The 143,913-nt window shown below is 37.9% G+C and overlaps 1 protein-coding gene across 2 annotated transcripts; it reads right to left on the reverse strand.

Moving 5' to 3' along the window:
• Positions 1–56,216: 56,216 nt before the first annotated feature.
• Positions 56,217–121,101, reverse strand: CCDC50 (coiled-coil domain containing 50). 2 transcript variants are annotated; one of them, XM_059391278.1, is made up of 12 exons: positions 120,788–121,101; positions 93,379–93,441; positions 91,715–91,841; positions 86,764–86,854; positions 77,840–77,957; positions 73,000–73,527; positions 65,987–66,102; positions 65,517–65,561; positions 65,316–65,420; positions 63,432–63,511; positions 58,193–58,299; positions 56,217–56,639 (listed from the first exon to the last, which is right to left on the reverse strand). In XM_059391278.1, the coding sequence occupies exons 1-12, from the start codon at positions 120,834–120,836 to the stop codon at positions 56,620–56,622; spliced, it is 1,449 nt and encodes a 482-aa protein (XP_059247261.1). In that variant the 5' UTR covers positions 120,837–121,101; the 3' UTR covers positions 56,217–56,619. The 2 variants fall into 2 exon arrangements, with proteins under 2 accessions (XP_059247261.1, XP_059247263.1); XM_059391280.1 differs by lacking the exon at positions 73,000–73,527 and having other exon boundaries at positions 120,788–121,088.
• Between the last annotated feature and the right edge of the window lie 22,812 nt (positions 121,102–143,913).

Raw genomic sequence — 143,913 nt, forward strand, 5'->3', positions numbered from 1 at the left:
ACAGTACAGTACCCAGCAATCCAACTAGTATATCATATCCAGTAGTACCCAATGAGAAGTATTTAGTTTGTTGGGAAATTAAATTAGTTAATCATGAATCAAGATGCAAATTATTTTATTCTTTTCAGTTCTAAAGTTGTACCTTTTTATAAGCTAAGACTTTAAAAACCAGGTAAATATATTTAGCATAATTAAGGGTGAAAATAAAATCTAGTAAATGAGCTTTAGTGTCTACAGAGGTCTGAACTGAACTAAAGACATTAAGTTTCATTTATTCAAAGACATACGTATTTTTCCACAGTCAACATTTCTAAATTTAGGATGTGTCCTTAACTGATGGTATCTTGTAATGCTGCCACCAAACAACATAAGTACAAGCAACAAAAGTAATCATATTCAACCTTCACAGAACGGTGTCTACAGCTCTGAAGAAAGTCTTAGAGTGAAGGGTGAAGTGCTCCAAAGAAATGCAACAACAGGGGTGCATGGGTGGCTCACTGGATTAAGCCTCTGCCTTCTGCTCAGGCCATGATTTCAGTGTCCTGGGATGGAACCCCACATTGGGCTCTCTGCTCAGCAGGGAGCCTGCTTCTGCCTGCCTCTCTGCCTGCTTGTGATCTCTGTCTGTCAAATAAATAAATAAAATCATTAAAAAAAAAAAAAAGAAAGAAAGAAAGAAATGCAACAACAATCTCCTAAAGGTACAGAGGCTGATATTGCAACACACATCATAGGTGTGGATGACTCTGAGTCCAAACATGATCCAGAAAAACTCCAAATGGAGAGATGCTTCAGGAAAACTGAACCAATTATCTTATTAATGTTTTCACTTCTTAGATATGAACAATGGGATATACAATTTTATAAGCTGTCATAAAAGGCTTAAAAACCTCCAGCAATAATTGTATAAAATAAAATGCAAAGTGATAGGAAGACATGTATTATTTTGGGGGCAATATTTTTCTCTGTTAGTTATTAAATGATAATGCAGCATCTTACAGTCAATGGTGTCTGATATAATGAAACTGAGTGATATCCAGTTGTTCTGTTCTGTTCCGTTTTGTTTTATTCACTCTCCACTCTTCAGAATGCTGTCTTAGGAATAAGGCATTCTTTTATAGACTTGAGGCACTATTACTACATTGCAGAAAATGAACTACATCTCAGAAAAAGAGCAATACTTCCATAATGCTATCTCATACCCAGTGCATATTCAAACTTCCCCAGTTGTTCAATGTCCCTTAAGATGTTTTTTTTTTAACCAGCAGCCAATCAAGTTTCATGTCTTGCCTTTGACTAAACTGTTATTATTAGCACTGTGTACCAAACTACTCAGCAGGGACAAATTTATTTTTCTTTTAACCCCCAACTCCACTCCCCACCCCCATCTTTTAAGGCATGGCTCTTCATTTTATTTCACCCTGTTTATATCTTACATAATTGCTTAAGATATGAAATTCTTAGAAGACTTATTTAAAGACTTGCCTATCTGGAATCTATATTATTTTCTTTTACTGAGTTTCTTAATCTTTCAGAGGTAAGAATAAACAAAAGTTCAGTTCTTGCGGTGGGACCAGGTTGCTGTTAAGAAACTAACTCAGTTGTTTCTGGAGCAGTACATGCGTTCATCAGAACTTTCAGGTATCTGCAGAAGCATTGCCTTTTGAATGTTCTCTGTAATGTCCCATGAGTGTTTCAAGTTTCACTAATTGTATAACCTCCTTATTGTGATGAAATATTCCAAATGTCTTATTGCCACTTTGAAAATGGCTCCCTTCATATTTTCTTTGGCTATGAATTGGTATTTTGAAGATGATGTTTGCATCTTGGAAAAACAGAATTATTTGATGAATGATTCTTTTTTCTACAAGGAACTTGTTTTTCTATTACTATATAAAACGACTTAGTGCTGGTATGACAAAAATAAACACAGACTTGAGGGAAACGTATGGATTAAAGAACAAAAAAACTGAATGTTTAAGACCGTAGGAAGTGATCATAGTACATTAGTTATTATGCTTTTATTTATGTTGAAGCCAAAAAATGAGATGGGGGGGAAGGACAGCCAAAAGCCACACAATAAAGTAATAATAAAGTAGAGCGGAGATTATCAAAGTTACCATACCAAACATTATTGGCTGAATAATTTTCCATCAAGTGTATCAGAATATTTAAATAAACTTGTCTTGTAACCCGAGTGCTGAAAGTATGTTGAATAGACATCCAAAGAAGACATTCAGATGGCCAACAGGCACATGAAAATATGTTCAACATCACTTATCATCAGGGAAATGCAAATAAAAACCACAGTGAAATATCACCTCACACCAGTTGTATATTCTATTTTAAGGTGTTTTGAAAGAATATTTTTGTCTGTTTCTAACTCTCAGTAGGGTTTTCCATAAGACATCTAGACAGCAGCATTCTGAATGAGTAGAGTTTTTCTACAGATAAATATCATTCCTTATTCAGCTGATAGTAAACAATAAGCAAACCCAGAAAAATACAACAGACAGTAATGTCTAAGCATTGATTTAACACAATGCCCCATCAGATGTTTATACAGATTTACCACATTAGTTTCACAGTTCAACTGATATGTTTTTTAAATTTTTTTTTAATTGTAAGGATTTTATTTATTTATTTATTTGACAGAGAGAGAAATCACAAGTAGTCAGAGAGGCAGGCAGAGAGAGAGGGGGAAGCAGGCCCTCTGATGAGCAGAGAGCCCGACGCAGGACTCGATCCCAGGACCTCGAGACCACGACCCGAGCCAAAGGCAGAGGCCCAACCCACTGAGCCACCCAGGCGTCCTCAACTGATATGTTTTTAAATAAATGGATAAATTCCATCAACAAACATTCTCCTTTCTTCTGTTTCTACTATGGACCCAAAATAATAATTTAAAAAATTCAAATATGTGATCCCAGAATGGAAGCTTCTTCAGTTATGGTTCTAAGAGTTAATCTTACTACCTAAATATCAGGGTATCTCAGTGAGCAAGTAAAATCAGGCCATTTCTATTTTTTTAGGTTCTCAGTTGCAGAATTTTCTTAAAAATGCCAAAATAGGGCTACAAAACTGATTTATGTAAAGGTTTGCATTTATCAAATTACTTATGTTTATGCTCCAGAAAATTCAGTAATTATACATGCAATATCTTGGAGATGACATCAAAAATATGTTTTGGAGGCCCAACATTACAAGGGACCATGGACTCTCCAGTCACTTTTGAATTGCTGGTGTCTCAAAAGTCCTGCCAGACATACATTCACGTCATTAAATACATCAATTTTTGATTCCCCTATCATCTTCACCTCCAAAATACACTATTCTCAACTACTTACTATATATAACTGGTGTCAATTTCTTTTTTTTTTTTTTTAAGATTTTATTTATTTGACAGATAGAGATCACAAGTAGACAGAGAGGCAGGCAGAGAGAGAGAGAGAGAGAGAAGCAGGATCCCTGCTGAGCAGAGAGCCTGATGCGGGACTCGATCCCAAGACCCTGAGATCATGACCTGAGCTGAAGGCAGCGGCTTAACCCACTGAGCCACCCAGGCGCCCCAACTGGTGTCAATTTCTATGTAAACATTTGCCACAGCAAAGTACCAAACATTGACATAATAGCATCCACAGCATTAAAAAATCATTGGAATATTTGCATGAGTATCTTTTTTTTTTTTTTTTTTTTAAGAGACGGGGTCTCGCTATGTTGCCCAGTCTGGAGTGCAGTGGCTCTTCATAGGCGCGATCCCACTACTGATCAGCACGGGAGTTATGACCTGTTCAGTTTTTGACCTGGGCCGATTAACCACTCCTTAGGCAATCTAGTGGTCCCCCACTCCGGGAAGGTCACCATAATGATGCTGAACTTAGTGAGGACCCCCCATTGCATAGCGCACTATAGCCCAAAATTCCTGGGCTCAAGTGATCTTCCTGCCTTAGCCTCCCCAGTAGCTGGGACTACAGGCACACACCACTGCGCTGGGCTGCATATCTTTTTCCACAAAACTTTTGATAGGACAAATCATTATATTTCTTTCTTTATTTAATGTCATTTATTTATGTATTTATTTATTTGAGAGGAGAGAACCTGAGTGTGGGGTGGAGGGGGAGGCAGAAGAAGAGGGAGAAGCAGACTCCCTGCTGAGCTGGGAGCCAACAGTTGGGGCTTGATCCCAGGACCCAGAGATCGTGACCTGAGCTGAAGTCAAGATGCTTCACTGACTGAGCCACCTCAGCACCCCTGTAGAAATCATTTTATATCTTAGTATACCATTTCAATTTTGTGAAGAAATTCACATTGGAATTCACAGGAAAATAAATTACAGTTTGAAAATCTTCAGAAATATTGGCATTTTATCATTTTTTTTTTTAAATTCACAAAAGAAATGTCTCTTACTTGGCAAGGTATAGGTCATGATCCAATTTCCTGCTTTGAGCCCATCCCTGTCCATCTATAAACAACTGATTCCAACTCACTCTTATCATCTCACTTCAGCCTCACAAGAAAGTTTATCTTATATCAAGTTTAAACATAATCCTTCAAACTGTGCCTTAAATCTTACTCTTCTTCCTTAGAAACCTCACATCATTTTCTTTTCTGCATCCTTAACAGCAGAACTGCTTCCTTTCTCTTCACACATAAATCTTTCAGTCTTTCTCTTATTATTAGAAAACAAATGTTCTAATTTTTAGGGTTTTGTTTTGTTTTGTTTTGTTTTTTAAATCCCCCTGATTTTCTCTGTAACCAACTTCATTAGAAGTAGCTGACATTTTCTCCTTCCCATTCTGCCCTTACCCCACTGCTATATGAGCCTGTCCCTATCTCTCCAGGGAAATTTTTCTCACAAGGGTGATCAGTTACCTCATCATTCCTAATAAAAGGAATACATTTCAGCCTTGATCTTACTTTATTTCTCTGAGGTATAAAGAAGTCTGGACCAAACTTCTCTTGAAATTGTCTCCTGGGGACGCCTGGGTGTCTCAGTGGGTTAAGCCACTGTCTTCGGCTCAGGTCATGATCCCAGGGTCCTGGGATCAAGCCCCAAATCAGGCTCTCTGCTCAGCAGGGAGCCTGCTTCCTCCTCTCTCTCTGCCTGCCTCTCTGCCTGCTTGTCATCTCTCTCTGTCAAATAAATAAATAAAATCTTAAAAAAACAAAAACAAAAACAAAAAAAAGAAAGAAATTGTCTCCTGGAAGTTTCCCATGATACAATTCTTGCCTATTTTTCCATCTACATCCGTGGCCACTTCTTAACCTCCTGCCAGGATTTGACTTCTCTCAGCTACCCCTTAAAAGACAGCGTTTCTCGGAGTTCCACCTTTGTTCCTCTTTTCCTCTTACAGTATTTGATCCTCCTGGGTGGCCGCATCTACTCTTTCGATTTTAGTTACCACTGTCCTGACAAAACACAGAACTATTCTGCTAACCTAGATGTCTCTCCAAGGTACCTAGCCCCACCAAATGCCCTTCATAACTTCTTGATCTACTTATTCAGGGACCACGTTAGGCCGCACAGGATCACTCAATACTTTGTACCATCTCTCCAAACCTCCTCCCTTTTTAGCCAATAGAACCAACACCTCACCTAATCCAAATCAAATCACAAGAAGTATGCTCGATACTTCCCACTTCCCTACTCCTCACATATGATTGGTCACCAAGTCCTGTGGAGTCTCTCCACAAAAGGTCCCAGAGTTCTCTCAGACGCGATTCCCCTGCACAGGTCCTGAAGCTTCAGAACCTTGCCATTTACATCCCCTGCCCAGCTCTTCTCCCTGCCCACAGTTTATACTTACCTTTACTATTTCTACCATAACACTACCAGAATGATCTTTCTGAAATGCAGAGCTGATCAAGCTATTTCTCATTTCCACTAGTGCTTAAAACAGCTCATAGGCTTCCTACAGTCTACAAAATAAAATATCAACTCCTAGGCATGGTCCTCCACAGTCTGGCACTGCCAATCTCTGAATTCTTGTCTTTTACCACATTTGCCTTGCAGCCTACATTTTATCCTACTGAAATGTATATATATACCAAATACTGACATTTCAATCATATTGAAATAAATGCTCTGAATGAATCCCTGAAAAACCATGCTCTTTCAAACATTTGCACCTCTGCACATCCTTCTCGCATGACTCAGATTCAGCAGCACCCAGGAAGCTTTGTCCTCTCCTAAGAGACAGGGGACATTCTCCTGTTGTATATTCTCATAGCTCATTGAACTAATCTTAGCTATAAGATCATCTTACTGTTTTATGAGAGTGTATGTATGTATTTACCAGTGCACTCTCTGGGCAAGTGGATTCAGTGTACCTTGATGACATGGATCCTATCTTCTTTATATTCCCATTTTTTCTCAATGACTGACACATACTGTATACTCCATCAATGGTGAGAAAATGAATATAAGCTCTACTTACTATATTCCTTTGTCATTAGTCATGTGATAAATACATATGATTTACCAAACTGTACAAATATTTTACTTCTTATGGATGTGCTGATAGATGTATAAATGAAAATTAAATTGGGAATTTGTAGTCTGGTCCTTCCCACTATAGACATTAACATTTTTGCCCATAATTTTATGTGTTCCCATACACAAACACACATGCAGAAAAGTTTCTTATTCTGTAGAAATGCAAAATATTATTTTTGGAAGCTCTGACAAAATTATTAAAATGCTTTATGAACCAGAAAGACAGTTATTATAATAAGGTACATGAAAGTGGAACATGCAGATAAAAAATTCATACGTAAGTAAACAGTATTCAATGAACATTTTTGAGATCATAATTCCTTTTTTAATAATATTCTTATAAACGTATAATGTGTAAACATATATTCTACATATATGTCTTTAAGGACATTATTAACCAAATGCATCTTTGAGGTTTCAAAGAATATTAAAATATTGGAACTCTGTGAAAAATACCTTGCATGTAAATGGAAAAGTCATAAGATACTAAAATTTTAAGAATTAAATCCATCTCCCTACTTTATTGGAAATAAGTTTAACTTAATATATTGTCGCCTCTAGGATTTTTTCTGTAATTTTAAAGCCTCACTTAGACTTATAAGACAAAATAAAAATAGGGATTCTATGTGGTACCCATTCATGATAAGACTTTTTTATGTTAGTTTAATGGGTACCATAGGGGCAGTTTACACTTCATCTGCTTCCAGCCTTAAACTCCTGTCAAGTAGAATCCCAGGGAATACAACTTATGTGCCATTAAACCATCAGGGGCCCTTAATAAAATAGAAATCTACAGTTAGGTAATGTCAGCAATGGCTTAACCATTCTGAGGAGAACTAAACCACCAGGTAACAAGAAAAAGTACCCAGAAAAGCAAAGGCTCCCCTTCCATGTCTAACCTTGCCATTATGAGGGCTCACTCCCAACAACCTGGTGACACCACCCATCTGACACACAAAAGCTAGAACAAGAGACAGGAAGAAGATGACACGAATGTATCTACAGTAAGACTACTGACCCCTACTACACTTTACTGCATTGTAGTTTCTTTTCATAACTATCAATTCAATGCCTGTGAAGCTCACTCTTTATAAAAAATGAGACAATATACAATGAGCAATATGTGAAATATATTAGATTAAGTTCCCTGACTTAGGTCACTAACTGTTCTTCTTTAATTATCAGAAATGTTTCATACTCCAGGAGAAATCTGATATTCATGTTTAAATATGATTTTGGGTTCTAAGAATTCTTATTTATTCATGATAATAAAAACAACTTCTACAGTTTAACTACTTCTATGTATGGTTCATAAAATGCTCCCATATATGTTTCATTGACCTCTATATAGGCCTTTTTAAGATTTTTTTTTTAAATTTTAGAGCTGTATTAGAGTAAGCAATATCACATTAATTTGAAAATTCACATACAAACTAAATGGGAGGTCCTAACACTGATCCCGTGAGTTTGGGCACCAAGTCCAGTGTTCTTTCCACTACTTAATTCTGCAATGTTGTTAAGCACACAATATTAAAAAGACAGTAATGTATTTTTTTTTTCTTCAACAAAATTATTCAGAGTAACTCTATCAGTTTAGGCTTTGGAAGGTTATTTATGTGTGTGTGAGAAAGAGAGCACATGTAGAGAGGCAGAGGGAGAGGGAAACAGAAACTTTACAAGACTCTTCACTGAGGTCTTAGCTGTTTGGATGGAGGGATGCGGGGCTCCATCTCAAGACCCTGAGATCAAGACCTGAGCTGAAACCAAGAGTTTGATGCTCAAATGACTGCATCATCCAGGGTCCTCCAGTTTAGGGTTTCAATTTTATCTGCCTTGTAAAGATATGCTTCCATCTTAAGAAGGGTACCCAAACTTTTAATTCCCTAAATAAAAAATAGAAACTATTATTAAAGGATAAATAAGTTGAAGAGATGAAGAAAGGGAGGGTAGAAAGAAGAAAAGAAGGAAAGTGGGGGAGGGGAGATCAGGCATGTCATTTTCAAGAAAAGAAATGGTGTGCTAGATATCTAAAACAATCTACTTTTAATAACCTTTAGCTCTTAGCAAATTCTAGGTAAAATTCCTTGTATGCAAATATGCATGATTTTCTGGGGAAAAGAATGTAACGTTTTCATCTACTGCAGTCCACTATAGAATCCTCAAATGAAAAAGAAACTATTTGTGTAGGAGACAAAAAATAGAAGGGCAAAATGTTCAGGGATAAGAAAAAGCAACTGAATAAATTTTTAAAAACTGAATACATTTAAAAAAATCTTGGAGGGGTTTATGGAACTCACAAAATCTATACTGGGTCTTGAAAGATAGGTTTAATTTTGTTTGATAGGAAGGGAAAAGAGGAGAGGGCATTTCCTGTTAAGAGAAAGGTAGGAGGAGAGGAATCAAGATGGTAGAGGAGTAGCAGGTTAAGATGACATCAGGTCACAGGAATTCATTTAGATAGTTATCAAATCATTCCAAACACCTACAAGTCCAACAGGAGATCAAAGAGAAGAAGAGCAGCAATTCTTGAAACAGAAAATCAATCACTTTCTGAAAGGTAGTACCTGAGGAGAAGTGAATCTGAAGCAATGGGAAGATAGACCGCAGGGGGAGGGGCCAGCTCCCAGCAAGCAGCAGAGCAATGGAACACAAAATCAGAACTTTTAAAAGTCTGCTCTATTGAGGGACATTGCTCCAGAGGCTAAGCAGGGGTGGAGCCCTCACGGGGACAGAGTGGTCTCAGATCCCGTGGGGTCACAGAAAGATCAGGGGTGTCTGAGTGTAACAGAGCTCACTCATTAGAGGGGGGAAGACAGCTATAGAGACAGAGCCAAGGAGTGAGCTCTCAGCTCAGGGTTACCTTAAACTGTGATCCATGGCACAGTTGGACCACTGCTCTCTGAGCAGGGACCCCACAAGTGGCAGATCTGGGAAGACTCACCTTCCTTCTCTGGAGGCAGGAATCTGCTGGATTTGGAGACTCCAGATGGGACTGTGTACCAGAGACAGAAACACTCAGTCATAGACCGGGTGAGCTTGGAGCAGCCAGAGGCCAGGGGGACAGGAGTGATTGAGAGCTTTTCTCTGAGGGTGCACTGAGGAGTGGGGCCCCGAGCTCTTGGCTCCTCTCAGCTGAAGATGGGAGGCTGCTATTTTCATTCCTGTCCTCCAGAGCTCTACAGAAAGCATTCAGGGAACAGAGCTCTGAGGAGTGAACCTGAACAGATTATTAGCCCGGCCTCTGGCAAGGGCGGTGCAATTCTGCCTGGGGCAAACACAGTTGATAATAATTACAACAGGCCTCTCCCCCAGAAGAAAAGCAAGAACATTCAGCTAAGACCAAGCTTACTGATCAAGAAGAAGAGCAGAATTCCAGAGGAGGGGAAAGCAAAACATGGAATTCAAGGCTTTCTACCCATGATTCTTTAGACTTGCAAAGTTAATAAATTTTTTTTTAACTTTTACACTTTACTCTGTTAAAGTTTTACAAATAGTTTATCTTAATAATACATTTCTTTAAAAAATCTTTTTGAACATTCATTATTATAGTCATATTTTATTTTTCATTGTATCTAACTTTATATTTTGCATACACATAGGGTTTTTTCTTCTAAAAAATTTTGGGATACAACTTATTCTAATAGATCAAAATATACCCCAAATCTAGCACAGGGCTTTGTTCTAGTCTCCAGGTGAGCAATTCTCTCCACTTTCTTTTTCTTTCTTACCCAACCAACTTATCTTATCAACTCCTTTTTTAGATTTCTTAAAAATTTTCATCTTTATAGTCATATCCCATCCCTTCATCATGCTTACTCTTATTTCTGTATATATGCATAAGTTTTCAAAATTGTGGGAGGTAGTTTTTTCTCAGAGACAGAAATATAACCAAAATCAAGTGGGTGGCTCTGTTCTATTCACCATTCTAATATATATATATATATATATATATATACACACACACATATATATATTTTTTTTAATTTTAATTTTTTACTTGAAATTTTTACCCCCTTTCTTTTCCCCATGATTTGGGGTCTCTTCTGATTTGTTTAGCACACATTTCTCTGGGGTCTTTGCCACCTTTTTTAGTATTTTATTCTCTCATTCATATATTCTTATCTGGATAAAATGACAAGGCAGATAAACACACCACAAAAGAAAGAACAAGAGGCCATACCAAAGGGCAGGTACCTAATCAAAACAGACATTGGTAATATGTCAGATCTAGAGTTCATAATGATGATTCTCAAGGTGCTATCTGCACTAGCATGGAAGATATTAGAGAAACCCTGTCTGGAGAAATAAAAGCCCTTTCTGGAGAAATAAAAGAACTAAAATCTAACCAAATTGAAATTTAAAAAGCTATTAATGAGGTGCAATAAAAAAAATAGAGGCTCTTACTGCTAGGATAAATGAAGCAGAAGAGACAATTAGTGATATAGAAGACCAAATGACAAAGAATAAAGAAACTGAACAAAAGAGAGATAAACAACTACCTGACCACGAAGGGAGAATTCAAGAGCTAAGTGATACCATAAAACAAAACAATATTAGAATAATTGGGATTCAGAAGAAGAAAGAGAGAGGGGGGTAGAATGTATATTGGAGAAAATTATAGTAGAGAATCTCCCTATTATGGCAAAGGGAACAAGCATCAAAATCCAGGAGGTGCAGAGAATCCCTCTCAAAATCAGTAAGAATAGGTCCACAGCCCATGATCTAATAGTAAAACTTAGAAGTCTTAGTGACAAAGAAAAAATTCTTAAAGCAGCCCGAGACAAGAAGTCTGTAACATACAATTGTAAAACTCTTAGACTGGCAGCAGACTTACCCACAGAGACCTGGAAGGCCAGAAAGAACTGGCATGATATATTTAGAGCACTAAATGAGAAAAACATGCGGCCAAGAATACTATATCCAGGTAGGCTATCACTGAAAACAGAAGGAGAGATAAAAAGCTTCCAGGACAAACAAAAACTAAAAGAATTTGTAAACACCAAACCAGCCTTACAGGAAATATTGAAAGGGGTCCTATAAGCAAAGAGAGAGCCTAAAAGTAGTAGACCAGAAAGGAACAGAGACAATATACAGCAACAGTCACCCTCCAGGCAATACAATGGCACTAAATTCATATCTCTCAATAGTTACCCTGAATGTAAATAGGCTAAATGCCCCAATCAAAAGGCACAGGGTATCAGAATGAATTTTTAAAAAATCAATATGCTGTCTATAAAGAACTCATTTTAGACCTAAAGACACTTCCAGATTTAAAGTGAGAGGGTGGAAAACAGTTTACCATGCTAATGGACATCAAAAGAAAGCTGGGGTGGCAAATGTTAAACGAGATACATTAGATTTTAAGTCAAAGACTGTAATAAGAAACGAGAAAGGACACTATATCACACTCAAAGCATCTATCCAACAAGAAGATCTAAAAATCTTAAATGTCTATGTCCCTAACATGGGAGCAGCCAACTATATAAACCTATTAATAACAAAATCAAAGAAACACATCAATAATACTACAATAATAGTAGAGGACTTTAACACCCTCATCACTGAAATGGACAGATCATCCAAGCAAAAGATAACAAGGAAATAAGGGCCTTAAATGACACACTAGACCAGATGGACATCACAGATATATTCAGAACTTCCCACCCCAGAGCAACAGAATACACATCCTTCTCCAATGCACATGGAACATTCTCCAGAATAGACTACAACCTAGGTCACAAATCAGGTCTTAACAGATACCAAAAGATTGGGATCATTCCCTTAATATTTTCAGACCATAATGCTCTGAAGCTAAAACTCAATCACAAGAGGAAATTTGGAAAGAACCCAAATACATGGAGGCTAAAGAGCATCCTACTAAAAAATGAATGGGTCAACCAGGAAATCAAAGAATTGAAAAAAAAAATCATGGAAATAAATGATAATGAAAACGCAATGGGGGCGCCTGGGTGGCTCAGTGGTTAAGCCACTGCCTTCGGCTCAGGTCATGATCTCAGGGTCCTGGGATCGAGTCCCGCATTGGGCTCTCTGCTCAGCAGGGAGCCTGCTTCCCTCTCTCTCTCTCTGCCTCCCTCTCCGACTAATTGTGATCTCTCTCTGTCAAATAAATAAATAAAATCTTTAAAAAAAAAAAAAAAGAAAACGCAATGGTTCAAAATCTGTGGGACACAGCAAAGGCAGTCCTGAGAGGAAAGTATATAGCAATACAAACCTTTCTCAAGAAACAAGAAAGGTCTCAAATATACAACCTAACCCTACACCTGAAGGAACTGGAGAAAAAACAGCAAAGAAAACCTAAACCCAGCAGGAGAAGAGAAATAATAAAGATAAGAGAAGAAATCAATGAAATAGAAACCAAAAAAAACAACAGAACAAATCAATGAAACCAGGAGCTGGTTCTTTGAAAGAATTAATAAGATTGATAAACCCCTGGCCAGACTTATCAAAAAGAAAAGAGAGAGTACCCAAATAAATGAAATCATTAATGAAAGAGGAAAGATCACAACCAACACCAAAGAAATACAATTATAAAAACAAATTATGAGCGACTACATGCCAACAAATTTGACAATCTGGAGGAACTGGATGCATTTCTAGAGACATCACTAGGCATCAGGGAAATACAAATCAAAACCACAATGAGATATCACCTCACACCAGTCAGAATGGCTAAAATCAACAAGTCAGGAAATGACAGATGCTGGCGAGGATGCGGAGAAAGGGGAACCCTCCTACACTGTTGGTGGGAATGCAAGCTGGTGCAGCCACTCTGGAAAACAAGCATGGAGGTTCCTCAAAATGTTGAAAATAGAACTGCCCTATGACCCAGCAATTGCACTATTGGGTATTTACCCTAAAGATACAAACGTAGTGATCCAAAGGGGCACGTGCACCCGAATGTTTATAGCAGCAATGTCCACAATAGCCAAACTATGGAAAGAACCTAGATGTCCATCAACAGATCAACAGATGAATGGATCAAGAAGATGTGGTATATATACACAATGGAATACTATGCAGCCATCAAAAGTAATGAAATCTTGCCATTTGCGACAACATGGATGGAACTAGAGCGTATCATGCTTAGCGAAATAAGTCAAGCAGAGAAAGACAGCTATCATATGATCTCCCTGATATGAGGAAGTGGTGATGCAACATGGGGGCTTAAGTGGGTAGGAGAAGAATCAATGAAACAAGATGGGATTGGGAGGGAGACAAACCATAAATGACTCTTAATCTCACAAAACAAACTGAGGGTTGCTGGGGTAAGGGGGGTTTGGAGAAGGGGGTGGGATTATGGACATTGGGGAGGGTATGTGCTTTGGTGAGTGCTGTGAAGTGTGTAAACCTGGTGATTCACAGACCTGTACCCCTGAGGATAAAAATATATGTTTATAAAAAATAAAAAATTTAAAAAAAAGAAAGAAATCCTCAATAAATACTTGTGCTACTAGGTATGCTTTCTGCCTCACTGTCATAAATAATTTAGTCATTTCTTCCATTGAAGAAACTCAGTACTTTCTCCTAAGTATATAGGTAGAGTATACCTCAAAGTATATTTGGTTTTTGTTTAGCTTGGGAGAGATATAATTATATCTTTCAATGGGCTGAGTTAATGTGTGGATTTCATCCATTCCCACTTCTCTGAGTACCGTTTATGCATCCATTCCAATGCATGCAGTTCAAGAAAACTGAGTAAATTAAGTCATGTGTGTCAAGAGTAAGTTTATTTGATCCTTTTCATTAATGGCTGAGTCCAGCACAAAAATCTTTGAGAGAAAAATTGATTATTCTGTAGAAACAACTTAAGAAATGTAATTTTCACTGGTTAGATGAGCACTGAAGTCCTTCTCTAAAATTTCTATTTTATGTTCTCAAATTTTTCTTTAGAGAAAAATAATTCTTATATATTTGGTTCTACTTAAATTGCCTAACTGTATTTTTATTTGTATCCTAGATTATTAGAGACTGTGCAGTTCTCCCTTATGCAGAGATTAACTAAATTCTAAAAGCAGGACAGAAGGTGAAAATCCCACCTTCCAAATTACCCTATATGTGCCTATATGTATGTGTAAGTATTTGTCATACTATGGTAATTTAAAATAGTGCTTACCAAAGACACAGAGAGACAGATAGACTCTTGAATTATACAATGAAAAACATACAGAGTTTAAAATTAGTCATTTCAAATGTTTTGATAAAACTCTATTATATATTTAATTACAGACCCCTGCAGTGATGGTAGTACATCTGTAAAGAGTAAGTACACTGAGAAATTACTTTCTTTGTATTAAAATTTATTGTGATTATACTGATTAGTTATCCATTTGCTTCTACCTCCAAATCGATTCTATACTCTGTTCTGAAACACTGGGATTCAAAATACGCAAACTATCTTTCCCAGACTCCCATGCCAGCTGGCTGACTGAGAAATTTGGTCAATAGGCTGCACTCATTGATACTGGAAGTGTGGCAGGTGGAGAGTGAACTGCCTGCCTCACCTCCAAGCCAGCCTCAGTAGCTGCTGTAGCAGTGATGACACCCGGTCAAGCTGGTAGCTTCCTACTGCATTCCCCAAGCCAGCCACACACACACTGTGTCCCTTTTCTTCTATGCTTCCTCTTCATCCCAGGCTCCTGCTGTAACTCCTATTCTAGGTCACCGGTACTCCCTTTACGCTCTCTCAGCTCTTCAGTGACTATGTAATGATAGCCCGAATCAAGTCAACTCTATTTTAAATGACTAATATGGCTTCCATGTCCCATCAGGATTCTGACTAAGGCTATAAAGGATATCCAATTGAATGTCAGTCTGTATACACTTTGCCACATGACCACAGAATGTGTATGATGAGAAAGTGAAAAAAATCCAATGACAGTGTCTTGCCCTTTGGAGAAAGAAAATAGTACAGACACAAACATGTGCCCAATCCAGTGAGCAAAAGCTATATTCTCAGGAGTGATCAGGGAAAAACAAAACTCTCTACACACCAGTCACTCAGAAAAGAGGAAGTGAAAGGGCAGCAATTTTAGAAGAGCTTTCCACTAGAAACTGGGCCAAAAAAAAAAAAAAAAAAAAAGGAAAGGGGGCATTGAGGAATAATTTTATCTTCGCTTGGAGAGCTTCAACATTATTTTATGCTTTTCAGCTTCAAAAATTGCCTTCTTCATTAAAGTTTTATGAGTAATTTAAGTATTTTCTGCAAAAAGATACAGAATATACAATGAGTTTCTAAGTTCAGGGATTTCCTCCATTAGCAGCCAATTTCTGATGCTTCTCAAAAGGCCCCCCATAATGTTGATCTCTCTCAGCTACTCACACTCTCATTTAGTGAATAATTAAATGAAAACTGAGCACCATTTTAATGTTACCTTAAGGGTAAAGGTAATGTTATTTTAAATGTTAAATATTTTAGTTTCAGAAAACAGCATGGTGCTTAAGTGTCTCATAGAAAGAAAGAATACTAATAGGCCACCCAGTAAGGTATACCTGAGACGTAATTTTATGGCCACACTCAAATGAAGCCTTTGATATGTGAATCCTAACAGAATTGTTCTAAGGATTCTAACAAGAACGGTCATTTTGAAATCCCACTGAGTGCTGCCAGCAGAAGTAACATATAACCCCTTAAGAGCAATCAAGTATCATCAAGACCTCGTAAATGGGGGAACACATGTAGCCCACAGGGGTTAAGAATGTTAGCAGAGCTTTCCCACTCATCTGTGAGTATTCCAATAGAACAAGTAGTTCATTGTATCAATGTTTCCAGAGGAAGATTATTTATCCTAGTAAAGTAGTTTTACTCCTGCTCATTTCAGTCTTCTAAAAATACAATAATGCCATTTCACAGTTACAGAAAAATGTATGGATCCTTGCCACGTATCTTATCTAATCTGACCCACACAGAAACATCCCTCCAACTTGAGAGATGAAAAACAAGAATGTTCCAGAGGTGGGGTCTTAGACCTGCTCACACAGATACTGAGCTAGGAGTACAGAATAAGCAGTCAGAAATATCAGAAAGCTGGGAAATATGGTCCTCACTATTCTCAAACACAGAGGTCATACTTCATTCTTTTCAAAGAAGAAAATAATGTTGTTTTATTTCAGATCCATTCAGAGATTTCAGAGGATAAATTATTTCGGCCATACCCAAGCAAGATGATGTCCTGTATCCACAGGAAAACAAAACCAAATTATTGAGTTACCTGCATTCCTTTGGAGCTAAAGTCTCTGTTTTGAAAGAATCTTAAAAATGAAAATGTCTAAAACGACCTAATACCATCCTTAGATTACTCACATGTATATAACAATACAAAAAATGTTGATGACACTCTACAAGCTAAAAAGCAATATAAACTTCTAACATATAACTATAGTAGATGAGCTTCCAAAAGTTGTCAAAACCTTGGCATAGTCTAAAGCAGTAGTTTTCACAATATGATCCCTGGACCAAGAACATCAATATCATCTGAGAACTTGTTAGAAAAGCAAATTTGGGGTCCTTACTGAATCATAAACTTTTGGGGTGGCATCCAGAAATCTACCTTTTACAAATCCTCCAGGTAATTCTGATACATGCTAAAGTTCCAGAACATCAGAGCTAATTGAAGAATTCAATTTAAGGTCACATTTGAACTTGTAAACAGATTTGGCTGTCTACCGTGTCATCTAAGCTGAATGATTCGGTTTTTCATAGCCTAAATGTATTTTCCACCAAAATGAAAATAACACCTCTTTGTTGTATTATTTTAGAATTTAAAATAATCATAATAGCCAGTGTTATGGTGAAAAATGAGCCCAGATATATGCTAATAAGAGAACCAAACAACCACTCCACAAAGAAGTTACAACCAAAATAAAATTCCATGGACACCTGCTTCACCTTGAGAATGCTTGGGTCATAAAAGTTTAAAAACCACAGAGGTTGCCAAAGACTCCACATGGAGAAGACCATTCTGTAAGAATGCTGAGCATGGTTTATGCATTGAGGCAGAACTCAGTCTGCCTCCTTTTGCATTGCTCCTTTGAAGGGTGAATGTACAAGATTTCAGGCCATAAATAATTTACCTAAATACCCACGGATCTTCTAAGTATTAGGATTGTCCTTTTAAATAGGCCAAACACTGTGAAAATTTGCCAAAGAAAGACAGCAATGCCCAGCAGCAAAAGCTGTTCTTTACTGAGAGCCAGTAATGGAATGGCAGGCATTCCAGGACTAATCTCATCCCTGGAAATGGGGGATTTTCTTATTTTCTTCCCACTGTGTCTGGAGGGCCTCCAAACCTCCCCATGGGTCTTCCCCTAAATGCTTCCAGAACAGATCTAATCTAGGAAGTGTCTAGCTTTACAAAGCTATCTTTTCAGAACCTCATGAACACAATTTCAACTAGTCACCCTAATTCCATATGGCTGAGTTTAAGTGATTTTTTTCTTACCACAGTGGGGGTGGGGAACACAGATACTTTTTCTAGACCAGGAATCTCCTGGCTTAATGGCTCCCAAGAGATCAAATGGCTGAGATAAGTAGCCTCCTTCTCTTTTAAGAAGATTCCAGTGAGTTCTTAAAAACACTCTGCTTTCATTTATAGCGCTCTAAACCTAAGACCGACCTCTCTGGCCTTAAAAGAACTAGGGCTGCAGAATTTGGCTGTAGTATCCCCAAAGGTCCCAGAATCTGGGTATCCACTTGGAACTTCGTCAGACCATCTCTGAAAAGCTCCAAGATTATGGAATTCTAGATAACATGTAAATCCTGAGGGAGCCTAGGACTGTTTCTGTAGCTCACAGTAGGTATGAGAACACCCAATCATTATCCTAGATCCCTCTGTGGAATCCAGGTTAGCCAAGAACTGTCTAAAGTCCTCGCCTGAACCCACAGTCGTATATGGTCCTCTGGAACCAGATCCTGGCACATAAAGTATTTTCAGGTCCAGCGAAGATGCCCAGGTTGCTCCTTGAGCTCACCATGCCCTGATAACACCCAGAAATCTTTTTCCTCACTTTCTCATGAAGCAGACCCCCAGGAAGAACAAGGCCCTAAAGGCCACTGAGAACATTGGAATCCAAGATAAAGAGCATAAAGACTCTCACATCTTCTGGAACATTCTGGGGATGTCATTTGTCCTCAGCAAAAGCCAGCAGTCATTAGTGAGTATTCTAGATGCAGTCTGTTGAAAGCTTTTCAGAGCTGACTGTGAAGGTCTCAAAGTGAGCAAAATGACCAGTCAACTTTGGTGAGGTTGATGCCATCAAGAACTGGGCTAAAATCTGCTGTTAGAGATCACATTCTGGTCACAGCCAGAGGACCTCAATTCTGAGACCCCTGGAAACTTATTCTACATTTGGACAGTTAATATTGCTGTACCAGAGAAGCCTTTGAGGTGAACTTGACCATATTCTTGGGGGAATTTTGACTTCATGTGAAGAGACGTTATATAACTGATTATCTCTCTCAGTCTCAGGAGCCTGAAGTTAGAGATTTTTACTACCAAAAAAACCTCAGGCTAATCCAAGTGTTTAGAGGCTAGGGGAAGTCTGACAGTTACTGCAAAATCTCATTCAGTTCGAAGTGGGACACCCATAGAAGAAATAATTTTGCAAGGCAGAGAAGCCCTATAATTGTACCAATGACTTTCATTTAGTAAGACCCAAATATCCTCTGAAAACCTGGGATTCTGCTGAGCCATCCTGTGGTCACTTTCACAGATCATTATCCTTTGGGTCAGACTTAGCATTAACTGACACTGTATTTCCTTAACAAAGTTCCTGAAACCAACCACTTTTTAAAATAAAGCCCCAAAGTGATACATGTTTGCTTTAACAATTTAAAGGAAATTGTAAGAGCTTATAAAATAAAATTGTTTCTTCCTTCTTCCAGTTTTTCTGAAACAATCTGGTATACATGCATTCATACTCTTTCCTATGATAGATGTATATTTATCATAGGAAAGAGTATGAATTAAATGTATATATGTATAAAGAGTATGAATTAAATATATATATATTTAATTGCTGGTTAAATCTTCCTTGTGAAACTAACAACTGGAATTATAGCTATAGCAGATCCAAGATAAATAATAACATTATTAATAAATAAATAATATGCTGGGCCAAGCACCTGCACATTATCATCAAAGTGATTTTCCAAGTATTAAGTAAATGATATTGATGAGAAGCTGCTATACCAGAGCTACAACTAGCAAGGTATGTGGAACTGTGGAGAATCCAGGGCTGATGGATAGAACTCAGCTTTGTTCATTGTTACCACACATGGCTAGAACTCAGCTTTGTTCATTGTTACCACACATGTTCTGACTGTGTAATGACTTGGAGACTTCACAAGGTGTGCTTAATAGTCAAAAGACTCCACTGTATTGGTGTCATGCATGATTTGTGGCTGCCTTTAATTTATCCCATCATTAAATGAAATGAAATGGTGCTGAGTTTCCCTCATGAGTTTATCAATCAAACTGAAGATCAATTGTCACTGGTCAAGCAGAGTGGGCACTGCAGCATTAATTTGAATTTTCCTGACTACGATTAGGTTTCCCATCTCCACATCTTCTCTGAACAATCTGCTTATAAGTTTTACACTTTTTTCTATGGGTTGTTTGTGTTTTTCTTATTACTTTGTTGGAAGACTTTACACACTAGGTATAGTACCTAATATTTTTTTTAAAGATTTTATTTTTTTATTTATTTGACAGAGAGAAATCACAAGTAGATGGAGAGGCAGGCAGAGAGAGAGAGGGAAGCAGGCTCTCTGCTGAGCAGAGAGCCCGATGCGGGACTCGATCCCAGGACTCTGAGATCATGACCTGAGCCGAAGGCAGCGGCTTAACCCACTGAGCCACCCAGGCGCCCGGTATAGTACCTAATTTATAAAAAAAAAAAAAATCCTTTATTTTCTTCTCACAGTCAAAAAATTTTTTTTCAGCATAACAGTATTCATTGTTTTTGTACCACACCCAGTGCTCCATGCAATCCATCCCCTCTCTAATACCCACCACCTTGTTTCCCCAACCTCCCACCCCCTGCCACTTCAAATGCCTCAGATTGTTTTTCAGAGTCCATAGTCTCTCATGGTTCACCTTCCCTTCCAATTTCCCCCAACTCCCTTCTCCTCTCTAACTCCCCTTGTCCTCCATGCTATTTGTTATGCTCCACAAATAAGTGAAACCATATGATAATTGACTCTCTCTGCTTGACTTATTTCACTCAGCATAATCTCTTCCACTCCCCCCCATGTTGCTACAGAAGTTGGGTATTCATCCTTTCTGATGGAGGCATAATACTCCATAGTGTATATGGACCACAGCTTCTTATCCATTCATCCGTTGAAGGGCATCTTGGTTCTTTCCACAGTTTGGCGACCGTGGCCTTTGCTGGTATAAACATTGGGGTACAGACAGCCCTTCTTTTCACTACATCTGCATCTTTGGGGTAAATACCTAAGAGTGCAATTGCAGGGTCATAGGGAAGCTCTGTTTTTAATTTCTTGAGGAATCTCCACACTGTTCTCCAAAGAGGCTGCACCAACTTGCATTCCCACCAACAGTGTAAGAGGGTTCCCCTTTCTCCACATCCCCTCCAACACATGTTGTTTCCTGTCTTGCTAATTTTGGCCATTCTAACTGGTGTAAGGTGATATCTCAATGTGGTTTTAATTTGAATCTCCCTGATGGCTAATGATGATGAACATTTTATCATGTGTCTGATAGCCATTTGTATGTCTTCATTGGAGAAGTATCTGTTCATATCTTCTGCCCATTTTTTGATATGATTGTCTGTTTTGTGTGTGTTGAGTTTCAGGAGTTCTTTATAGATCCTGGATATCAACCTTTTGTCTGTAACATCATTTGCAAATATCTTCTCCCATTCCATGGGTTGCCTCTTTGTTTTCTTGACTGTTTCCTTTGCTGTGCAGAAGCTTTTGATTTTGATGAAGTCCCAAAAGTTTATTTTTGCTTTTGTTTCCTTTGCCTTTGGAGACATATCTTGAAAGAAGTTGCTTTGGCTGATATCGAAGAGATTACTGCCTATGTTCTCCTCTAGGATTCTGATGGATTCCTGTCTCACGTTGAGGTCTTTTATCCATTTTGAGTTTATCTTTGTGTACGGTGTAAGAGAATGGTCGAGTTTCATTCTTCTATATATAGCTGTCCAGTTTTCCCAGCACCATTTATTGAAGAGGCTGTCTTTTTTCCACCATGTATTTTTTCCTGTTGTGTCGAAGATTATTTGACCACAGAGTTGAGGGTCCATATCTGGGCTCTCTACTCTGTTCCACTGGTCTATGTGTCTGTTTTTATGCCAGTACCATGCTGTCTTGGTGATCACAGCTTTGAAGTAAAGCTTGAAATCAGATAACGTGATGCCCCCAGCTTTATTTTTGTTTTTCAACATTTCCTTAGCGATTTGGGGTCTCTTCTGATTCCATACAAATTTTAGGATTATTTGCTCCAGCTCTTTAAAAAATACTGGTGGAATTTTGATCGGAATGGCATTAAAAGTATAGATTGCTCGGGCAGTATAGACACTTTAACAATGTTTATTCTTCCAATCCAAGAGCATGGAATGGTCATCCATCTTTTTGTATCTTCTTCAATTTCTTTCATGAGTGTTCTGTAGTTCCTCGAATACAGATCCTTTACCTCTTTGGTTAGGTTTATTCCCAGGTATCTTATGGTTCTTGGTGTTATAGTAAATGGAATCGATTCTCTAATTTCCCTTTCTGTATTTTCATTGTTAGTGTATAAGAAAGCCACTGATTTCTGTACATTGACTTTGTATCCTGCCACGTTACTGAATTGCTGTATGAGTTCTAGTAGTTTGGGGATGGAGTCTTTTGGGTTTTCCATATAAAGTATCATGTCATCTGTGAAGAGAGAGAGTTTGACTTCTTCATTGCCGATTTAGATACCTTTTATTTCTCTTTGTTGTCTGATTCCTGTTGCTAGGACTTCTAATACTATATTGAACAGAAGTGGTGAGAGTGGGTATCCTTGTCATGTTCCTGATCTCAACGGGAAGGCTACAAGCTTTTTCCCATTGAGGATGATATTTGCTGTGGGTCTTTTGTAGATAGATTTTATGAAGTTCAGGAATATTCCCTCTATCCCTATACTTTGAAGTGTTTTAATCAGGAACGGATTCTGGATTTTGTCAAATGCTTTTTCTGCATCAATTGAGAGGACCATGTAGTTCTTCTCTCTTCTCATATTAATTTGTTCTATCACATTGATTGATTTGCAAATGTTGAACCATCCTTGTAGCCCGGGAATGAATCCCACCTGGTCATGGTGGATAATCTTTTTAAGGTGCTGTTGGATCCTGTTTGCTAGGATCTTGTTGAGAATCTTAGTATCCATATTCATCAGTGATATTGGTCTGAAATTCTCCTTTTGATAGGGTCTTTGCCTGGTTTGGGGATCAGGGTAATGCTGGTTTCATAGAAAGAGTCTGGAAGTTTTCCTTCTGCTTCAATTTTTTGAAACAGCTTCAGGAGAATAGGTGTTATTTCTTCTTTGAAAGTTTGGTAGAATTCCCCAGGGACTCCGTCAGGTCCTGGGCTCTTGTTTTTTGGGAGGTCCCCTTTGATCACTGCTTCAATCTCGTTACTAGATATCGGTCTATTCAGGTTGTCAATTTCTTCCTGGTTCAATTTTGGGAGTTTATAGTTTTCCAGGAATGCATCCATTTCATCTAGGTTGCTTACCTTATTGGCATATAACTGTTGATAAAAATTTCTGATGATTGTTTCTACTTCCTTGGTGTTAGTTGTGATCTCTCCCTTTTCATTCATAATTTTATGAATTTGGGCTTTCTCTCTTTTCTTTTGGATTAGTGTGGCCAATGGTTTATCAATATTATTGATTCTTTCAAAAACCCAGCTTCTAGTTTCATTGATACGTTCTGCTGTATCTCTGGTTTCTACCTTATTGATCTCAGCTCTAATCTTGATTATTTCCCTTCTTATGTATGGAGTTGGTTTGATTTGCTGTTGATTCTCCAGTTCTTTAAGGTATAGAGATAGCTGCTGTGTACTGGATTTTTCAATTTTTTTGAGGGAGGCTTGGATAGCTATGTATTTCTCCCTTAGGACCACCTTTGCTGTATCCCATAGGTTTTGGACCAAAGTGTCTTCATTCTCACTGGTTTCCATGAATTGTTTCAGTTCTTCTTTGATCTTCTGGTTGATCCTAGCATTCTTAAGCAAGATTAGCTTCCACGTGTTTGAGTTCCTTCTGAACTTTTCCTTATGATTGAGCTTGTTTCAAAGCATTGTGATCTGAGAATATGCAGGGAATAATCTCAGTCTTTTGGTATCGGTTGAGTCCTGATTTGTGACCCAGTATGTAGTCTATTCTTGAGAAGGTTCCATGTGCACTTGAGAAGAATGAGTATTCTGTTGTTTTAGGGTGGAATGTTCTGTATATATCTATGAGGTCCATCTGGTCCAATGTGTCATTCAATGCTCTTGTTTCTTTATTGATTTTCTGCTTTGATAATCTATTTCTGAGAGAGATGTGTTAAGATCTCCTACTATTAATGTATTCATATCAATATGACTATCTTGATTAACAGTTTTCTTATGTAATTGGCTGCTCCCATATTGGGGGCATAGATATTTACAATTGTTAGATAATCTTGGTGGATAGTCCCTTTAAGAATTATGTAGTGTCCTTCTGTATCTCTGACTACAGTCTTTAGTTTAAAATCTAAATCGCTACCCCGGCCTTCTTTTGAGGTCCATTGGCATGAAAGATGCTTCTCCATCCCTTCACTTTCAGTCTGGGTTTATCTTTAGATTCAAAATGGGTCTCTTGTAGACAACATATGGATGGGTCCTTTCATTTTATCCAATCTGCAATCCTGTGCCATTTTATAGGCACATTTAGGCCATTCACATTGAGAGTGATTATTGATAGATACATTTTTATTGACATTGTTTTACCTTTGAAGTCTTTCTTTCTGTAGATTGTCTCTATATTTCTGTTCAATGCTATTCTTAGAATTTTTCCTTGTTTATAGAACCCCCCTTAATATTTCCTGCAGTGTCGGCTTGGTGGTTGCATAGTCTTTTAAGCCTTGCCGGTCTTGGAAACTCTTTATCTCTCCATCCATTTTGAATGTCAGTCTTGCTGGATACAGTATTCTTGGCTGCATGTTCTTCTCATTTAGTGCTCTGAATATATCTTGCCAGCCCTTTCTGGCTTGCCATGTCTTTGTGGTCAGGTCTGACGTTATTCTGATGGGCTTTCCTCTATAAGTAAGGAGCCTCTTTGTCCTAGCGGCTTTCAAGACATTATATCTACAATTATACCCCTCAATTTGACTATCAGGTGCCATGATTTTTTTTTGGAATCTATAATCTTGGGTGGAGACCGTTCGGCCTCTAGTACATGAACGATGGTTCCATTCGTGAGATTGGGAAATTTTTCATGAAGAACTTGTTCCACTTTATCTTCTAGACTTCTTTCTTTCTCCTCCCCTTCAGGGATTCCAATAATTCTGACGTTGGAACGTTTCATGGCATCATTTATTTCCCTGATTCTGTTTTCATGGCTTCTAAGCTGTTTTTTCCAGGCTTCCTCCTGATCCTCTCTCTCTATCTGTTTGTCCTCCAGATCACTAATTCTATCTTCTGTCTCAGTTACCGTAGCTTTGAGAAAATTTAGATTAGTTTGGAACTCATTGAAAGCATTGTGAACTTCATCCCTGGTAGCTTTTAGCTCTGCCCTAACACTGTAAACATAATCTCTGGTCGCTTTCAGTTCGGCCCTAATCAATTCTGTTTGGTCACCCATGGCCTTCTCCAACCTAACTATTGTCTGGATAATTGTTAGCCTGAATTCTCTTTCCAACATATTGTCTATGTTGATAGCCATTAGCTCTGTTGCAGAAGGTCCATCCTCTGTATTTTTCTTTTGTTGGGCATTCCTCCTCCTAGTCATTTTGGTGAGAGATGACTGAACAGATGTAGCTGGATGTATCAAGCGTGGTGCAGTCAAGGTGCACCCTGGAACACTTCTGAGAAATCAGGATTCCCCACTCAAATGAGAGAAAAAAGAAAAGAAAAAGAAAAAAAGAGAGAGAGACAGGAAAGAAAGGGAAGATAAAAGAGAAGGTTCAGCCCAAATGGTCCCCGAGGTAAGATTTATGAAGTATACAAACAAAAACAGACAAACAAAAAGACTAATAAAAGTACATGACAAGAGAAAAAAATATATATATAAGCAAATAAAGGAAGAACCTCGTCAAAAAGAACCCTAAGTGTAAGATTTATATACTATCAGGACAAACACAAAAACACAGAAACACTGGTGGAAGTAAAAGATGGGAGAGTGGTTATAAATTCTCAGTGTGGGCGAGGAAGGTTGTTTTGATTCTTCTTGGATGTATCTTGATATCTTTGTTAAAGGACTCAACTTTCCTACGATCAAGGGGGATTAAAAATTGGTTTACCTATAGGGGTAGTATTGATTGGGCAAAGGGGATTACTTTGAAGTTTAACTCTATATGAATATTAGACAATAAAAATAAAAAAGGAATAAACTAGACTAAACTAAACTAAAATTTTTTAAAAAAAATTTAAAAAATACAAATGCAAAATAAAGACACAGGTGTATGTATCAAAAAGTTCAGGTTAGAAGGTTATTATGGAATTTGATGTACTGGACAGCTCACTGTGATGGTAAATAGGTTAAAAAATTAGCTATATAAAAAAAATGAGCCAGAATAGTGGGAACAAATTAAAAATAATAGTTGTCCTATGAAGTAGTGGTGGTTGTTCGCTTGTAGTCTTTTTTTTTTCTTTCCTGCTTGGTTTTCTGGGGGAGGGGCCTGCCACGTGAGTTTTCCAGCAATGATGTTCCCTGAGTTAAGTCCTCCCGCACCCCTCAAGGGGGTGGGCTCTGAGGAAACTGTTTTTTTCAGGCTTTTATTCTCTGGAGGTTTTTATGTTTGTTCACTTTTTTTTTTCTCTTGCCTTGAGTGCTTTTGATGGTTTTTGTAGGTTTAGAGGAAAGCAAACTGCACCCTGACCTCCCTCTCAGACAGAAACCTCAGTCTGCTCTTCTGTGAGTGTTGCAGAGCCCATATAAATTCCCCCTTGGCCACTGGCAGAGCAGATTCTGAGTCGCGGTCCCTGGGGAGGCAGGATCTTCTGCTTGTACTCAAAATCACAGCAGCAGCAGCTGTCTGGGCAGCTCCAGACCACCAGAGAGGTTCCAAGCAGTGATCGCACACTGAGATTTTCCCGCTGGCCCAGGCTGAAAGTGCCTGGTCTTTCTGGGTCTCAGAGTGCCCAACTTGTGCACACCTCTCTCAGGGGAGGCTATGGGTCATGTGCGCATCTCAGGCTCTGAGAGCAGGGCGCAGGTCTGAAAGCACCAGGCTGGGCCTTTGCGTACCTGTCTCAGGGGAGAGTTTGGGGTGCATGTCTCAGGGTCTGAAACAATGGCACGGGTCTAAGAGCGCCGGGTGGGCCTTTGTGCACCTCTCTCAGGGAGGGTGAGGGGCGCGCATGTCTCAGGCTCTGTAGCAGGGCTCAGCCTTCTGCCATCTGGCATGGCTCCCAGACCCTCACAGGAGCCAGATCCCACACAATCTAGGGCTCGCTGGCGGCAGAGACCAAGACCTGGTTTCTCTGCCTCACTCTTTCTGGCTCAGAGCCAGGGGAGGCTGTCCTGGGTCCGGGGACTTAAGCCCCTGTCCCTAGTTGCCCTGGTTCCCACAATCCCCCCCCCCACAATCCTTTGCTCTTTTTGAGTGATTTCAACCAGTCTCCAAGTTAATACTGGTCCCCAGATGCAGGGCACTCTCGTATTAGGGGTATTACTTTCCAATTGGTCGTCTCTGGTGGCTCCCTCCCCTTTTTGTTTATCTTCCGATATCATTCCAATGTTCCCATTCTACTTAACCTGCCCACTGGTGTCTTCTGCCCCTGTAGAGATCCAGACGTGTATAATTCTGATCTCAGGCTGATTTCATGGGTGATAGGAGTTCTTTGGTAGGTAATCAGCTCACTTTAGGGTATAGGTTGAAAAGGCACCTCCTCCTACTTCTCCTCCATCTTGTCTCTTCCCTTCACAGTCAAATTTTACATTTATCACATAATTTATTTTTTTCACTTAGACTGCAATGTGCCATTATATCTTGTACACCTAACTTGATTTCTTTCAAAAGAAAGTCAGTTATCCCATTATCATTTATTAAATAATCCATCCTTTTCCTTTTCCCTTGAACTAAAATACAACCTACTCAGATACTAAGAAAATACACATTTACATTTACATTCAATTCTGTTTCCTACTACTCTCTACCCTGATCTCTGATATATTTGTCTATTCCTGTTGTTTCTTTTTAAAATAATAATAACATTATAGTCTTGGTATGCAGGTCTTCCTCCATTTTTATTCATCAATATCGTCTTTAGTTTCTGTTGGGTAATCATGCAAGAGCTTACGCCGGGTTTACAAGAATATAATTTTGAACAAGTCACTTATTTACCCTCTCTGGAACTCACTTAGAAAATAAGATGAGTAGTTCTCAGTGTGTTCCACGGCAGTTCACGTACTTACACCCTCCTTTTCAGTTCTCTACTTAGTGTTCCTGGAGATTTCCGACCTTGTAAGTGATGTCCTATTAAAACCTCAGTTGTGCTTTGAGTAGAATATCAATTATCTTTCATCCAGTATCCCGAGTAGCTGTGCGCCTGCGTGTGTGTACATGTGCATGTGCGTGAGTGTGCACACGTGCATGTTGTGCGGAGAGAGTTCTAGCCATTTATTTGGCCATACAGGTAAATAGGACGGAGGTCCCCATATCTCTTAGTCCCTAGTAAATACAGGAGTTGAGCGAGATTTTGCTTCTTAGGGCGCTCCCTAAAGCAGTGGCGTGGTGATCCCTTGGGAGATTAAGAGAACCTAGGCCTAGAACCTAGGCAGAACCTAGGTCTTCACTCCAGACACGCATTTTTAATAAGACCCTTAGGTGTTTCATTTGCATATACCAGCTGGAAAAGCACAGAACTAAGTGTTCTGTTGTATCCTTAAAAATCAAAGATCCTAGAAGTCAATAATTAAGTTATAACCTGGTTTTCCTGGTTTTTCTGTATGTCCAACTAAATTGAATCTGGGAACACTCTCCAAGGTTTAAGACCTTTTTTGTTTTGTTTTGTTTTTTTAAGATTTTATTTATTTATTTGACAGACAGAGATCACAAGTAGGCAGAGAGGCAGGCAGAGAGAGAGTGGGGGAAGCAAACCCCCCGCTAAGCAGAGAGCCTCTTGTGGGGCTTGATCCCAGGACTCTGGGATCATGACCTGAGCCAAAGGCAGAGACTTTAACACACTGAGCCACCCAGGTGCCCCAGTTTAAGACCTTTTGTAGAGTTAATAAGAAGGAAAGAGAAAAAGCAATGATCAGGTTGTCTCATAATTTTCCTAGTCCATGATAAATATATATGGCTTATCTCTCTCATTTGCATGATTGTATGTCTTCTACCTGGTCTTCTGTTTCCAGTTTTTTCTCCCTTCCACTCTTTCTGCAAATTTCTACTCTATTGATCAAAAATCTTTAGTTAACTTTAGTCCTCCAGCTCCTACAGCCCTGCTCCAACCTATACAGTTACACCTTATCTATTTTACATAAGTTTGCTTCCAAAACTGCATTTGAAAATAGGTTCCCTGTTTAAAAAAGAAAAAGAAAGAAAGGAGAAAGAAAGAAATAACAAGAAAGAAAGAAAGAAAGAAAGAAAGAAAGAAAGAAAGAAAGAAAGAAAAGCTCATTGATTGTGGCATTCTCATATTTTAATATTAGTTAGAAAATGAAAGATGATTCACAGAACTATAAATAGCCAATAAGCATAGGAAAAAAGGTTAGTCTCTCTAGTAATCATGAATTGTGACTTAGAACAGATTGTATTTAATTGGACAGCCACATGCAGAGAATGAAACTAGACCACTTTCTTATACCATACACAAAAATAAACTCAAAATGGATGAAAGATCTAAATGTGAGACAAGCATCCAACAAAATCCTGGAAGACACAGGCAGCAACCTCCTTAACCTCAGCTTTAGCAACTTCTTAGTAGACATATCAAAGGCAAGGGAAACCAAAGCAAAACTGAACTACTAGAACTTCATCAAGATAAAAAGCTTTTGCACAGCAAAGGAAATAATCAACAAAACTAAAAGGCCAGCCTGTGGAATGGGAGAAGATACTTGCAAATGACATATCAGATAAAAGGCTAGAATCCAAAATCTATAAAGAACATTATCAAACTAAATACCTCCCAAAATTAAAAATTCAGTTAAGCAATGGTCAGAAGACATGAACAGACATTCTCCAAAGAAGACATCCAAATGGCCAACAGACACATGAAAAAATGTTCCACATTGCTGGGCATCAGGGGAACACAAATCAAAACCACAACGAGCTACAACCTCGCACCAGTCAGAATGGCTAAAATTAACAAACTGGGAAATGATCTAAATTGGTGAGGGTGTAGAGAAAGGGGAATCCTCTCATACTGTGTTGGTGGGAATGCAAGCTGGTGCAACCACTCTGGAGAATAATATGGATGTTCCTCAAAAAGTTAAAAATAGGGGCACCTGGGTGGCTTAGTTGGTTAAGCGACTGCCTTCGGCTCAGTCATGATCCTGGAGTCCTGGGATTGAGTCCTGCACTGGGCTCTGTGCTCAGCGGGGAATCTGCTTCTCCCTCTGATCCTCCCCTTCTTGTGCTCTCTCTCTCTCTCTCTCTCCTACATACACAAATAAATACATAAAATCTTAAAAAGAAAAGTTAAAAATAGAACTACTCTATGACTCAGCAATTGCACTACTAGGTATTTTTCCAAAGGATACAAACATAGTGACTTGAAGGGGCACATGCACCCCAATAATTATGGCAGCAATGTTCACAGAGGCCACACTATGGAAAGAGCTCAAATGTCCATCAACAGATGATTGGAAAAAGAAGATGTGGTATATATATTTACAATGGACTATTACTAAGCCATTAAAGGGAATGAAATCTTGCCCTTTGCAACAAGGTGGATGGAACAACAGGGTATTAGGCTAAGACAAATAAATCAATCAGAGAAAGACAAATAACATAGGATTTCACTCATATGTGGAATTTAAGAAACAAAACAGAAACATAGGGAAAGGGAATTAAAAATAAAGTCTGATGAGAACAGAGAGCAAGGCAAACCATAATAAACTCTAAATGATAGGGAATAAATGGAGGGTTGCTGGAGGGGAGGTGAGTGGAGAAGGTATGGATAACTGGGTGATGGACATTAAGGAGGGCACGTGTTGTAATGAACACTAGTGATATAATGAACAACTGATGAATCACTAAATTCTATCCCTTAAACTAATAACACAGTTTATGTTAACTAAATTGAATTTAAATTTTTAAAAAGGAGGAAAAAAAAAAAGAACAGATAGTATTTTTCTGCAATCAAGTTGACAAGATTAAATATCATGTCCAGGGGCACCTGGGTGGCTCAGTGGGTTAAGTCTCTGCCTTCAGCTCAGGTCATGATCTCAGGGTCCTAGGATCGAGCCCCGCATCAGGCTCTCTGCTCAGCCAGGAGCCTGCTACCCCTCTCTCTCTCTCTGCCTGCCTCTTTGCCTACTGGTGATGTCTCTGTCAAATAAATAAATAAATAAAATCTTTAAAAAAAAATCATGTCTGGGGTACTCAGGATAAAGTTATCTCTCAAAGTGGGAGTATACAGCATTGTCCCCATTCTGAAGGAAGAAACAGTTATCAAAATTCTTTTAAAATGCACAGTAATTATATTTTCAGAAATTTGTCCTAAGAAAATATTTAATAATGTATACAGATACATAGCTACAGGGATAGTCACCAAGTTGTTGTCTCTAATTAGGAAAGAAAAAAAATCGAAATGACATAAATATCAAATAAATATGAACTAGTTTAAATTGCTTATGGCAAAACCATATAGTAGAACATTTACATAGAAAGATATTCACACAAATTAATTGTAAAGAATGTGTTACAAAATAATATCACATTTTAGTAAAATAAATATGTGCATTTAGGTGTGTGTTTGGCTTGAGAAGAATGTAGATGAGTTGTTATTTTTTGCTCTGGAATTACATTTCCCCTTCTGTTTTCTTTTCTGTATTTTCTAACTTATTTACATTTTTGTGCCTTTTAACTAGAAAAGATTAAGGGGAAAAAAAAAAAGTATTGTTCGGATGCCTGTGTGGCACAGTCAGTTAAGTGTCCAACCCTTGGTTTTGGCTCAGGTCCTGATCTCAAGAGTCCTGAGATCAAACAGCATGTTGGGCTCCATGCTGAGTGTGGAGTCTGCTTGAGATTCTCTGTCTCCTTCTTGCCCCTCCTGCTTGTGCTCTCTCCCTCAAATACATAAATCTTTTGAAAAAAGTATTTTAAAAGTATTTTAAAAAATAAATCTTTAAAAAATAAATCAAAAAATTTTTAAATAAATCTTTCAAAAATCTTCAAAAATACAGGGTCTTTCTCTCAAGGTTGATGATAGAAGAGATACAGGTGAAGTCTAAGGAAAAAGTCATCTTGCCTTTTACAATTCTACAATTCTTGTTTTTAGATGAAAACTCCAAGTTAGCAAGTACTTTTTCATGCACTATGATTATCCTATTATGGGCAAGGTCAATTTATTTGGAGATTAATTTTCATTAAATAAATATGTAACTACTCGTGTCCTTTAAATGGAGACAGAATATAGAACATTTGTTTCCTTAGAGTTTCCCTGTGCCTGACTTGTGCACTTTCTGGAACTTTCTAGAATCCTGGGTTTCAGGCAAATGTATGTACACTTTATTCAAACCACTTGGTTTATCCATTTTTAGTAACTACAGTTTAGATTCCAGTGTTAAAGTAGGTGACAACTATTGGTTAAAGTTTGAGAAAGAAGAGGGTTTTTTTTCCATTTTTTTCCCATGTTAACAACCAAGAGAAACCAAATACAAGGAAAACCACTTAAATGTACAAGTATAATAATTTTTGTTTTCTCATGTTAATAAATAATAGCCATTTGAATAAATTAAGAAAAAATACAAGCAAAAGGAAAATATATTAAAATCACCCAGAATCCTGCTGCTAGGGAATGACTGTCTTTAACATTTATAAGGTTATTGTTCCATTCTATTTTTTATTCTAAAAAATGCATGTACACATGGCTTATATAACTTGAATCACAGTGTGCCTATTATTTGATGAGCCTTCATCTTAGTCAAAAATGAGTCATGCATATATTTCATGGATTACTTTCTTATAGCGTAAATTTAAAGGCAGCAGGATGATCTACCTGACAAGCTGACAAAATTTTATATTTCTTTTGAAAATTTAGATTCACAGAATGATTGCAGTACTAATACAAAGAGATCCTAAAGTCCTTTCACCTAAATTCCCTAAATGTTAACATTTTACTGTACCTGTTTATCTGTTTGAGTTTGTCTTTCACCCTGTCTCTGTTTATGGGTGCGGGTATTATACTTTTTTGAAAAAAAGTATAATATATTTAAAAGTAAGCTGCAGATAGGAAAATGCTCCCTTTCCTTCTAAGTTGACTGCAACTTTCTAAAATGCAGGACATTATCTTGTGATATCTTACAATTATTAAAATCAAGAAATTAACATTGATGGGCTGCTGCTCCTGATATAGATTACACATTTCACTCATATTTTTCTAATTGTTCCATTAATGTCCTTTATAGGAATTTTCTTTTCTTTCCAGGACCCAATCAAGGATCACGCATTACACCAGTGAATTGTGTTTAAGAGTCAAAACACAGGGAACGTTCAGATTCTCTCTCTGGAAATTTTAAAGTCCTTTTCTGTTCGTTTTTAGGGTGAATGGGGAGATCTGAAAGCTGAATCAGAAATGCTATCATAACAGTTTTCAATTCCTTTTGCTCTTCTTACTGGTGCTATTTTGGAGAACAAGGAACAACATTGATAGGTTCTGTGGGAGTTTTTTAATACACTTAAAAATAAAACTTCCATTTTTATGTTTTAGCATTTTCATAATTTTGTGGGGTTTTTTTTGGGGGGGGGTAACCTGAGCCATGTAACATGGATAGGGGAAACATCTGCCTCGTTTCAACAGTTGTGCTCATTTTTAGGTGGAAAGAAGACAGTTGCCTAGAGTTTCCCTTCTGTTGAATTAAAGTCAGTGTTTCTCTTGGGAAAAAAAAAAAAAGAAAGATGTAGGTCAATTAAAAAGTTCTTACGTAACCCTAAAAAAATAGAAGACATTGTGGGTTTTAAGCAGGGCATAAGATTCTCAGATTTTATTTTATTTTGTTTTGTTTTAAAAATCATTTCCTTGGGCGCCTGGGTGGCTCAGTGGGTTAAGCCTCTGCCTTCAGCTCAGGTCATGATCTCAGGGTTCTAGGATCAAGTCCCACATCGGGCTCTCTGCTCGGCAGGGAGCCTGCTTCCTCCTCTCTCTCTCTCTCTCTCTCTGCTTGCCTCTCTGCCTACTTGTGATCTCTCTCTGTCAAATAAATAAAATCTTAAAAAAAAAAAAAATCATTTCCTTGGCATTACAGAAAATGGTTTTGAAGAAGGTGCTTTAGTAAATTCCTGGAATGGTGAGAGGAGAGAGGATAAGGCGAAGACTGGGGTTGGGGAGGAGAAGAAATAACAGAGATCCAGGTCCAGCATGAAAGTGGCCCCTGCTCCAAGCTCCACAGAAGGACTAAAAAGGTTTAGGTTTGTGATGTCAGACCTCTTACCACTTACATGAAAACTCATGAAAGAAAGAGGACACGAGGGGCACCTGGGTAACTCAGCTGATTAAGCATCCGCCTTCAGCTCAGGTCATGATTCTGGGGTCCACAGATGGAGCCCCATGTTGAGCTCCCTGCTCAGCATACAGCCAGCTTCTCCCTCTGCATCTCTCCCAACCCCCTGCTCCTGTGCTTTCTCCTTCAAATAAATTAATAGAATCTTAAAAGAAAAAAAAAAAAAAGAACATGAAATGTTCCCTGCTTTCAACTGATGTTTGCAAAGTATGTTTAACTGAATCTTATTTCTCAGAAGTTGAGAGCCCCGTCTCACGTCTGCCCATTTCATTTCTGAGTCTTTTTCTACTGCCACAGTCCCCTATTGCTCTACAGCAAACTAAGACAGGCCTTGAAAAGTCTTCACTTTAACTCAGTGTAATGTTAGAGAACATTCCCCAATTTGTACTTGATTTCAAGTAACCATCTCTTTAGTCATCTCCAATGCTAAACTTTTGTCAAATTAAAGATAAATTAAAGAATAATCAACAGTCTATTAAATGGAAGTGAAAACATATGCACAAGATGTGATGTTACAATCCCATAGAACCAAAAGAGCCTACCTTAACAAAATATATCCATCAATTAAATTTTAAAGTCTTGCCTGAAAACTTCCCATGCTACACATTTCAGTTTGCACCTCTATCTTCTGGGAACCGATTTGAAATGCAGATTCTGTTTCCCTGGGTTTGGGATGGGGGTCTAAGATTCTGCATTTTAAAATTCTGCCTTCCCTACCCCTGGTGGGGGGAGGGACTCATCCCACTATCCTCAGACCACATTCTGAATAAGCTGTATGTAGAAATCATCTATCACTGGATACTGGGTTTTTACTTGGAAATAGAGGTGGTACTGCCATTTAGGAAGAATGCCGGGGTGGAGTCAAGATCAGGAAGCTGTGACTTGTTTGCCACCAACAAACCAGGTGACTCCAGGCAGTTCCTGTGATCATTTCAGGCCTCAGTTTCCACAATGTTGACATCTGCAACAGAAGACTGAGTTTTTAGGACATAAGGTATGTTTTTTAGAACAAATTTAGCAAAATCCCCCTCCCCCTACTCATGCTCTCTTTCTCTCTCTCTCTCTCTCTCTCAAAAATAAATACATAAAATCTTTTAAAAAGGTGGGGAGCAGGGGTGCCTGAGTGGCTCAGTGGGTTAAGCCGCTGCCTTCGGCTCAGGTCATGATATCGGGGTCCTGGGATTGAGTCCCACATCAGTCTCTCTGCTCAGCGGGGAGCCAGCTTCCCCCTCTCTATCTCTCTCTGCCTGCCTCTCTGCCTACTTGTGATCTCTCTCTGTCAAATAAATAAATAAAATCTTTGGAAAAAAAAAAAAAAGGTGGGGGACACCTGGGTGGCTCAGCTGGTTAAGCATCTGCCTTTGGCTCAGGTCATGATCCCAGGGTCCTGGGATCGAGCCCCATGTTGTCGGGGTCCCTGCTCTGTGGAAAATCTCTTCTCCTTTTCCCTCTGCTCCTGCCCCAACTCGTGCTCACTGGCACATGCTCTCTCTCTCAAAAACAAATAAATAAAATCTTTTTTAAAAATTTAGCAAAATTCAAAACTTCAGAATGAACAAGCTTGAGTTGGTTTAATTGCAGCAAACATATTTACTTAAAAATGTTAAATGTTTTCCTGCTGAGAGCACAATCCCAAATAGCTACCATGTGATTAGAAAGAAAATGGAAAGCAAAATTACCTTACTGAGAAAGTGACCCTTTCTCTTTATGAAGTCACAGGCCAAATGAGACAGTAAACAGAGAATCTGGCCAAAGAGTCATGATTCAGGAGATTAAAATATCCCTTCCCATATAGAAACAGATACACTGCTTTTCTGCCTCAGGCATGGCTTTTAGCAAAATAGACTCTTTGAATTTGGAATGAAGTGGTTTTTCATTTCATTTCAACATCTGGCTCTGAAAATGAGGGAAGGCAAAAGAAACATCCCTTGCTTGAAGAAGCTTTCAGATGAGCCGTGGCGCTGCTCCCCAAGAAATAAATGGGAAGCAATTGGAATGGCCCAAATTCCAAAATGTATAGACAGTGTCCAGAACATTATTTCTTAATAATCTGCAGGTGGTAAACTGGAAAAAATGGATTCTTGAAGAGAGAGAGAGAGAGAAATGACAGAGAGGTCATTTAATTTGCCAGAGCCTCATCCATTCTCTTCCACAGTCTTCGGGATCAGCTGTGCCTTTGGAGAAGCTGCATTATCTGGGGTCACCTTTTGCCAGCTGCCTGAGTCCTGTTGCTACGGATCACTCTTGTAAGCAGATGTGATGTGATTCATTCTGCCAGCTCGTTCCTCTGAGTATGCTCACTCAGGGCACCCTGCTCTCATCTCACTGGCACGACCGCCTCTGGGTGAGAGCACTTAGTCTTGCCAGAGGCCCACTCGCCCCGGAAGAGCAGGCCCTCCTGACAGAGCCCCTCCAGATCCCCAGCGCAGCTGCAGCTGTCCCTCTGGTCCTGGTGTCAGATTCAAAGTCCTGACTGGCTTCCATCAGCACAAACTGCCTCTAATGGCTGTAGATCAAAAGCTCCGAACATGTCAATTAAAAGAGTCGAAGAGAGCAGAGGAAGACAGAGCGATCTTGGCATTTATGGAGATAACCCATTTCCTGCTGGGTGGGTGGCTTCCTTTATGCCTCAGTCCTACTTGGTTGACAGGCCAGTCACTTCTCCACCAACACCAGGAACACAGCAAGGGATTTCAGGGTCTGTCTTATTTACCTTCCTTGATGACTTTTTCTTTCCTATCCATTTCTATCCATTCTTATTCCATCCATTTCTATCCATTCCCCTCTGTAGAAAAACGGTTTGTTCTTAGAGCTACTGCATATTTCCATCAGAAGAGAAGCCTCAAGCCTCACACCCGGATGTGAAGGAAGTGGCCTCATTTCTTCTCATTCACCTATTATCAGTCCTTTATATTTTCCTATTATATTCCATCAACATGGCTAAAAACATAGTTTTTTAGAGCTGGAACAGGACTTCACTACCTAGTCTCACAGATGAGCAAAGTAAGGTCCAGAAAGGTGAAGGGGCTTGCCCGAGGTTGCACAGAAGCTCTACTTGCTAATTTACTTTCTAGCAGACGCCTGCTTCCATTGCAGAGCCATGTGGCCAACCAGCCATATTTCAAGAACCCAGTCTAAGACCTGGAGAGGCAATCATCAGGCAACGTGGGGGTTAGAAGCTAACCCTTACCATGCCTCCTTGGCCCTGCCACTTACGGGCCCCTCCCCTGAAGCATGAAAACTCCTTCATGGATTTCGTGTCAGCAGTAAAATTGTTAGGGTTGGCAAAGCTCTTTTTTCCTAACAACAGTAAGTTCCAATTTATGGACTTTTTAAAAAAGATTTTATTTATTTATTTGATGGAGAGAGGGAACACAAGCAGGGGGAGTGGGAGAGGGAGAAGCAGGCTTCCTGCTGAGCAGGGAGCCCAATGAGACGCCACTGGGGGCTCGATCCAAGGACCCTGGGATCATGACCTGATCCGAAGGCAGACGCTTAACAACTGAGACACTCAGGTGCCCTGGACTATTTCTTAAGTAGAAATTAGTGTTCAAAGGAAGCTGAGGGGTTCAGGAAGCACTGCCCCCCAAAATAAACCATCTTGGCATACTGAGTATCTTTAGCTGCAGGAGTCTGAGAAAATGGCAGAATTAGGACATTCACTCTGACATCCTCTCTTTCCTTTCCTCCCCGCAAAGGGTCAGGAGGCTACCAGGAGAAAGGCACTCTCCCTGACCGGAAGCAAGGAGGGGATGCTCTCCTCACTCATGATGGGATTTGGGGGTTGAGAGATACGTACAAACTAACCTCGTTGAATTAACCCTGATCTCTCTAGCTGCCCCTTCACCATCCACTATGCCTTAATAGCTTAACTCCTCTGGTCGGTTCTTCACAGATTTATAATTTGTCTAAAAGGCATAAAGGGTTCCTGCTCTGATCCTGTCTTCAGGTCTTTATACTCCTGCGAAGGCTTCCAAGTCCATGTAAAGATTCAGTAAAAATGTATGCTTTTCTCTGCTAAATCTATCTTTTTGGAACCAGTGAAGGACCCGAAGAAGGTAAGGGATAACTTTTTCCTTCCTTATAGAGTGAAACATTTGTTATTCATTCAATTTATTTCATGTATCTGAATAAGTTAGAAAACAATGGTTCTTAATTTGGTAGATCAGCAGATTGCCAAAATTTGTTTTCCGAGTAAGCAAATTAAAAAAAAAAAAAAAATCTACTTACTAGCACATCTATCTTGTAAACTAAAGAACACTAAAATTTTGGAAAGGGGATAATTGGAAAAGTAAAAAGTAATCCTTCTCAAAAAGGAACAATACTGCTTGCTTCCGATGAGAAAAACGCTGTCATGGGCCAGAGTCCGTACAAACACCGCACTTTGCAAGCTTGGTCTCCAGCTCGTCTTCTCCAAGGAAGACACACACTGCCAGAGGCTGTGTGGGGCCCCTTCCCTCCTGCCTTCCCATGTGAGTCCGGAGAGGCAAGGCTCAGGGGCCTTTACTGTGAGGATAATTTCCAAGTCTCTCAGTGAAGCAGCTGCCAATCTCCCAAGTCTTGGCCAGTGTTCTTCAAATCTACACGTACATCCAATTTTCCAGAATCAGCGCCCCCCCACCACCCAATATCATCAAAGGTAGACAGTAGGCAAATCTGCAAAATGAAATGGAACCTGGAAAAAGAGCCAGCCTTGCCCTCTGTTGCAAAATTCATCTGCATTTCTGGAGAAGTCTGTAAGAGTGGTGCACTAGGAAACAGATGGAAAACTTAACAGAAGATCTATGTGGGCTCTAATTGCATGAACTGTGTCCAAACTTAGGATGGTGAGGGCCCTGCTCAGTTCTGTGGAATTCAGACCCTGCCTGGAGGTGAGGTGCGAGGAGCGGCAGAGACGGAGGGAAACAGGCAGAGAGGCACTGAGAAGTGCAAAGGCCTGGCTGTGCTGTGAGAGGACACTGAAGACCTAGGGGTGTCTCGGTTTAGTGGAGTGGAAAGTCAGGGGGGACACAGTCACTGGCTTCAGAGGTCTGAGGAGCTGTCACATGGAAGAGAAAATAGAATAGCCAGAGGGCATAAGAGAGTCAAATGATTGGAAATAAAGAAAAACAGATTGATGCTACAAAGAAGAAAAGCTCTTAACTCTTTAAAGCAGTCAAGAGAAAATTAAAATAAAGAGAGAGAAAGAGAGAGAAGAGGAAAGAAAAAGAGCAGTTTTTTGGTAAGCCGTGATGATTTCCCTGCACTGAGAAATATTTAAAGAGAAGCCAGGTAAATGTTCTTCAGGAAGCAACACCCACACCAGAAAGGGCTTAGGCCAGATAGCTAACAAAAGGAAAGAGAATGCCCTGGGTTTATTTAAGCGAGGAGCTAGAGATCCTGATAACCCTACCAAAGGATCTTGAACAGCTCCTGGTTTCTTTCTCTGTTTCCTTGGGCCCCCAATTGAAGCTTGATATATGATAAACTCAGAGGACCCATTTTATTTGATTATGTTCTGGATTCTATCAGTAAACAGACCTAGTTTTTCTTAATTTTGCTTATGATAACTTACTTATTGAATATTTTCTATGAAAAAGGCACTATAAAATTTAGAAGTAGATTATATTGTCATCCCCTGTTTTATAGATAAGGAAATTCAGCTTCAGAGCTGATATGTATTTTGGCCAAGCGCCACAGCTACCAAGTGTGTCAAAAACCGATTTCAAATCCAAATCTGTCCCATGCTTTTGAATCCCAGGCCTGAAAACAGTCCAAATTTACTATCTCGAAAGTATTCTTATTTTATTCTAGCAGCCTTGGTTTCACTGCCAAGTTCTATGCCTAGAAATCGACACAAATTCCTGGTGACCCCAGGGTTACCTTGGAGATCAGCATCACGAAATTGTCCTTCCCGGATCTGTTTTCTTTGCTTTTGAAGCAAGCCTCCGCGACAGCTCCTTCTTTCAGGTTCTGAGACTCGGTACCCATGTAAATCACCCTTGAGGCAACCTAGAATCCCATGTGCTTGACCTCAAACTACAGTCATCTTTCTTTGCACTCCACCGCAATCATTTGGTCCTTGGGCTTAACTCCCTTTTCTGTATCTAAGATACCCTTCTTCTGACCCAAACAGTTCATCTTTCACATGCCCTTGTTTCCTGACCCCAGCACTCTGAGCCCAGTGATCTCTCAGAGAGCCCTTTCCTCTTCTCTCAGCTGTCACCCTGCCCCGGGGCCTCGTTCCAAGAGCTCATGCTGCCTCTCCTCAACCTCTTTCTTTCCTTCTGGCCCTTCGATGTTGCTTCACAAGCACACCCACACATCAACAATGGATCCCTTCCAACCAGCCCTGTCTTCTGCTTCCACACATAAGCTGCTCATGCAGCTACCACAAGCCAAGTAGCCATGAAGACTGATGCTGCCAAAAATGCGTAGAACCCGGTACAGCTGCCCACTCAGTCTATGGTACTCAGTGCTTCCTGGCCAGGCCCTCCACCCTGGCCCTCGGGATTCTTCCAGACCTCTTCCAGACCGTCACCTTTTCCATAAGCATCTAAATGCCACTCTCTCATGCAGATTAGAACTTGCATTTTATTTCGCATGCCTTGAGCTCCCAACCTTGCCCCCTCATTCTCAGCACTGAGAATCAGTCCCCTTCTAGGACCCAAAACAAAGAAATTATGAAAACTTCATCCACTTCCCATCCCCAGGTCCAGGACATCTCCCAAGCTTTCCTCCTGCCATCATATCACACGTGGTCATGCATGAACAGGTCATGTAGAAGAGGTCATTCTCCAATGTGATCTACCTGGCCAGCCCCTCCTCTGTGTAGGTCTGCTGCACATTCAGCGTGGGTATGACCATGTGTCCCTGGCTCCTCTCTTTAACAGGAACTTTATTCTATCATTGGTCAATTTCTCTCCATGGTTAAGCTCTTCTCTCTAGTTCATCATTCCCATCAGCATTTAAACGTGCGCAAAGATCCATGAACTCCACATTTTCTTTAATATGACTACAATTACATGGAATTAAATCCTCTGTACAGAAAAGGGCTTGGAACAGAATGTGGTGAAAAGGGTTTGTAATTGTGTTTCTGTTGGGTCCATGGATGATGTATTAATTGGTTTAGATTTTACTTACTGATATTCTAAAAATTCCTTTAATTATCATCTAATACTTTTACAGATAAAGTGTTGTTTCTGTAAAAGTATGATTTTTTTTTTTCCCTAACTAAACCAGTGCATCGGTTTTTATATACAGCCAATCCAGTTGGAAGAGTGCCCAGTCTGAGTACTGCAAAGTTTAGGCTGTCTTGCCAGCTCTGAGCGCCCTCTTCTGGCGAAAGTGCATATAACAGAAAGACAGTTAAAGTGAGTTAAAAGAAAACCACCACTTCGCATTTATCAATCACTTTGCAGGTTATGGTTTCACTTCCATTATTGTATAATGGCTAATTAATATGTTACAAATAGGGCTCTCCCTGTCTCCATGTGATATGTATATAATAATTCTGTGCTGTCTAAAACAGTAGACTTTAGCCACAGGTGAATTGTGAGTGCTTTAAACATATCTCGTTTGAATTGACTGTCTTGTAAGTGTAAAATATACACCACAGTTCAAGCGTTAAAATAGGAAAAAAGAATTTAAGGCATCTAATTAATAATTATAGTGATTACTTGTTAAAACGATAATATTTTGGCTGTATTGGGTTAAATCAAATATCTTTTAAAAATTAATTTCATCTCTTCATTTTTCACTTTTTTAAAGATTATTAATTTATTTATTTTCAGAAAAACAGTATTCATTATTTTTTCACCACACCCAGTGCTCCATGCAATCCGTGCCCTCTATAATACCCACCACCTGGTTCCCCCGACCTCCCACTACCCCCTCGCCACTTCAAACCCCTCAGATTGTTTTTCAGAGTCCATAGTCTCTCATGGTTCACCTCCCCTTCCAATTTACCCCAACTCCCTTCTCCTCTCTAACTCCCCTTGTCCTCCATGATATTTGTTATGCTCCACAAATAAGTGAAACTATATGATAATTGACTCTCTCTGCTTGACTGATTTCACTCAGTGAGTGGGAGTTGGAGTTAGAGTTGGGCTTGTGACTGCTTGGTATTCCCTATGAGTAAAGGGCAGTGAAGGGGTGAAAGGAGAGGGGAGCACATATGCCATGTGACACTCTCTGCCCTTTTGAGTGGGTCTGCTCTCCCCCACGTCCTAGCTTAACAAAACTGCAAAAAAAAAAAAAAATCTCTTTGACAAATCTCTGAACATGAGATGTGTGGCATTCATTTGAAATATTCATTTTTGCAAACATCAGTTATAAGCAACTGATAAGTCAAAAACACAATGACCATCAGGGAAATACAAATCAAAACCACAATGAGATATCACCTTAAACCAGTTAGAATGGCAAAAATTAACAAGACAGGGAACAACAAATGTTGGCAAGGATGTGGAGAAAGGGGAACCCCCCTTTAAAAAAGATTTTATTTATTTGACAGAGAGAGAGATCACAAGTAGGCAGAGCAGCAGGCAGAGAGAGAGGGGGAAGCAGGCTCCCTGCTGAGCAGAGAGCCCGATGCGGGGCTCAATCTCAGGACCCTGAGATCATGACCCGACCTGAAGGCAGAGGCTTAACCCACTGATCCACCCAGGTGCCCCGAAAGGGGACTCTTTTACACTGTTGAGGGGAATGCAAGCTGGTGCAGCCACTCTTGAAAATAGTATTGAGGTTCCTCAAGATGTTAGAAATAGAGCTACCCTATGACTCAGCAATTGCACTACTGGGTATTTACCCCAAAGATACAGACGTAGTAAAAATAAGGGACACATGCACCCCAGTGTTCATAGCAGCAATGTCCACAATCGCCAAACTGTTGGAAGGAGCCGAGATGTCCTTCAACAGATGAATGGATAAAGAAGATGTAGTTCATGTATACAATGGAATATTACTCAGCCATCAGAAAGGATGAATACCTATGATTTGCATGCATATGGATGAACTGCAGGGTATTATACTGAAAGCAACTAACGAATCGTTGAATACTGCATCAGAAACTAAAGATGTACTATATTGTTGGCTAATTGAATACACTAATAAACAACCAAAAAGCACACTCACCAAGTGGTCTCTTTAATCCTTATGCTAGAGTCTTCCTAACATTCATTAATTTAGTCATTAGATTTTGAATAAGACTCTTGTTGAAATAACTTTCTAGGCCCCAAATAGTGCTGCACGTGCCCTGGGTGCCATGTCAGCAAACCAAAATGTAGGTAACTTTCACAGCCCTCTAGGTGCTCCACTTGGTCCGAAATGCAGTATATCCACTCAGCCAATCCCCAAATGCCAAGCCAGCTATGCACTCTATACTCATTGCCTTGTTCCTTGTCACTACAAATATATAGATTTCCTACTTAATAGTCATTCATTTTTATATTTCTGACCTTTCATCCATGATCATTTTCCTTTTGCCTCGAGAACACATACATAGTTAGAGTATGACTTTCCATAGTTTTAGTTTGAAAATTTTATTTCTCAGCCATTTAAAAAACTTTACTAATGGGCAACTTGAACATATATGAGTAGAGAGAACATTATTATATGAGTAGAGAGAACATTATATTATTATAATATACCTGATTGTCCCATTCCTAATGATTGATATATGGCTGATCTTTTCTTACCTATATCTCATTCGCTTCATACCCCCTAACATCATATCATTTTGTCAGTGTATATCCCTGATACATAGGGGCTTTTTTTGTTTACAGTCTGACCCCAAAATCATCACACCTAAAAACTCAACACTAAATCCTCAATATCATCAAATATCCAGCCAGAGTGCACATCTCCCCCATCACCTTATGAATTCTGTTTTCAGTTCATTTGCAGTTAGTTAAAATATTCCTTGCATCTTATACTCCTCCTTCTCTCCAGTTTCCTCATAAGTATATTTCATTTTGGAGAATTTTTGCTATTTGTTTAATAAAGTTTCTCACAGTCCGATTTTGTAGATTGCAACCTTATTTCCTACTTAAAGTGTTCTTTAATGCCCTCTACTTCCTACAGTTTGGTAGATAAATCTAGAAACTTGGCAATTTTGTTGTTAGTATTAATTCTATTTAGAGGTATATAATATCCAATTCTCTCTCTTTTTATGATACCAAATGTTGGTGATCATTACCTAGAGCTATTAATTGAGGATTGCAAAATGATCATAATCTCATTCTATCATTTTTTTAATTTGACTACCAGTTAAAATGTTCTATAAAGGGAAACGTAGTATCATCAACTATTCATTTATTCATCAATAAGGTACCCATCTTATATATTAAAAAATACCAGGCAGGATAAATCCCCAGTTATTACCCTTATTCACCAGTTTTCAAAAATAATGAGTTGGCCCATAACATCTGTCATAGGTAAGCAGTAAGGGTTATTTTAAGAGGATAAAGATGCTTATAAAGACATGGATATAAACATATTTGATATGCTTCTATTAATTTCAGTTATTATCTTTATTGATACACAACCTCCTATGTCAGGCTAGTTGGACCTTTTGATATGACCCTAGTAGTCTTTGATAACTTCTTTGCTTTTTGGTAATAAAGATATTCCAGTTTTATCTTGTAAATGTAAGCTCATACTTAAACTAAAATGCAAGTTCTAATCTGCATGAGAGAGTGGCATCTCTATTAAGTCTGTTTTCTTTTGGTAGAAAATATTTCAAGTATTTGAAATATTATTTCATAATATTTTTAATGTTATGAAATATTAGTATTATTAATATTATGAAATATTAATGTTAACATTACAAAATATTAATATTAGTATTAATATTATGAAATGTATTTCATTAATATTAAACATATTGTGAAATAATAATATTTCAAATTATATTTCATACAATTTGAGTATGAAAAAAATGTTCATTTCTACTAGGGTGTCCATTCTTCTAGGTTTCTTGTCCTTTCCAGTGAACAAAAATGGTGGAAAATATTGTTAAAAATATGTATATGTAGGGACGTCTGAGTGGCTTGGTTGGTTAGGTATCTGACTCTTGATTTTGGCCTAGGTCATTATCTCAGGGTTGCGAGATTAAGCACCATGTAAGGCTCTGTACTGAACATGAAGCCTGCTTAAGATTCTCTTTCTCCCTCTCCCTCTAACCCTCAACCCCTCCCTCTCCAAAAAAAAATATATATATATATAAAATATATATATATAATATACATATATATAATATGTATATGTGTGTGTATAGAAAGAGAGAGAGAAGATATAATTTCATATATAGATAAAACCATTTGAAATAGTTCCCTCTGTATGATTATGTACCACCTGGGTATAGTTCAGTCCATTGTTTCATTTTACTTTGACTTTTATAGTTTCCTTTTAATGTATACAATTTTGTTTTGAAATTATTTAAAGTATCTGGTTCTAACCTCAGATCTACAAAATCAGGTATATGCCACTATGCCTGGGTTCCACATCTCCCCTACACATGTATTTCTCTGCCCTCCTTAAAGCTAACTTCAAAAATGTTGACATACCATTTTACTTGTTATAAAAAATGCATACACATAAGTATCATTTCCCCTCCTCTCCTTTTCCAGCTACATGGTAGAAAACTTTAATGCTTTCTCTACCTTGCTTTTCTCATTTAAAAATATATTCTGGAGACCAGCCTATGGCTGAGATTTCCCTCACTTCTTTTGCTGTCTAACTAGTACTCCACGATTCATTAGTCCCTAGCTATTTATGAAAACAAAATAAATTTTCCAACATTGATCTATAAAATGACAATTTGCTTTTTAAGAAATTGCCAAGAGTGATGTAAGCAAAGTGACCAAGTACATAGCCTCAAGCTCCCATTCCTCCAGAGAAATATCAAAAACACAAGCAGAAATTGTCAGAACCAACATTGTCAGAACTCTGGAAATTAATCAAGGGCTTATAGTAACCAAGTAAACATGGATTCATGAAAATTTAACTTGGAAATAGAAAAGCATTCAGTGTTTTTCTTGCTGGGCAGCAGTCTTGAAGACAGCAGCCTGTCTTTCCAGCAGGGGACCTTATTTTTGGTGCCAGAGGAAGCAGAGCAGAATTTATTTGCAAAATTATTGTATACGTCTATTCTAACCTGACTGGGGGACTAGTTGAAGGTGAGGTGCAAGGTTCTCATTCTATTTTCTCTAACTTGGAACTCACTGAGGACAGAAAAGCAGTGGGTATTATTTGAAAACATTGCAAAAGTGGATGGACAATTTGCAGACACCTGAGACAAGACATTACAGTTGAGACATAGACAGCTTAAGTCTTAGGAGGGAAACTTGGAGAAAATTTGTGAAACAGGAACAATTAAAAAAAAAACCCACCATATTTGTGCGGGAATTTAGAAAGCCATGCACAAGTTCAAGGCAAAATGAATACTCAGAAAAGATTTCAGAAGACCTTTAGCTTTGACCTCAGTGAAAATCCAGTTAAGTGTTAAAGGAAGCCTTCAGAACAAAGCCAATCTGCAAAGACTAAAAGAGATTCCTTTTCTTACCTCTAGTGTTCAAGAAAATGTCCATCAAACACAAGATGAACAAAAGCTAAGAAACAGAGACTACAGAGACCACAAATAAAAGGAATACAATCTCTGTAAACACACACACACACACAAACAAAACAAAACAAAAAAACAAAACGTCAACATCAACCCAAAAAACAACTTGGAAAAGTCACTACATAAATTAACTGCTACAACCTTCAGCAATCAAAATGTAAAATAAAAACAAAAACTCCAGGTAAAAGGAAGAACCTGGCCTCCAGCGTTACCATATTACAGTATTCAACGGTCCAGTTTTCACAGGACATACAAACTCACAAGAAATTATATGCTATCTACAAGAGACTCACTGTAAATATAATGGCATGAATAGGCTGAAAGTGAAAAGATGGGGAAAATGAACTGAGTGGCTATACTAATACCAGAAAAAATAGTCTTCAAGTCAAAAATTGCTACAAAAGGCAAAGGACATTACATAGGAGGGTTAATTTCATCTAGAAAACATAACAAACACATGTGCAACAAACGGAGTCTCAAAATAAACACAGCAAACATTAACGGAATTGAAGGGGAAATATATAGTTGGAGACTTCAATACACCACTCTGAATACAACAGCTAGACAGAAGATCAAGAAGGAAAGAGTGCACTTGTACAACACTGTAAATCTTTGTAGACCTAATATTTAGAACACCCAATGCAACAACCACATTTACTATTCTTCTCAAGTGCACATGGAATGCTGTCCAGGAGAAACTGTTAGACCATGAAAAGTCTACAGAAATTTTAAAAGATTGAAATCATACAAAGTATTTTCTCTGACTACAAAGTAATAAAGCTGAAAATCAAGAGAAGAAAGAATATTTACAAGTATGTGGAAATTAAGCCAAGCATCTTTAGACAACCAATTGGTCAAAACAAAGATCAAAAGGGAAATTAGAGTATACTTAGAGAGAAAAGAAAAAAAAAACACAACATATGAAAACTTATGGATGCTACAAAGGCAATACTCAATGTAAATGTATGTATTAAAAACAAATACATGTATTAAAAACATGTATTAAACATGTATTAAACATGTATTAAATGCATGTATTAAAAACAAATATCTCAAATCAATAACCTAACTTTATATCTTGTGGAGCTAGGAAAAAAAAAAAAAAGAAAAAGCACTATATTGAAGATTATTAGAAAGAAGACAATCATAAAGATTCAAATGGAGATGAATGAAATAGAGAACAGGAGGACAATAGAATCAGCAAAACCAAAATTGGTTCTTGGTAGTCTTCTGAGTGTGGAACTAGGAGCCACAGGATAGTGCAATCCAGAACACATGGTCAGCAAAGGGTATAGACATTCAATTTAGGTTTGGGGGATCGAATATACAACCTGGAGACTATGGTTAGTCATCAGGTACTGTATACTTGAAATCTGCTAAGAGTAGATCTCAAGAACTCTCACCACATATACACACACACACACACACACACACACACACACCTATGGAAGCTGATGAGAGAGGTGATGGCTGTGTTAGTTTCATAGTGGTCATCATTTCACAATGTATACATACATCAGAATATCACACTGTACACAATAAAGTTTTGTCAAAAATAAAAAAGAAATTAAAAAAAAAATGATCAGGAATGGGGCCTTTCAGCCAAATGTTTAGGAAGTCTTTGTGACTTTCCAGGCCCTCAGTACTGTATGAGGGTACTCTCTTTCTGAGGCACCTTGAAGGAACCCAGCAGCCGTTGACAGCAGGAATTCCAGAATGTTGGACTTACAGAGTACTTAGATGGAGATCACCAACTCTGCTGCAATGTGCTTATTACTCTATGTAAAAGAACTGAGTTAGCAATGGTTAAGTAGTGTCCCAAAGGTCCTGAAGCAAGTTCAAAGCCAGGACTAGCACCCAGGTCTCCTTATTCCTGTTAATGCATTTAGTACACTATGTCACACAACCTTCATGTCCTTAAGCATGTAACCCATATATAATGGGGAGCCAAAAAACAATCTTCAAATCCCTACCCTTACCCCATGACTTGTAGTAATCCCAAAATTCTTAAAGACGTCACCTGATTTCCAAGTTGTAGGAGGTGAATGTTCTCCTGGCTGCCTTTTAGGAAGGGGCTTTCTAGCGTGCCACAGCTCTCTGCACAAGGGCACAGTTTAACGTCCAACTCAGCCATATTACACAAAATCCAACCAATCATACCAGGTATGTCCTCCCACAGAGTAAAGGAGCTACCTTAATTGCATATTCAATTTTTTTAAATTGGCCTGTGGATATGTCTACTTCTTTCACTGTCAGCTTTCATCCATAACTCTTTAGAAAAGGAAGGTTGAAATCGACATACCGACTTTCTTCAACATTGCGCATCACCGGTGTGCCTATACATCGGTAGGGTATCAGTATAGATATATTAACAGAGATCATTTAGATTTCGTGTTACATTTGCTAGAGAAGAAACTAAGGCCTAGAGAATGTACTAATTATCACTTTAAAAATTGTTTAGTAGTTATGAAAAATAGGATCTTATTTTCAAGATACCTCCTAATTTCTGCAGCCATCAGTTTCCATTACTATGGCTTGTCTACCAAAAAAAAAAAAAAAAAAGAAAAAGAAAAAAAGAAAAAGAAACAAGCTTTTAAGATAAAAAGTCAGGGACACCAGGGTGGCTTAGTTTGGTTAAACTACCAACTTCAGCTCAGATCATGATCCCAGGGTCCTGGGATGAAGCCCCCACCCACCCACCCAGCTCAGCAGGGAGCCTGCTTCTCCCTCTGCCTACTGCCCCCCCCAGCTTGTGCTCACTCTCTAACAAATAAAATCTTAAAAAAAAAAAAAAAGATAAAACGCTATGTGGTAGTTGTTTCTATCTATTTTCTCAAAATCCACAGAGGACCAACGATAGACTTGAATTGTTGCACTCATGGAGTCTTCATTCAGATTATTCTGTGAATATCCACTTAACTGTTTTTCTCCCACATACATCAAACTAAGTCACCAACCACCACACACACTTCTTTAGGCAACTTTAGATTTAGGAGTGTTTATTGCGGACTTCAATGTACTAGGTATCAACATCAGATTTGGGAGTATTTGTTGACAATTTCAATGTACTAGATATTATCATGAGGGCTATACACGGTTATAGAACATGGATGGAACTGGAATGAGAGAAAATTCTAATGCTTTTAAATGAATACAAATTAGGGTTATGTCATTTAAAAAAAAAATACTCTTCCTCCCAGAACTTCCCAAGTCCTTGATTGCAAAAAAGAAAACATGAGACCATGGACTTAACAAATGGATGACTTTATTAAGAGAGAAGGACAAGACTGGTGTTTGCCTCAAACCATCCAGGAAAACAAGCACACTGACATATACATACTTTGGTTTAAAAATTATTCATAATATTAATGTTAAACCTGATATTTAAAGAATCAAATGGGACATAAGTGTAGAAAACAAACCATAAAAATTTAAGTTTGCATAGATGAATTAATGTAGATGTAGAACTGGCATTTAAGGGAGGCATGAGCACTGGAGAGTGCTGACTGACTAGACCACCTCAACCTCCCAAGACACACGGAAGTCACCAGCACCATGTTTCTCGTGTTCCTCAATAAGGTCATGAACAGGAACAACTTGCGCTGTGTGAAGGTGAATGGAAATAGATGATTCCGTCAGCCTAGCCCAGATGGGTGCACACATACCCACCAGTACTCAACACCAGTCACCTTTAAGGCATCCACAGAGTGTCCCTCACAGTTTCATTTAATCTCTAAAATGGCATGTGGTTTGAGGTGGCCTCTTTTGTTTTCTGTCCTCAGACAGACAACTGGATTCCATTAAGGTTCTGTTCAGTTCTATGAAGTAGCTATTTCAAAGCTGCCTTTCCTTCTGGGGCTTGGCGACAAGTTGATAGGCACCTGGGTTAACAGCTCACTCATTTTTTAAACATATCCACATTCCAGGTGTCAAAGGACTCCTTACCAAAGAATCCAAAACTGCCTGGGCACTATGCAGTTTCTCTCTCAGGAAAGCACTTTTCTGAATTATAAGACAAATGACAGCACCACCTCTCATTTCCTGAGCAACTGATTTATATGTACTCATGAAACTCTATAATCCAGCACCTTTTTAAAATATAATGCTGTTCTGGGATGGATTCTTTTTAAGGAAAACCCCCTTATAGAGAATTCTCATTGTGGAACACCATTTTTATATGCTACCTTCCCCCTGTATCTCCTCATTATTTATAATACTTCATGAAACAAATATTGGACTGCTTTTAAGAGGCAGGTGAAAAATATAGCTACTTCTGAGAAAGGGCATTTGGCTTTCTGCTTATAGCAAGAGCGTAAGTTATAGCCTACCATGATTTCAGGGGCTAATTCAATCAGAAATTAAAAAAAAAAAAAAATTCTGACATCAAAAACCCTCTTACTAAATTTAATAGCTAGAAACTATTTCAGGAATTATGGTCTGAAATTCAGTGCAACAAAAATACAGCCTAAGTATGCAATGTGTAATGGTATATTCTCTTAGCTGTATATAGCTGCTCTTAGTCCTTGCTCTTTTGTGAAGGACATGTCCCTCAAAAACCCTGTCTTTCAAGTCTCCTGTTCTTTATATATGAACCTCAGCAATGAATAATAGGGCACTAACTAAGATGCACAATTAATTCTGTCCTCATCTGAAATGCTGAAACCAGCACAATACTGGCTTGCTATGCTATCAAGAGTTATTCAAAAGGAGAAAACCATCCTCTAGTTTGCTGAGAATAAACAACAGCATATGAAATGCATTAGGAACATGTTTCTAGGCAGTATTCACAAATATAGAAGGGAAGAAGATGGTTTCCAGCACTAGATATTTCCAACAAATCAACACAATTACTTAAATGATTCTGTCAATTTATGGCATCAAACACAACCTTATAAAAACACTCTGATGTCTTCCTTACCAGCAAAAGTTTTCCTGGTTAATTTTCTCCTAAAAGTAATAAAATAGAAATACTCTTCATGTCAAAGGAGCTCCCATTTCAAGTAAATATCTCTGTTTTGTTTGGTTTTCTCTTTTTTTTTTCTTTTGGTCAATGGTATGCATTTAAAAACACAAGAGTGTTGGTGAAATCCTACAAAACAGTAATAATTGACTTTGCTACAAAATACAACCTTTGGAAGTATCTTCCACATACCATGTAACAGAAAGGCAGTCAACTCTCAATTACATAGAATAACTTAGAGAATCTGATGAGGAAAACTCTCACTCTCCTACCACCAGCCTGTTTTGGTCATGCCGCTGCTCGTTCACAAACTGAGAGGCAATTCAATGAAATGATGTATACATCAGTACACAGGTCATGCATAGCTCAGCGGGGGGAAATCCAGAGTTTCTGATGGCAAGGATGTTTGCGGATCACCTGTGAATTTCAGATCTCAAAGGCGAGTTGACAGTCATTCACATATCGGAAGTACAGTACTCTGACCTTCGTCAGAATCAAACTAATTTAAGGCAATACTGCTCCTTGAGACATTGCTGGCAAAAAGGGCAAGCCTCATCAGAAAGTGACTCTGTAAGAAGTAAAAATTTCCCAGTTTACCCCTTCTTTTGTTACTTCTCTGGAAGTAAATTTCAGCATTTCCAACAATTAAATGGCAGGAGCAACAACAGCCTTGACTTTCCCTTTAATAAGCCTTAGTATCTTCAGGGGTAAAGGAGACTCTTTGACCAGGAATCTGGATGACACTGTGCCCATGCAGCATTATCAGAACAGTCTCCAGTTTGCTCCCCCTGACCACAGTCCCTGTTACAAGCTAAAGGAGAAAAACAGGATTTTATCAACAGGAAGATAAGCAGTTTCAGCTTTAAGACTCACAGGCACCACCAGATGTGAGGAGAAAATGGCACCACTTTATCTAGTCACTTCTCTAGCTATGAGCAGTAGGTAAGGGACAAAGTACTTTAAAAATCTGTTTTGTTTTGTTTTGTTTTGTTTTTTCCTTTTGGCCGAGAGAACAGGTTTTGGTAATTTTAAGATTGTTTCTAAAAAGCCAACATTATGAGAATATGGCACACCACATCTGGTGAAATCAACCTGAATGTTGTTCTCTTTCACAGTAGTACTGTTTTATCAAAAGGGAAAAAAGCCTTTCAGTGCCAATTCTATTCTGTTCTCAGTCCCTTGGAAAGCTGATTACACTGGGGTCTCACTCCCTTTATTTAGAGGGAAGATCTTATATCCAGTCACCAGTTACCTTTCAAGATAACCATCACTGAATCAATGAATAATCCTGATTTTCCCCGAAGTGATTTTTATACAAAGGCAACACCCCTTAAAAATCAAGGCCCTAAAATGTTAACCACAGATGTGGTAAACTGAATGCACCATATTATATAGCAGGTGTTTCCAAAGAACAATTTGGCACAACACAAAAATTAGAGAGTATTTGACAGTATTGAGGAAGAATAATTATCCATTAAAAGTTAACTATATTTATACTGAAAAGTCCTGACATCGATGGAAAGGTGTGGACAGAGTCAGCAATGAATTTAGTCACCATCCAGTTCAGCTGCAGACCACAGTAGAGAAGAAAAGGGGAAAATGAGTCCAGTTCACAATGTTCTAGAGTTCAGGGGAACACAAGGCCCAAGGTCACACACCTTGGACTATGTTGATTGAGATCCAAGTGGCCACTGAAAATTTGAAAAGGTTTTCCTCCTGAGAAATATCTATCCATATCTTTCTTTTCTAATTTAGATGTTTCTCTATGATCAAAAACTGTGAAGTCGTTTTTTGCAGTTCATTAGTCTGTTGCTGGTTGCTATAAAGTCACTTGAGAAAAAGTAACTCAAAGGTATGCAAAGTCACTTTCTAAAAATCGCAATGTTCTTTTGAAGCATATGTAGCAACTGTCCAGTCTCCTGTAAAATAATTATGTCTAACAACAGTTTCACACTACAGATTTCTTCAATTCAGAACATTTAATCTGACCCTTGTCTGACTTTGCTTCCAGGCAATGAATTACAAAAAGTTAGGCTGGGGGAAGAGGGTATACACATCCAGTAGCCTTATGATAAGGCTCTATAACATACTGTGCTCATTCAGCAATACCAGTGTTAATGGGGCCTTCAGGGAAAAGAAGTACAGAAACAGATTTCCAAGGCCAGCATATTAGTTTACATCACCACATTAGAGCATAATACACTGTGGGCCTAAAAATTAAATTGCCTGTGGTCCAGTGGTAGAAAGAGGAACAAAATGTTTCCATATTTATATAAATATAACAAAGTGAAAAGCAGAGAACACAGTGAAGAATGTTTGTTAGTTCCTTTTAATATAGTTGTTACTTCTATAGTCAAAGGTAATAATTAATCTTAAAGATAATATAATCTTAAAGATAATAATATTTGAATGAGAATAAGAGGATTTAACTAATATGAAGAAAAGAATCACTCTGATATTCTTTGAAAGTGTCTGCTTTACAAAAAATAAAAATATTTTAAAATTCTAATTTTTTAAAAACCTAAAAAAAAAGTTAACTAATTTTCAATACAGATGTTGAGTTACGTGTCACAGGGAATTATCACCTCTGGGCACTAAGACAGCTGAAACACTAATATCCAAGGGTTAAGTGTTAAGTGGACTAACATTTTTTTGAATGAAAAGATCTCCAGACAGCATTTTACAGTAATAAATATGATTGGCTAGAGTACATAAGAAGCAAGACAAATGCAGAATTCCTAAAGTAAATCTGATCATTGTATGAGATAGAAAAATAAACATTTATGAAATAAAAATAAAAATATGGCAAATGATGTTGCCCATTTGCCTATCAAAATAAAAATACATTGTTTTCTTTTTTTAAAAGTTACCACACACCAAAAAATTTAAAACATGAAACAAAATCACAGGGCAGACAAAGAAAAGTACAGCATTAATAGAAGTCAACAAGGCCTAAGTTTTGGATACTGAAAGCACCCTCTAGAATTTGACTAAGGCTAGGACCCCCATTTCATCTGCCCTTGCCTACTGAATTGAAAACTGCTTCATTCATTTCATCAGGGTCATTCAAAGTCCTATTTGTTTTTCTCTTTCCCCATTTCTTGACTCATATTTTAGTGTTTCTTTCTTTCTAGATTATCATTTCCCTAAACTTGACTCTTAGCTACCTTTCACCCACACTTCTGCAATCCAAAAACTTTTTGAACTAAAGATCTTTTTCAAAATGAAAGGACCTAAATCCACTCAGAATTCTAAATAGCTTCCTGAATACTGCCTGACTTCAAAGACTATCCGGAAAGATAAGGCAAAAAATAGGCAGTTTCCAGTGGGAAAAGAATGGACTAACCACTTTTTCCTCTACTCACCTCCATATTTCTTTCCTGAACAAACACTATACTGGAATGTCAAAAATGTCAGATTCATATAATGAAAAATAATGGAAAGTTAAGCTGAAGGGAAATTTTATATATATATATATATATATATATATATATATATATATATATATAGAATATATATATATATACACACACCATGATTGCCATTTACATTAACTAACTAGTATGGGAAAATAAGCATTTCCACAAGGTTAGAAACTGGACAAAGACTAGGTTTCTCAAAGAAGGCTTTAAAGGTCCTGTACAAAGGAATCCAATGCCATGAATCACTACCGAATATGTGGAGCTAAATACCTGGATAAAGAATCACTGTATCCACTTCAACTTCATGTTGAGTTCATCTGACTACTGACTGATAGATAAAATACTCTTTGAGCGGTTGCCAACAAATACCATCATTTTTTAAGCAAGTGGAAAACTTATCAATCTATGTCCACAGAGAATGACGGCATTACCACTTACATAAACATTTTTCCAATTCTACTTCCCTTGGCTCTATCTGTAAATGTAAAAGAAGAGAAGAGATACAACCCTTTTTTACTTTTTCACTTTCAGCTGAATTTGCACAGACCTGAGTTAATATTTCATAGAATTAAACTTTTGCCAATAAATACTAATAAATAGCCCAATGCCCAGAGGCCTCATAAAGACTTGGTATTAAGCTGAAGAAGAGGGAAAGTGTCAGAGAATGACATCTGGGCCAATTCTCCCAGGACAGCTTATAAGGATAAAACTGCTACAGTCCTGGTGGTCAGCATAACATGTTCCAACTGTTCCAGGTTTTCTACTTTTTTTTTTTTTAATACTTTATGGTTGCGATTTTTTTTTTTAATTTTCCTGAAGAATACAAAAAGCAAAAGGTTCTTTAATATACCATACACTAATGCACGAAAAAAGCTATTTCTTATATTCTTTTATTCTGTATTGCTTCCAGACATTATGTTTTATTCTGATCATAATCTCCACAAAATTCTAACTGCTAAATAAAGCCTAGTCTCTAGATACCAGTACTCCATTCCTAACAAAAAGGATATTTCACAGAGCTTTTAGACATTATATCCCAGGAAGCATATGTAGCAGAGAGGTGGCCAATATTCAGTAGCTAGATTTTCCTGTACTGCCCAAGTGATCAGGAATAAACAAACATTTTAAACGAATTAAAATTATTTATGGTCAGAACACTTGAAGATAAATCCCAGGAATACAAACCCAGGAGGAAAAAAATGAGTGTGGAATGCATTCTGTATCATCCAGTAATGTTTGCTACAATGAGTCCGTTCTCAAGGCAGATTCCTAGGGTTTTACTGCTTATGATGGAAACCTTGGAAAGGAGGAAAAAAGAAGAAACACCATTAAGGACAAAACCTTGGAAATGCTCTGCTTTTTCCCTGCTCGGGCAAAATCACTTATCTTCATTTCTATGCATGTCTTCTTTGTTCTTGATTGTAAAATATTTACATACAGAGTCAATGTGCTATCTTAGTATTGTATATCAAATGTATGTCAAAGATAGACCTCCCCTAAAAAAGCAGTGCATTAATTTGAGGGGAAAAAAAAAAATCATGAGCTACTTCCAGTTAAGCCAGCCACATTGGAAAGTCTGCCAAAGGATGGAAATTAAAGTGTAAGGGTTGTTTTGGTAATGTCCAACTAATTCTGCCTTTTACATAATGTCCTTTGTCTGATCAACCCTGTATGAATGTCCGAATGGAGAGGGTTGGGGTTAGGAGACCTTTCTAAAAAGATATAAGTGCTTGGCAACCTCCTGCTCCCTGAAATTCTCATTTAATTTGTCTGGAGCAGCACCTGTATACTGGTATTTTGTGATGATCACAGGGGGAAAAATAAATTAAAGAAGTTTGGGAAGGCATGACCATTAGATTTGTTAAAGGATAATAAAAGCATGACCTAAGAAATCTTCAAAAGCTGTACCAAATAACAGGTATCAATTTACAGGACTTAATATTTATAAAGACTATTGCAATGTGCTTTCATGTATTTTATTTATATGATCCTGACAACACTGACACTATTAAAATCACTTCCATTTTTAGATGAGAAAATTAATATAAGAATTACCACCTTTTCGTTATTTCATTTTATGAGTGAATTTGTATGCTTGGTAGAACAGCTACATGCAACCATTCTTTTCTTTTTAAAGATTTGGCACAAAAATAAGTAAATAAATAAAATGAAGATCTGGTCCAACTTAGACTTCATATTCTTTCATTTCCTTTGCCCAGATTTTCTTTTGTGTGACAGAAGTTTTGTGTGAATTGTACATATATATGTGTATACTTTATTAATTTTAATTTCTTTCCTTTTTTTAACTTTTTATTAAGTCCTAGTTAGTTGACATACACTGTAATATTCGTTTCAGGTGCACAATAGAGCGACTCAACACTTCCCACACAGCCCCTGGTGCTCCTCACAAGGGCCTCCTTCACCCCAACCCCCTATTCACCCACCCTCCCTTTGCCCTCCTTTCTGATAACCATCACTTTGTCCTCTGCAGTTAAGAGTCTGTTTTCTTGGTTTCTCTCTCTCTCTTTTTTTTTTCTTTTCCCTTTGCTCTTTGTTTTGTTTACAGTCACCCTTTAACAATCTGATAAAAGCTACAAATTCTCCCTACGGGAAAATGCACATACATAGACCATCTGGCATTCAAATTAGGGTGTTCTGTTTTCTGTTTTATCTTTTATATTTTTTAACAAATGAAGAATACTATAATGATGTTCCAAAAGAAACGATAACTTATTCTGCCACTCTAGCGATCTATAAGACATCATTTAATTTTTCCACCATACCATGAGGATTGTTAAAAAAAAAAAAAAAAAAAAATCCTAAGCTTGATCACATATATATTTTTCTTACCTTTATGAGTGGATTCTGATTTTGAGAAATGACGCGTGGAATTATGCTGGTTTGTAAAATGAGTGTAATCCAGATCTTCAGCATCCGTCATGATAGGTGGTGGTGGCCTGAAGGGAAGTCCGAATTTAAAGAGATACTCTAATTAGTGGTGACTACAACTCCACCTCTGATTGGAATACATGGTAAAAACATTTTAGTAGAAATGCAAAGCCACATTGTAGTAGAATTCTCGTCTTAGTTCCTTGCCTGTTGCATAACCTTGAATAAATTATTTTATCTTACTGTGCCTTTGCTTTCATATACATAATTCAATAAAAACAAATATTTTCTGAGCACCTAGTACGTAGGAAGCATTGTGCTAAGGACGAGAGAAAAAACAATTACATGTATGACTACTGCCATTGAGAAATTGACTTTCTTTTGGTAGATTTTAAGAAGAAAAAGAAGAAAAAAAGTAAAGGATAGAAAAGAAGTAATAAAGTTAAACAAGGAAGAAGGAAAAAGAGAGGGTGAGGGTGGCGGGTCAGGAGGGAGGACAGGAAAAAAGGAAAGGGGAGGGCGAGGATATGGCTCAGCCTGTAAAATCTAGAGCAAAGTTCCTCAGTCCACTAGGTGGCAAAGCAGAGCTTAGAGAAGGAAAGCACAGTCACACACCGGCAACTTTTCATGTCAAAAGGAGACAAAATGTAAAAACACTGGGGAATTTTTATTACTCCAAAACTGTAATTATTTTAAAATTCACGTGACATAGTGTTTTTTTGTTGTTGTTGTTTTTTGGGTTTGTTTTTTTTTTTGCAAACTCTTGGCATTGATGAAGATAAGGAACAAAATCTCTCATCAGAGGTGTATTAAATGCTGCACTAGAGCATGGAACCAGAAGAGGTAACAGAGTATGTCAAATAAATGAGCACGCTGAAGGACGTTGTTTGTAACCATATATGCAATCTGGAAGGCACCATTATACTGCAGTTCAGAAAGGTATGATGAATTTGATACAAACGGCTCTGTCATGCAAGAATAAAGACAAGTGATTTTAAATTTCTCCATCGGTCTCTAAGCAGCAGGTCTCTGAGTATTTGGAGTCTGCCACAGGTCAGCACAGGATGTAAGCTTGAGGACTGTGCTATGGGCTCTCCTCAGATGATCTCAATGAATTTTCAGGACCAGTCTACAGGGCAGCTATCACATACATACTTCAGAGTTACACTGGATTAGATGAGGCAAGTGATCTGTCCAAACTCACACAGTTGTTAAATGGCAGGGGTGGGGCTCAAACTTGACTCCTCTTCAAAACCAGTGTGCTCTTCACTACACTCCGCTGTGCTACACACATGTGTATTTTTATCAGCAGCAGTATCTGCATTCAAGACTATACACAGACGTATGTATCTTACACTTTCAGATGGTATTTGGCTTATATTTTTATATTTTCATGCCTTTGTTCTGCATATATAACTAATATATAATATAATTGAGCATAAAATGATACAGTATTTTTAATTTTTCTTATTTTTCACTTTAACTACTTGTTTTCAAATGCTAGAAATGAAACATAGTGTTTTTCTTTCATTATTGACTAACAGTTTATAACAAGTGCCTTAAAAAGCAGTGTTAGGAGTTAGCAGGAAGAGTTGAGACAAACAATCAGACTCTAGAATTAAGAAACTCAACTTCAAAAAGAAGGTGGTTCAAGAAGTAGCTTAGGCCCAAGAAAACAGTACTGGTCATCAGGACGGCAGAGTCTCATCTCCACTCCTCCATTAAACTCTCATATTAGGTGATCAAAAGCCAGAAAAACAAAAGCCAAGTGTAACTCTCAAAAACAAACCAAACAAAAACACAACAAACAAAAACCCATGATTACTGCCTTACCATCAACCTATCAAGGAAAAGGATGCTAACGTGTGAAACAACACAAGGAACTTCCATGGGCTAGGGTCTCCACGGGCTAAAGAAATCAATTCTCTATTTTCTTCGTATCCTGTCTGCTTAGTTTGTTTTCTGGTTTTTGTTGTTGTTGTTGTTTAAGATTTTAGAGAGGAACAGAACACATGCACACAAGCAGGGGAAGGGCAGAAGGAGAGGGAGAGACAGAGTCTCAAACAGACTCTCCACTCAATGCAGAACCAAGAGTCCACGGCTTAACTGACTGAGCGGCCCAGCCACCCTACGTCTGCCCAGTTTTTTATTACACACCAAACAAATCTTGGCTTATGGCTTCCAGTAGTCCTATCAAGCTATCTGCCGCACTGGAGACATTGTTGTAAAGCTAAGGATATTCATATTCAAAATCAGGAAAAGCTTGCTAACCAATAGTCTGTTTCATAATTTTAGAAGTATTAGGAATACCTGTTTCCTATTGTTCTCACAAAATAATTTAAATGTTTAAGTCAGCAACACAGCCAAATACCTTTCAGAATTCACTCAAAAATCATTTCTTCAGGTGCCTGGGTGGCTCAGCCTGGTAAGCATCCAACTCTTGGTTTTGGCTCAGGTTATGATGACAGAGTCCTGGGATCAAGTCCCAAGTAAGGCTCCCTGCTCAGTGGAGTCTGCTTCTCCCTCTCTCTCTCTCCCCACCCATACCCCCACTCATGCTCTCTCTTTCAAATAAATAAAATTAAATTAAATAAGTCATTTCTTTAAGAGGCCCTCCAAGATACCTGGACCAGGCAATCTCCTTATTCTCTTATAATACCATGTACTTTTCATCCAAAGCATTTAACATGGTAATAGTTATTTATACTATTGTTCAGATGATACATTTCATCAGAACAAAAAACAGTTCTTTCTTGTTAACTGCTGCTTACTCTAACTATGGGCAATTATTAGGACACTCAACAAATATCTAATGAATAAGTAGAGATAAATATATTTCATACTCATAAGAATGCTAAATGAGATTTTTTAAATGCTTATGTTTTTCTAAGGGAAGAATGCAAATAAAATACCAGGAGTATGATGAGTATAAAATCCTACACTTTATAAGATTTTGGAACTTGGTTGAAACTTTTCTCAGTTATAAAGTGTCTAAATTAAGTCAGATCGCCAACTGACTTTGCATTTCCTTAGAGAGGATAGAAAATCTTGTAATGGACAAAGAAACTGATTTTGGACCATGAGTGTTACAAGCTCTCATGATAATTTGTTTTCCCTCTACTACTATTATCACTATACTGAAGTAAACTTCTAGACCTAGGATGTTCCGTGATCCTTAAATCCATCTCTTTCTGTACAAACAGGTAAGTAAATCCACCATACTTAAACATGAAGGAGGAAATAGAAAATGTGAAAGAGGAAACCACAGACTAACCAGAAAGCATATATTCTAATATTAGTTGTACAAGATCTGTGGTAGTATGCTTACTTTTTAACTATGAAATACAAATTTCATAAAATTCTCATTTTTATTTTGTCACCTATATCTAGATCTATATCTATACATATGATCTTTCTATAACTGACACTTAAAGACAAATGTTCCCTTCAAGTCAATAAAAGACTTCAGTTCTATGAGTCACAGGTCACTTTCACTCATTTAAAATAGCTATTTTAATACTGGATCATTTGTTTATTCATCTTCAATATACCAAATATTTTTAAAGTAACTTACATTTCAGAAACTTGTTTTCAACTTCAATACATCTTTTTAAATAGACATTCCAGACTACTCTATCATATCTGATGTCAAAATTATTAGTGTTTAAAGTGCCCCAAAATTTAGGAGACTACAGAAAAACCCAAAAGATGTTTTAATTCAGTTGAGTAAAGAAAATGTAATAAACCACTTATTTACCTACTGAGAAGACATTAATTACTTCTTATTTTACTTGGATATTGCAGGGATGAAAATAAAGTCTGCCTTAAAAAAACCTTTGGCTGCTGGGGAGAGAGGGGTATGGAGAAGATGGTTGGGTAATGGGCATTGCAGAGGGTATGTGCTATGGTGAGTGCTGTGAAGTGTGTAAGCCTGACGATTCACAGACCTGTACCCCTGGGGCAAATAATACATTATATGTTAATAAAAAAAATTAAAACAAAAACAAAAACAAAAACCTTTGGCATGTGCTTACTTAAAATATCTAAGAAGAATTAACTTTAAACAATTGATAGAATATACTACTGTTGCCCCAAGAGCCTTACAAACCTGAGGTAGTTTTCTGAAGGATATTATCTTCTAAGAGCCCATGGGTTTTAAAAATAGAATACAGCCTTTTTTTTTTTTTTTTTAATTTTTTTTTAAAGTAGGTAGGTGTTGAGCCAACATGGGGCTTGAACTCATGACCCTGAGATGAAGACCTGAGCTGAGATCAACAGTCAGATGTTTAACTGACTGAGAGACTCAGACATCCCAAAACAATTTGGCATTCTAAGGACACTAAACATATTCTCTTTAAGCCAAAAAGTCTAGCAGCTTAAGTGTGGGCAGTTAGTAGCAACAGTAGTGTATATTTTTCAATGTGATAAAGCTAATACATATATTAATAATTAGGATCAATATTCAAAGTTTTAAAAGAATTTTCAAAATGTGAAATTTAGTGTTAATTCTGTCTTTCTGTATATAATATTCTTTCTATTCCAAATAGGTTGTTTTTTTTTTTTTTTTAAGCCACAGGAAGCAATAAAGGACAAAGAGAACAAAAAAAGGTTGCTTCCTCGGAGACTTAAATATTGCTAACTTGAGGTAGGAGGTAGAAAGATTGCATATACTCCTTGAACTATGACCCAAGGCTGTTTGAGAGAAGTCCAAAAGTACATCTACTATAGCCACAGCTATTTGATATAGTTGGATTTAGAATAGTCTGCCATGTCTCAAGTAGGTGCCAAGACTTTGAGATTCACGCAGAAATGAACTTAAGTATGTGTAAAGATCAAGCACACACCAGTATGACCATGAAACTCAGTAAAACTTCAAAAGCTGAGATTTTACTGGGAAATTGTTTAAGTTCATCCCTTCTTAGCTGAGGGCTGTGAATCCAAAGACAAGAACTTGTCCTAACAAAAATACACATCATTCTTTATATGCCCTAGTTTCTGTAAAATTATGATCTTCCTGATTTGACTTGATCGACCCAGTTTAAGAAACAAAGTTTGAGAATAATCCCGCAAGACTTGATACCACCTTACAACTGCCAATTTCTGGATCTCCTCTCCAAAGAACACTCTTCTCAGACTATCCACATCTCCTTACTCACCCCAAGGTCAAGTTCCTCACTCCCCTTTCCAGGTGGCATCTTACCGTGCTGGCCTGTCATTCTTAGAACGGTGAGGGTCATCACTCTCTTTCAACTTTGAGTGTGCTGATTTAGTTGTTTTTGGCTAAGGATAGGAAAAAAGAAAAAAAAAAAGGAAGAAAAAAAGAGAAAAGAAAAGAAAGGAAAAGAAAAGCAAAAGAAAAAACATACATATAGAAAACAGCAAATGGTAAGATTGTTAGGTTTAGAAAATATCTAAATCATATCAAACTATAGCAATTTCAACTTACGTTCACATGAACAACAGTAAGATATTTTTACATACAGTCACTCAGATAAAAAAAAATTATAGTCACAAACCTATGCTGGAAGTGGTCAGTAGATGAGAGATGAGTGGGCTAACTACACATCAACACGCTCCCTGACAGCAGTGTGCCTGGTCACCCATTATTAACATAAAGCTGCACAACAGCTGACAAGAACTTCCCGAGTCTGTGGAATGTAGGTCTGTGCTCTTAAACTTATTTCTGAACATGTGACTTGGGGATGGTGATTTTCAAGCCAGGAAACTAAGGAACATTCAATTCAACCTTTCTATCAGAAGAATGATGCCAGCACCAATTACAGAATCTAGGAACTAAAGAAGTCTTGATACTTGCTAGAAGTGTGGCCTTCCCCTTTTATTGCTTGATTTGTGATTTTTAAAAATACTCACTTCTTCACAGTTGAGCTAACAAAGAATCCAAGTAACTCCTGGGCAATTATTTGTAGCTTAACTTATAGAGCAGAAGCATTTGGGAGCCCTTCTACTAAAATGAAATACATTTGTTAGGAAAATCCTGAATTACTAAAAGGGTAAAAGAAAGAAAGACCTATACATAATTAATAATGCTTTCATTTGATTTCAAACTGACAACTGAATAACTGAGCAAGAGGAAACAGTAGAGCAATGCTGTTATCACGGTTTCTGTCTTCTTTTTCCTCCTAATCGGTGCTGAAACCAGAGACCCAAGGGAGGAATTTGTTCGAGAGAGAAAGGACAGTGCTAAACATCACTACGGCTTGGATACACACCTGAGCTGAATCTTCTCAGGCCTAGTACAAACTCCCTCTCTGAAAAACCTTTACCTTGGGAATTCTTCCTCCCTGCAACTCTGCTGTTCTTCTACTCTGCTTTCTTCAGCCAGCTTGACCTTGTATCTGTTCGCAGTCTACATTGTCCTCTTTACCCTCCTACATTTTACAGTATGATGAGGAAACTGTATGTTTGCCCTTCCCTGTTAAGTGCAGAGCAGTGCACTGCACACAGTACCTACTGAGTAATGTTTGTGAACCTGGACCTGCAACTACCATGAACAACAATGACATTACTTTACAGGAGAAGAGATGGCAGCCACTACTCTGTCTAGTGTTTCTGACTGATGAGGGGAAGATGATAGTTCAAGCTCATGCTAGACGGTTCCTACACTCTGACCTAAGCCTTGGTTGCTAGTGGTATCTGTCGGTTTGCCACAGATCAAGTTATGTCAGAGGAAAGAAAAATTATGGGCACATGATCATGGATGGACAATATAAGCACACAGAAAAAGCAGAGAGAGAAAAAGAAAAGGTCACTGGTGAAATAGGAAAGCATGAGAAAATACTACATTCTCCTGTAAGGTAAATATTAGTAAAACTAAGGTTGCTTATGACCAGAGGCACCTGCACCTCAACTGATCTTAAAATCAATGGAATGAGTTTTCAATCTTAGCAGTAATCTTTTCACAGTTACTTTGAAGAATTAAGTTTCTTTGTAATGAAGTCACTTTTACAAATTAGATCCATATATGCAATACAGATAATTTGTAAACACTAAATACAGTTGCAGAATTTACCCTAAAATTAGAGTCCCCATTACAAAAATCAGAGAAACAATAAACAAAACTTACCTTCCAATCAGGGTCGTGCTTCCTTTTGTCCAAAGATGATTTCTCCCGCTCCTTGGCCTTCTTATAAGCTTTCTTTTCTTCAGCCATGAGAAGTCTAGCGATTTCCTAAACAAAATCCAGTCAATACCATTGATTGCAGAGTTGTGGGCAAAAACTACTGGATATTTCTAAAGAGTACTGGCCAAACGAATATGAACTCACCTCATCCTGGGCTACTTGAGCTGCTCTCATGTCCACCTGGGTAGCCTACAGTATAGAAATACACAAAATTGAGTCATTTAACTAGAATCTGTGTTGTCTATTTTAAAAAAATCTTCCATAAAAGTAAGCTGGTATTTCAAACCAGCTGTAATCAACATCCCTGAAGTTTAATTAGTATACTTTCACCAGCCAGAGCAGGGGCTATTCTTATCAAATTCCACACCAGATTACTAAAGGATTATCAGGACTCAATGAAAGAGAGAAAGGGATATGGAATTTTGTTGCTAATGTTTACTCAGTAAGTAGAACTGAACAATCTATTCCCATTGTCTTGATTTTCCCACCGATAAAAAGGTACCAGCTTCTCAACTCATAGAGGTTCATTAAGCCTATTACATAATCTCAAGAATGATTCAATTCAAGAAAACCTAGTGATTATCACCTAAAGTTCTACGTGAAAATTTACTCACCAAAATTTCTTCTTCTTGCAGTTTTCTGGCAATTTCAGCATCATACCATTCCTGATCTCTGTGCGCCACTCGTGAGGGAGTAGAGAGAGCTTCTTTCATCCCTCTTGGCTTCATTCCTAGAAAAAACTCAATGTAATAAGGCAACTGCATTTGTTTTCTGAAAAGGTGCAAAAGTTAAAGTTCTTCTTTAGTATCTAACACTGACAACACTGCCACCACTATAGAATTCCGTGTAGGGTGCACGTGAAATAAGTTTTTCCCTTAGGCACAGAAGTGGCAATGCAGATTATCCACACATTGAAACAAAGTTACCCACACAAAATCACCAGGCAAAACTCCCCTTTCATATAGTTTCTTCAACAGCAGAAAATCGCACAATGAACTGTAAGTGAGGCTTTTGCAAAAATAGCTAGTGAAAAAAAGGTGAAGTCACTGAAATTAAAAAAAAAAAAAATAGAGTAAGGAGAGTTAGAAGAGTCGGGAGTTTTAAAGAGGCTGAGGAGTCAAGACTGGAGGAAATGAGGCTCTTCCTTCTATTTAACTCAGCCTTGCATACTTTACCTCAGGGGGAACAGAAACAGTATCACCGGGGAGCTATGTGACAGTACCTGTGAGCCCACAAGAGGCCCTACCATAGTTTCCGCTCTGATGGGTCAACAAACCCACTTGCTTTAGATCCTTCCTGTAGCTTTGATTAGTTCAGTGTTGTTGCTAAATTTTAGGGAAGATATAACATAAGGGAAATACCAGAGAACAAAATGAATGACTTTGATTTCTACTCCTCTGAGGGAAAAGGAACATGGGGGACTGATGGGGAATTGTGGCATTTTACTTTGAAATGTTATAAACAACATGTAGTCCTTTTATAACTTTTAATCAAGTGGTAGCTGCTAATGTTTATTTCAAAATTGCAGATATTTCCCTCTTTGTATCTTGTATTAATTACAATTATTCAACATTGTAAATGTTTTGGATACAGAAGTAATAACAATTTTCAGTGCCATGAACATGATTAACCATCTGGAATAGTAACTTCCAATTAAGGGACTACTGAAGGGAGAAAGAAAATTTACTACTAACTGCCTACTTCGTTGTATCAGTGGTTGTCAACTCTAGCTATATATTAAACTCACTTGGGATGCTTTAAATAAACATAAAAATCTTCAACTCAAACCTCAAGGATTCTAACTTAGGTAGCCTGGATGAGATCTGGTTGTTTTAATCCTAATAGTTGATGCTTGCTTGAAAATGGCATTGAAACTATTAGTTTACTATATTATATCCATCAAAATAACCATACATTAAAATAATGTTTATCAAAATGCCTCACTGCACTTGACAAAAAGTAAAGGAAAAAATACAACTAAATTCTGGGCACATGAAGAAATTTAAATTACTTGGAGAAGTCTCCCTTTGTAGAGCTTTACACCTAGTTTTGTGGTAAATCCACAAGCCATGTATTCATATGTCTTCCCCCACAAATACAGACTATTAAACCTGGATTTCTTAACTTCAGGCCTATTAGCACCTGTTTATTCAGAATACAGAATTCACTTCAGTTTCTCATCATCTCTAGAGCTACTGAATCTTACATTCTGGGCTAGGCTGGGCTGGGCTGGCTTTAAAACAGATTTCTGAGTGGTTTGGGACAGTCAGGAAACAGAGATATTCTCAAGAGTGAATCATATTTAAATGAAATAGTAAACCTCCCTGAGTTATCATTAGTTTGGTCATAACTGGAAAACAGTATTTCAGGGAAAATAAATGAAATTATATAGGGAGCTGGAATTGAACAAAGTTAGTGGAAAAGAGGTTGTGATATTATTCTCCTATCTATAGGAAACTGATACTTCTCTAAGCAGCTGAGTCTCACAACAAAGATTATAGTTAGGCCTTTTTCCTTCCATTTTGCCACCAGTGAAAAAAACAACAGAGTGGGATGTGTTCAGATTTTAACACACTAAACCCTCTCCACTCTTACTCTACACCACAGAATTCACTAAGAAAACATTTTGTCTTAGTATCTTTCAAAGACACTTAGAAGACATTCAAGTGAAATAGTCAAATGAACAAACTTAATTGGTTTGACAGGGTGGTAAGACGGTCACTTCCAGGCAGTTTAAAAGAAAATGATACACAGGTCAATGGAACAGAATAGAGAGCCCAGAAATAAATCCATGCATATATGTTCGATTGATCTATGACAAGGAAGCCAAGAATATACAATGGGGAAAATACAGTCTCTTCAATAAGTGGTATGGGTAGAACTGGACAGCTCCATGCAAAAGAATGAAACTGGACTTATACTATAAAAAAATAACTCAAATGGGGGTGGCTGGGTGGCTCAATGGGTTAAAACCTCTACCCTTGGCTTGGGTCATGATCCCAGGGTCATGGGATCAAGCCCCTCATCAAGCTCTGCATCGGGCTCTCTGCTCAGCCGGGAACCTGCTTCCTCTCTTTTTCTCTGCCTGCCTCTCTGCCTACTTGTGATCTCTCTTTGTCAAATAAGTAAATAAAATCTTAAAAAAAAAAAAAATAACTCAAGTGGATTACAGACCTGAACATAAGACCTGAAACCCTAAAACTCTTAAGAAGGAAACATAAGCTCTTAGAAATGATTTTTTTTTTTTTATTTGACACCAAAAGTAAAAGCAACAAGACCAAAACTAAACAACTGGTACTATGTCAAACTGAAATGCTTCTACACAGCAAAGGAAACCATTAACAAAATGAAAAGACAACCTATGGAATGGGAGTAAATAGTTACAAATTTAGTAAGAAATTACTATCCAAAATCTATGAAGAACTCATCCAACTCAATAGCAAAAAACAATCTGCCTTAAAAATGGGCAGATGTTCTGAATAAATATTTTTCCAAAGACATAAGGATGGCCAACGGGTACATGAAAAGGTGCTCCACATCATTAATCATCAGGGAAATACAAATCAAAACCACAATGAAATTTCACTTTGCACCAGTTAGAATGGCTATTATCAAAAAGACAAGAAATAAAGAGTGTTGGTGAGGATGTGGAGAAAAGGGAACACTTTGTGCACTGTTGGTGAGAATGTAAACTGGAACAGCCACTATGGAAAACAGTATGGAGGTTCCTCAAAAAATTAAAAATAGGACTACCATGGGATCCAGTAAATTCCATTTTTGGATATTTTTCTGAAAGAAACCAAAACACTAACTCAAAAAGATATATGTACCCCCATGTTCACTGTAGCATTATTTACAAAAGCTAAGAATGGGAACAACCTAAGGGTCCATCAACATATGAACAGATAAAAAAAATACGGTATATATACAATGGAATATTATTCAGTTATGAGAAAGAACATTTAGCCATTTGCAACAACATGGAAGGACTCTGACAGCATTATGCTAAGTCAACTAAATCAGCCATAAAGAAACAAATACTTTATGACCTTACTTTATAGAGAATCATAAAAAAAAACAAAGCACTCATAGATACATAGAACAGACTGGGAGTTGCCAGAGGCAGAGGGTAAGGAGTGGGCAAAATGGTTGAAGGGGGTCAAAAGGTACAAACTTCCAGTTATAAAATAAGTAAATATGGTTTAGCTATTGGTAATACTGTACTGCGTATTTTAAAGGTGTTAGAGAATACATATTTTTTTTGTTAAGAGAGTACATCTTAAAAGTTCTCATCACACGAAAAACATTTGTGCTTGTATATGGTGATGAATATTAACCAGATTTATGAACATTTTACAATATACACAAATATTGAATCATTTCACTGTATACCTGAAACTAAAATAGTATGTTAATTATACCTCAATATAAATGAATGCATGAATGAATGAACAGAATAGTTATTGAGTAAGTATTTGAGGTAATATCTCTCTAAGTCTCAAATATCTAGTGGAGAAACAGTTTATTTGAACTATTGATATGTCATTGAAATGTACATGTCTCACAAGCAAAAAAAACTCAATTATTAGATTTCTGGAAGGACTGGTTACTGCATGCAGTATGCTCAGTACCAGAAGTAAAAAGAGCTTTTTTAAGTATATAAGACAAACTTCAGACACTACATTGGAAGTCTACACATTTCATTATAGAAAACGGAGATGCTTTAAAAATGTTAAAAGCTGAGTTAATTGAAGGAAATTAACAGAATGGCTGCTCTTATCTCAGTAGACTTAACAATCCAAAAACTAGCTTCCAAAAGATCAGGTGAGGGCTGCCTAGGTGACTCAGTCAGTTAAGCATCTGCCTTCAGGTTCAGGTCATGATCCCAGGGTCCTGGGATCAACTCCCCACTAAGCTCCTTGCTCAGTGGGGAGTTGGCTTCTCCCTCTGTCCCCTACCCTACTCTCTCTTAACTCTCAAATAAATAAATAAACTCTTTAAAAAAAAAAAAAAAAAGATCAGGTGAGCCATACTTAATGGCTGCACATTCTTTTATTTATTTATTTGTTTATTTATTTATTTATTTATTTATTGACAGAGAGAGATTGAGAGAGGGAGGAGAAGAGAGAGAATTCTGAGCAGGCCCCATACTCAGTGCAGAGCCTGAAAGGAGACTCAATCTCATGATCCAAAGATCATGACTGCAGTCAAAATCAAGAGTTGGACACTTAACTGACTGAGCCACCCAAATGCCCCTGCACATTCAATTCTTAATTTAATTCTTGCTTGTCTTTTGTTCATCATTCTCCAGTTTAGGACACAAGAACCTTCCTGAACAAACACAAAATCAAGCTTACCTTTAAATTCTCGCACAATAGGCTAAAATTATTAGAAGTATTAATACTGAAGACACATTTATCCCAAATTTGGGATAAGGTAAGATGAGGACTGATAGATTCTTGAATATCATGCAAGAATATTTTTTAATAAGCCAGTCTGAATCTTAGGGAATGTCACAGCAGAAAGATATAAATGTCTTATGGTCCTCAGAGGCTGGAAGTTAACCAGCAGGAAGTAATAAGCAGTTATAACTTAAAAGTTCATTAGAGAACTTACCCTCATAGGAGATAGGGTTTTAAAGTCCTTTAGAAAGTTAACTGATCTTATATTTAATTTAGCAATTGTATTTTGCATTCCTTTTTCAACTGACTATGCAAATTCTATTAGACCTAGCTCTTTGTCATCCTGGTAGTTTCTTCATTACTAACTTAAACAAAACTTTGGCTTACGCTAACAACTTTAAGAACTGTGCTTTTATAAAAACAAGAATAGACACCAGTATTTAATAATTGCATTTTAAGTAATCTTCTATTCTAGAGGGTCACAAAATCAAATACCTCAAATCTCTAGGAAGGTAAAATTTGTAAAGATGAGTACAGAATGACAGATCAGCAGCTACACTGTAGCCATTTTAGTAGCTACCTAGCCACATTGTTTTTTTAAACTACTGGGGGGTGGGGGGGTAGCAGGGAAGAGGGAGTTTACCCACAATTCCAGTAGGAGGGTTGTGAATCAGTGTTTTATTTCCTATTAGTTTTACCTTTCTCAAGCCTGTTTAAGAAAGCCTCAAGTATAATGAAAAACCATAACCGGCTCTCAAAGCATACTTAAAAAGCAGAATCACAGAATCAGAAATATAGAGATAGGAGCAATCCTTCACCATGTTATGACTCCAACATACCTTTCTACATTTGGATATAGATAGTATAACTTGTTATAGAGAGATCATATCACTGCCTCCTCTACTCCCACATAGCTCTTTGTTCAAAGTAAATCTAATTTGTAATTGTTTACATTTATTCTACTTTCTAGCTTGACTTATACCTCTGGGGCTCAGATCCAAGCATATATCCCAGAACATAAAGCCTGAGGCAGAATATTTTCAGCAGATACTCAATGTGGTTGCTGAACTGAAGTTTCATTTTCTTTACAACCTTGTCTTTTAATAGCTTAAATGACTAACATCATAGGAAGAGATAACATGTAGAAGAAACCTACCAAATCCACCTGAATCTGCAACGTAGAAACCAGTTCCAGACCCAGAAAAAGTGGTTGGCTGGGCAGTGAGAAGGAAGAAAATAAGAACAGATGCCTCCATGGAACTCCCCAGTAACCCTCGTGTCTCTGTAAAACTTCAGGAAGAGTAAAATAGAATGAGGAAGAGGAGTATGGCCTGATTATGACTGATAGTGGTATAGCCACAAGGAAAACATCACCACAGCAGTTTCCAGATAAGAACAGAGAAAACCATTACTGTGTCAATGAAGGATGTCAGAGCCTCAAAGATGCCAGAAAATTTGAGGCTCAAGTCTAACATTCACCTCATTCCAAACAAACCCCAAGAACAGAACGTACCCAATACTGACATTTCAGAACACCAACTGCAGTCTTAGAGTCTAGCTTAGAAAGAAACTTAAGGCAATGGCCTTCCAACTTTAAGTACAGGTCAAAAACAAATCCACCCCACCAGAAGAAAGTACAGAAATGATCATATGAGATCCAGAAAGCTGCCTCTTTAGGAAACAGCCCAGCTGATTCTGACAAAAATAGCCCAAGGCCCACAATTAGAAATATGCTGTTATAACAGACTGCCTATTCAATCTCTCACTTTACAAATGGGAAAGATGAGACCAAGAGAAGCTGGTACTTCCAGACTCATTGGTTATCTAGTTTGGCAAATACTATGAAGACAGTGTCAATACCTCTTACTTACAACCAGAAATTCAGGAGCTTTGATTTGGTCTCTGATCTCTGGTATACGGTCTTGGCAAATGAAGAACTGTATCCAGGACGGGCACCTCCACTGCAATCTGGGGCTAAAAGACCTTTGTAAGGAACTGGTGTATTTTCTTAGAAAGCAGTAGGAGAAAGGTACAAATATTTTTCCTCTTACTATAAACTTGATTTTAAGTAGATACCTTTTATAATATTTGGCTCCAGGATTTATTTTAAAGCCATGAGTATAAACTAAAGATAAAGAATAGGTTGCTTAAGATGCTTATTAAATACATTCGCTTGTATACATATACAGGATACCAGGACTTTCAAAGTGACTGTCCTTTATTACCTGTGTCATGGAGCTGGAGCTGTTCCTCACTCTCTGAGAAGGGAGGAGTCCTGGGCCTGTGTTTCCTTTGTCTGTGCTCACCTTTCCCATGGTCCCTCCCATAAACAGCTTCCTTGCAATGAAGCCCTGCTTTCTGTGAAGACTTGGGTGAAAGTTGGTCTTGGTGTCTGGACTGCTTTTCCCAATTCCAAGTTCGATGGATACTGTTAGCCTCCCCATCATCAAATCCGGTACTCAGAAACACCTCACCACTGATCTTGGGAAGTGGAGGTCTCCGAAGTCTCTCATGATCAGACCGTTTCCTTTCACGCTGCTCTGTGTCAATTTGGGAACTGGCCCTCACTTTGCCCAAGCTATAGGATGACAGACATTTCCCTGATGAACAATGATCTTCTAGTTCTTCCAACTTCTCCATTGGATGTTTGGGTTTCTTGTTCCTTTGCTTCACAGTGTTTCCATCACTTTGGAGTCTACATGACCTTGAGACTCCAGAACCCAATTCCCTTGCCCTCCTGGACTGTGGCTGGTCTGAGTGAAAGTGGAGGGATGTGAAAAATAGAAATGCAGGTTAACTTAATGAGAGTATGAACTCACTATGCAGGAAAGACAGGGCCCAAGTTTAATGTATTTTAAAATGGAGAAGACTACTCTTTCAACTTAACTGAAAATAGGGGACAGGCATTTATTGGAATGGTCCATGTATACATGAAGGATTCTGGGTATTCAGTCAAAAACGTAAAAGACTAAAATAAAATTATGTTAAATAAATCTGAAAGAAGAGCTTGATTATGAATAGGGAGTTAGTATAGTACTTTGATATTTGCCAATAACAAAAACCACAGTCATTAAATGTTAAAGTCTACTTATAAAACCAATTTGGAACTACTGTGGGGAGAAAATAGGGATTGAGAGAGTCTTATAAAACAGAAAACAACTAAGCCTGGTGATAACTAAGCATTCCAGGAAGAGACTTTCAAATATTCTTATTGGAAATGACAATAAATCTCTATCAGAATGCTGCTAGTTTCCATTTCATTTGGAGACATGACCCAGATTTTAGTATTTCCCTACTCTCTCCCAGCCATGCAGTTCAATGTGGAAGAGGATGGAATAGACAATTTTAAGTGAGTAAACGACCCTGTTATCTTTAGACAACTCTGCTCCCAAACTTCCTTAACTTTGCCAGAGGAAAAAATTAAAATGGGATGCCATAACAGAATACAGGAAAAGGAGTCACTTCCACCCCTGTATTCATTTCAAAAAATGAGTCGATACTGTATTCTTTGTATAAAAATACAGTGTGTGCTAACTATACAAGTCCCTAAATGTAATACAAAATAGCACATAGAGGGGTGCTTTTGTTAGATCTCACTGAGGCAGGAAGATACTATGAAAATGAAGGAAAGATAGTACTGTGCACTTTGCAAGGCATATTTAACGTTTTCTAAGACTCAATACAATCTAGAATAAAAAGACATCCTAATTCCACAGAAAACTGCTAGATTAGCTAAAATACCTTTCCTATTGAAATTACCCACTTGCATGAATTCCTTTTGAAACAGCTACCCCAATTTGATGGGACATAGAGGAAATAATGAACTATATATTTTCTTAATTTTGGGGGGGTTTGTTTCTTTTTTTTTTTAAGTTTGTTATTGCTAATCAAATAAAGGAACAGAAAGGAAGGGGAGATACACACTAAATGTATCACTGATGTCATCAGGGTTCTCAAAACCTTAATCATTTCCTCTTGAGTTTTCCAGAAGAAAAGAAAATCTGCTTCATAGATATCTAAATTAAAAGCTGTCTTCCAAAAAGTTTACAAAATTATCTACAGAACTTTTTTTTTTGACTTTTAATTTTTTATTTTTTATAAACAACAGAACTTTTGATTAAATTTATTTTTTACATAAAAGCGAAAGAGAACAATTATTCTCTATGATAGAGGTATCTATTCTTTTACCAAACTATGATTTTAAGTATATCTTGACAATTGAGAAAGAATCAATTGACTACTGCTGTGAATTATTAATATAATATTGACTCGCTACTTAAATGATGACCACATCCAGGGAACAATGGTTTAGTGTTAATACCAGTGTTCCCACAGAGAGCTACATGAATGAAGTCTGCCTTCCAGCCCACCAAAACAAGAAGGGCTTTGTTTCTGACATGGATATGTGAGACTATGATTGTTTTGTTGTTGTTTTTAACTCCTTCTAAAAAGTTAACTAATATTAGTACTTCTACTTTAGGTAAGTGTGCTCCAAGAATTAGAACAGAGCTGTCACTATATTTTCACAGAGTTGACAGGAAAAATACATGTTGTCTAGTTCACTTGTGATAACTTTAAACCTCAGAAAGAAAAAAGACTGAGGTGGGGGAATCTGCTTGAATCTTTTGAAACCCTATCCAGTTTAAGGACTGAGACTTGTATATTTCTTGAGACTAGGTTATTTGGCAAATATAATTAACTTACTTATAGCCAATGCATATATATTTATATGCATACATACATATATATATATAAACATTTGTGTGCTTCCATGTTTGTCTTTCAAAATAAGATGATTTTTGTATAGATACGCAAGATATTGTTGTATACACATAATACTGATATATGCATAAACAATAGTACTTAAGAGTTTAAGTCCTCACCAAAATTACATTATTTGATCTTCTCAAAATCCATGTGAAGGATTTATTTTTAAAATCTCCATTTTATCAATAAGAAAAAGGCTTACTGTGATTACAGTAGATGACTTCCCAACACTACAATTGTTCTATAGAAGGGATGAAACTTGAACTAAGGTCTTGTGACTTCAAAAGCCTGATTTAAAAAAAAAAATGATCCATATGCCTATGATACTGGTATGGCTTTGAAAGAAAAACATGGATTCACAAAAGAACAAGACATAGCATTTCAGCTGATATCAATCTGACATACATTTTAGATAATTTCAAATTTGCAGAAAATCTACAAATGATCATTTTTAAGATTTAAGCTTAAGAAAATAAAAGCTAAAAAGAAAACCACTTCTATAATGTCTACTTTAATTATTATATAATTAAGGCAAAAATCATAGTATACATAAAGATAGAGAAGTACGATTAAATAATATCCCTATGTGTTGGGAAAAGACCACTGCAAAGGAATAAGGATTACACTTTACACTTTGTGCATGTGAGCTGAATTATAATGTGGTTTCTGTGGAACTCATCTTGGTCCAACTCAAAGGCAAATGAATGAGGATCACACATGTTCCGCAAACTATAAACTCGCAGAAACAACACAATTGAAGAGGAACTCTAATATTTATATGCATATGCTCAGGAGGTCACAACGTCATGATTTTTTTTTTTTAACTTTAAGAAAAAACACTGAATTCTTAACATAGTCTCCTGCCCTAGAGGATGACAGCACTCTAGTTAAATCAACCAGATTTGAGTCCCGACTGAAATTAGCCAAAGGTTTTAACAGAGGAAGGCCAAAATTAATACTTTAGTATACTTAGTTACTTGCCATCCTAATGTTTTTATAGACTTCATAGTTTCAAATGGTTGTTTTTATTTGCAGTGAACATGATTGCGGAGCAGAAATAAAAAACAAATGAAAAACGCCATAGCACATTTCTAAGCTTTTAATTAAAGCTGAAGAATAAACTCTTTGCCTTCTGGTCTCTAGCTACAGAAATATATGGCAATATTTTTTTTTTTCTTCTTAAATGATGTACTACATGATTTCATTAAAAAAACCAGCATAGGGAAAATGACTATAAAAAAAGAGCTGAGCATTTTGCATATGGAAGAAGAGCACAAACAATAAATAATCAACCTGCTTATTAACTGCAGTAGAGCTAAGCTCTACTGATAACAATAAATTTAGAGCATGACTGGGTAAGATTGTACTCAACTATAATAATCCTAGTATCTACATATGCATTCCTTTCATTCTACCCATCAAAGACAAATAAATACCTGCTTCTCCTTTCCAATGAAATTATAGATAAGTACTGATAATTATCTCACAAGGGCATTGGGGATCATTGACTTTAATATCTTTACTCTTTAGGAGATGTTTTAGGTTTTACTTACTTGTTAACCTAAGTCTGGTCTCCAAGTTGAACTACAAAAAATACTGATACTAGAATTATAAGAAATGTCTTCCCTTTGACAGATCTTTAAAGAAGATGGAACAATACTTGCAAATACTCCTTTCCCAACACACTTTTAAGGTAAAGAATCACCGGAACCACAATTGCCACCACTACAGTGCAAAAGCAGGCACTAGAGAAGAGAAATTGAGAAGGGACTTCTCATCCTCAGGAATTTTTCTATACAGCAGTCAAACAGCAAGGAAGCGTCAAGGACAAATAATGAACAGAGTGTCTTAGAATTTAATTTTGTCATCAGCACACATACTCATTGGTAAACGTTTGAATAGGCAAGAGGCAGAGAAAGAAGCTTTGTTACCAACTGATGTAGGACGTACCATCTTCATTATCCGTGTCTCTCTGCTACTTCGGACATTCTGCCCACACTCTTTGAGAAAGGCCAAGCCCAGAGACTCACCCCATTTTCTACACCCCAGTTTATGTGCTTAGAATGTAGTATGGCCTTCCAAATGGCTACAGCACAACAGAATGCATGTCAAATCTTACAAAACCACAGTTGTTTTAACAGCCATAAAAATAGCTCTGATCATTCAACTAAGAACAGTTGAATTCATTAGATTCAGAGAGGCTCTGGCCACAAATCCACACAGCCCCTGAGCTCACTTTACAAATTTAAAGGGGTGTCTTATGGTTGAGTCTAAGGACAGAGTAAATCATATTGTTACCTCCATTTTCGTAATAGTAACTATCTCCATAAACATTGGATCCAGAGGATTCTGGAAAGTGTTTCTTCCGCTTTTTCTCTTCCTGTAACTCCTTTTCTTGCAAAAGGCGAGCTATGTCCTACAAGTACAGAGAGAATGCTAATCAGTATGACGAGAGAATGAACAAACCTTTTACAGTGGAACAGGTTCCACCCAGTGGCCCTACAAGTCAGTAGTTTGATCTTCCATTGCCAAGCTTTTGTGGGCTCTGTCCATAGCTTTCCAGACTTTCAGGTATTAAGCTCATGCTATTCAAATGCCATCCATAATAGCCCAACAGGAGTGGTGCATGATCCAGATGAACAAGAAAGACTTTTCTTTTTTTTTTGTTTTCAACTAAATTTAAATCTAATGCAATCTGAAGACATACAAACCTAGCTTTCCTAAAGCTGGCTATACAATATAATTTTTAAAATACTTATTTGCGGGCCCTTTTTCCAAGCTGATAATTCAGTAAGTCTGGATGGAGAAGAGTGTGGTAATCTATGAAACTTTATAAACTGTATGTATAATTTAATTTTAAAATTTTATAAAAGAATTTTTCTGTTGATTCTGATTTAGCTTTGCATTAAGAGTACTACTGTCATAACTGAAGAAGAGAAAACGGTATTCTTTCTGTCTCCCCCTTGCTTCATCTCCAGGCAAGTTTTTAGCGGTTACTGAGTGATAAATAACATTCTGACCCTGCCCCTAAAAGACTACCATCATCATCTGAAAACAAAGGTATGTGTAAATAATTATAATACAATTAAATCATAAATGCCTCAATAAGAGGGTAAAAATACCAATGTGAGTATATAAGAGGCAAGTCTTATTTCTGCTTAAGTTAATTACTGCAAGTCTTTGTATTTGTGTTAGGTTTTGAGTAAAGAACTGGATTCCAATAGGCAAAGTAAGGAGGGAGAACCACCTCAGAAAAAAATATGAATGTTGTATTGGGAACAAACAACAGTCCATTTAGAACACAGGAAGTGGGGTGTTAAAGAGAAAGGTAAGGTTAGATAAACAGTCTGAGACTGGATCACAGGTCTTCTTACACACAATCTCAGTGTGTGTGGACTCTGGAGTCCACACTGCATGGGATGAAGGCTTACTAAACGTTTGAGCTAGAAAGTTACAGTGTTCTGAATCTGAAGCTTATTTCTATGAAAGACCCACAAAATAGCACATAAACTTTGTTCCATGTACACTTTTTTGGACAGAAGGTCCCTAGGAGTTGCCAGATTCTTTTTTTTTTTTTCTTTCAGATTTTATTTATTTATTTGACAGATCACAAGTAGTAGGCAGAGAGGCAGACAGAGAGAGAGGAGGAAGCAGGCTCCCCATGGAGCAGAGAGCCTAATGCGGGGCTCGATCCCAGGACTCTGGGATCATGACCTGGGCCGAAGGCAGCGGCCTAACCCACTGAGCCACCCAGGCGCCCCGGGGCTGCCAGATTCTTACAGACCAAATATGCAACAGCATTTACTTGTGAAAAATAATAATCCCAAGAAGTTTGAGGTGCCTACTTTATATTTATAATAGGGAATATAAGAAGTGCTCAGATGTTGATATAAATTTTGAACCAAGAATTCATTACTACTCTGCCTTTTGCAATTTTTTAAATAAGTCAAAATGAAGAATATACTAAGACTGGAAGGCAAACTTCAAAAAAATTCATCTGAATAAATGAATTACTTTCAGGTCAGTGTAGAACATTATGGATGTGGCAGCTAGGTAAATCAGCAGTGACTATCCACATACTCAGCTTTTAATGTTCATCAAAATGGCCTTACAAATCTGACCGTATGTTAAATGAATACCTAAATTCAAACTCATGAATATACTAATTAACATACTGTCTTTAATGGATTTCTATGCTGGAAGTGTCTCATAAATTTTGTGCAAGATATACATACCTTTCTACCAATCAACTACTTGATTGTCTCTATATATATGGTCATGTATCCACAAACACATATGTACTTATCTATAGATATACATACATATTTATATCTACATAGTCTATATATACATATAGATGTCAATTTATATACATATTACACACATTACCAGTCAGTCTTAAAGTCAAATGTCTTGCTTGATTCCCTAATGCATCATTTTAATAAATCTGTTACCAGATATAAGCCCTGTGCCAGGTTCATTGTATTTGGTGTCTTATAAAGTAATATATCAATCAGTTCGAGGGAGAGAGAAGTAGGACAGATATCTTGCTCTCCCAAAGCTAGTATTATTATAGTAGAGTTTCCCAAATCTCTATGCTTATTGCAAAATAGGAAGAAAATGCAAAATTTTCCTGAGTTATCATGTTTACTAAGCACCTAACACTATAAATGGTTTGCTTTACAGAAATTTCCCTTGTTGTAACGGAGTAAAAATATAAGGGAAAATTACCAGGTCCAGCAGAAATGATTAAGTTAAACTATGCTTTAGAGACCTTATAGTTGCCCTCCCGCTACTGAATTTTGTCCTAATGGATACACAGTAATAAGCCATGTTCTCAGTGTAAAGAACCAGGAAAGAAATGAGATGATGCCACTTCTTGCCTTGCATTATCTAGTCAAAGAAAGTGCTCTTCATCAAGGAAAATAACAGTTATGGGCCTTAGCACCCAAACCTGTTGTTCTAAGCTCTCAGCTCTTTTTTGAGTAAGCTTCGACTGGGTGAGAGGAAAGGCTGCCCATACTTGATGAGGGAAAAGATCAGGGCCCCACTGACAAGTGACTGCTGTGTGAAGAGCTACAGCTTCACCAAGTGCGTGTCCCTCCCCACATTCTAGCATTACTGTGCCCTGCCTTCAGGAAGGTGATTTCAGGAGAAAGAACTTCCCCTGAAACAAACTGAAGATGACAATTAGTCACAATGCTGTGTGCAGCTTAGTCACCCATGACATAAACAACCTCCTTGGTCCTCCTCAGCTTCCTTCCTGTTAAAGGCTGGTCTAGAAGAGCATTTCCAAAGCTCTGTTTCAGAGAACACCAGTCTCTAAAGGTTCTCCAGAAAACACAAGGCACTGAGTAGAAAGCATACATTACATCTAACTCTTTAAAATGCACCTTCACCTACTTTAAAACTTTGGTAAAAGAAGCCTGTTATCTTCCTATAACAACCCAAATATACTCAAATATACTCAAATATAACCAAATATACTCAAACTTATTTTGAGAAAGACAACTTTAACATAAAAAGCATAAACTTCCCCAAATGAAGTGTGTAAACCTGTTGATTCACAGACCTGTACCCCTGGGGATAAAAATATATGTTTATCAAAAATAAAAAATTAAAAAAAAAAAAAAGCATAAACTTTATGGATTTACTGTTTCACAAAATATAACTTGATAAAACAAACCTAAAAGAACTTATAAGCCCTTCTGAAGTCAGCTTCAATTATTTTTTAATTATCATATTAATCAGGTAGGCTTAATTTGCACTAATGTATCAAAAAAAAAAAACACTCCATAATTAGATTTCCTGGTAAATACATTTATTGGAATAAAAATTCTCCACTGTATCCAAATCTTGAACATGTGAAACTGTGAGTACAAGACAAAACACAATTAAGGATCTCTAGATGCTAGGAAAAAAGTCATTTTAATAAAAGCATAGTTTTTTTTTAATAACAAAATTCACATTTTATTTAAGTTGAAATAAACTATACAAAATAGATTTTCCTCACCAAAAATAACAGCAATATTTTTTGTATTATTCCTAGATAAAGCACAAAACACTTATTTTTGTAGGCTTTCCAGGTTTTGTTTATAAATCAAGACAAGGCAGTGGATATAGTCATGGAAAAAGACAGAGGAAAACAGACAAATCAGTTGTCAGTATGCATGGCCTCTGATTCTGCCTTAACCATGAACAAAGGTGTTCAACATATACCTGCTAAAAAGCTTATGAAGACTAAAAACACAGTTTTACTGACTGCCTTCGATGGGCTAAATATTCTCCTACAGACCTGTAGAAAAACAGCATATATGGCCAATATTCTCAAAGTTCTTACCTATTAAGTTTTAGAAGCAAAATTATTAGCATAATTTAAAACATGCAAAGGTGAGTGACCTAAGAGAAGCATTATCACAAACAAGGTATAGTGGAGCCCAGAGGAGCCTAACACATCTTTCCCAAGTAGATGACAAATTACTAAATTACTGGGGCACTTGGGTGGCTCAGTGAGTTGAGTGTTCAACTCTTGATTTTGGCTCATATAATGATCTCCAGGTCCTGAGATTGAGCCCTGCAGGTTCCACACTCAGTGGGGAGTCTGCTTGGGGCTCTCCCTCTCCCTTCCTTCTGCTCCTCCCCTCTGTTCGTATTCTGTCTCTCTCTCTCAAATAAATATATATATTTTCTTAAATTACTAAACTATTATGTTGGATTCCTTAGGCTATTTTTTTGGTTTATATGACTTTATATTGGCATCACTTCTCCCTGAAAGCTTCCACTTCCATTCCTCAATGGTAGTAGGTTTCAAACTGAGGAAATCTTTGGCATAAAATCAACTGAAGAAATCTAAAAATGTGATTGTCAAATGATCAGTGGAAAGAAAAAAAAGAAGAAAGAAAACCATTCTATTATATTGCTATACTTCTTTATCAACTAGCAATTATCATCTAATTCAGTAGGGAACTCATCATACATATAATCTTTAGAAGGTGTAAGACTGGAAAACAACATACCAATTCTATTAAGTAAAAATATCCGTATGACCAAGATAAGAGAGAAGAATTTTCTCAACTAAAAACCTTCTACTCACTCCCCCCTTTCTGGGCATATATGTATAATCTTATTTTTATTTTTTTTAAAGATTTTATTTATTTATTTCACAGAGAGAGATCACAAGAAGAGAGGCAGGCAGAGAGAGAGAGAGAGAGAGAGAGAGAGAGAGAAGCAGGCTCCCTGCTAAGCAGAGAGCCCGATGCAGGACTCGATCCCAGAACCCTGAGATCATGACCTGAGCCAAAGGCAGTGGCTTAACCCACTGAGCCACCCAGGCACCCTGTATAATCTTATTTTTAAAGTACCAAAACATAGGGCTTTTTTTTTTTTTAAGTAGCTAAAATGTACTGCTATTTGAGCTATGCTCTAAATATTAGCAGCTTACATAAATACTCTTTTAGAACATGAAATTCTATGTTACGAAAAAGTACCATGGTTCACACTAGATTAATTTTTAATGTACATTGGTTACTTAGTCTGTCTCTGAACAGTTCATATTATAAATGGTTTCAAACTGTTGGAGTAGTGCCACAGACTTTTCATAACATGGTCATGCTAATGTTTACTTAAGCAAACAAACAAAAAAAAAGTTTTGCCCTAAAATATTGCACATTAACATATATTTGGACCTAAGTTCAAAAGACACATATGTATATATATAGATACACACACACAAACACACACATATGCTTAAGAGTTTTATTTAAAAATAACTTCAATCAACCAAACACACATTCTTTAGCTTTATGAAATGACAAATGCTTATGTTGTAACCAAAGAGAATGATCCCAATGGAATTAGCTCACTTTTTCTTAGTTACAAACTCATGCGGTCCAGTATTCCCGAAGGCTACAACCCTGCTTCAACAGGGGCCTAAGGAGAAATGCAACTACTATAGTGACACTATGTAAAAAAGTTTAAAAAAGAAAAAAGAAGAAAGGGGGAAAGGAAAGAAGGGAGGGAGGGAGGAAGGACAAGAGCAAAAAAGAAAGAGAAGGGGGAAAGTAGGGGAGAAGCAGGAGAGGGAGGCTACAATACTGGTAAGAATACTAAAGATTTTTTTTTCCTTTCTTTCATTCCTTCTTTTTTTTTTTTTTTTTTAATTTTGTACATCTGTCTTCCTGCATGGAAATGCTATTTTCCTTACATCTGTGCTCTGTTAAAAAGCACAATAAAACTATACCAAAACAAAGCCAGATATGGTAATTCACCCACATGGAGTTGTGTAACTTCTCATGTACAATGCTGTTCAGGAAAAATCCTCTGCCCCAAGAGGAAAGAGGCCTTGGATTCTACATCTGGTTGTTTGGGGGGTTATAAACTACGGAAGAGAGTTGAACCCAAAAATCTGAAAATGAGATCTGGATGAAAATCAGAGAGGAATTTTCCACAGCCCTGCTTACATTTAGTAAGAGCTTACTAGCTAAGCAGACTCCACAAGGAAATAGAAGAGCACAGACAGAGAAAAAATTCAAAAAGAATTAGGACAGTTCATGAGTAACAGGCAATGTTTTTTTAAGAGTTGGGCAGAAACCTTCCACTATTATCCCATCTCAGTCTCAGTCTCCTCTGCGAGGCACAGGGACGAAAATAAACAAATATGCACTATCATAGATCCTTCAATGACAAGCTTTACTACTGCACATTTTATTCATTTAATATTAATAACATGCCAGTCAGCTGACAGTCCTATTTTTTGATAAGAGAAAATCTCGGCATGGTAGGCATCTTCTAATCTACGGCATCAGCTGGAAAATCAAAGAAGCTGAATGGAGTATTTAAGGCTAGTCTTAAGAAATCTCCCAACTGGATTTCTCCTTTAATCTCTCCACTGCACTGGGGAATGGTGGCATCAGAGCAGGTAAAACGGCACTGGAAGGCAACCTAGCTGGGAGATCTATTAAGGCAAAGATGCTTGAAGATTGTTCAGATCATACCAGACTGGAATACACTTAAGCCTGTTTACTCTCTTTCTAATTTAACACACATCTCTTTTTATAAGAGAAATTTTTGTTATAAAGGGCCAAGTGGTGTGGAAACGACTGGAAAGAAAGTAAAAAAGAAAGAGAAATTATTAACTTACTATGTCCCAGAGGCCTTACATACACGATCTCACTTAAACCTCACAACAGCCCTCCAGAGTGTGTACCATTATCACGGCTTTTCCAATTTGAAACCTGAGGTTCCACATCGTGAAGTGAGATTCTGAAAGTCACGGCTAAAAGTTAAAGAGCTAAGATTCAGACCCAAAGCACTCTAACTCCAAAGTTTACTTGTTTTCTGTTGTGTCACAGGATATCTGTGTCAGAAGTGGTCAGTCAGGGAACCTGAACTATACAGACCTTTCTCTGGCATCTTACTACAGCTGGGGACAACTCATTGATTTCTTCAAGTCTGTTTCTTCATCTGAAAAAGTTAATTACTAAACTGCTTACTTTATCTAGTATTACCACAGGACTATTTATTGTGATTGCTGTTTAGATTCTACATGCCTAAATAAAATGTTTTGGTTTCTCTTTCTTTCCTATTTTTCCTGAATGGGTGGGGGGTGTGGGGAGGTGGACCACAGGACACCAGTAGCATTTATAAGAAGCCAACTTCATTACTCTTATTTTTCAAATAGAAGTTTTCCTGTTTAGAAAATATAATCACTTCTTTCAGTTCCCAGTTTCATCCCCAAAGCAAAGTCTTGACTATAGAGAAGTAACACATCCTGTAATAAGAAAGAGTTCCTGTGTTGATAACAGGAAGGATAAAAAGCAATCCTTAAATCTTACTTGCAGTTCTGATTATCGTAAAATCATGGTTTGTTTCTTAAAGAAACAGCTAAATACACACATACCAGGTGTCTCATGCTCACCTGGCACAGAACAAGGGGTCTTACAGGAACAAAGATGGCTCTGTGGGAGCAGCAGTATATGCAGGCTGGTTTACTGGTGGCCCTCATCCCACCTATTTAACAGGGTGATCACATGTTCTAGTACCCAGGACAGGCCCCGTTTATGTAATTATTAATAGTGCCCCCTTTTAGCCCAGAGAAGTAGTTGAGTATACATATAATAAATCATATGGCCATTCTACTCTTAAAATTATAAATCATTTTCTTCCTTAACATAATCTTAATCTGTGGCCAAGAACAGCACAAGGCAGACACAGAATCAATACACACTGAAAAGGAATTGTCTGTAAGAAATGCTAAAAGTCCAACACAAAGTCAAGTAACCATTAACTGCAAATTTAAGACTTCTTACCAACAAAACGCTATTGCTACTTTTAGTCATTTTTCAGCTGGAAAACAATACAATTTAAAAATACCTACAGACTCAAAAGGATGGGTTGGTTGTTTGAGGCAGCACTCATAGGAGGGTGAAGCCACGAATGACGTAGAGTGACAGTAACAGTGGCTCCCAGATTCTCACAATGACACCCCTGACTCATGTTCAGCCTGCACTCGGATCTGCTTTCTCTCTTTCTCTTTCTCTCTCTCTCTCTCAAGACTATAAGAATAGCCCATAGATATAGAGCCTGTACTGGGTCGAATAATGTCCCCACAAATTCATTCTTACCAAGAACCTCAGAATAGGACCTTATTCAGGAAAATGGTCTTCACAGATGTAATTAGTTAAGAGAAGATCATACTAGACTAGGGCAGGTCCTCAATCCAATGACTGGTCCCCTTATAAGAAAACAAGAGGACACAAAGATACAAGGAAGGCTATGTGACAATAGAGGCAGAGACTAAAGGGATGCAGTGACATGTCAAGGAATGCCAGTGATGGTCAGGAGCCATCAGAAGCTAGGAAGAGGCAAAGACGCATCTTTCCCAGAAGGTAGCAGGGCCCCACCAAAACCCTGATTTCAGATTTCTGGCCTCTAGAACTGTGAGAGAAAATATTCCTGCTGCCTCAAGCCATCAAGTTTTTGGTAATTTGTTAAAGCAGTCCTAGGAAACTAATCCATACCTTAGGTTGAATTATCATCATTTTTTAAAATTTCACTGGGTTATCAAGGGGTAATAAACAGTGGTCTATGGAAGGGAATACGTGGACTATGCACCCCAAAGACGAGAGCTCTGCTGCCCATCCAGCAACCCTACCCTGGGCCTGTGAATACTGAAAGCAGCCCTTCCTCTGCACTGGGGTGGAGGGGCGTTATCTAAGTTGTACCTCATCCTTCTTCTCCTGAATGCGTCGTCTCTCTGCCTCAATAGCCAGCTTCTCCTGGATTTCCTGAGCAATTTCACAGTCTTGCTGTTCACTAAAAAAACAAAGGTGAAAACAGTATGAATAAAGAAACTAAGGCATGATTTTTCCTAAAAATAACATAATTTATTAATACTCACTTTGAGCCCATGCACACTTTTTATTTTACTTAAACCTCACGAGAGTGATGAAAGAGGTTGATATCACCACATTTTACAGACAAAAAAGGCGGGGCCCAGAATAGTGAAACCATTTCTCTAAGATCAGAGAAAATAAGTGGCAGAATAAGAATCCAGTGCTCAGACACTACAATGGAAAGTCCCATGCTTTTTCTACATTCCTAAATCACCTCACCATACTGGGGCCACCCAACAGAGAAGCAGGTTTTCTCAAGAACATGTAAAGGAGACAAAGACTGAGATTAATGTCCACAAATATCCAAATACAGATATGGAACACATAGAAAAAACTTGGGAGATAGCTCACTAAATGTCACTGTAATCACCTGGGGTACTGGTATGACTTTAAAATTATTTCTATAAATTTTTAAATTAGATGTATTTTTCAGTTTCACTAATATTTAAAATTCCTACCCTGCTTCAGTTCCCAATAGACACCTCTTTGGCTGATGCCAGTTTCCTTAATACTCAGGCCCCTAAGAAAATAAAATGTAATACCATGGCCAGCACGGATTTTGTTTGGGTATTCATGCATTCAACAAAGATTTAAATAACACCTGCTATGGTCCAGGGCCTATGCTCAACACTGCGGATACAAACATGAGGAAATCTTTACTCTGCACTCAGAGAGTCACAATACTTTTTGGTGAAAGAAACAAGAGAATGACTTTGGTGGGAGAAACAGATCCTTTAAAACAGCACCTATAAACTAGCAGTTCAAACACAAAATGAGGCTTTAATCTCTCAGAGGTGGGTACAAGTGTACATGTCATCTGGCTTTAGGTTTCAAGAAAAGTAAATGGACAGCTCAAAACTCCTGAATGTGATGGCTCTGGACACCAACCTTTATACAAAAGTGTTGTGAGGAATAAAGACCAGAAACATGCATAGAGTTTACTATTTAAAAAGATGCTGGAATAAACTTATATTTGTGACTCATGGGTACAGTTTTTTTCCTAAACAAATATATCCTTTCATTGTCCCCTGCCAAGTAAACTTAAAATATTCAGTAGGGGAGCCTTGGTGGCTTAGTTGGTTAAGTGTCTGACTCCTGATCTCAACTCAGGTCTTGATCTCAGGGTCCTGAGTTCAAGCCCTGCATTGGAGTCCATGCTGGGTATGGAGTCTACTTTAAAAAAAAAAAAAAAAAAAACACACTCAGTGAGTCTCAGCCTTGGTGGTATACTCTGTGTTTAACAAATAGCATTTTCTAATTCAAAAGTGTTACAGAGGGCAATAATCCTGCTGCCATTGAGGAATTAAAATCCATATACTCTCTTCTGACGAAACAGAGGATAAAAATTATTCTGACTATTCTATTTGGAAATGGGTCACTTTCAACATGCCTGGAAATAGCTGTAGGAGGAAGATGTGTGCACAGATGCAGGTTTGTACACATGTGGTGTGCACATACAAGACAGAAACAGAGGGAAGAGAAACATATCTTCTCATGGCAATTTATCAGCTATAAAAGTATTTGGACTTAATGACTTCATCTTATAGGTCTAATATTTTAGGATTCTTAACCACTCAAATCAAAGAACTGAAAAGAAATAAAAACCTACTCAGAACAATTTTTATTTATATATCGTCTTTTCATTTACTCACTTCTAATAATTAAGGATCATATATAAAATCATGGTCTTAGTTTTCAAAGATTTCTCTACTAGGATCTCCCAAACTCATGTAAAATCTGTACAGAAGTTAGCAACTATTAATTATATGCAGATGATAACAGATGGGAAGAAAGCAGAAGCTCAGCAAAGAAGACAAGGCCAAATCAAATGTTAAAGGTACCAAGTGACACAGATGTACCTCCTAATATGGACAACAGCCAAAATATGGAAAGAGCCCAGATGTCCACTGTCAGAAGAATGGATAAAGAAGATGTGGTGTACATATAACACACTCACACACTCACACAGACACACACACACACACACACACACACAAAGGCACAGGAAGACTACTCAGTAATTAAAAAGAATGAAATCTTGCCATTTGCAATGACTTGGATGGAACTAGAAGGTATTATGCTAAGCTAAATAAGTCAATCAGAGAAAGACAAATACCACAGGAAATCACTCATATGTCGAACTTAAGAAACAAAACAGATGAATATAGGGGAAGAGAAGAAAAAATAAGACAAAAACAAAAAGGAAGGCAAACCATAAGGGACTTTTAACTATATGAAACAAATTGAAGGTTGCTAGAGGGGAGCTGGTTGGGGGGAATGAGGTAACTAGGTGATGGACATGAAGGAAGGCACCTGATGTGATGAGCCCTGGGTGTTATATATAATTGATGATTCACTAAATTCTGCCGCTGAAACTAATACACTATATGTTAACTAAAGTGAATTTAAATAATTTTTTAAAAATAACTTAAAAATATATAAAGAAGTGAGGCTTAAGCTGAGCCTAGTAACTTCAAATCCTACTTCCATAAAGGACCAGATCCAGCCAATTATACAGAATCCCAAGAAGAAAAATCAAGTGGGAAAGGAGTAGTCAACAACCGCCAAACCTGACATTGGACAGGGACCCCAGGATGCAGATGGAGTGAGATGTTCCAATTCATTAATATTTACAGCATTTCATCCATCCACTGATGTGCAATGTCAAAATTACCAGGGTGTGAAAATCAGAAAAACGTCCTTTCTAACTTACTTATTTCAGTTAGGAATACCTCCAAAATCCCGAAGTCCCAGGCAGAAATATAACACCTGGCTCTCCTCTAATTTAAGACCTATAATCCATCACTGTCTGAATCCTCATTTATATTTAGTGTTTTATCTTGATAATCTCTGAATAATCTCTTTATACTCACTATTATTACCCTAACTTAGGATCTTAAACCTCTGCATCAGCCTCAGAACTGCCCTTCAGAGTAAAGCACTGTGAATCCTGTAAAGGGCAATAACTGAGAACTCTAGAATATTATTCTAGCTCTGGGTCTGATCTTCCCTCTGGTTGTCACCCTGAACCTCCACACATCTCAAGTCTCTCTCTCTTTTTTTTTTAAGAATTATTTATTTTAGAGAGTGAGTGAGAGAGCAGGGGGGATGGGCAGAGGAAGAGATAGTCCCAGACTCTGCCCTAAGCACAGAGCTCAATGCAGGGCTCAATCTCCTGCCCCTAGGATCAGGGCTTTAGCTGAAATCAAGAGTTGGTCGCTTAACTGACAGAGCCACCCAAGCACCTGTCAAATCTAATTCCATTGCCTCAAATCAAGCCCTGTCATCTCTTCATTTGACCACTGCTTAACAGTTGCCTCCACAATTCTTCACCAACCTAGCAGCACCCAGAGAAGGCCCCAAAATAAAAACCCCAACAGGTTATCTGTTGTTTATAATATAAAATCTAAATTCCTAAAAATATAACTTAAGTAACCTTTTGGTCCAACTTTTGACTACTTTTCTGGCCTCATCCCCTACCCAGGTTCTTACTCACACTCTGCAGTCCAGCAGGACTGAACATCGTGTAGCTACCATGAGATTCCAAGTTCTTTGACCTCCTGTCTTCCTTTTTACTTCCTCTGGCTAGAATCATTTTCCCCAGCTATGATTACATACTTCTAATTAACCATCAAGGTTCAGATTAATTGTATCATCTGCAATTGGGATGGTTTTCCCAGTCTCTCCCCTCTTCAAAGGCATGAAATGTATTCTCCAATTCCCTGGGGCTTGTGCAGATTATCTGTAGATTTATAATACTCAGAGTTTTATTCTGAGGCCCTTAAGGGCAGTGTCTACATTTTATTCCTATCTGTGGTCTTCAGTGCCTTTCATGGTGACAGGTATAGCAAGAGTCAATAAGAATGTTTATTTCGAAAATAAGTAAGCTAATAAAATGATGACTAAAATTCTTTCTACGAGTATTAGAACAAAACGATAAACCATTCCTCAAAATGGCAAAATTGATGGGTTTTCCTGTTTCTTTGAACATGAACTACAGTAAATTAAAGGTCCCTTCACTTCTTCCTTAACCTTTCCTCCTCAAAACAAAACCATGCAGTAAAACCCACCATTTGCGATTTAGGGTTAGGGGCCACTGACAAGAAATGCACTCTGTGAGCTTGTGCTGGAAGAGATTCTAGATGTGATCTTTACATTTATATAACTCTTAAAGGAGGAGACTGAGAAAGAACTTTTGTTAGATGCAGAAGTTATAAAAAGAACTAAGGGTATAATTCAGAGCTTTCCAGAAGATTCTCCCTCTCTCTGAAAAGGACGAGGTTTAAGGAAAATAAGAGCAGCAAACATCACGAGAAAAAAGAGTAAAGGAATCCAAATAATTCCTGAAGTTCTTCGATAGCCAGTATTTCACTGGACTCCCCCAAACAACCTGGGACAGAGATTATGTTCAGATTATGTTCAGGGACAGAGATTATGTTCAGATTATGTTCAGATTATGTTTAGGGACAGAGATTATGTTCCATATGCTATAGGGAAGGGATATACACTCAGAGAGGTGGGCCAAATGCCTTGAAGTCATACAGTTACAAGTGTTAAGAGTTCATACCAGAAGTCACATGTCCCAAAACCAAGAAAGAGTTCCAACAATGAACAAATATTTTCAAATCAAAGAAAACTATGAGATAGCCACTACAGGATTTATAATCTAATAGTGAAAGGCATAAGAGGGATAGACCCAGTCTTCTTCCCTGTGCTGGTTGCTAACTCCACAGAGAAAACCACTCCCAGCATGACTCCCTCCCATCCCCCAAATCCTCACAGGTCTTTGTAGCGCTTCTGGAGCTGAGCCTGAGCTTTCAGATCTTCCTCCTGAAGCTGCTTAGCCACCTGGAGATCATGTTGGACCAAGCGGTTCCGCTGAATGTTCGATGCCAAATGATGCTCGACTGGACAGAAAGATTGAAGAGAGGAATGACAATGTCATTTTTTTTTTGGCTTATTAATACTATGCCTCAGAATAATTTAAGAAGAGCTTTTGCATTAAAAAGAGCTTCACAGGGCGCCTGGGTGGCTCAGACAGTTAAGTGGCTGCCTTCAGCTCAGGTCATGATCCCAGGGTCCTGGGATCAAGTCCCGAATCAGGCTCCCTGCTCAGGGGAGAGGCTGCTTCTCCTTCTGCTTGCTGCTCTGCCTATTTGTGCTCTCTATCTCTCTGCCAAAAAAAAAAAAAAAATCTAAAAAAAAAAAAAAAAACTTCATTTAAAAAAAAAAAAAGAGCTTCACATCCACAACTTCACTGTATGCTCTCAATAATGCTATATAACAGGGAAAGAAGAATTCCTCTTCTCATCTTTCCATTAAGTAAAGTGAGGACCACAAAGGTTAAGTAATTTGCCTTTGGTCAAATGGTGAAACAGTCGTAGTACCAGGACTTCCACACATACTCTAAGGCCAAGGCCAAGGCTCCTTCTGCTCCACCAGTTGATACTCTCTTTATAAACTACATTTTTCAATACTTAATTTTTATATTGACATGTAAATGATTCTCAAATTACATACTGTAGTATAACACAGATAACTTAGATCTAGCTTCTATAGATACATAATTTTTTTAATTTAATTTTATTTTTTGTGTGTGTTCCAAAATCCATTGTTTACGCACCTCACCCAATGCTCCAAGCAATACATGCCCTTTTTTTTTTTTTTTTGAGATTATATTTGTTTATTTGACAGAGAGAGATCACAAGTAGGTAGAGAGGGAGGCAGAGAGAGTGGGGGAAGCAGGCTCTGTGCTCAGCAGAGAGCCCGATGCCAGGCTCGATCCCAGGACCCTGGGATCATGACCTGAGCCGAATGCAGAGGCTTAACCCACTGAGCCACCCAGGTGCCCCCCCCAATACATGCCCTCCTTAATACCCACCACCAGGCTCACCCAACCCCCTACTCCCCTCCCCTCCAAAACCCTCAGTCTGTTTCTCATAGTCCAGAGTCTCTCATGGTTTGTCTCCCCCTCCAATTTCCCCCAACTCACTTCTCCTCTCCTTCTCCTAATTTCCTCTGTGTAATACCTTATGTTCCACAAGTAAGTGAAACCATAGGATAATTGACTCTCTCCGCTACATAAATATTAAGAAAAATTCACAATCTAGATATTGCCAGTGCCTGGAAAGATGTTTAGGCCCCTATTCTAGGGGAAGGAACAGATGCCAGATAGTGTCTCTCTCCAGTAACATTAAGGTAAAAGAAAAGGTTCAAGTCCCTCTACTCCCACATAACCAACAGTCTTCTCCTCCCTGGTAGCTGTCACGCTTCAAAATACCCAGAACTTCACTCTCCACCAGTGACATTTGCCTAGATAAATTCCTCAAGATGGAAAGGCAGTGCGGCCTGGTGACTCTGTTCTCTCCTGCCTCACCCTAAGAAACCTGCCTCAAGCTACCACTAAAAAAGCAGACAGAAGAACAGAATGAGGCCATTACTCACTTTCTTGTTCCTGCAGGCTGTGGGCCAGGGTGTGGTCCTCTAAGACAGCAAAGTCTCGGCACACTGCAGAGGATGAAGGAAGAAAAGCAAACAAGACGCATTGGTAATATTTTAATATATCTTAAAAAAAGAACCGTGTTTACTTCAAAAATTAATTCAAATATTTTAGGATGATCAAGTTTATATCATGCAATGCAAAAGAGTGACTAGTTAGTACCAAGTCTTCATTCACAAAAATCCACATAGTACCTGCTCAGTGCCAAGCACAGGGTGTCACAAAATAATGGTTAGCTCTGGTCCCTGGCCTAACTATACTAACCACAGAATCAGAACCCAGAGGTCCAGATATTCTAATCCACATCTATTAAGAGAGGGCAAGAACTGTTACCACAATACAAGAGTCAAGAACGTTCTGAGTACTGCAGCTGAGAGAAAACTGAGTTCTCGCATGGTCAGAGAAGTTAAGAGCAATCTAGCCTTTGCAACAGTCATCTGGGGTTGAGGGGATCCTCTCCCAGAGACTGACATCCTGGTTCCCAAAGGAAAAAACATATCTGTATTAGTCCCTCGGGTAGAAACAGATCTCTAAGTCAAGGATAATCACATTCTTTAAAGGGTCCATACCCTCAGACATGAGTCAGAACTGGTTCCCTAGATCTCTCTAAATGTAGAGCTTCCTAGAATGGATCTGTACACCAAAAGAAAATGGGAACTTTAGGGGATACAGAAATCTACCCCTAATGTTGTCTTGATTTGGAGATCCAGGCGGGAGCATTCACTGGCCTATCTTTGTAGAAGCAAACAGGAAGAGATGGTCTGTCTCCAAGGTCCATTCTACCCCAAACTGCAATTCAAACTCCTGTTTCCTAACATAAGCATATACATAAAACAATACTTATGAAGGACTCTTATCATGAAATGTGCTTTTTATTTGTCTATTTGCAGGGCAGTAGTTTAGGTGATACCTTCTTACTCTATTCCAAACACACAACTCACATGAAAAAGGAAAATTCCTCACAGCCATAAACTACTACAATATGTAGGACTCAGAAAACTACCAGAGGAATACCAGAAGCTATAGATTTCTTTCTGCAGCTTTGGATTTGCCTATGAGGACAAAAAATAAAGTAATACGTCTTTGCCATTCTTAGCACTTACATATGCTGACATACACATTCATGTAGCTCTGTCCCTGAGAAATAATGCAATAAAAAAAGGAGGTAGGTCCTGGACATTAAGGTTACTCCAAAATGGTTTTATAAATCATTTCTATCTCAGAACCACTTAAGCTACATATGAGCTGCTTACCCCTTGTTCAAACGCAACTGCCAAACTATTAATTTCCAGTACAAAGTCCTGTTCTTTTACATCAGATATAGTCTCAGCAAATTCTAACTATGGCCCAGATCCTAGTTGTGTTTCACAGAATGAAAGTGCTTTCAAAATGAGCTAGTTAACCCTTTCAATTAATAGGTGAGGAAAATGAAGGTCAGAGGGAACAAAGGACTTATTAAGGCCATATGCAATTTGTTGGTGACAAGGCGAGAAGTCAGTGACTGTGCCAGCAAGAGCTCTTTCCTTTCCTGACACTATGACAGCCCTCCTGGACTTCAGACAAACCGGGAGGCTGGAACAGACCAAAAGAGATATTCAACACTGACTAATAAACGCAGTCCCTAAAATGCTTAGCTAATTAATATTAATTGATTAACTGCCCAAAACATGCATGATTTAGTTCACAGAAAACAAATATTCAGAATCAGCCAAATGAATGTAATCAAATCCTGTGCAAAAGAATGCTATTTTAATATGCTGCCTTATTATCTGAAGTGCTTTTATCATACTATGAAAGTTTATGTCTATATACTAAATCAATTTTAGTATATAGAATCAGAACTAATTTTAGATTAAGATTAGATTAATTATTAAGTTTATTATTTTTCATATCAAGGATGGCAACTTATTATTAGGTCATAAAACAATTTACTAAGTCTAAAACAAGCATTTAAAAATGAATATGCTAGAAAATAGAGTATAATAGCATACAGAGTAAGGGAAACTATGGTATAGAGAAACTTTTTCAGTTTTACACACATAACACACACATACACACACACAGATACATTATATAGACATGATATGCATTAAGTCATAATGTAAAACGTGTCATTCTGTAGGTTACGGTCAAAAAAACTTAAAAGCCACTTTAATTTATGTGAGCAGGGCAGAAAGTTATATCAAACAATATATTTTATATATTTTTAATGTCATGCTGAATAAAATTAAAAATTATAAAATTATTACAGTTTTCCATGGGGATAACCACGTGAAGAACTGAAATAATTTCACATTTTTTCTTTTAGTCAGTGCAACAGTAAAAACATAATGTTTATGGATATAAACCCCTGTAATAAAAATATACATTTTCCACATACTAAATTTAGAATCATGGTCACCTACAGAGAGAGGCAAAGGCAGAAGTATCTCTACTATATCAGATGGAGTTCTATTGCTTTATGAACAAAACAGAGAAGACTAGAGCAAATTAAGGCAAATATTAACATCCATTCAATTTGAACAATAGGTTGTCGGTTTCTGTATTTCTTTTGCTTTTTGTAATTTTTTATGTATTACATTTTAAATTCTATAATTAAATACAAACTTTAAAAAAATCTAGATCTTTGGGGCGCCTGGGTGGCTCAGTGGGTTAAAGCCTCTGCCTTCAGCTCAGGTCGGGATCCCAGGTTCCTGGAATCGAGCCCCACATAGGGCTCTCTGCTCTGCGGGGAGCCTGCTTTCTCCTCTCTCTCTCTGCCTGCCTCTGCCTACTTGTGGTATCTGTCTTGTCAAATAAATAAATAAAATCTTAAAAAAAAAAATCTAGATCTTTAATTCCATCAAAAGCATATACTGCTAAATCATAAACATGGAGACACACCGACATAACAGGTACAAGGGGTTTATGAATTACTGGTTACTGTAACAATGACTCTTCTCAATGATTTCTTGATATTTAAACAAAAAGTACAAAGTCTATTCAGTCATTATGATTTGATCCTAAATCTTCTTACAGCATATATGGGTTATGGCTTGAGTTAGAAGAGAATCTAGAAGATCTTCAAAGACTACAAGGAAGTGCACACACACACATATACACAGAATTGTCCTGTCAATACAATGACTTAGCACTTCAGAGTTTGCTAAAAACTTCCAAGTATACAATCTCATTTATACCAAGTATTGTGTGTTCAGTACAGTTTCTTCTGCATCCACTCTGGTTCCTTCCAAGATGTGCCTCTGTATTCTCTGCACCATAATTCTACTACAAGCTGGAAAACAACCACACATCTAGCCACCTTTGTAAATCAGTAATCAGATGGGCAATTACAGAAAAATTTCACAGCCAGGACAAGTTCAGAGCCTAGATCTTTGCTCCTTCATTAATGTACTTTGAAGAAAATAGTATAAATGTACTGAGGGTAAACAGCATAAATTCACCACACTACCTTCCCCCTGCAGGCATATTTAAGATGTACAACTTGGCCTTGAACTCTTACCCTCCCACTTCTCAAACTTCCTCCCTCCTATGTTCACTTTCACTCATCCAAATTTCATGCTGATCTTGCCAGTAAAGCAACACCATCACTCCCCTTCATTCCTACTCATACTTAAATGGTCCTCCGGCCTCTTCTCTCTAACCCGAAACATTTTCCCCACAATTAGGGCATGGTAACTAAGTCTCGTTTGAAAACTAATAACCATGTAACTCTGCCTCCTTGCTTCTGAAGTGGACCAACAGAAACACATTTATCCCTCAACTCAAATACACAGCTGCCTCCCTGACCAGCTGCAAACTCTTCAGGGGAGGGACCTTGTGGGACTAATCTTTGCACCTTCCACAAAATTAGCACTGGATGTAGCATGCAGTAACACTTCAAGAGATATTAACAGAAAAAAAAAAAAAAAAAAGAAGAAACACTGGTCAACAAAGTAAAAAAACACAACAGCTTGTTGTGAGAGCATCACAGAGACTTGTAAAATTTTCAAATTCCAAATTTTCAAATAAAAACTAGAAATCTTTCCCATTCCCATTAAAAAAAAAATAGCCTTAGTGATTCTTTTAATCCAGATACATACATGTAAGTATACAACGAATTAGTTTACATTAAGCCAAGCAAATCTCAGAAATGTGTGGGATTTTTACATATATAAATACACACACACACACACACACTCCCCCTCATCCATTTTCCTTGAAGAGATTTTCATTCATTCATGAATCTCCCTAAATAAATAAATGTATCTAGTAAACATACTCATTCAACAAACATTTGCTGAGTTCTCTTTTAGGATAAGTAAATCATCTCCAAGCTATCAAGAAGGTGGAGATGACAAAAAGTACATAAACATAATATAATTTAATAAATGTTATAAAGACCTATTGAATATTCTTTAAGGCCATAAATATGGAGGAGTTATGCTTATTATGAATTGGAGGTAAGTATAAGGAATGACAGTGACTCAGGCAGAAGTATCAAGGAACCTTAAAGTAGCTAAAATACAAAACAAATTTCAAAGGAAGATTAAAATTCTTAAGGGCAAAAGGGGTAGGCATTCTCAGTGAAGAGGCCAATTAACTCTTACAAACCAGAGAAAGAGTGAAGAAGTCATTTCCCTTCTGTCCTTTTACCCAAATCCCAAAACTTTCTGAAAATACAATTCCAGTGAGTCAATCTTTACAAGCTCCCACCCACACAGAAATGCCTGGGTTAATAATACATTCACTAGAAACTACTTCTTTCAACTGTGTCTGGATTGCCTTTTATGTTCTGGTACAGCTTGTGAGTTATTTTTGCGTAAATGCTATTAGCAACAGATGGAATACATACTCATTACACTGAAAGCAGGGATGATACTTACTTTCCTTTGTTCTGTACACATAAAAACAGCTTCTATGAATGACGATATCCCAGACACACATTTTGTCTTGAAAAGTTTGGTAACAACAAGCAGCCACAGTTGATGCTGATGGAGCACTCTGTTCATGACAATGTACTTTCACATTTATTCCTCCTAACCACTTGAAGGTAAAGGCTTTATCAGTGTTCTCATTTCATTTATGGGGAAACTTAAGGCTCAGAGAAATAAAGCAACTTGACTAAGATAGCCCAACAAATAAACAAAAGAACTGGAAACCAAACCAAGTTCCTCTGACCCTAAATATTTCTGCTCAAAGAACTCCTGTGGAGAAATAATGAGTCTATATTTCATTATGTCAGAAAAAAGTGATATTATTAAATAATAAATAAGACAAATCTGCATTTGGTTCTCTGAAATTGCAGATACAAAATAATTTAGGTAAGGCTGGTACATGTGCTCAGAAGGTAGATTCCCAGTCCCAAAATAGAGCAATAAAAATGGGACATCACTTAACTGTGTCTCACTATCTCCTCAAAATAAGTCTCTAGCAATCAGTTTGTTTTCAATTCTGAAAAACAAGGGCAGTACAAGTTCTTTTCATTCAGTGTTTCATGGGTGATCTACAAGAAAATCCCTCAGCTGTGAGTATGGTGAGAAATTCTGAGGAAAATCTCCCTTTGGGATCTAACCACCTCCCCCCATCTCCTCCAGCTTCCATCCAACATTAGTGAGTTTCCCTCCCTTTGCAAAGACAGTATTAATGAATTTCAGCCTAATGTGTCCATGAGATGCTGAAGACAATTTGAATGAAGAAATAACATATGTAAACCCTTATGCCTTTGTTTGTTGCCCTAAAAAAAAAAAAAAAAAGTCTTCCTAATGAATTAAAGAAGAGTCTCTTTTATTTAAAGTTCTAATAAAATTGCCTGAGCAAGAGAGAAATGGGATTCGGGAAAAACTGTGAACAGTTATCATCATAATGACAAGTCCTCAACATTTTCACCCCAAACAAAATTTACATACATAGGAACTAAGAGTATACCAATATCACCACCACTAATACCAACACCAAAATGAACCCCTACCCCCAGCACCACCACCGTCAGCCTGGAAGCTTCTTAGGGATGCCCAGCTGTGGACTGGACACTTTTTTAACCATCTGCCCCAATAATGAGTCCCAAAATAACAAACATAGCTTTGAGTCACTGACCACTTTGACAAATGAAACTTCCATTTCAGGCAGAAGGTTAAAACAATGAGAATAAAATCTCGGTGATGTTTAAGCAATTAATTTACTAGCGAATAGAGGGTAACTGAAACCTTTGTTCTTTCTGATTTTTAGTGTCCCTAGATGTCCAACCTATTGAAATTAACAAAATCTAAGTACGATATGACAGAAGGAGGTACGTGGCACCTAATTTTGACTACTGAAAAACTGGTAAATGACACTGGTGTTCTGTCCTCATTTACTTTGTTCCTAGTCAAAGTAGCCTATGGCAGAACTACTTTTCCTACCAAGTCTCCAAATCTCCTGTCCTATCCCATATACTATGGTAATTCCATCTGTCTGGAAGACAGAGGATCTTTCTGAGAAGAGACCCATGATATAATTAAGGCAGGTACACTTTTCTGTAATATTTATCCTTAGTATAACTGCCCCTCTTACTAACCTGCAGAGTGCACATAGATTTCTGTAATTGCTTTATGAAAGACAAAGACTTTTATCCACATTTTGTACAAATGATTGAATCAAGTACTATTAACCAACCTTTCAACTGTTTGGGGATTTTTAATGATTATTAGTTTGGGTTTATGTTTTAGTTGGTTGGTGTGGGTATGGAACACCAAGAATGGGAAAGTTTAGCAAGTCTGAAGGCAAGCTTAGTCATAACACAGATTGTGTGTGTGTCTGCCTGAGGCACCTCTCCACTGTCTAAAAAATTCATAATCAACTTTCAAAACCCTCATTCAAAAGTCATTTCTCTATTTATCCAATCATACAGAATAAAACCAAAACCATCACAACTGACTCTCATACACCCAGTAGATCCACCTAGGCTTCCCCCTCTCCCCTGCAGTGATTTCACAGCATACAGTAAATACAGTACTATGGCACTAATCATAATTATCTTACCCATCTGTTTCCCCAGTATACGTTCAAGATCCTGCAAGGCAGGAAAAATATTATGGATCATTTTCTCTCCAACATTTATCACAATGCCTGAGATGATTATTTTCAAATAAATACCTGTGGAAATGAGGGCTTGAAGAAAAATGATGACTAATATAAATAATGATGTACAATAAAATACTGTATTTTTTGCAGGTGTGAGCCATCCTCACCTTCCAGCTCACCTGAAAAAAGGCTGAGTAGGAGCATGGCTACCCACATTACTCAAAATGACAGTAAAGGCGGAGGGGGGTGCATGATGGTTCAGTCAGTAAAGTGTAGGACTCTTGATTTCGGCTCATGTCATGATCTCAGAGATTCTGAGATCGGGCCTGTGCCGGTCTCCCCACTCAGCGGGGAGTCTGCTCCTCTCCCCCTGCCCTTCTCTTGCTCACTCTCTAAAATAAATAAATAAATCTTAAAAATAAAGTGAAATAACAGTAAAGGGTTTCTGCTTCCATCACCCAAATTTCAGATACATTGTATGCATTATAATGGACAGAAGCTGGTAGAAACTTAGAATATCTAGAAATCCTACACTATAGTCTAAGTAGGTAGTACACTCAGACAAACGGTCAACTGTTGGTCCCTTTAGATCACAATTAAACACATAATTCAATTAATGGAGAAATGATGACAGCTGGAAAAACAATGCCAAGGATCACACAAATAAGTGTTATTTCTAAGACTAGACCCCGAGACTATGAAAAATGTGTCCATACAGGAGGATATGTGTTAGGCTAAATAACCCAACAGAATGCATAGGATGTACACGGCATTTTGAAGCAGAGAATGCAATCTGTACTAAGGTGCTGATTCTGATCTTAGAGCTAGTGTCCTGAGTCAAATATTTGAGAAAAACTTCCTCATGTCTTCAGAAATCCTCTATAGTAGCAGACTGCCAAACAGTCCTGAAAATTAGAAAATGTTAGTAAATCAAGGTAAATGAAGAACATGTCAACATCGGAAGAAGCAAGAAGCAAGAAGCAAGAAGGAAGAAGAAGAAGAAAAAGAAGAAGAAGAAACATGAGGGATCTTTGTAAAAGGAAAACGTCTTCCAGGTGAATTATCCTGCCACAAACATTACTGAAAGAAAGAGAGCTACCCTTCCCATAAAAACCTCTACAACAACCAGAATAGAGTAACTCAAGATCTTCTGAAAAGTTCTACCAAATACCTTGTCTGCTAAAGCTACTGCTTCGGTGACAGCACCAAACTGTCTTACAGTATCAAGAATCTTAATTTCAGGGGGCGCCTGGGTGGCTCAGTGGGTTAAGCCGCTGCCTTCAGCTCAGGTCATGATCTCAGGGTCCTGGGATCGAGTCCCGCATCGGGCTCTCTGCTCAGCAGGGAGCCTGCTTCCCTCTCTCTCTCTCTGCCTGCCTCTCCATCTACTTGTGATTTCTCTCTGTCAAATAAATAAATAAAATCTTTAAAAAAAAAAAAGAATCTTAATTTCATATGAATATCTCTAAAAATAATAAAGGCCCTGGATGACAGGCCAGGTTCCCCAACTTCTTCAAATATTTCTAAACTTCAAACACTGTTCAAAAAATGTGCTGATTCATCACTTTCTTAAAATTATAGAAACTGATTATCAGAAAGGGCTTTAGCAGTTGTTGAGTCCAGCCTTATCCTGCCCAAATAACCATCCTCTTAAATATTTCAGCCCCAAGATGCCCACTTCCATTCAACAAAGTCCCCCATTCCCTTTCAATGCAGTCCCCCTGTAAATAACTATAAGTAAAATAGTCTTCAGATGGATAAAGCCTGCCAATCTATAGAATTTATCCACTGATCTTATTTCCAGCTTTGGGTAGATGGGTGTGATTTGTATAAACAATGGCACTTTGAAAATTGTTGTTTTACACACCCTATAGATAGATGACTACTCATGCAGCTTATCATAGGAACTAGGCACAAGTAAAGATACTCTCCATTATATGGGCTAATCCTGTGAGCCTTTCTGACTATAGGTGACATACCAGTCTTTTCAACTTCATAAAATATTAGGAAGGGTAAACATCAAAATCCCAGTACTGATTATGTACTACAGAATTATAATATCATTCATTTTATTTTTTAAGCATTTCTAGATTTTTTTTTTAAGATTTTATTTATTTGACAGAGAGAGATCACAAGCAGGCAGAGAGGCAGGCAGAGAAAGAGGAGGAAGCAGGCTCCCTGCTGAGCAGAAAGCCTGATGAGGGACTCGATCCCAGGACCCTGAGATCATGACCTGAGCCGAAGGCAGAGGCTTTAACCCACTGAGCCACCCAGGCACCCCATTTTTAAGCATTTCTATATTCTCCAATTTACCTACCATGAAGGGAAGTCTTATTATTTATAATCCTTTTAAAAGTATTTTATAATAAAATATATGTTTTTAATCTAGCTTTCAGCTCTAAACATTGAAACAAATATTAACTAGGAAAAAAATGAGCTGCACTAGCAATGTTTTCTTGATTCAGTTTAATTATACTGTTTCCTTACGGTTACAGAATCAAAATTTTTTTTTTGTTACTATTAAGGAAAAAAGTATGTTAGCAAATATAAACTCTACATAGACCCCCAATTTGTATCTGTTCTTCCTGAGAACCAAAGCAAGCAGAGAACTATGAAAGTTGCTCAGTTTTCATCGTCTAAAAAAGAAAGAACACCAGTTCTTCACCAAATAGAAATGTTTTCCTGGCAGCAAACATGAAACTAAAGTGTTGTAATGCTAGAACTTAAATAGGAAGCACTAAATTATATAATGGACATCATCAATAATTCAAGCATGAGTTTTTAAACATGTGCCTACAAACACACACACACCCATCTTCAACAAAAGCACAGGACTGAGCATAGTAAAGAGACATTTTAAAAAGGAAAACAACTTATTTAATCCCAACATTTCACTCTGATGTAACTTATTAAAATCGGTTCCTGACTTTTTTTTTTCTTTTTCCTAATCCCCCAAATTCAAAGTTAAATGAAAACCCTAGTAATCCAAACCACTTGCTTGGCAAGTAGTTATATTATAGTTAACCACAGACACACTAGATTGCAGGCAAGTGGGTTTTGAAAATGCTGAGATAATAGAAGTCCTCAAACGAGAAGTACTACTTTAATATCACAAACCATCTACATCATTATCAGAGACCACAGAGTAACTGGGTAACTTATTGGAAAAGTGAAAATGGCTGAGTCAGAAATTTCCATCTGACAGAGCAAAAGACTGAGAATGAGAGGAATAGTGAGAAAGTGGGAGGAGGGAAGGTAGCAGGGTACAAACAGAGCAATATTTACCCATCCTTATAGAACTGTCGGGTAAGACTTCCCATAAGGAAATATCTGACTCAAGTTATCATAAAGGATAAAAATATCCACAAACAGGCAACCTTACAAGTTTCCTATGTTTGCAGGCATCAGCTTTAAGGATTGGTACTCTGAATCAAACTTTTGTGTTGGAAGTAACAAAAAAAGCTACTCAAGAAAAGTTACAACTCAGACCTTGTCTATTTTCAGAAAAAGAAGATCTAAATACTAATGCAAATCACTGAAACTGAGCTTCCTTTCTTCTTAAGAAGCAACCCATAATCTCAAAATGAGCTCAACCCAGAGGTCACTTGGTCTGCCTTCCCAACAAACTGGTGTTTGGGTTCTGTCTTTACATTCTCACCAAGTGATCATAAGTGAAGTTCTCTTCAAAACCCCATATGATATACATCTACATCATCCAATGTTGGAACCCATGTTAGAAAGTATTTCCTCAAACTAGACCAAATCTGTATGTTCTACTGATCCATCATTATTCTACCCACTAGGGTTACAATCTTTTCCCTATACTGTATATGGTACACACTACTCATATGTAGCTATTTTTTCAAATTAACTAAAATTAAATTTAAAAAATTTAGTTCATCTTACCAGCCGCATTTTCAGTGCTAAATAACTATATGGGGCTTATGCCTACCATTTTGGACAATGTGGAATGTAGAACACTTCCACCATCACAGAAAGTCTATTGGACAGCACTAAACAATAATCACAGTGTGATAGATAAGTTATTGCTAACTTAGACAACCGGATCATTCAGTAGCATTCAAGGCCATTTTAATCATTCATGGTATATGTACACACACGTGCATAGGCACTTATATTTAAAACAACAGATGGAGCTTACTTTACCAGTATGGGCAACCAAAGATTTTGAATATATTATTGGTTTTGTGTTAGCCACTGATTTATCTTCAAAATCCTTGTACGGCATTTCTCTTTTTCTTCAGCTATGAAGTAACAGTGGTTTTGCTAACTTCAGCAGAGTGAAAAAAATCAAAAGTTATTCTACATTTATCAAACAACTACTCTGTAGATAATATGTCACAGAAACAAAGTAAGCAAATCTCCACTCAGAAAGGATAATACATTTAAAGGAATTCAATTCTGGGAAATAAACCTGCTACTGAATAAACCCACCAGATCACTAATATATACTTACCAAACACTGAAGAACTTCACATTCTGATAAGCAAATGTACATTTGTGACTCTCAAATGAACTTGTAAAATTAAACTGTTGAAAGGTGGTGAAGATTCTCCTAAGTTTACTGTCTTTAGTGCACTCCTTAAAGAACAATTACACTTTAAGTGGACATTCCACTTCAGAACAATTCAGAAATACATGAATTTACACAGCAGCTAAATATTTAAAAGAAATCATTCCTGCTTTAAAATGATTCAGTTTATTTTTTAAATGGATTTAAAGTTTCCTAATTGAACATAAAAAGAGGACTACCAAATTACACTTAAAAGGGTACCTGGGTGGCTCAGTCCACTAAGCTTTGGAGTCTTGGTTTTGGCTCAGGTCATGATCTCAGTGTCCTGGATTCAGCAGTGCATCGGGCTCTCTGTTCAGCACAGAGTCAGCTTGTCCCTCTCCCTCCCAATCTGCTCCTCCCCAGCAAACCCCCAAATAAATAAAATCTTTTAAAAAATTATATTTAGAAAATGAAGTGTTTTCTGCAATATACTACATAGAGCGCTTGTATTCAGTGAATACTCACTTCATAAAAATGCAGTACAGTATAACTAAGTACTCTCACTCAGATTACAGTCTTGGCTCTAACACTCACTAGATGAATAATCTTGAACAAATTAATATAACTTCCATTTGCCTACCTGAAATATGGGTGTGACAGCAACCACTATAAGTACTTCAGTACTACAGGAAATTTATACATTAAAAAAAAAAAGTATTCACAAGTTATTCTGATGAAGATAGTCAGAATTTCTATGTAGAAAACGACAGACCTTTCATAACCACAAGAAGAACTCACAATACCCAAAATACTTAAATACCCTTAGATTAGCCAGCAGCAGACAGAATTTTTCAAAGCAATTTTCCACTAAGAATATCCAGATTGTAAGAATTTATTGCTTTTATTTTGATTGCATGTATCCCTAAAGAAACTTCAACCTTCTGTTGTTCCACTACTTGAATGGCACTCTTCCTGGCACTTAAGCAAGCCCTCAAATGGTTTGGCAGCCCTCAAATGGTTTTGGTTTCTCTGTTTGCCTTAGCCTAGAAAGAAAAGCCACCCATCTCCTTAAACCCTAGTAGGATAAACCCAGTCATGCCCATTAAAAACCCAAAAGATCATATCCAACCCAACTTAAGTACAAGTTTACACCAAGGAAAGAAAACCATTTTGGTTTATTGGCTTCATATGACAAGAGAGTTTCCTTAAGTACTAGCTACTGCAAATTCTATTTACCCTGAGTCAGATATTTCCACTTTCAACTTCTCTTCTGCAAGGAGATACTTTAGCTGGCACTTTCTTTCCTGTTAGGATTAGCAAACACATTTCAATTTCAAAAAATCAAGAGTAAGGGGCACCTTGGTGACTCAGTTGGTTAACCCTCTGACTCCTGATTTCAGATCATGAGACCAAGCCCCGAGAGGGCTCTGCTCAGCATGGAGTCTGCTTCAGATTCTCTCCTTCTCCCTCTACCCTTCTCACTCCATCTCGCTAAAAAAGTAAAATTTAAAACAAAATCAAGAGTAATACTCAAAATCCCCCCACACACACACAAAATTCTGTTTCAATTAACAGCCATGGGGTAAGCAGGCATGGTGAAAAGATTCTCCTAAATCTTGTTCCCTTAAAGCAAACTGTACTACTTGCAGTTCCACTCTGGTAACCATTTGTCAGAACTCTACACATGATTCCAGTAATCTTAGACCATATAAATCCAAAAGTATGAACAAAAAACAAATAGGTAAATCTTGAGATTTTTGGAATTTTACTCTGATATGCTGCCATATGCTCAATAATTGGTCGCCTTTACTAACCAGACATGTGTTTTCTTCAAGTTATCTTGAGATCATGGGTACCTTTTTAGAATTTAGCGGAATGCCTCCCCAGAAGATCAAGAGATTTATCTTCCTAATAATAATACAAGTAGGCTTACATTTAAATCAGATTTCCTAGAAATACTGTCTGTACAGAAGGAAGCAACCCAAGAGTAAACTGAAAGAAGTTAGCCTATGTTTCAAAGCACTCTTAGAAAATCCCTATCCTGATAACAGGGAGTTGTGCCAAGAGTTTAAAAAGTAATTCTGTCAACCACTTTGGCTCTCTATGTAGTTCATCAGAGGGAATATTTTACTTTATTTTTTAAAGATTTATTTATTTATTTTAGAGAGAGCCTGTGCACACAAGAAGGAGTGGCAGAGGGAGAAGGCGAGAGAATCTCAAGCAGACTCCCCGAGCACAGAGCCTGGTGTAGGGCTTGATCTCAAGACCCTGAGATCGCAACCTGAGCCAAAACCAAGAGTCAGACACTTAACCAACTGTACCACCTAGGAGCCCCCACCATTATCATCATCATCATCATTATTATTATCATTATATTGAGAAAAACCTGTATTCACTTTAGTGGTATTTAAAAGTTAGATGTGAACTTTTGAAAGTTCACTAAAAAAAGCTGGAAACACAGCCACTACTATGGGAAGAAAGCAAAACCTGAAGCATAAAGGTAAATTCCAATAAGCAGAAAGCTGAGATTTCTTCCTTAACACAAAAATAAAGAATATATAAAGTGGCAACATTATTCCATTTTGGACTTTTCCTACTGTGTGAAGAGTATTTCAGAGGGGGAAAAAAAAAAAACCTCAACTTTGGAGCTATAGAGATCAGGATTCAAATATGACTTACTTAAATGGCTATAAAACTCTGGGCAAGTTATTTAATCTCTTTGGGCCTAGGGTTCCTTCTCTGTAAAATGAGAATAAATGTCTTGAGAACTAAATTAGATACATGAGGGGCCAAGGAATACACCACACCTGTCACTCAATACATGGAACCTATTATTTTTTTTTAAAGATTTTTATTTATTTATTTGACAGAGAGAAATCACAAGTAGATGGAGAGGCAGGCAGAGAGAGAGAGAGAGAGGGAAGCAGGCTCCCCGCTGAGCAGAGAGCCCGATGCGGGACTCGATCCCAGGACCCTGAGATCATGACCTGAGCCGAAGGCAGCGGCTTAACACACTGAGCCACCCAGGCACCCCATGGAACCTATTATTATTGGCAGCATCAGAATTAAGGAATTCTTATGTACAATAGTTATTTTCCATTAAGTATTTTTCTTCCAATCAGGTCCCTTAACTAAGTCACTGATTAACAAAGATCTAGTCACTTGTCTAGCATACAATCCATTATAGAATATGCAATCATTGCTTCACCTTATGGTGTGTAGAAATGTTTACTGGCAAAGAATTAAACTGTAATCAACAGCTTACTACATTTCTATAGCTCTTTCTAAACTATGTCCAACTGAAGGAGGATGTTTCCTACACATATTGTGGGCCTGAGTCAAAGGAAAATCAGTATGTATAAAATGTTGAAAAATCTCCATCACTTCAAACTTTTTTTTTCAATTGAATGTCCAGAGTTAGAAAGCAAAGTAGAATTATATAAGAAAGTCATGTAATTAAGAGTTTAATCAACATCAGGAATGATAGGAGGGTAGACTGTTAAGTAGAGGTATAGTTGGTCAAAATATAAACACACTAACATACAAATTTAAAACAGTGCATGCCTAAAACTAGATGGATTTCCCTAACTTCTTTAAGTTGCTCTACTGAAGACTTTCTGCCATTTTGACTCTTTTCCTATTTCAACTAGCAATTCTCACAAAATGTTCAGTATCAGCGTAAAATTAGACCATGTTATCAGTCATTTATTGTCCAACGAATATGAATGTGAACTGTGCCATTAACTAAAAGGTTTATGCAGGGCCAGATGATCACAGTACAACCAGGGAAAGTGAGCACTCTCCATATTCATCATGCTTCTGAAAGATCACCAAATGTTTCAAGTTCAAGTGGAATATGTTCTTAAAATGTCTTGGATTTCTCTCTGCAATGCTACTGAAACTGGCTTCAGTACATTCTACAGTGTACTTGGTTATCATGTCATTCCCCTGTAGAGGAAGTTAAAGAAAATCAGGGGCTGCCTGCATTTGTGAACAGGAAGACAGCTTCTCCAAATCCTTTCTGCTCTACAGGATTTACTTGCTTCATGGTTTTTTTAAGGAGTCAAAATTATTTTGTTTGTTTGTTTTTTAATTGAAATAATAGCTGCCTCTAAGCATAAATGTGTTTTTTACAGCACTGCCTGTTTTGAAAGCAGTGTTACCTCCTAATATATCATATGAAGCTGAAAGAGGCTAAACAGTGTACCTTAAGTTAGACAACCATTCCAAATTAAGCACAATTGGACATATCCATGCCCAAAGCAAAAACTCTTTGAGCTCTTTCTTGCTCGTGCTTTCCCACCTTCTTTTGATCATAAACCACTCCGAGTTTGCAATCTGTACATCCATCTCTTTAGTCTCCAACCCAAAACTTTCAGATTTTTCAGTTAGCTCCCCTTATATTCAAAAACTTTAAGAATACATATTATGCTTATCTGTTTAGTTAAAGATTTATAAGAACCTTGCTCCCTTTATGTCAAAATAAATCTGAGAGAAAATAGCAAACAAAAATTCTGAATGGAACCTAACATCATCTATTAAACTTAACTGGACGCTCTAGTAACAGTGACAAAATGATACTATATAACATTCCTGGAATATATGCAAATATCAGCATTATCTTACAAAACTAAAGTCAATCCATAAACAAGTAAGCTCACTGTCTGCAAAGGAAATTACTGTGTGTTTAGGCCTTGATTTAACTTTGATACCAATCAACATCTTATGGAAATTTGAAAAATGGAAAAAAAGACAATAAAAAGTAAAAGCGACTTGTTCCTTGTCCTCTATTCCTACCCCTAGTGAATTCACGCAAATAATAGGTCTTAATCTAGTGTCATTAGTCAGTTAGCTCAGGTCAGTCTGCCCACTGAGCACAAGCTGTCAGACAGTCTGATAAGTTTTCTGGAGTATCTCTTATATGTAAGGATCCAAAAAGGAAATTGAAATTCGTCAGCAACCAGTCTCATGTTAAGAGAAAGGGAGTAAATTAATACAGAGAATGATACACGTTGCTTACGGAAATAAGTAGTTCAAAGAGGCTTGAAGAAATTACAAAAAGAAGCAGGACAGACTTAACAGAAAATGAGCACTTGAGAGAGGCCTGGTGGGGTGTTGAAATAGGCAGATTTGGATAGTGTAGAAGGAAACTCCAGGCAGGGCAACAGGGCTCACAGGAACAACAGTCTGGAAGAAGTGAAAAACTCAAAGTATTACAAGGCGACTTGAATAGTAATGTCAAGCTTGATTGCATACCACTACATTTTACAGAAAGTTTTCATATCCATTTCTTCAGTTAACTGTCATCACAAGCCCATGTATTAGGCACAGGATACATTATCTCCAATAAGCTGATAATAAAACCAAAGCTTAGAGATACGGAGTATTATCTCTGAGTTCTTAAACCTAATAGGTGGTAAATAGGAGATGTGAAACCAGGTCTTACAAGTCTAGGTTGAGGGTATTTCCTTTTAGAAAGAAGTCAGTCTGCTGAAGTTAAATTTTATACTGTAAGTCTGATTTCAATGAGGAAGAATTATTTACTATTTCAGTAAACTAGAGCAAATACTGCAAAATAATTATAGGAGGAGCTCAATTACTAAAAAGATGCTTGGCAGAGGTGTATAGAGTAAAAATGTAGCCTCCTTCTATATTTAAAATGAAAAAGAAAATGAGAGACATATCACATATTGCCAAGTAAACAGGGATTAGAAACATCTGCATTTCTTACCTACCTTCAATTGGCATAAATCTTTTCAACATCTGTTCCCCACATTTTGTGGGGAACATAGGGAGAGAACCCATAAATAGGGAAGAGAAATTTGGGGTGGCTCAGTGGGTTAAAGCCTCTGCCTTCAGCTCAGGTCATGGTCCCAGGGTCCTGGGATCAAGCCCCACATTGGGCTCTCCGCTCAGCAGGGAGCCTGCTTCCTCCTCTCTCTCTGCCTGCCTCTCTGCCTACTTGTGATCTCTGTCACATAAATAAATAAAATATTTTTAAAAAATAGGGAAGAGAAAGTAAACTTAAAAAAAAATGTTGATTAACCCAAATATGAATAGCTGAACAACACCCTAGTGATTTCTGTTCTACAATCTAGAGAGCAAGTTTTCATGTTTTACACAGTAATCAATTATGAAACAGAAAACAAATTTAGAATCTGGAGACAATCTGTGGTAGACAGGTACCCTTCAGGTTTTAAGTGCCAATGAAAACTTCACATATCCAGAAGAGGCTTTGTAGTAAGGACTTCACTCAGTAGTCACATCCAACTGCCCATGGTATTTCAGCAATGTCTCTTTAGCTGCGTGATCACCAGTATCCATTTACTCTGATGAATTTATTAGAATCCTCCTTTTTACTCACAAAGTGTCTGGGTTTGCCTATAAATTCTGTGGCAACCCTGTCTTAAGCCTAGTAGTTTTCCTAGTATGGGAAGCTTGAGAGTCACTGACACGAAGTTCCTGGACTTCGGGGATGTTAAAAGCACAGTAAACTGGGGTCTACCCATAACTCCCTAATCATTTCTAAACCTCCAATCTCTCCTCTCCAACATACACACATAGCCAAGATGACCTTTTGAAGATCGGCTCTGTGAAGCTCTAATGAGATAACTATAAAAAGATACGAAGAAATGCTTTGTGGGTCCACTAAAGCCCTATTTGAAATAAGGTCTGACCATGGAAACCTAGGAAAACAAGAGAAGCAGACAAGTCCAGTTAAAATCCAGCCATCAGGGATAAGATAAGGGACCTTTTGTAGGCAAAGCCAGAAAGTGATCTGTAAATACAGATATTGAGAATGGGCAGTTCTTTCCAAATAGCTGTTGGCCCAGATGTTAGAGCAAGCTCAAGTAGTACAGATGGGATGATAGCAATCTTAATCAAGTCTTTCTCTTTCTCTACTTCAGGTTTCCCATCTAGACAACAAAGTCTTTTTGAAAGTATTTGTCAAACCCTAACATTCTGTATTTTACAGACCCTCATAATATTAAAGGAAAAAAAAAACAATATTTTAAAGCATTTGATAGGAAAGTGCTCCTAAAACATTAATGTAATTAATGCAATAAACTACGGACTCCTCTACACAGTCAATTAAAAAAAAAAAAAGACAGGAAAAAAAATGTTGTTGATTGAGGGGCAGTGAAGAAGGAAAGATACCCTTATAAGCCACTCACACTTTTTCTATTTGCAGTTAAAAATCCCGGAGTAAAGTTAATGGATTAAGTGACTCAGCTTTTATGACTCATTAGAAAAATAAAAGCCAAAAAAGTCCAGTGGAGACTCCCCTGATATTTGGTCACTGAGGAGCTGTGTTGAGACTGGAAACACTCCTCATACACTAAACTTTCGAAGCCTAATGGTCAACCTAGGTACTTCTGATAGAAGTTTCTAAGAAGACTAAGTAACACTTCCTTCATGCAAAAGTCAGTAACACATTTTGAAGAGAGCCAGTGATAAGCAGTAAGCCAAAAATCAAATTATTTAAAAAACTGAATCTGTTTACTCATCCAATTCATTCATGAAAGCCCACAGACCCTTACTCAGAGCTGACATACGAAATACTCTTTACACATGGCTTCTATCTAGAGAATCAATTTTTAAGTACCTAGAAATATATAGAGAGTGTAAATATATTCTTCCAAAAAAAAAAAAAAGAAAAATCAGGATTTGTCTATATTTTTAAAAGTCACTATCAATCTAAAACACACTATCATAGGAATACAGTCAGCAATAGTCAACGACACCGACATATTAAAGAAAAGTTGTAATTGATGCTCATGGTGACAAATGAATATCAAAAAAAAAAAAAGTTAAATAAGGATGTTTTTTAAAGTTTCATCAAAAATGGTCCCGCAAAACCTACTATTTGTTCCTATAAAGTACCAGATAATAAAAAGTTTAAGCTTTGCTGGTCATATGGTCCCTGCCGCAATTACTCATCTCAGCCTTCGTAGCGTGAAAGCAGACACAGGCAATATGTAAACAATGAACATGGTTTTGTTCCAATAAAACTTTACTTATAGAAACTGAAATATGAATTTCAAAGCATTTTCATATGTCATCAATCTTTCTCTTTTTTTTCAACCATTAAAAAATATAAAACCCATCCTCAGCTCACCTGCTGTGTGAAAACAAAGAAGTAGGTAGGCTGCATTTGTCCATGGTCCATAGTTTACAGACCCCTACCCTAGAGGAACAAATTCCAATTACTAGAGAGGGGGATTTAAAAAAAAAAAAGCCTGCTCAACATTCTTGAACACTGACAGAGAAATGAGTTGCCACTACAAAAACTTGAGAAATTATAGAGTAGAGAGGATTCCTGCACTAGGGTGACCACGGTATTCTCGTCAATATACTGCATTGGGAAAATCCAAATGTATAATCTGGGTATAAAAACTACAGACTCCTGGGACCACATCCAAGAGATTTAGCTGGTATCTAGTAGGGCCAGCAATGTGTTTATAGTGAAGCTCCCATCATGAACAGTCTAATGTTGCACCAAAGTTTAAAAACCATTGACATTTGCAAAATATATATCTGATATAAGACCTGACTCCACAATGTATAAAGAACCCTCAAAACTCAATAAAAAGAAAACAGCATAATTTTTTTAAGAGGGGCCAAAAGCTTAGAACACACACTTCAACAAATATGTAAGACTGGCAAATAAGCATAAGATAAGAGGCTTAATATCATTAGTTATTAGAGAAATGCAAACTAAAGCCACATGTATTATTATACACCTATTAAAATAGCTAAAAGTAAAAAACAAAAACAACAACAAAAAACCCTTGACAATGCAAAATGCAAACTGTGGACAAGGATGCAGAGCAAGTAGAGCTGGTGGGATGGTGGGAATGCAAAATGGTACAGCCACTTCGAAAAACAGTCTGGCAGTTTCTTATAAAGCTGTACACTCACCATATGACCCAGCAATCCCACCATAAGTGCTTACCCAAAAGAAAAGAAAATTTTCTTTCACCAAAAAAACCTCTCTATGCAAATGTTTACAGGGACTTTATAACCACCAAAAGTGAAAACAACCCAAATGTTCTTCAACAAGTGAATGGATAAGCTAACTGTGGTACAGCCAAACACTGGAACTCAACAATGAGAACAACCAGAATTACTAATACAAACAACATTCTATCAGATACATTAGGCTAACTGAAAGAAGCTAAACTCAAAAAAATACTTACTGTATGAGCCAAATGATATGACATTTTTGCAAAGGAAAAAATTATAGTGGCAGAAAACAAATCAATGGCTAATGGGAGACAGGGAAAAATGGTAGAGAAGTTTGGGGGTTATGTAACTGTACTGATCTTGACTGTCGCAATAATTACAAGACTATGCATTTGTTACAATTCAGAACTGTAAATTAAGGATGAGTTTTTACTGCAAATAAATTATACCTCAGTAAATCTGACTAAAAAGGAAAAAAAATACTGATATTTAAACAAAACTGATTACACCTTGTTCTGGTTTATGAGAAACTTTTCTCTGTTTTAATGTTAGTGTACATGGTTACCAACCATCATATGCATACATACATACTTTAATGTATGTGGAGGATTTTTTGTAAATGAAATGATGTAAAAATAAATGGGTGTGTGTATGTTTGTGCACATTTGTCATGACTTCTAATGGTAATATCTGGGAACTCTTTTGCACTGGTTTCTAAATTCAAACATCTGGGGATAAATGGACTAAATAATCCCTAAGATCCTTCTGCATATATAAGCCAATTATCCTTTGTAGGTCTTATTCAAGATCTAGGGTATCCTAATTTTACCTTTTGAAGCACAGGTCACCTTTAAGTGGGTCATCAGTTAAAAATATTAATTCAACAGACCTTCCATAGCTACTTCTGAAACTGCAAATACAGCTAGGATAGGTTTGTTTTTCCCCCATGACTCAGAGTGATTCATTTTAAAAATATGCTCGTTGTACTTAGAAAACTAGGATTTCAAGCAGAGTTCCCTAAAGTTTTGTGGTATCTATAAATGCTTTCTTTATTAGCAGAATATCACATAGCTTTTTATCACTAAGGCAAATTCATTTATTGCAATAAAAACTCCTATACCCCTGGCAAGGACTGTGGAAAAACCATGGCCTATAGCTTTCTTTGAGTTTATTTCCCTATATGTTCCACGTGTCCAAGCCTTTAAAGTTTAGCCCCATCAGGTAGAATACAGCAGAGAACATTCACAGTTTGTTTGTTTGTTTGTTTGTTTTTTAAATACAGCATTGAGGCAAGAGTGCGACTTCCCACACTTGACTCAATAATTCATTTGATGAATCAAAAATAAAACCTAAAAAAAGGTTTAATTAAAAAATAAAGCCTATATTATCTCATTCATATCAAAAATTATCCCTAAAGTAATGCCAAAACATCACTGAAATTGTTCTCATTATTTTCATTCAACTGTTCTAAACATAAGATAGTATTAATGAAAAACAGTAAAAATTAATCTGATGTATCTGTAGAGTAATTTAAAAGAGAGAGATGACAAGGGGAAGGAGGAAAAGAAAGAAAAAGGGAAAAGGTGGTAGGAAAAAAAAAGAAAATGGGGGAGGAGGGAGAAGGTAAGATAGGAGAGAATATTTGCAGCTTTAAATGTTTCTAATTCTAGCCCCAATGTGCTAATTCCTAGCTACTTAACCTCAGCAGTTCAGTACACTCACTTCCCCGTTCTATCCCTAAGACTTTCCTCTGGAAAATAAGGAGGTTGGTTGGGATCAGTGGTTTTTAATGCTTTCTACTCTGAGATCCTTTGATTAAATATCAATTAATTTTACAGTTGACACATAGAAGAAGTTGTTCTTTAGGTATCTATTAGTTTAAAAAAATTCAATGACTTAAAAATAGTTTATTAAAAATCATAATTTACAAATGATAGTTATATCCATTTTTAAAAATTAATTCAAACAAGAAAGCATTGCATCTTTGCACATAGCAACAAACTGGAAGAGTTTTCCTTTTTCCTTTATGTTAGAGGCACTTGGGGTGCAGTATAAATTTAGAGGGTTCTTTACAGCAACTCCTTGAACTCTACACAACTGCCTCTCCACTACAGTGAATGAAGATCATGTCCATGCACCACAGGGCATGCTTTATTGTGAAACTACCCTTGCATAACAGGTGGCACACAGTAGATAAACACTTTTTTTTTTTTTTAAGATTTTCTTTATTTATTTGACAGACAGAGGTCACAAGTAGGCAGAGAGGCAGGCAGAGAGAGAGGAAGGGAAGCAGACTCCCCGCTGATCAGAGAGCCAGATGTGGGGCTCGATCCCAGGACCCTGGGATCATGACCTGGGCGGAAGGCAGAGGCTTTAACCCACTGAGCCACCCAGGCGCCCCAGTAGATAAACACTTTTTAAAAAATATGTATCTAAGATTCTTTCCAACTTCCAAATTGTGAGATAAGTGCTCTAAACCCATTACTCAAAGAAAAATCAAAACCACAAAAGAGCATTTATTAGGTGTTTTCACTAAAATTTTATTCTTAATAATGATTACCTCCAAGGACAGAAGAAAAGCATAGAATTCTTTTTTCTTTTTCTTTTCACTTTTTGTTATACATATCTACATAGAATAAAATCTATTTTTAAGATTCACCTATGAGAAAATAAACATTAGGGAAAAAAGATTAGAAGTTTTTATACAAAAAAAAAAGTATTTCTTTAATAAATTTAATTCTGGCACTATGATCTGTAATCCCTATGGATAAAAGGCATTATCCCTGCCCTTTAAGAGCCTAGACTCTGAAAAGGAATATAAGATATTATTTTTAATATATAATAATAATATACTACACCAAAGGTATGATTCCTGAACCAACAGGGAGCATTTAATAATATATTCATTCATTCATTCATTCACATATGCAAATATTTGCTAAATATTTTCTGGCTATGTGAAAGACCTGAAGCCAGATGAGAGTAAAGAAAGATAAATAAGATACAGATCTCCCAACTCAGGTAGATCCAGCCATTGTCTCCTTAAAAAACAGCAACAACAACAACAACAAAAACCTGCTGTATAATTCTGAAGAGAGAAAATGAGTTTGCCCTGGAGCCAGATGCTGTATGTCTGACAGATACTTCCTTCACATTACATGCCTAGCGTGCGCATGGTACGCTTTAGATCTCTGGGAAAACTTGCTTAATTTACTGCACCAGACCTAATTTTGTATCTTTCCCCTTAAAATTCTGGATGTGTGCCATTAATTTAATTTACCTCATTATACCACTGGGGTGTTCTGAACCTAAAATGAATCAGTGCTTTCAAGACATATTTCTGAAAATTTATTAAACTTTATTTTTCACAAAAGAAAAAGATTTTCTTTCAGAATAGCTAGCTGCTTTTACTTCAAGAAATAAGTCACTAAGTATATTGATTCAGACACACACGCACACACACAGAGTTAACGAACTCTGGAGATGGTGGAACTTTCCATCTGAAGAGTAGTACAAACACGTAATACATAATGCATTTCTTACTACTGTAAGAGAAGAAATAAGAAGCCTGGCAGTAGCAACTGATGTGTTGTGCTGAATGGCTATAAATGGAAAAACTCAAATGCCTATATAATTACAAAGGAGTTGGTAAAAGCTTAAGAGTCTAGAAATGGCTTTGATGGACAGGCTAATATTAGTTTTTAGAGCAACATTTTAAGAGTTAAAACTCTGTTAGACAGAAGGAGCAAGATTATGATGATAAGTGAGCCACTCCAATTAAGTAGCAATATGGGAATCTAAGTGGAGGAGGCAAATAGGAAAGTGAGGGTCTGGACTATTGCGTCAGAAAGAAAATTCAGGAAAGAAGCCAAAACTGACCAAAAACCTAAGTCTGCCAACTGAAGACAAGCATTCATTTTTTAGAAAAATATACTCCCAGTTCCGATCTAAACTAAGAAACTTAAAGAATACTGTTGGAACCTGACCTGACTATACCTTTGTCTAACATTTGCAAATTGCATGATGCATTTGAATTATACATCTACTGATTTAAGAAAACAATGGCTGGAATTATTTCAAATCTTGTTGGGTAGAAGCTCAAATGTTTCAGGAGAAATAAAGGACTATTCCTAAACATTGGCAACAGTAATTGCATTACAAAAAGTATGTGTGTTCCAAATTCACTTTTAAACCAGAAATAATGATGTGTGTTGACATTTAGCTAGACTTAATTCCTTTCATCTACATATGAATTCAAATGTGTCCCTTTTTCTCCTACTTTAAGAGATTTCCTAAGGTAAAAATACTACTGTAATTTTCTTTTTTTTTAAAGGTCTGTCCAAATGATGAAATCTTCAACCACCTTAAAAGTAAGTAAGCAAGCACTGGATTTTAACATAGAACAGAAAATTTTAAAATATTCCCTGATGTCAGCAGTTACCCATGACCTCTGTTGAGATGTTCACAACAAAGGTCACAGGGCTCCCCAACCCCTCCCAAAGAAAAGGCAGTGTGAAGCCACAGACATCCATTGCATTATTCTTAATCTCCATTGGAATCCACCCTATGACCCCAAATCATAATTGTATATGAATCTACCAAAGTTTAGATTGAAAGGAGAAGTGGAGGAGACGGATTTTAAAAACAGTTTAAAAATCTATGCCAGGATATTAAGCAACTTACCACTAAACTTCCTTTACAAACTGAGTTGGAGTTTCAGTATTGAGAACAGTATTGAGAACTGTGTGTATTTTACCGAAACATGGGCACCAGCTTTATTCTCTTTAAATTAGGGTTCAAACACATTGTTAGGGAATTACTGGGCCATAATTAAGAGTTATATTACAAAAAGATACCCTTTATTAGACTTCAATGCATCTCAGGTCAAAAACTATACCCATTAGGAGGTTCCTAGCCTAATACAGTATTTCCTTTGAGGATCCTAGAACCAGAAAATTCAGATGCTTACAAAGACAATGATCTCTACAATTTCTGACCACCTTCGAAATCAATCAGTATTTAATTCTAACTTAATCAAAGAGCCACACCAAATTTCCTTCCCACTTTACCCTATCATGCAAACTGGATCGTCAAACACCACATTATGCAAAGTGAAAGCCAATTTGAATGTGCTAAAATTCCAGAGTTTAGGAATAGAAACATCTTGCATTTTTAGATGGAAAGTGTTTTTTAGAATCCCTTGAGAAAGAAAGTACTAGAATAAATCATTCATCATTCATGTTTTGGTTAGAAACCAGAAGACCTAAGAGTCATACAAATGCATATTCAAAAAGTGAGTTTCAAGTTTGTTCCAGGTCACAAACAGGTACAGGGGGCTGGGTAAAATCACAGCACTACATGATTAATACTTAACCTGTTAAGGTTGTGTTTGAATTCCAGTGTTCACTCTACCCATCGTCCACCCCCAAAAAAGCACAACACATCACATAGGGTCACTTTTTCTTTAGAGATATCCAACACACTGATATCTGTCCATAAAACTCCAATCCAAAAGTCTAAATACAACCAATCTCAGAGACTAGTACTTTCAAAGTCTAATCTGCCTTTCCTCCCACTCAAGCAACAGACCTGACACTGCTGTGAAAACTACATTTACATGAGAATACCTGAATAGTCACCAAGGCCGAGCTGGAAATTGAAAGGTTGAAAGATCTCAGGCCTAAACTCTCAGACCCTTCAGGAACAATAGGGCAAGCCTGGCCCCATTAAAAACTCTACGTAAAACCAGTGACTCTATCTCCTAGTGTTCCGAACTCTGGGAAAGAAAGCAGTGAAGCCTACTTGGTATTTTGGGGTGGGCCTGAACACCCACAAGACCATCAGAGTCAAATCAAGCTGTCACTGAAACATGCAGTTCCAAGAAAGCAAAAATTCTTATTTTCAATTCCACATTTCCAGGGCACCCCAGGCCACATTGTTCAGCTGAAACAATTGACATTCACAACAAAGACAACCTTTGCAAGACTGGATAGCACTCTGATTTCCACACTTCCGGGGCCAAAGAAGAGCCAAAGATAACTAAAGGTTAAGGTGATCCAGCACCTACAATTTCAACAAAAAATGCTAGATCCTGGAGCAGACAATCAAGAGCAGAGGAGGGAAGTCAAAAGGCTACTTGCCAGTGGCTAAATCAGACCCGTACTAATCAACCATAATTTCCCAGGACATCAGAATAAAGAGCCCTTAAAAATCAAGGTCACCAGTCAGTCCCCTGTTCCCCCTTGCCCCTGCTTTTCCTAAGAAAAAATGCTTATAGCAACTTCCCATCAGCCTGCCCGCACTGGGCCGTGCCAAGACTAAACTTTTAAACCTTGAGGGAGGTGGGAAAGTCAGCCAGCCAGCCGCTGGGCTAGTTAAAGCGGAGAGAAGGAGGGAAAGAGTCAAGTTTCAAAACAAAGGCTCCACAAGGAACTGAATGTCAACCCCTCCCCACTTTCTAGCCTTCAAGCCAGCTAGGCTGGGCCTTGATTTTTAAGGACACAAATAAGTCAGATTTACCCAGCTCTCGAGCGTTCACCAACGCTTTGCTCTGCGGTAAAACATTCTGCACAACCACTTGCTGAGGGTGGTGCCGTCCTCTCTCCCCCCACTTGCTCGGGGGAAGAAATCGGGCTCATTAGGTAGTGACTCGCCCAAGGTACCACAGTAGAGCCTCAAGTCAATTCTGTCCCCGACCAAGGCGCCAGGGCCAGGGCACCGGAGGCGCCCGCGCGAGGGCCTCGGGGGCCAAAAGGACGACGTTCCCCGCCCGGAGAGAGCCAGGCTGGGAGAGGGGAGGGGCCCCGCGCGCCTCGCGCCCCGGCCCCTACCTTCCTTGACTCCCGGCAGCTTGGACTGGTCGATGGTGACTTCAGCCATGTTGGGCCGGTGTCCCGGCCGGCCCTCGCCGCCCTCTTCCCCGCCCTCTACCTTGCCGCCGCTGGCCACAAGCGCGGCCCCGCGCGCAGCAGCAGCGCCCGACGCGGCGCAAAGTCCGGCCGGCAGCGCGCCGACCGGGGGGAGGAGCGGCCTCCGCGGAAGGGCTGGCGACAAAGGCGACCGGAGACCCGGCCCGGCGCCCCAGGCTGGCAGCCCAGCCACCCCGCCGCAGCCACCTGCTCCCGCGCCCCCGGCCCCGACCGATACCAAATCTCCGGAGCCCGGAAATGGACCCGGGCCGTCCAGTACGGAGGGAGAGAGGAGACAGAAAGGCGGGCGGGCAGGCGGGCAGGCGGGCGGGCCTGGGTGGGGAGGGGGAGGGGAGCTGCAGGTCTGTAACCGCAACTGCGAGTGGCTGGCGAGCGAAGATCGGCGCCCGCGGCCGCCTCCCTGCTGTCTCCTTTGTGCCGCGCGACGCCCCCGAGGCTGGGGCCCCCCCTGTGCCCCCGCCTCCGGGCCCTGCCTCCCTTATCCTCGGAGGGTCGCGTCTGTCGGCGGGGCCTTTGTGTCCTGAAGGCCTCAACAAAAGGGCCACAGGGGTTACCCAGAATATGACCGGTATTGTCACCAGAGTCTACAGCATTCTGTGCCCTGGTTCCGGGCTGAGATTCCCTGCTGCCTGGCTCTCTCAGGCGTTCCTTGCCTCCCGGGATTAGTGGAAAGATTATATATGGACTCGGAAAACCTCTAATTCAACCTACAGAACTAGACAACAGCTGATATCTGGGCCAGTTTAGAGAAGAGAGCGTTCACAACCAGCTGGAGGAACTGAGTCATTCATTCATCAAAAAACGCATGACTGTCTACCAAATGCGATGTTAGGTACTGGGGGTGTTTCAGACGTTCCAGACATTATCACATATTGGACTATAATTGTGACATTTTATTCTCCCAAAAATAGACATCCTGTCTGCATCTTCTGGCAACAGAATTCTCCCTCTCTTCGGGACTCCATCCTCAGCAGTGGGCTCCTCTCCTAAGAGTGTGCAATCTTAGAACCTCCCTATAGCCACCACGCCCACCACCACCCACACCTGTTTAAGGATGGGTGTGTGACCAATACAGGTCAAGCAGTATACTTCCCTGGGATTCTTGCCTAAAGAGGGACAGGTACTTTATGTTTTCTATGGGGAAGCTTTGTGCTCACTAGTAAACAATGAAACCAAACTGCAGACCGAGCAAAGATAAGACAAAGAGAGATAAAGAGGGCATGTTCTGATATGAGAGCAAACCAGGTCCCCAGAATAGCTGCGATGCCTACCGCTCCTGGATTCTGGGATCTACCTCCAACATCCTCTCAAATTTAAGCTGGTAATTTTACTCTCTCAAGCGTGTAAAAATGGATTTTCCTCCATTCATAACTCAAAGAGTCTCAGTCTGACAGGCCACATGGAAGAGGTTTTATATGGACAGGACATTAAAAAAAAATAGGGTAACAAAATGTAGGCTAACAAAAATTTAGGAGAAGGATTTCTAGGACTTTCTAGGCCAAAGGGTGAACAACTATGGCCACAGGATTTTTTTTTTCTTTTTTCTTTTTTAAGAGAGGGAGAGGAGAGAAGTGGGGAGAGGCAGAGGGAATCCCAAGCAGGTTCCCAGCATGGATCCTGAAGTGGGATTGGATCCCTCCACCCTGATATCATGATTTGAGCCAGAATCAAGAATCCTGCCCCTCAACTGACTGAGCCACCCAGGAGCCCCAAGCCCACTGGATTTTAATGACTGCATTTTATATGCTTAAATGATTACATTTTAAGTGGTTATGTCAATATAATGTAACACATTCAGTTTTGCCTCTTATGTTTCAAAATCTAAAATATTTACTATTAGACCCTTTTCCAAAAAAGTTTGCTAACCAGTAGTACTAGGCAGAAAGAACACTCAGTAAGTTAAATGTTGGAATAGGAAGGTGATAATATTAGAAAGGTAGTTTTATGGTGATTTTTAAGTTCCTTATCTTCTACTGACTTTTTCTAAATTTATGGTCATAGAGAATGTTTGTAATAGATATTTTTGGTTTCCCTCTACAAATCCATTCTCTCCACTTCTCTGCCATGCTCTGCCCTAGGAGCTGACATTTATGAGTACATCACCAGGACCTCCTTGCCTTGTGCTTCCTGTTGAGTTGGACCAATGGGAAGCACTGTCATAAGATCAAAAGAAGGGAGGAAAGAAATACCAGCCTATGAATTACACTCCTCTCCCGCTTGAACTAGGCCAAAGTTGGGGCCATACCCTGGCCTTCAGATTATACCGCCTCTACCAAAGCCTCTTTTCCATGGCTACAGCTCTCATGGGTCTCTAATAATACCATTCTCTTCCAGTGCCCTTCAGGCCTAGGGTTGTAAAGGCTTACTACTATTATTAGTTCCTTGAACCACACCCACACCTCTGTAATAGTCCTTCATTATATTCTTTTCAATTAAACCATTTAGAATGTGTCTGGTTTTCTGCCTAGATTCTGACTAAGATATGGCCAAGGGTCACTGATTTGTTTTCCTCAAAAACATCCACATATCTGTCCTAGAGAAAAACAAACATATACGAAGTCATGTTTATGTTTCAGGAATCAGCTGCCTTCAGCAGGAAAAGTAATGAAAAGTGACCAGAAGCCCCTTTCTGTTGCTGGACCAAATGACCCTAAAATCCTCCCAAAAGTCAGGCTATCCTTCCCCACCTCCACCCTTACTCTGTATCTACCCTCAACCTGAGCAATTAGAGCTCACGTTATGGGGTCAGCACCTTCTAGCACAGGAGTGAAATGACTAAATATCTTCTGATGATTTAAAAGGAAATGAATGGACTTTTTTTTTTTTCCCCATTAGACGTTCTTTCCTGCTTTGTCGAAGATTAGTTCACCATAGAGTTGAGATAGGGTCCATTTCTGGGTTCTCTATTCTGTTCCATTAATCTATGTGTCTGTTTTTGTGCCAGTACCATACTGTCTTGATGATTATAGCTTTGTGATAGCTTCAACTAATGGTGTTGGGAAAATTGGACAACCACGTACAGAAGAATGAGACTGGACCATTTCTTTACACCACACACAAAAATAGACTCAAAATGGATGAAAGACCTAAATGTGAGGCAGGAATCCATCAAAAATCCTAGAGGAGAACGCCTCTTAGACTTCAGCTGCAGCAAATTCTTCCTAGACACATTGCCAAAGGCAAGGGAAACAAGGGCAAAAATGAACTATTGGGACTTCTTCAAGATAAAAGCTTTTGTACAGCAAAAGAAACAGTGAAACCAAAAGACAATGGACAGAATGGGAGAAGATATTTGCAAATGACATATCAGATAAAGGGCTAGTATCCAAAATCTATAAAGAACTTATCAAACTCAACACCCAAAGAACAAATAATCCAATCAGGAAATGGGCAGAAGCCATGAACAGATATTTGCGCGAAGAAGACATCCAAATGGCCAACAGACACATGAAAAAGTGCTCAACAACACTTGGCATCAGGGAAATACAAATGAAAACCACAGTGAGATACCACCTCACACCAGTCAGAATGGCTAAACTTAACAAGTCAGAAAACGACAGATGTTAGCAAGAATACAGAGAAAGGGGAACCCTCCTACACTGTTGGTGGGAATGCAAGCTGGTGCAGCCACTCTGGAAACAGTATGGAGGTTCCTCAAAAAGTTGAAAATGGAGCTACCCTACAGTCCAGCAAACACAATACTGGATATTTACCCCAAAGATGCAAATGTAAGCAATTCGAAGGGGGCACATGCACCCAAATGTTTATAGAAGCAATGTCCACAATAACCAAACTATGGAAAGAGCCCAGATGTCTATCAACAGATGAATGGATTAAAAAGATGTAGTATATATATACAATGGAATATTATGCAGCCATTAGAAAATGAAATCTTGCCATTTGCAATGATGTGGATAGAACTAGAGGGTATTATGCTAAGCAAAATAAGCCAATCAGAGAAAAAGACAATTATCATATGATCTCACTGATACATGGAATTTGAGAAGCAAGGCAGAGGATCATAGAGGAAGAGGGGAAAGAATTAAACTATACAAAATCAGAGAGGGAGACAAACCATAAGAGACTCAATCTCAGGAAACAGACTAAGGGAATTTGGAATGGAGGTGTATGGGAGTGATGGGGTAGCTGCGTGATGGACACTGGTGAGGCTATGTGCTAGGTGAGCGCTGTGGATTGTATAAGACTGATGAATCACAGACCTGTACCCCTGAAACTAATAATACATGTTAATAAAAAAAATGAGATAAAATAAATGAAAGGAAATGAATGTATATTGAATTCCTATAAAGAGTTTATGTATTTTAATGTCCTGAAATGTCAATTTTACAGTAAAAAGTAGCAAAAGATGGGCTTCCCAGAAGATGTACAAATCCCTAATTTTAAGCAGATCTCAAACATGCAATTCAGGGCTAAATTGCAACTCAAAAGCCACAGGTAGAAATAAAGATTTATTAATAAGGTAATAAAATACCTTATTTATAAGGTAATTGAGTAGATTATTTTAAAGGAAAGTCATATAAAACATTTTCTACATGAAGAGGGTTAATTTGGGAATAAGGAACACGTGGATTGGAATAGGGAGAGCTTAGCCACAAGAAGTCAAATTGGAAAACTAGAACATTACAGCCAAGTGGTACCAGATGGTGAACTCCATAAGGGCAGGGATTTTTTTATCTGTTTTATTCACTACTATCCCTAATACCTACAACAGTGCCTGGCACACAAGAGACACTCAATAAATATTTGTTAAATAAATAATGAATATATCTACCCAGTTGTATTATTAATAAGAATCCCAAATTAAAGGAAGACTAAAGGAAAGCAATATGGTCAAATAAATGAGTCACATTGGACCTTGATACAACAAGAAAGGGGACCCACAATGTTACACATGCTCCTAGAGAGACCCCTTCTTCTTGGCATCCAGTGCTTCTACCTCACCACCACAAACTCCCTAAGAAAGTAGTTCCCCACCAAAAAGGCTGTAATTAGAACTAATTATGTGACTTCCACTAAGCAGACAGTGTTAGTGCGCTAGCACTGTCATAACAAAATACCACAGCCCGAGTGCTTGAAACAACAGTTTATTTTCTCGTGGTTCTGGAGATTAGAAGTCCAAGAACAAGGTGTTGGCAGGTTTGGTTTCTTCTGAGGACTCTCTCCTTGGCTCACACATGGCCACCTTCTCACTGAAACCTAATTGTCACCTAAGAACATTGTTTTTCCAGCAGCCCTCAAAATTAATGGGTCTCTTCTCGAATGCCCTATACCCCCACTGGGCCTGGTGGTGCTATGGTTGTATCCTTTTTATATTATTGCCTCTCCTGGAACATATTTATTCCCTATTCTTAACTATGTCTAGCATCTTTGAAGCTCATACCCTCAGACCCCCTGCATCTCCCATGGTAGTTATTTACATCCCCTTGGTAACTTCTTAATCCTTCAAGATGAGAGCTTCTTTCTCATTGTGGCCATCACCATGCAACTTGGTGATTTCAGTGTATACAAAGATAGCCCTTCTCCCAACCTGATCTCTTTTCTTAACCTCCTTATGCCCAGCGATTTTTTACTCCACCCCACCTCAGCCCCAAACTCCCAGGGTCATTCATTAGAATTTGGCATTACTAAAAACTGTTCTCCTTCATCAATCTTGAACAGCCATTCTCCACCTACCATTTCTACCTCCCCAATTCCCTCCTACTAATACCTCATCTCCTACAATTCTTCAACAGCAGCAGAACTTATTATCTCTTTGCCCTACCAGCTTGGTATTGATTCTCACTTGCCCCTATACTCCTAGTTCCGTTTTAACTAGTTTATGGCCTATTTTTGTAATCACTCCCTACAAGACACTCTCACTTCCCTTACCTCTGTCTTCCTCATTCTTATTTGCATGGCAATAACCCAACCATGGCTAATTGACTATAAATTCTGTGTGTTTCCCAGGTCAGTTTATTTCTTATGCCATTAGACACTAATTGTACATCTTCTTTTCTCCTACCTATAAGGACCCTTGTCCCTCTTTACTCTTAATTTCTTAGACTACTGAGAAAATAAAAGCACTGAAAAGAGGACTTTCAACCTCACCCTTTCCAAATCTATCAATCCATCAGTCTATTTCTCCTGTATAAGATTAACAACTCCATTGTGCCCTGGATCCTTGGGTGATATTCAAAACATTTATTTATTTTTATTTTTTTTAAAGATTTTGTTTATTTATTTGACAGAGAGAGAGAGATTGTAAGTAGGCAGAGAGGCAGGCAGAGAGAAGGGGGGAAGCAGGCTCCCACTGAGCTGAGAGCCCGATGCGGGGCTCGATCCCCAGACCCTGGGATCATGACCCGAGCTGAAGGCAGAGGCTTTAACCCACTGAGCCACCCAGGCACCCCATATTCAAAACATTTAATAACCAGAATGACAAAAGTACAAACATGACAACAGAGCAGGTGTTGATAGTTACCCTGTGCCAGCTGTCACCCTTTGGTTTCTGGATAATGAGAAGAGCTAGGGGGTCCCAAGGAAAAGAAGATGTGGCCCAGGTGGGGGTGGGGGTAGTCAGGGGGTTTAAGACAGCATTAAATTATAAACCAGCCGGAAAGGCTTACTATTTTGGCAATCATTATGTCTGTAGTTATTCACATCTGTTGAATATCAGTCTTGATTACATCCCATCCTCTCACTTGTTCACAGGTATTACTCTCCAACAGTAATCACTTTTCCTCTCTGGTAAATACTTTACAACATTCAAGTGTACTACTGCACCTTAACAAAAACTTTCTTTGACTTAAAATTCCCCTTCACCTATTACTACATTTTTCTGTACCTGTTTATAGAGAACCTCTTTGAAACATTCAACTGTTCAGTGATCTCCTCTTGCTACTTCCCCATCCTTCCTTAAACCCATTCCAGTCAGAGTTTTTTAGGCCCATGATCCCCAAAGTATTTTTTTATTATGTAAACAATGACCTTAATGATGACAGATCCTGAGCTCAGTTTTCAGTTCTTTTTTAACTAACCTATTGCTACTATTTAATAGATATGATCCTACTTTGCTTTTTGAAATGTTTTTGTTGTTTCATTTTTGGGATTTTTCTTATTTCATTTCCTCCCAAAGGCCTTTTCACTTAACCAGCCCCTCTTCCTGGAAAGCTCCTTACCCTTGCCCCACCCCCTGCCAAAAAACTACAGGATGTGCTTCTCCATTTTTATTCAGGTAGCTGCTCAAATGCCATTTTCTCAGAGAGACCTCCTGGACTTTATCTAAAATAATAACTTAATCTCTGTCATTCCATATCTTACCCACTCTCTTTTCTCTCCAAATCAGTTATCTCTGCAGATCTTGTATGTTTAAATATCTGTTGTGTCCATCCAATCTATCAAAGTGGAACTTTGTCTATATGAATCACTACTATATCCTCAGAATAGTGTTGGCACACAGTATCTGCTCGTAACATATGTGTTGAATAAACAGATAAAGCATTTAGTAAAGGATTATTAAAGCAGATCCTGACTATGCTAATCAAACAATATCTTTTAAAAAGTAAGTTTAAAAAAAGATTTTGTTTATTGGAGAGAGAGAAAGAGAGAGAGAGAGAGACATAGAGCATGCACACACATGCAAGAGGAGGGTGGGAGGGAACCCGACAGGGGGCTTGATCCCAGGACCCCGAGATCATGACCGGAGCTGAATGCAGATGTTTAATCAACTGAGCCACCCAGGCGCCCCTAAAAAGTAAGTTGTAAGTTTTTTAAGAAAAATGTGTTTTTTGGGGACGCCTGGGTGGCTCAGTGGGTTAAAGCCTCTGCCTTTGGCTCAGGTCATGGTCTCAGGGTCCTGGGATCTAGCCCCGCGGGCTCTCTGCTCAGCAGGGAGCCTGCTTCCTCCTCTCTCTCTGCCTGCCTCTCTGCCTACTTGTGATCTCTGTCTGTCAAATAAATAAATAAAAATCTTTTAAAAATATATATAAAAAAAGAAAGAAAGAAAAATGTGTTTTTTGGAAATGAGTTTTAAGGAAAAAACCAAGATCTTAATAGACAGTAGATGTAACTAAAATTTTTTAGAGAAACAACTGGGTTTAAAAGACAGAAATCTTCGGGTGTTTGCAAACAAGATGGGATTGGGAGGGAGACAAACCATAAGTGACTCTTTATCTCACAAAACAAACTGAGGGTTGCTGGGCGGAGGGGGTTTGGGAGAAGGGGGTGGGATTATGGACATTGGGGAGGGTATGTGCTTTGGTGAGTGCTGTGAAGTGTGTAAACCTGGTGATTCACAGACCTGTACCCCTGGGGATAAAAATATATGTTTATAAAAAATAAAAAAAATTAAAACAAACAAACAAACAAATAAACAAAAAAGACAGAAACCTTACTTTGCAAGAGAAATCTTTAGATTATATACCATTGTATCCTGAAGCCTATTTTTTGTTTAAAGTCCTTTCATTTACTGCAGATAAATACATTTCTAATGTGGAAAACAATTATGACACCATTGTCATTTAGGAGGTGTTTCCACGGCTGCCATAAGAGTGCAGCCAAGAAACAGTGAGGAAGGAGAATCTCATCCAGAAGACTTGGCAGGGCCTAGGGTAGAATGTCAACCACTTTCACATACAGGGATGTTAAGCATACCGGCACAAGTACTGATTAGTGCAAGGAGCATAACATAAGGAGAAACATGAAATAACACTGAGAAAGCAAATTTCAGTAGTATGAGGTATGGTAAAATGTGCCTAACCTCAGGGCTTAGTGTGCTGGAGTTACAACAACAAGAAAATTATGTATGGAGAAAGGTCTTAATTAAGAGCAGAGCTTCAAACTGGAAGAGACTGGAATCTACCTTGAAAGGATGAACCACACTGTCTCTTTTTCTGCAGGAGACCCATAATTTAGGAAACTTTTTCTACATGTGATTTTCCCCATCATATTTGTAACTAGAAGGGCAGGTTTATAAGTTCAAGTTGAGAGGAAAGAAAAAGGATGAATCTGTGAAGCTTAAGTCAGCAGCAATGTGATGGCCTTAGCAGATTTTTGGCTAAAGACATCAAGGAAATCCCTGTTCTATCACACATTTGTGAAATTTCCTCAGTGTTTTGTTTGGCTCTATGTGGACAGTGCTTGATGTGTAAAAGGGATTCAGTGTTAGAGAGAGTTATACTAACGGTATAAAAATATAAATAAGAAGAAGACATATCAGTTACAGTGCCTACGTGTGAGGAAAAGAAGTAGGAGATGTGAGGTAAATGTGCCAAAAGTTGTATCTGCAGGAGTGACCACAGCATCATTTCCTATCACATATGCCCTCCTTCAAAACAGCTTTGTAGCCTCCATCAAAGTGTGGAGTTGAATTCTCCTCCCGTTGAATCTGGGCTGGACCTGTGATGACACTGATCAATGACATGCAACAGAAGTGGCATTTGAGACTTGTAAGTCCTGGCACTAAGAAGACTAGGCAACTTCTTTTTTTTTTTTTTTTTTTTTTTTTTTGATTCACAGACCTCTACGCCTGGGGATAAAAGTATATGTTTATAAAAAATTAAAAATTAAAAATTAAAAAATAAAATAAAAAAAAAGACTAGGCAACTTCTGCTTTCATGCTCTGAAAGAGGTCAGTGGACTTGTAAGAAATCTGACTGTCCTAATATCTCTACGTTATGAGAAACTCAACGAGTTACATGGAGAGGCTAGGTGAAAGGGATGAAAGCAGCCCAGCCAACATCTCTAGTGGAGCGCTCAATTGACAGCTAACACCAAGATGATTGCCAAGCATTCTCTTCAAAACCCAGTTGAGACTTTCTAGGTAGAAGCATGTGGGACCATGTCCTCATTGATCTTGCTCAGTTTGTAGAATGTTAAACAAACAAATGAATGTTATTGTTTAAAGCTATAAGCTATAGAGTGGTATATCATGTATCCACAGATAACCAAAAGAGGACACTTCAAATGTATCTGTGGCGATTCAATTCTTTGAGAAAGGGACACATATTTGAGAAAAATCTGGAAAAATGTTGACCTTGAATCTGAGTGTGGCACATTGGTGACTATATTATTTTCCATTTTTTTCTTCGCATAGGAAATATGTATTGCATAACTCAAAATTTTAAAACTGATTTAGGCTTTCATTTATGGTTAAAATAGAGTAAATAGTTCTAAACACATCCTCCCTCCATGAGCAACTATACAGCTAGAGAAAACACATTGCAACTGTTTTCAAGAACTGAGCAATAGGTTGTAGGATTCCTGAGGAAAGAAAGACACATGGAAAGAGCTTCCCAGTCTCTTGACAGTTCTATAGCTTGGTACAATTTTCTAATGTTTTATAGAGAGGGTGTAGGCTCCTGGGTGGCTCAGTTGGTTAAGTATCCAACTCTTGATTTCTGCTCAGGCCATGATCTCAGTGTTGTGGGACAGAGCCACACATGCGGCTCCATGCTGGGCATGGAACCTGCTTGAAATACTCTCTCCCTCTCTCTCTGGCTCCCTGCCGCCATTCATGTGCATACTCTTTCTATATAAAAATAAATAAATAAGTTAATTAATTAATTAGTTAATTAATTAAGGGGGGTATAATCCAAGCAGATCCTCTCTGGGGAGGCACAGAATTGGGTGCAGAGCTGCTGACACAATTGGAACCTATGAGGTAGGGTACTGAAGAGTTTGCTGCATATAGGATTCCTCAAGTACTTGACAAAGCTTATATATATGCAAGATGAAACTCTGTGAGGCCTAACAGAGAGCAGTATCCCTGTAATAGAGAATGGGATGGTAATTCAAGAGGTCACTAGATGATAGAAATGTCAGATTAAAGACCACTCAGAATGAAGAGAACTCATTAATACATCCAGTATTCAGAGAAGTTACCAAAGAGATCATAAGTTATATGGATAGCTTACTTGCAAAGGTTACTTTTTAGCTAATCAAATAAAGTCTATAACCGAACCTTTACAGAAGGAAAGGGAGCTTCTAGTAAATAATGATCTGCCAGGACAAAAGTCAACAATAGATTTATTTTAAACAAAAACAAAAACAAAAACTCAATCTAATCCAAATTAGATTAAAAATGCATCTTCAAAATGTTCCGAAAAAAAAAATCATCTACCAAAAATTACTAGACTTGCAAAGGAGTTCAGGAGATGTGGTGAATAATTAAGACAAAAAGGCACCAGAGATCACAGATGCCAAGATGACCTAGATGTTGGAATTAGAAGGCAAGGACACAAAACAAGCTTTTGTTATCAATTATTATACGTATTTTCAAAGATTTAAAGCAAAATATATGTTCAAAAGGAATGAATAGCTGGGGAATCTCAGTGGACAATAGAAACTATACAAAAATCAGTGAACAGACCTAGAAAATTTTCTGATGAAATCTGAAAATAAATGGAATTTCTGAAAGCAAAAAAAATATAGTACCTGAAGAAAAGAAAAAAAAAAAATCACTGAATGGGCCTGATAATAGAATGGAGATGGTATAATAAAGACTGTGAACTTGAACAGATCAATAAAAATTATTTAACCTGAAAAAACAAAAAACTGATTTTTTAAAGAGAAGCCTCAGATACCTTTGATATAATATCATTCTGTTTATGATACATGTACTTAGAGACCCAGGAGAGGAATACTTATGCAAATAATAGTTGATGGTTTCCCAGATTTAATTTGAAAACATCAACCTATGGATCCAAGTAGCTCAGAAAATCTGAAAAAGGAGAAATACAAAGAAAAACAACTAGGCCATTCTAGTCAAAGGGCTGATAACCCCAGGTGAAAAGATAATCTTCAAAGCATCCAAGAAAAATGGGATATATAAGAAAACACATAAAAATGATAACTGTCTCCTAATCAGAAACAATACAGGCCAGAAAAGTAATAAAATTACAGCTTTAAAGTGACAACAATAAAAAAATGCCTATCAAATTAGTATTCAATATGTAACAAAAGAGTCCTTCAAAAAAAAAAAAGTTATTTTCTAATAAATGAAGACTCAGAAAAGTGGTAACCACCATACCTAAACTATACGCATTACAAAAAGAAGTTCAAGAGGCTGAAAGAAAGAATAGCAAATAGAATTTCAGATCTAAAGAAAGAAGTCTAAATATGAGGATAAGTTTTCAAAAATCTGTTTTCTTATATCTTTCCACTTTATTTTCCTAAAAGATCATTTATTTTTATTATTATTATTATTAAAGATTTTATTAATTTATTTAACAGAGAGAGATCACAAGTAGACAGAGAGGCAGGCAGAGAGAGAGAGGGAAGCAGGCTCCCTGCTGAGCAGAGAGCTCGATGCGGGACTCGATCCCAGGACCCTGAGATCATGACCTAAGCCGAAGGCAACGGCTTAACCCACTGAGCCACCCAGGTGCCCAAGATCATTTATTTTTTAAAGCAGAAAGGTGAATCAATAAAATTGTAAGTTAGTGTTTGTAAAGTATGTAGAGGTAAAATTCATGACCACAGAAATGCAAAGTCATGGGTGGATAAATGAAATTAAATTGCTGTGCTATTGAGATATAAAAGACTCAGATAAATTAAGAGAGACATGAACCAATTTATTTATGTGTCCAACATAGCACCCAATACAAAAACTAACAGAGATATGAAAAGAACAATATAGACCAATATCCCTTATGAAGATAGATGCAAAAATTCTCCACAACATATTAGTAAATCAATTATAGAAGTATACAAAAGGAATAACACATGAGCACCAATTGAAGTTACTCCCAGGAATATGAATGCAAAATTGATTCAAGAATCTGCCAATGGGATTCAATGTCTTAATCATCTAAATAGATATTATAAAAAACAATTTTGGTAAAATGCATTAAATTTATTAAAAAATAATTTATTAAAAAAACAAAAATTTATTAAAATTTTTTAAATTTATTTAAAAATTTATTAAAAAAAACAGAAACAAAAAACAAAAAAAACCTCTTGGGATGCCTGGGTGACTCAGTCTGTTGAGCGGCTGCCTTCAGCTCGCGTCATGATCCTGGAGTCCTACAACCGAGTCCTGCATCGGCCTCCTCACTGGGCAGGAAGCCTGCTTCTCCCTCTACCTGCTCTGCCTGCTGTTACCCCGCTTGTGCTCTTTCTCTCTCTCTCTTTCTCTTTCTCTCTCTATGTTAAATTAAAAAAAAAAAATCTTTAAAAAAAACTCTCAGAAGACCAGAAATAGAAGGAAGCTTCCTTAATATCACAAGATGTGTCTATGAAGAACATACAAGCTGGTGAATTATAGCACTGTTTCCTTCCACAATTGGGAACAATAATAGGATAGGAGGTCTCTTTACTTTTATTCAAGATCTTACTGTGCAATATTCCACAGTACAATAAGAAGGAAAGAAAGTAAACTACACTTATATTGGGAAAGAAGTAATTTTGTGTATTATATGATTGTTTAAATAGAAAACTCTAAGAAATGTGCAAAGGAACTGCTTGAACTAATAAGTTTAGCAAAGGGACAGAGTAGAAATTCGATATATAAAAATCAATTGTATTTCTATGTACTAATAACGATTAGGAAATACACATTTAAAAAATCTATTTACTATAGCATCAAGACACATAAAATCTTAGAAATAAGTTTAACAAATATATGCAAGTATATAGTATTCTAGTCTGAATACTATGAACTATTGGCTCATACAAATTAAAGATGATCTAGAGTAGAGAATCATCCTGTGTTCATGAGTTGGAAGAATTAATATTTTAAGAGGCCAGTTGTCTCAAAATCAATGTATTGACATAATTCAATTCTGTCTAAAATTCCAACAGATTTTTTTTTGTAAAAATTAACAATCTGTTTCTAAATCTAATATAGAAATGCAATGGTTAGAATAGTCTAACAGTTTTGAAGCTAATCAACCTTGGTGAACTTATCCTATCTGTTTTAAAATCTAACTATAAAACTACAATAATCAAGCCAATGTAGTATTGACATAAGGAAATACTTCAGTGAAATAGATAATCCGGAAAGAAGCAAATATATGCATTTAATTGATTTTTTTCATAAAAATGACAAAATAGTTCCAGCTTTTCAACAGCTAGAAGAACTGGAACTCATACATTAGTACTGTGAGTATGAAGTCTTCCAACACTTTTAGAATACTAACAGTTTTTAATGTTAAATACATGTGTAAATTATGACCCTTCACTTTCCGTTAAAATGTGACCTGCAAAGAAAACACCACTTCGTATTTGTTTTACTGTAGTTCTGCTTCATTTTCCTTTACTCTATACTCCTGCTGTCCTCCTACCTCATCAAATGTGTTAACATATAATAAGTTTTATCAAACATTCTGTTTTCTGATGACTTGAGGCAAACATAACTGATAGAAAAAATGGCCCTCAAAAGCCCATCCTCAAGATGAGGTCATGTTCTGGAGCAAAGCAACTCACTCCATTGCTATTGTTAAATGGAACAGCAAAACTTCCTGGCCTGAGATGGAATTACAACTATCCAAGCTTTCACCATTAGTTAAGTGAGATGAAGTGAAAAATAAGGAAGGGCATATGAGGACAAGTGGTGGGACACCTGGGAGGCTCAGTTGGTTGAGTGGCTGCCTTTTGATTTCAGTTCAGGTCATGATCTTGGGGCCATAAGGTCCAGCCCCACATTAGGCTCCTTCCTGGGCATGGAGCCTGCTTGGGATTCTCTCTCTCCCTCTCCATTGGCCCATTTTCCCCACTCCTCACTTGAGCTTTCTGTCTCTCTCAAATAAATAAATAAATCTTAAAAAAAGAGAGAGAGAGAGAGATCAAGTGGCTATTACGCTTGATTAGGATAGAGACAATTGTAATTACAAAGTTGCAAGAGCTGCAAAAAGAAGGAAGTGCAGACTTGATGGGTCTCTTAGGACAAATGAAAGAAATTGGGGTCTCTGAAGACAGAAACGAGGATATTTGGGAATGTGAGCCTCCTAAATTCTCTGATCTTTCAGGGCCAGCAGAATCATGCCTTCCTACTTGCCGGAGGAAAAGAGCATAGCCTAAAGACCATGCAATAACTACTCAAAATAGTGACTTACCATATTACTACTGGCATCCTCAGGATTCATCCTTACCATTCCTCATGGTCTTCAGGGCTGATACCGAGAATCAGATTTTAGTACAACCTGAGTAGGGAAGTATGAGCCTAAGAATTTGCGGGTGTTGTTTCTTGAAACCTGACAATGTTAACAGCCTTCGGTAAATGAAGTCAAGATGCCCAAGTGTCCATGCTTTGTTATTGAGGAATTTGTCAGAAATCTCAGGGAAGTAGAGAGGTTGGAAAGACAACACCTGAGAATTACTACCTAAAGCTGGAAGAATACTACCTTTACCGAAGCAATAATGAATGCACAGGCGAGAAAGGCATTGACATCTTTAAAAAGCTCAGGGGTCACTTCTTTCATCAGTGGGAGAAGATGCTATGAAACTGGGCTAATTAAATACACATGAAGAAAATGGGATTCTGGAATGGCCAAGTACAAAGTTAATATTTAGAAATTCTGGATTGGTGGTGAGAGAAGTTTAACTGCCAGAGAACTATGCTGAGGGCTAATAGATTATTGTTTTCCTCAAGGGTAACAAAGATGGCAGTTGTTTTATATATATATATATATAATAATATATATATATATATATAAAACAACTGCCATCTTTGTTACCCTTGAGGAAAACAATAATCTATATATATATGTATATATATATTTACACACATACACACACACACATACATACATACATACATATAGGAGAAAGAGAGAGAGAGAGAAAGGAAGAAAGAAAGAAAGAGAGAGGGAGGGAGGGAGGAAGAAGGAAGGAAAGAAGGAAGGAAGGTAGGTGGGGGATGTCTGACATTGAATGCCACATTGGAAAGTCAGAGTCTTTCTTTCACTTTCTATATCTAAGTCTCATCACAGAGCTAGGTCCAACTGATTGAAAGAGAGGCTGGAGACCTGAGGGCCTGTATAGTAAATGTCTTCTGACCTTTCCTTAAGGGACTTGCAGCTATTGGACAAGATAGCTTGTCCTACATGATTTTTTAAAGACTTATATGCAATTTGAACTAACTCATAGGGAACCTGAAATGCCATATTAAACCATGATGGGAGAGGGATTTTTTTTTTTAAGATTTTATTTATTTATTTCAGAGCTAGTGAGCGAGAGGAAGAGGGAGAGAGAGAGAGAGAGAGAGAGCATAAGTTGGGAGGGAGAGGAAGAGGGAGAGGGAGAATCAGAATCCCCTCTGAGCAGTGAGCCTGATCCCAGTGCCCCAGGATCATGGCCGAAGCCAAAGGCAGACACTTAACCAACTGAGCCACCCAGGTGTCCCAAAAGAAGGATCTTATAGAGGACAGTTGTTAAGTATAGTTTTGATCCAAGTCTGTCTCTCAGTGGGCCCAGTGCATCTATAGAATAAGCTTATAGTTATTTCCAAAGTCAACAAGGATAGACAAAGGATGGATATATGTAACAGGTGACAGAACTCAGATTCATTCTCTGACCTTTGGAATAAGACACATGGAGAAGTGCCAGTTGGATGTTTCCACAACTACCCTTCCTTACATCAAAGGTAGAAAATAAGAAGCAATAGGACATTCTAAATTAATCGAAGAGATTTTAGCCACCATCAAAGACTTAACCAGCAAAGTTAAATACCAGCATGTTCTTCATCATTTCATCTCTGGCCTCTGAAAAACCACTTGGATCATACTGGATTATGGAGACTGCTATAGCCTTAGCCAAATTATAACTCTGATCACTGCTGTCTTGCTGGATGTCAAGAACTGGGAAAGCTCTGAGATTTGACTCCACTGGCAAGCTAAGAAGTTAGCCTGCCACAGCTTCATGGATGCTGGCAGAAAACTTGAGATTCCTGAGTTGGAGACAAATGAAGTTTATTACTCACAGAAATAGGAATAGGCAGAACATCAGGCTCAACCCACACAAGGTGATGCAAAGAGGGCCAGGTGTTTCTTCACACTCAGTGGGGCACGTTATGAGAGGAATCTCAATCTTTGGGATCCTGAATCTTTTGTAATGGGAAGTAAGCCTGCTTATCCTTTGCCTTGATGGGAGATATTATTTTTCTTATATTAGAATGTAAATAAACCTACCATTTGTTCTGAAGGGATATGGTGTTCCTATCCTTCAAAGCTGTTTGTTATAAAACATTCTTTAAAAAAATAGTCTAGAACAAAAAAAGTCAGTACCTCTACTCATAGGATATGCAAAATGTGGGGTGCCCACTGAGAATTGACTCCCAATAGCAGATGCATTATCTTTATTGAAGCACATTCACCAACCTCTGACATTTGGTATGCTATTATCAAATAAGTGATCCCTTTAGCATGGAGGATCGAATACAGCTTGCCTTTTCATGGCTATGTCACTGTCCTATTTTTGCAATATCATCCCCAGGATGTACCTCAATCCTCAGGTATCCTGACCATGATGATCATTCTCACAATCTGCATGATATCCTGCTGGTCAATTCTGTAGACGGTATCATTCTGATTGGTTTCATAAGCAAGAGGTGACAAATATCCTTAATACTCTCGTAAGACGTGTGTCAGAAAGTGGAAATAAAACCCACTAAAATTTAAGGGGTAACGTTCTTAGGGTCTAGGACCCTGGGGCAAACTTAGTCATACCTAAAAGCAATGGTTAGTAATTGGGGATGATTTTCCCTTCAGAAGACATTAGGCAATGTCTGGAGACATTTTGGTGTTCAAATATCAGTGAGAGGGTGTGCATCGAGTGGACAGTAAACCGGGGGTTGAAGTCAGGGTAACAGCAAAAACGGGTAGAGGCCAGAGAAGCTACCAAATGTCCTACAATGTGCAGGAAAACCCCTCTCACTAAAGAATGATCTAACCCCAAATCTCAATGGTACCAAGATTGATAAACTCTGTTTTAAATTAATAATTATGATGTTGCCCTTTGCAGATTCTATGCAAGAAAGAAGGATATTGTGTATGTGGATTTTAGCTCTGAATTTTAGAGTTAACATTTAAGGGCACTGGTCACTGAAGTGACTTTGAGGCTGTGCATTTCTAGTGTAGTCCTGTACAAGAGGGGGTTCCACAGTTGGGCCCATACTGTAGTGCCAGCTCCCTACCACGTGCAACATATTCATGTGGCTCAACTCTACTTTTATTCCTGGCTCTAGCACTTGCTTTCCTTCTGAGCCATAAATGTTTTAGCAATAGCTCTTGCCATTACCAAGGTGATAAGGGCCCAACTATTCCTGCTTGTCCCACCAATGCAAACAAAAAAGGACCTGTGCAAGGTATTGACTGACAAGGAGAGACCACTGCAATAAGCCTATTAATAGGCAATAAGTCTATTGGTGCAATGAAGTTGAGAATGTTCTATCTTCCCAACTGGATGCCTTGAGAGCCAAGAGGGGAAAAATAGAGCCCGAAAGTACAGGGGTGTTGACCCTCCAGGGGGAAGAATGAAGATATACAAGATGAGATGGAGGCAGGAGAAAATCTCCTTGCCCTTCTGATTCATGGTGGACTGTTTTAAGGTACTGTGATTCCTTGATGTCAACCCAGATTTATCCTGCAGGACTCAGCAGTCAAACACATTTTTGGGTGAAATGATAGCCAGCACAGAAACACATCACTCTGTATTTGGTTTCCCTCTTTCATGCCTTACTTTTCTTTTTCATCTTGTGCTTCCTTGTACGCAGAGGAGGCAAAATTGAAGCTCTAACTCTTTTAGGGCTTTTGACTGGGACTCATAATTGGACTGACATATTCACGTTAACTAGGGAAAAGCATAAAGATGTATTTAATTAAAGTTTTGCATGACAGAGAGCCCTCATAAGTAAATGAAGACCCCAAGAAGCAGTTAGATTTGAATGTGTGTCTACACTGAATTGAACAGAGTAATAAGTTGTGAAACTGTGGCAATGCATATGGGCTTGGGCTAGGATAGTTAATTAGGTAAAGAAGTGACTAGAGATAGAGGTTTTAGTTTAACAAGATTTATTTTTATAGATTTATTTCAGTGGTAAGAATGTAAGTTTTCTCCTGATGCTGGAAGGATACTTCCTATCTGGGGTTTAATCTGCTTTCAAGTAGGAAGAGTCACAGCACCCGTCTTGCACCTGCTGATTTTCAAGGGTCTTGAACTCTAAATAATCCTTATGTCAAAGTGGTACATTTTGAGGTGGTATATTCTGCCATCCATTAGTACCCTCCAGTAAAGCATCAGATATAATTTTGTCTCAGGGTTTCTTTTTTGGAAAAACTTGCACTAAAACACACTGTATTAGAAGTATGAGGGCAGGGGCTCCTGGGTGGCTCAGTGGGTTAAAGCCTCTGCCTTCGGCTCGAGTTGTGATCCCAGGGTCTTGGGATCAAGCCCCGCATCGAGCTGTCTACTCAGCAGGGAGCCTGCTTCCTCCTCTCTCTCTGCCTGCCTCTCTGCCTACCTGTGATCTGTCAAATAAATAAATAAAATCTTAAAAAAAAAAAAAAAGAAGTATGGAGGGCATATGGAGCCATGGTCAGCAGGGAGACTGTAGAGGCAGGTTGAGGCCAGTGCATGGAGCACCTTCAAAGTCAAACTAAGGATTCAAAAGAAGCTCAGGTTTCAAGAATCTATGATTGTGTATTCACAAAGAGTGGTCAGAACAGAATTCTGCATCAATAAAGTGACTTAGTGCCTCTCTAGGCATTCATTAGCTAATTAAACTGGGCAGCAGAGATTGCTGATTCTTTCTTGTCACGTAATTCCTAGGAATCTCTCTTTTGCTTAATTATGTGGGGTGTACTCTGCTTCCTGTCAGCAGCCCATCTCTCATGTGCTGAGGAGTAAAGGCCTGCCAGAAGTGAACTGGAGCTTCTTCAGGGAATTAGTAGGGATTCTGCAGCAACCGTAAGCATGAAAATGTCTCCACCTGACCAGAAGAGACGTTTTAGTGCTCAAACACCCTAAGGACCCCCAAGCATGTCTTCCATATCATTATCTGTATCTCTACGGGACTTTGGGCAATTTCCGAAGCTATCGTGGAAACCTGTTGTTGTTTACGTTTCTGATGTAAGTGTTTTGGGGATAAAGCAAGAACAGTTATAAACTAACAAAATACATGACAAACAGACTGTTTACAGACAATGAAATCAGTGAACAGGTTGATTTTATCTCTAAAGTTAACTTGCACTCCTTATGTTTTACACAATGTAGTCTATCTTATGTGGTAATGAGGGCAAACATAAATGATATAAATATATTTTATGTTTGGTGAGTTTCCTTATCAAGGTTAAAATGAAATAGGAATATTATATTCACATTGTGTTAGTGATTTCTTGATTTGATTTCTGCAGAAGTATACCTTGAGATTCAAATGAAAGGATTCATTCATCCTTCATTCAAGGATTCAAATGAAAGCAGTGTATTTGGGAGGAAATGTCAGAAAAGATCTGATAGGGAGAGGAGAAGTGAGACTGGGAAAGAAAGAAAACCCAAACTGTATGTCATCAAGTAAGCTACCACAATGTGCAACCAGAGTGTAATCCACTGGGGAACTTGGGGTGGCAGTGAAGCACAACTTTATAGTTGTCCCAGGAAAGGTCAAGGAAGCTAGCATATTTATTTTCTACATCCCCGTCTTTCACTGGATGAAGTCTGTTTCAGGGAGCTCTACTAGATTTCCTTTTAAAACCATCAACCATTTCTCTTTTTTGCAATTTTCCAGTGAAGGATCTGGTACCAACTTGCATCTAAACAAGTATGCTCAGCTTAGTCTTATGTCTTGCTAGAGTGAAAACTTAACTACAAATGGCTTGGATGTGGGTCAGGGTCATGCACACAAGTTCTCCATTGACAACTGCTCACTGAACCATCAGCTTGAAATATTCTTAGAAAGAACACTGGATGCAGCTGAAGAAAAAGAAATCAGGAATCATCAGTTGTCATGACACTCATGGGTAGTGTATCAGAGATTGAATTTTAGGTCTTATGAATCTTCTTGATGGGTCCTTTCTATTATGGAGCATAGCTTCTTGAATGATTGTGTTCCTCATATCACTTACCTCACTGATGGTCATAATATTGGGGATCAATAGACACTTGTGAATCAACTGTGAGGGATTTTGGAAGGGAATGTATTCTTAGATACTCATGTCCAAATCTTGTCTTAAATTCTTCCGTCTTAGAGGGAATGGGCATCTGTTCAAGGGATGTAACTTGTACCTGATGGGGGTATCTTGTACCAAAACTATCTATGGGGCTGAATCTCAGCAGCCAACAAAACTGATTTTTTCTGTGTCCTCCAATTTTCAAGGACTCTTCTTCCTCTTAACTCACAACTCTTTGCAAAGCTCCAGGGACAATAAATCTGAGTTCATCCTGTTATAGCAGTTAATGGACTTAAGAACAACTGAGCTGAAAAGTCATACCCAGGCAGGAGTTACAAATTATCCAAGTCACGATAAAAGCTTCATCAATATTGACTCCATCTAATGGTTTGTGTCAGAGGAAGAAATCTCATTATGATAATGGCATCTTCTCCCTAAAGCACTGCTCTTTGGACTGAAGTTCTATAAATGTATCAATATCAACAAGAATTTAGTTAATAAAGCTGAATTGTTGAATATCTATCTTTACTCATTATCTAATGTATTGATAATATAAAAGGTTTCTAGGAGTGAAATCTTGAAAAATATTGTGGTGAGAAATGAAAGGAAATTTGTGGAGGACGAGGTAGCATTGTGAATCATATAGGACCATGCAAAATGGATTATGCAAAGCCAAGGATATGGGAATTTTTTGGCTTTTCATTCAAATCTTTAGGCCATCAGCTAGAATGAGACAAGTTCTCCTGCTGGTTTGACTAAGACTTATGTAAATTCATAAATATGTCTGGTCACTCAAAATGACTTGATGGAATTCACCTAAAAAAGAGGAGGTGGCTCAGTCAAGGAGAGGAAGCTGACATATTATGGGTAATCAGGAAATCACTCTTATAAATAAAAGGAAAGGAAGTGATAAACTCAAGTACATACAAAAAATAGATTTACTAAGCAAAAAGAGCACTCATTCGGAGTTAAAGCAGTGACTTTTTCATAATTCATCAATGAATTTTTTGTGAGTTCCCTTATTGGGCAAGATATTATGTTGGTGTGCTAATGTATAGAAACAATCATGAATTATATTTTTCTTTTTTTAAAATATAGGTGATTATACATACTACAAATAGAGAAGCATAGGTTAAGAAAGTATTCAGCAGAATATTGCCATGGAATGTTCAAGGGGAAGAGATGTTGGATATAATTAACCTCAACATTTTACATGAGAGATTGAAGCCCAGAGCTTGGAAGTACCAATGTTACATGACAGAGGCAGAAGGTGTTAACTTTTTTTCTTAACTAGGTGACCAAAGAACATTTAGCTTGGCTAGATGACAATGAAAATATTAAATGCATTATTATGATGAATAATGTTTTCTTAAAATTAATTTTCTTAGTAAATAGAGATTATTTAAATGAGAATAATCCATGGTGCAATTACTATTCACTTTAACTAGCATTTGTGATCACAACCTATGTCCCAGGAGCCATGCTAAATATTTTACATCTATTTTTTCATTTAATTCCTACCACAGGATGGAAGATATATGTTATGATGAACAATAAGGAATTATTATCTTATGCTTAAGCAATTCAGATTTAGAGAGAGACCCACACACAGACCTAATTAGTAATAAACATAATGCAACAAGTAGAGTAACACAAGTATATTATGTCTTTAAGTATATGGAAGAAGAATCAATCAATTCTGCCCAAAAAAAGATCAAGAAATTCTTAATTAGAAAATATAATCTTGGACCTCTGACTTTTTTCTTTTTAATGAGTTTCCTGGGTAGAATAATGAAGGATAAGGATCTTTTTTTTTAATATATAATTTTTTATTTTTATAAACATATATTTTTATGAATCACCAGGTTTACACACTTCACAGCACTCACCAAAGCACATACCCTCCCCAATGTCCATAATCCCACC

The sequence above is a fragment of the Mustela nigripes genome, chromosome 2 (assembly GCF_022355385.1).
Source record: "Mustela nigripes isolate SB6536 chromosome 2, MUSNIG.SB6536, whole genome shotgun sequence".
Lineage (NCBI taxonomy): Eukaryota > Metazoa > Chordata > Mammalia > Carnivora > Mustelidae > Mustela > Mustela nigripes.

What these genes read in the sequence shown, in the direction of transcription:
- CCDC50 (XM_059391278.1), bottom strand. Translation starts at nt 120,836, where the DNA reads ATGGCTGAAGTCACCATCGACCAGTCCAAGCTGCCGGGAGTCAAGGAA. An exon ending in GCTGCCGGGAGTCAAGGAAG is followed by an intron (nt 93,442 to 120,787) that starts GTAGGGGCCGGG and finishes CATCCTCTGCAG; the next exon opens with TGTGCCGAGACTTTGCTGTC. An exon ending in AGCACGACCCTGATTGGAAG is followed by an intron (nt 63,512 to 65,315) that starts GTAAGTTTTGTT and finishes TCCTATCCTTAG; the next exon opens with CCAAAAACAACTAAATCAGC.